Here is a 144,179-nt window from a genome sequence, read left to right on the forward strand (position 1 = left end):
TGTGGCAAGTCTATATTAAGCTTCTTTAGGAACTGCCAAACAGTCCTCTGCAGTGGCTCTACCATTCTGCATTCCCACCAGCAGGGAATAAGTGTTCCTATTCTTTACATTCTCTCCAACACTTCTTGTTCTCTATTTTTTTAATAGTGGTCATTCTGATAGGTGTGAAATTATATCTCATTGTAGTTTTGATTTACATTTCCCTAATCATTAGTGATGTTGAGCATTTTTTCATGTCTTTTTGCCATCTGTGTCTCTTTAGACAAATGTCTACTCAAGTCTTTCGTCCATTTTTTAATTGGGTCATTTGTCTTTTAATTGTTGAGTTGTAACATCTCTTTATATATCCTGGAAATTAAACCCTTATCTGACATGTGATTTCCAAATATTTTCTCCCATTAAGTCAGCTGCCTTCACCCTTTTGACAAAGTACTGGGAGGTACAAAACATGCTTAATTTTGAGGAGGTCTCATTTATCTATTTTTTATTTTGTTGCATATGCTTTGGGTGTAAGGTCCAAGAAACCACCACCTCCCACAATGTCTTTAAGAGGTTTTCCTACATTTTCTTCTAGTAGATTTATGGTTCTGGCTTTTATATTTGGGTCTTTGATCCACTTTGAGTTGATTCTTGAATAGGATGTGAGATAGCGGTCATCTTTCATTCTTTTGGTTATGGATATCCAGTTCTCCCAGCACCATTTGTTGAAGAGACTGTTCTATCCCGTTAACATGGACTTGGTAAGTTTGTCAAAAACCAATTGGCCATATAAAGTGAGGGTTTATTTCTGGATTCTCAACTCTATTCCAGACTATTTTTATACCAATACCATGCTGGTTTTTGGTTTTTTTTTTTTTTCAAGATCGTATTTATTGAGTCCCCTCGCCCCTTGTTTTTTGTGCTCCTGCTCTGTGTCCATGCCTCCCATGTGGCTCTTATTTTTTAGAATGCTTTTGACTATTTGGGTACACTTTCCCTTCCCAATGAATTTGGTTGTTACCTTTTCTAATTCTGTAAAGTAGGCTGTTGAAATTTTGATTGTTATTGCATTGAATCTATAAATCAGTTTAGGGAAAGCAGATGTGGCTCAAGCAATTGAGCTCCTGCCTATCACATGGAAGGTCCCAGGTTCAGTTCATGGTCCCTCCTGGAGAAGAAGAGCAAGACAGCGAGCTGGCATGATGGACTGGTGTAAGGAGCTGACGCAAAAAGGAGACACAGAAATATAATGAGAGACAACAAAGCAGGGAGTGGAGGTGGCTCAAGCAATTGAGTGCCTCTCTCCCATGTGGGAGGCCCCAGGTTCAGTTCCCTGTGCTGCCTAAAGAGAAGACAAGCAGACATGGAAGAATGCACAGTGAATGGACACAGAGCAGACAACGAGGCAGAAGGGAGTAAATAAATAAATCTTTTAAAAAATGAGAGAAGATGAGCAGGCACAGCACACAGAGAATGGACACAGAGAGCAAAAAGCAAGCACAAACAATAGGAGTGGGTAAATAAGTCTTGAAAAATCAGTTTGGATAAGATTGACATCTTCACTTTATTCTTCCAATCCATGAACATGGAATGTCTTTCCATTTGTTTATGTCTTTTAAAATTTCTTTTAACATTGTTTTGTAGTTTTCTGAATATAGGTCCTGTACTTCTTTGGTTAAATTAATTCCTAGGTATTTGAGTCTTTTTGTTGCTATCGAAAATGGAATTCTCCCCCGAGTTCCTTCTCAGATTGTTCGGTTCTAGTGTACAAAAACATTACTGATGCTTGCATTTTGTTCTTGCATCATGCCACTTTGCTGAACTCATTTATTAGCTCAATTAGCTTTGTCGTGGATGCTTCAAATTTTTCTAAATACAGGATCATGTCCATCTACAAACAGTTTTACCTCCTCTTTTCCTATTTGGATGACTTTAAATTTTTTTTCATGTCTAATTCCCCTAGTTAGAACTTCTAGTACAATATTGAATTACAATGGTGACAGTAGGCATCCTTGTCTTATTCTGGATCTTAGAGGGAAAGTTTTCAACCTCTGAGTACGATGTTGACTGTGGATTTTTCATATATGCCTTTTATCAGATTGAGAAATTTTCCTTCTACTATCTTTTGAAGTGTTTTTATAAAAAAGGATGCCTTTTCTTGAATGCTGTGTTAGTAACCCAAAGGGGTGCTGAGGCAAAATACCAGAAATTGGTTCATTTTTATAAAGAGTATTTATTTGGGGTAGAAGCTTACAGATACCAGGCCACAAAGCATAAGTTACTTGCCTTACCAAAGTCTGTTTGGAACAAGATGGCTGCCAACGTCTGTAAGGGTTCAGGTTTCTTGAGTTTCTACGTTCCCAGGGCTTTTCTCTGGGTTCAAGGTTCCTTTCTTCCTGGGGCTGGCTTCTCTTTCCTCTGTGACCTTACTTCCCAGGGCTCCAACTTAAGTCTTCAGCAACAAACTCCAACATCAAAACTCCAACATCAGAAACCCTCAACTCTGTTCTTTGCCATGCCTTTTATCTACCATGCCTTGGTGGGTGGGGACTCAATGCCCTAATAATAACTCAATCATGCCCAGGTACAGATCAGATTACAGATATAATCCAGTATTTCTTTTTGGAATTCATCAATAATATCAAACTGTTAAAAATGCCTTTTCTGCTTCAATTGGGATGATAATGTGGTTTTTCCTTTCAATTTGTTAGTGTGGTGTATTACATTGATTGAATTTCTTACGTGGAACCAGGCTTGCATACCAGGAATAAATCCCAATTGGTTATGATGTCTAAATCTTTTGATATGCTGTTGGATTCAATTTGCAAGTACTTTGTTTAGAATTTTTGCGTCTATGCTCATTAGAGATGGTCTGTAATTTTCTTTTCTTGTATCTTTATCTTGCTTTGGTATTAGGGTGACGATGGCTTCACAAAATGTGTTGGGTAATTTTCCCTCCTCTTCAATTTTTTAGAAGAGTTTAAACAGGATTGGTGTTAATTCTTTTTAAAATGCTTGGTAGAATTCTCTTGTGAAACCATTTGGTCCTTGGTAGAACTCACCTGTGAAACCATCTGATTGATGATAAATTCAGTCTCTTTAAATGTGATTGGTTTGTTAAGTTTTTGTATTTTTTGTAGCGTCAGTGTAGGTTATATGTGTATTTCTAGGAATTTGTCAATTTCATCTAGGTTGCCTAGTTTGTAGGCATACAATTTCTCATAATATCCTCTTATGATTCTATTTCGGTGGGGCCAGTCATAATTTCCCCCTTTCATTTCTGATTGTATTTATTTGCATCTTCTCTTTTTTTCTTTGTTAGCCTACCTAGGGGTTTGTAGCAGTTTGATATGGATATGAACTCCAAAAATAGATATTGGATCATGTATGTAATCTGATCTGTACCTGGGCATGATTGAGTTATGATTAGAGTTTTAATTAGGCCTTGTCATTAGGGCATTGAGTCCCCGCCCCTTGGTGGGTAAGGATTTACAGATAAAAGGAATGACAAAGGACAGAGTTGCAGGTTTCTGATATTGAGATTTCTGATGTTGGAGTTTGATGCTGAATACTTTAAGCTGGAGCCCTGGGAGGTCAGAACACAGAGAAAAGAGAAGCCAGCCCCAGGAAGAAAGGAACCTTGAGCCCAGAGAAAATCAAGCCCCAGGAACATAGGAACCAAGGAAGCCTGAACCCTCGCAGACATAGGTAGACATCGGCAGATATCTTGCTCCAAGCAGACTTTGGTGAGGGAAGTAACTTATGCTATACGTCCTGGGATCTGTAAGCTCCTACCCCAAATAAACACCCTTTATAAAAACCTACCAATTTCTGGTGTTTTGCATCAGCGCCCCTTTGGGTGACTAATACACAATTTGGTACCAGGAGTGGGGTAAGTGCTGTTCCAATTACTGAAATGCTGGAATAGTTTCATAAATGGAAAAGGGACATTTTTTGGAGGAATTGTGAGTTGTTTGATGGAAAAGGCCTAGAATGCTTTGAAGAGACTGTTGATAGCAATATGGATGCTCAAGAGACTTTTTATGATGCCTTAAAAGTAATGATGAAACTATTATTGGAAACTGAAGGAAAGGTGATCTGTGTTTTAAAGTTTCAGAGAACTTAGCAAGATTAACTCCTGGTGTTGTACAGAAGGCAGAATTTGAAAATGGTTAGCCTGGGAATTTAGCTGAAGAAATTTCTGAAGTAAACCTGAAGAAGGCAGCTTGGTTTCTGCTTGTATCTTATAGCAAACTGCTAGACGAGAGAGATATGCTGAGGGTGGAACTATCAGGCACAAAGAAAACAAAAACTGATTCTATTCTGGAAATTCCAAGCCTCTGGAGATCAAGATCCCAGATGAAAGTGCCCCATTGGAGGACTTAACTAAACTTGGAAGTTGTAAATCAGGATTTAAGATGCAGTTATGTCAGAAAGACTTGTGGAAGTCTTACTGTCTGATGGCTGGGACCCCTGCTTCCTGCATGCTATACCAGCAGACTTTTTGAGAGAGCTGTATGAACAAAACCACTGTCAGCCTGGAATAAAAGGGACATGGAAAGGAGAGACTGAAAAAGACCTTTAAGAGGGAAACCATGGAAGCTGAAATCTGGAATTAGGACATCACCTTGGGCCAAGAGAGGAACCCCACCCATGTGTACAGAGAGGGTGAGTTTGCCCCAGCAGTTGAAGAGGATGGATGTTCCTGTCTGATGTTCTAGGAGAGTTTTGCTGCCCCAGGGTACAGAAAGGGTGGAGCACATTCCCCAAGGACTAGGGCAGTTAAGGTCAGCACCCCACAGGTCTGAGGGGTGTACCTATCTCCTAAACGTTAGGGAAGGCCAGGTGGTCCACTCATTGCTCTGAGAGGGTTGAGCCTGTATGCCAAAAGTTAGGGGGAATCTTATCTTCACATCATTGTAGTAGGGTGGTTAAGACTCTAACCCAAAGATTGGGTAAGGTGTGGCAATCACCCCAACACTCTTGGAGGGAGAGGTCTGGAGCTTGGTCAACACCCAGATGCTTGATGAGGGTGGAACCAAGAAAATGGTCATTGGGCAAGCATGTGGTATGGGTGGGTCCCCATATGGCCCCAAGGAGAAGAAACCATCTTCTTAAGAATGACTTTCATAGCCCACACTCTCCCATGTTCCATCCAGTGGTCCATGGGAGGACCTACAATGTCTGGTAATTGTCCTTGCAGCACCACCCAGGATGTGGACCATTGACCATGAGGTGCAGCGATGATCAGAGATATATTCACCAAGTGCAATGAATGTGTCATGATGATGGAGGAGAATGTTGCTATGGGGGGAGTAGTGGGGTAAGGGGGGTGGAGGGTATATGGGACCTCATATTTTTTTAATGTAATATTTAAAAAATGAATAAAGACCAAAAAAAAAGATAAATATAAAAAAAAATAAGGATAGAGAATGGGGAGCAGAGGCTTAATTTGTGCAGAATTGATAATATGGTTTATCGTAAATGCTTGGAATTGGACAGAGGTGAAGATAGCACATTAGAGAGAATGTAACTAGTAGCACCAATATAGGGGTACAATGGTGGTTGGAAGGGAAAGTTAGGATTGTGTATGTCACTAGAAGGAAAGTTACAGAGTGAAACATGGGACCATATAGCATAGTACAGTCTGTTGGAGATGATGAGTGTCTTTAAGAGTACACATATAAGAATGTTCTTCAATGAATCAGAACAAGTGTATTCTAGTATTATAAGATGTTAATAATAGGGTGAAAGCTGAGCTAAATGTACCTAAATTAAACTATGGACTGTAGTGAATAGCAATACATTACCTTTTTCATCAATTGTAAAAAAAAGTTATAAGTGACAGAAAGCAGACACAAGACACAAAGTACTGCATATCGTTTGACTCTCTATATAAAATATAAATATAAAAATATAAAAAATATATATATATAGAATTAGATTATTGGATATGTATGGGAAGGGATGATAGAGGGATAGAAAGGTAACTGCTTAAGGGGTGGGGGGTTCTTTTTGGCATAATGAAAATTTTCTAATATTGCTTGTAGTGATGAATGCACAACTCTGTGATTATATCATAACCTGTTGAATGTACTCTTTGAATGGATTGCATGGTATATGAATATAGATTAGGAAAATTGCTAAAATTTAAAAAAAAATGACTTTCAGACTTTGAAATCAAACAGAGGATTCTCTGCAGGTCTACTGAACTGTAGAGAAACTGTGACTCATGTTTCCCTTCCAATTTCTCCTTCTTGTAATGAGAATGTTTATCCTTTGTCCATTTGTGTACTGGAAGCAGATGAGTTGTTTTGTAGGTTTCAGAGGTCTTTATCAGACAGGACTTTGCCCCAAGACAACCTGTATTTCTTTAAATTGATTGTGATATGATTTAGTACTTGCATTGTTACTAAGTTTTTTTAATATTGTAATCTCTTTTTGGAATTCAGAGGATGGAGTGTAGCAGTTTGATATGGTTATGAATTCCAAAGATACTGGGTTATGTTTGTAATCTGATCTGTACCTGGGCCTGACTAAGTTATGATTAGGGCTTTAATTGGGCCAAGTCACTAGGGCGTTGAGTCCCCGCCCCTTGGTGGGTGGGGATTCACAGATAAAAGGAATGGCAAAGGACAGAGTTGCAGGCTTCTGATGTTGGGGTTTCTGATGTTGGAGTTTGATGCTTAAGATTTTAAGCTGGAGCCCTGGGAGGTCAGCACGCAGAGGAAAGAGAAGCCAGTTCCAGAAAGAAAGGAACCTTGAACCCAAAGAAAAGCAAGCCCTGGGAACGTAGGCACCCAGGGAACCTGAACCCTCGCAGACATCGGCAGTCATCTTGCTCCAAGCGGACTTTGGTGAGGCAAGTAACTTAGGCTTTGTGGCCTGGTATCTGTAAGCTCCTACCCCAAATAAATACCCTTTATAAAAATGTACCAATTTCTGGTATTTTGCATCAGCACCCCTTTGGCTGACTAATAAAGGGTTTGTCAATTTTATTGATCTTCTCAAAGAACCAACTTTTGGTTTTGTTGATTTTCTGTTTTTTGTTGTTGTTCTCAATTTCATTTATTTCTCATCTAATCTTTACTATTTCTTTCCTTCTGTTTGCTTTGGGATTGGTTTACCCTTCTTTTTCTATTCTGTCTTTGTTCAGTAAGACCTTTGAGTTTAACTCTTCTTTTTTAATAAGATATTTAGGGCTATAAATTTCCCTCTCAAGACTGCCTTTGATATATCCCATAAATTTTGATAAATTGTGTTCTCGTTTTCACTTGTCTCAATATATTTACTGATTTCACTTGTAATTTCTTCTTTGACCCACTGATTATTTAGAAGTGTTCTTCAGCCTCCACATATTTGCAAATTTGCTTTTTTCCTGTCTATTATTGATTTCCAGTTTCATTCCATTATGATCTAAGAAGGTGCTTTGTATAGTTTCTATCTTTTTATATTTATTGAGGGTAGCAATGTACCCTAACATATGGTCTGTCCTGGAGAAAGATCCATGAGCACTTAAAAATGTACAATCTGCTGAGTTTGGATGCAGCATTCTGTATGTCTTTTAGGTCTAACTCGTTTATTATTCAAGTTCTCTGTTTCCTTGTTGATTTTCTGTCTAGTTGTTCTATCTAATGATGTGAGTGTAGTGTTGAAGTCTCCAATTATTATTGTAGAGGTGTCTATTTCTCCCTTCAGTTTTGGCAGAGTTTGTCTCCTGTATTTTGGGGCAACCTAGTTAGGTGCATATATATTTATGACTGTTATATCTTCTGGGTGGACTGTTCCTTTTATTAATATATAATGGCCTTTTATATCTCTTATAACTTTTTTACATTTAAAGTCTGTTTTGTCCAATATTAGTAAAGCTACCCCTGCTCTTTTTTGGTTACTGTGTGCATGGAGTTTTTCAAACCTTTCACTTTTAGCTGGCTTATGTCCCTGGATCTAAGGTGAGTTTCTTGTAAGCAATATATGGATGGCTTTTTATCCATTCCATCACCCTGTAATCTTTTGATTGGGGAGTTTAATCATTCACTTTCAATGATATGACTATAGATGCACTATTTACTTCCACCATTTTCTTCTTTTGTTATGTCATATCACACTTTTGTCTACTTTTTTACTCTTTTGGTTATCCTTTCTCTATTCTATACTCTCCTCTAGTCTCTCTCTCCTGTCTTTTTATTTCAGGCTCTAAAGCCTCCTTTAATATTTCCTGCAAAGGTGGATTCTTTTTTGAAAATTCTCTTAGTTTCTGTTTCTTTGTGAAGATTTTATACTCCCCTTCATATCTGAAGGACAATTTTGCTAGATAAAGTATTCTTCGCTGGCACTTGTTGTCTTTCTGTATCCTAATTGTATCATACCACTGTCTTCTCACCTCCATGGTTTCTGAAGATAAATCTCTGCATCTTCCTGGGTATCCCTTGTGATGGTTTGCTTTTCCCTTGCTGCTCTGAGAATTTTTTTTTTTTTAAATTTAATCCCCCCCCTCCCCGGTTGTCTGTTCTCTGTGTCTATTTGCTGCGTCTTGTTTCTTTGTCCGCTTCTGTTGTCAGCGGCACGGGAAGTGTGGGCGGCGCCATTCCTGGGCAGGCTGCACTTTCTTTCATGCTGAGTGGCTCTCCTTACAGGTGCACTCCTTGTGCGTGGGGCTCCCCTATGTGGGGGACACCCCTGCGTGGTGCGGAACTCCTTGTGTGCATCAGCACTGCACATGGGCCAGCTCCACACGGGTCAAGGAGGCCCAAGGTTTGAACCGCGGACCTCCCATGTGGTAGACGGATGCCCTAACCACTGGGCCAAGTCCGTTTCCCTGAGAATTTTTTTTGTCTTTGACATTTCACATTCTGAGTAGTATGTGTCTTGAAGTAGCTCTATTCAGATTTATTCGGATTTGGGTACAGTGCGCTTCTTGGACAAGTAAGTTCATTTTTTTCATGAGAGTTGGGAAATTTTCTATTACTTCCACATGTACTCTTCCTGCCCCTTTTCCTTTTTTTTCTCCTTCAGGACTCCCATGACACATATGTTGTTGCATTTCTGAGCCCATCCTCATTTTTTCCCATTCTTTTTTGTGTTCTTTTCTCTTTTCAATTTTAGCTGTTCTGTCTTCAGTAGCGTATATTCTTCTATCATTTTTAGCCTGCTGCTGTATGCCTTTAATGTGTTTTTTATCTCACCTATTGTGTCTTTCATTCCCATGAGCTCCGATACTTTTCTGTTCAGGATTTCAAAGTCTTTTGTGCTCACGCAATGTCTTCTTGATGTCATTTATTTCTTTAGTCATAATTGTCTTCCAACTCATTAATTTTATTGGAAATTTGTCCATGTCTGAATAATCAGTTCTCTCAAATACTGTGTCTCTTCTGGGGCTTTGATGTATTCCTTTTCTCAGGCTGTGTCTTCCATTTTCTTACTATGACTCATAATTTTTTGCTGATGTCTAGGTATCTGATTAGGATGTAGTTACTCGGTTACTCAATTTTTCTCTCTTTTGTAGGCAGGAGTCTCTGGGTTGCCACTGCTTTTTGATTCTTGTCTCAACCTGGATTGTTAGGATTGTCCCTCCTAGTTGCTCAAAACTGGGCTCTGGACCCAGTAATTGGTTGCAGACTGGCTTCCTAGGCCTTGGGGAGGGAAGTTACAAAGGCCGGAAAAAGCCTGTCTTTCTTTTAAGTTTCTCATGTGCGCTTCCTTGATCTGCCAGCAGATGGTGCTCTTTGGAGCGCTCAGTTCAGTAACCTGGTCAGTGTATTTGTTGCAATACAGAGCAAATCAATGTGACAGAGCTTCCTTCCTAGAGGCTCAGAGCCTTGTAATGCAAACTTTCTCAGTAACAGTTCTCCATCCTTCTCTGGCAGCCCCCTCCCTTTTGCCAAATCAGAAGTATTTCTACCCCTGCTCTGAGTCTCAACAATCAATCCCTGTTAGTAGAGGAGGAGATTGGGAGGGTCATATATCTTTGGCTCCTTGCTGATTCCCAAGGCAAACAACTGCATGGCCCTGTCCAGCCTGGAAGGGCTTGTGGGACACACACCAAATTTGTGAGTCAAAAGCAGAGTCAGGGAAGCAGATGCGGCTCAAGTGATAAAGATTCTGCCTACCATATAGGAGGACCTGGATTCAATCCCTGGGGCCTCCTGGTGGAAAAGAAGAAAAAATGTGCCCACACGAGTACCCGCATTGTGAGCCAGTGCTCCACACAAGTGAGTCACACAGCAAGATAACGATGCATCAAAAGAGAGATAAGGGGAGAGTCAAGGTAAAGTGCAGCAGAAACCAGGAACCTCTCCCCCTATCAGAGGTCTCCAGGATCAAATCCCGGTGAATCCAAAAGGAGAGAAAATGAGAAAATAAGACAACACAGACATCAAAAACAGCAGGGCAGGAGGAGGGGAAAGGGGAGAAAATAAATAAAAAGCTAAGTCGGTCTTAGGCTGTGTCGCTCTCTACCCTTTCCTGGGGCCTAAGAATTCTAAAGTGACTTTAATATGGGTTAGGGTGCTGGCAGCAGCAGCCACTGGTTTCAACTCCCATTTCTCTTTTCACAATTCCCCTACTTCCTCCTTTTCTCCTCTGGACAGTGTCCAGCCTTTCCCTGGCATCCTAAATCCTAGATCTTTTTCCAGACTGTTTAAGCCTATCCTCTAGCTATTTTTCTGGAGAAGAGAGTCCCATATCTTTCTAGTCCACCATCTTCTTAGAAGTTGATTTTTAATTTATAAAATCTAAGTATCAGGTTTGTATTCCAGCTCGTTTTTGTCAGGACTCTAAAAAAATGAGATACTGGGAAGCAGCTATGGCTCAGTCACTTGGGCTCCCGTCTACAATATGGGAAGCCCTTGGTTCATGTCCCAGGGCCTCCTTGTAAAGGCAAGCTGGCCTGTGCACCACAGAGAACTGACAGCCCATGCGTCGCAGACAGCTGGCACAGCAAGATGACGCAACAAAGGGAGACAAGCAGATACAGAAAAAAAAAAGTGCAGCAAATGGACACAGAGAAGAGACAGCAAAGAAAGGAACAAGCCGCAAGGGAGGGAGAAAATATATAAATCTTTAAAAAATAAAAAATTTAAAAAATTTAAAATGAGATATCATCTTTTTCTCTTTGAAATAAAGGCAGCTTCATTGCCAGGTCTAGTCTGTGATGCTTAATAGGCTATAAAGAATATAAATATCCTTTCCTACTGCAGAAAGCTAGTTTGCAAGTAGGTGGCATTTTCCCCTAATATTTGTCCTTTAATCTTGATCTCATTTATTTGTAGATGTGCTCTAGAGCCAGAGACCCTTGTTGGCAGGGTTCTCATTGTGAAAAAGGTGTCCAAATCTGCCTGCTCTTTCTTAGGGAAGAACATTTCTGGAGATGCTCTTTGTGGGGTAGGAAATGATTATTCTTCATCTACCCCACATGGCATTACCTAATTTATAAATATAATAAAAATTATCAGACTTGAGAAGATGGCAGACTATAAAGACATGGGACTCTCTTCTCTCCTAGAAAAAATAACTAGAGGACAGGAAGAAACAACCTGGAAACCAACTCTCCTAGGGTTTAGAAAACCAGGGGAAGGCTGGACACTGCCCAGAAGAGAGAGGGACAAAGGAAAAGAATTGTGATGGTAAAAGTGGCTTAAGTGCAGCAGCTGCTACTACTAGCAATCTCCTCCACACTATGGACACTTTAAGGCCTCAGGGCCAGTGGCTTCAGACAAAGGTGGTCCAGGGATCCACCTCCCCAGAAAAGGGAAGAGAGAGGGACAGCTTTTGACTCACAAGTTTAGTCTGCTATGTCCCACAAGCCCTTCCAAGCTGGATGGGAGCCAGCTCAGAACTATCGATATCCAGGACTAAAGAGATCCAACCCTCTCAATCCCCCCCTCTACAGTCCAGCACTGCTTGTTGAGGATGCAGAGCAGAGTGGAATAACTTCCTATCTGGGAAAAGGGAGGGGGCTGCCAGCAAAGGCTGGAGAACTGCCTCTGAGAAAGTTTGAGTTACAAGGCTCTTAGCCTCCGGGCAGGGACCTCTGTCACAACGATCTAGTCCATGTTGCAGCAAACAGACTCTGACCAGGCTTTGAACTGAGGGCTGCCAATGAGCACCATCTGCTGGCAGACCAAAGAAATGCATGAAAGGAAATTAAAAGTAAGTAAGTGGGAGCAGATGTGGCCCATGTGGTTGAGTGCCTGCTTCCCACATGGAGGTCCCAGGTCTGATCTCCAGTGCCTCCTAAGAAACAAGCAAGCAAATAAATGAGAAAAACCAATTCAGGGGCCAACATGGCTAGGTGGTTGAGCACCAGCTTCACACATACAAGGTCACAGGCTCAATCCCCAGCCACAGTACCTCAAAAAGCAAAAAAGTAAATGAAAGAGACTTTTTTGGGCCTTTGCAGTCTCCTTCCCTAAGGTCCTAGGAAGCAGGTCAGCAACCCTCTATTGGGTCCAGAGCCCAGATTTGAGCAACTGGCATGGACAATCCTAAAGACCCAGAACAGGTTGAACCAAGAATCAAAGAACAGCAGTATTACACAGCCTCCTGCTACTAAATCCCTATGAAAAAGAAATTGAGCATCTGAGTAAACTCATCATTCTAACCATATGCTTAGACAACAGCAAAAAATTATAAGCCATACTAAGAAAATGGAAAACATGGCCCAAGAAAAAGAATATATCAAAACCCCAGAAGAGACATAGGATTTGAGACAACTAATCAATGGGATTTCCAAATTTCCAAAGTCAAATTAATGAGTTTAAAGACAATATGGCTAAAGTGATGAGACATCAAGAAGACATTGAGCAAGTACAAACAATTTGAAAATCTGAATAAAAAATTAACAGAGCTCATAGGAATTAAAGACAGGTGAGACCAAAAATACACTAAAGGGAAATGAATGTGACTCCAACAGTTGAATGCCTGTTTTCCACATGGGAGATCCCAGATTCAGTCCCCAGTGCCTTCTAAAAACAAAAAAAAGCCAACTCAGGGGAGCCTATGTGCTGCTTAGTGGTTTAGCACCGGCTTCCCACATACAAGGTCCTGGGTTCAATCCCTGACTCAGATACCTAAAAAAAAAAAAAAAAAGAAAGAAAAGAAAGCTGTCAGAGGCGTACAACAGCACACTTAAAACGAGAGAAGAATAAGTGATGACAGAAATGCTGAAATTTGAGAGAAAAGAACAGAGCGAAAAGAATGGAAATATTGAGCAGGGGCTCAGGGAGTTCAATGATAACACAAAATGCAACAGGGGAGGCAGATATGGCTCAGGTGTTTGAGCTCCCATCTATCATATGGGAGGCCCTGGGTTTGATTCCCGGGACTGCCTGGTGAAGGCAAGCTGGCCATGCTGCCACGGAGAGCTGACAGCAGACAGTGAGTACAAAACAAGGGGGGAGAGAACAAGTGAAATTTTTTTTAAAAAATCCAACAACAGAGATGTACTAGTCATGGTTCTCTAGGGACACAGAATCAACAGAAGATACCTGTAAATAGTATGAAATTTTATAAAGTTCTCTCACATGACCGTGGGAATGCAAAAGTCCAGATTCCACAAACAAGCTGCAAACCAGGGAAACTGATCAAAATCCGATGAAGGTTCTCAATGAGTTCCCAAGAGACACTGGCTGTCAAAAGACAAGCTAAGAAATTCTCTCTGAATGCTGAAATCACTTCCCCTTTTAAGGCATTCAACTGATTGGATAAAACATCAGTCATTGCTGAAGGCAATCTCCTTGGTTAATTGTAGATGTAGTCAGCTATCCATGCAGTAAACTCACTGATGACTAAAGTCCATAAATGTCCTTGTATTACAATTATCAAAGTGCTCTGGGAGAGCGTATAAACTACAGTTTGAACTATGGTCCATGCTCGGTGGCAATGCCCCAAAATGCATTAGTGTGGCAATGAATGTGCCACACTAATGAAGGATATTGTTTATGTGAGACGGTGTGAGGAGTGGGACATATGGGAAATCCCTATATTTTCTGTTTTTTTTAAAAAAGATTTATATTTTATTAATTTTTCTCCCCTTCTTACCCCGCCCCATTGTCTGCTCTCTGTGTCCATTCACTGTGTGTTCTCCTGTGTCTGCTTGCATTCTTTTCTGCAGCACTGGGAATCTGTCTCTTTTTGTTGTGACATCTTGCTGCATCAGCTCTCTGTGTGTGTGGCACTACTCCTGGGCAGGCTGCACTTTTTTCGCATGGAGTGGCTCTCCTTGCAGGGTGCACTCCTTGGGCATGGGGCTCCCCTACACGGGGGACACCCCTGCGTAGTACAGCACTCCTTGTGTGCATCAGCACTGCGTGTGGGCCAGCTCACCACATGGTCAGGGGGCCCTGGTTTTGAACCCTGGGCCTCCCATATGGTAGACGAATGCTCTTACCAGTTGAGACAAATCTGCTTCCCTGTGTAACATTTATATAATCTAAGTATCTTTTAAAAAATAAAAAATATATATTATTAAAAAAAAAAAAACAATTAGCTAAGTGCTTGCTTGACCAAACAACTGGGCACAATTACCTGGCTGAGTTGACACATTAGCCTAACCATCACAACAGATGTCATGGGAGTTACAGGAGAAGAAAACGGAAAAGGGGCAGAAAAAATATTTGAGGAAATAATAGCTGAAAATTTCCCAACTCTCACTAAAGAAATGAACTTACATGTCCAAGAAGCATAGTGTACCCCAATTAGAATAAATGTGAATAGACCTACTCTAAGACATATACTACTCAGAATATCAAACACCAAAGATAAAGATAAAATCCTGGTAGCAGCAAGGGAGAAGCAAACCATCACATTCAAGGAATGCCCACTGAGACTTCGTGCAAATTTCTCATCAGAAACCATGGAGGCTAGAAGAGAATGGTATGATACAATTAGGATACTGAAAAAGAGAAATGCCAGCCAAGAATTTTTTTTTTCCTATTTTTTTATTAAAGTTAATAGATCACAAGGGACATTACATTAAAAAACATTAAAAAAACAGAGGTTCCCATATAACCCACTCCCCATCCCCCACCTCATTTTTGTAAATTGTATTTTTTTGAAGATATATATATCACAAAAAAAAGTTACATTAAAAAATGTAAGAGGTTCCTGTATACCCCCGCCCCACCCCCACCCCACTCCTCCCACACCAACAACCACCCCATCATTGTGGCACACCCATCGCACTCAGTGAACACGTTTTGGGGCAAAGAATTCTTTATCCATCAAAATTATCCTTCAAATATGAAGGTAAGGGAGCAGATGTGGCTCAAGCAGTTGAGTGCCTGCTTCCCACATGGGAGGTCCTTGTTCAGTCCCTCTTCCAAAAAAAAAAAAACAAAAACAAAATGAGCAAATAAGCAGAAGGGCCAACTCCGGGGAACCACTGTGGCTCAGTGGTTGAGCACTGGCTTCAATCCCCAGGCCCAGTACCTCAAAAAAAGATGAGTTTTAAACATTGACAAACAACACTGACAAATAAAAAAGAGCTTCGTTTACGTTCATTAAAAGAATCCACATTTGCAGGAAATAGTAAAGAAAGCCTTAGAGCCTGATAGACAGGAGACACTTGGAAGAGAGTATAGAAGAATAGCAAAAACGATAACTAAAAGAGTAAAAAGACAGATGAAAATAAGATATGACATGTAAAAAGCAAAGACTAAAACGGTGGAAGTAAGGCTTTTTACAGCAAGGGTTCTTAACTAGGGGTTCATTAGGAGTCTATGGAAAGATTTCAGGGGGGTCCGTGAGCTTGAATTGAAAAAAATCAATTCATTACCTTTATTTCTCTGACCTCTGATGCTGAGTGTCATAAAACTATCTGCCACTACATTGAGAAGAGGCCTGTGGTTTTCACCTTACTGGCAAAGGGGTCTGTGGAACAAAAAAGGTTAAGAACTCTTGATTTACAGTAATATCATTGAATGTGAATAGATTACTCCCCAATCAAAGGATATATGCTGTCAGAATGGATAAAAAACATGAGCCATCCATATACTGCCTCCAAGAGTCTCACCTTAGACATAGGAATACAAACCAGCTGAAACTGACAGGCTGGAAGAAGATATGCCACTCAAACAATAACCAAAAGGAGCAGGGTAAAGCTATACTAACATTAGACAAAATACTTTAAATGCAAAAAAGTTATAAGACATACAGAAGGCCATTATATATTAATAAAAGGGACAATCCACCTTGAAGATGTAACAGTCATACATATCTATCCACCTAACCAGGGTGCCCCAAAACATGAGGCAAAGTCTGGCAAAACTGAAGGGAGAAACAGACATCTCTATTTCCATCATCTAGGAGACTTCAACACACCACGTACATCAATATACAGAACTAGAAGGATCAGCAAGGAAACCGAGAACTTGAACAATATGATAAAAAAAGTTAGACCTAATAGACATATACAGAATGATGTTCCCAAATTAAGTGGGTTACACATTCTTCTCAAGTGCTCATGGATCTTTCTCCAGGATAGACCACATTTAGTTCACAATGCAAATCTCAATAAATATTAAAATATTGAAATTATACAAGCACCTTCTCAGATCTTAATGTAATGAAACTGGAAATGAATAATAGGAAAGAGGTAAATTCACATATTTGTGGAGTCTGAACAATATACTCCACAATAAATGGGTTAAAGAAGAAACTAAGTGAAATAATTAAATATATTAAAACAAATGAAAATGATAACAAAACTTATGGGATACAGGGAAGATGCAGTCCTAGAGGGAAATTTATAATTTAAACACCTATATTAAATAAGAAGAGAGAGCTAAACTCAAAGATCTAACAGAACTGGAGAAACTAGAAAAATAACAAACCACTCCCAAAGCAAGCAGAAGGAAAGAAATAATAAAGATTAGAGCAGAAATAAATTAAATTGAGAACAACAATAACAAAAAAAGAGAAAACCAACAAAACCAAAAGCTGGTTCTTTGAGATCAGTAAAACTGACAAAACTTAACCAAACTAAAGAGGAAAAAAGAAGATGCAAATAAATACAATTAGAAATGAAATGGGTGAAGTTAAAACTGACCCCACAGAAATAAAAAGGATCATAAGAGATTATTAGGAGAAACTGTATGCTAACAAACTAGACAACCTAGATGAAATGGCCAAATTCGTAGAAATAAACAAACAACCTACACTGACACTACAAGAGATACAAGAACTTACCAAACCAATCACATTTAAAGAGATTGAATCCATCATCAAAAATCTCCCAACAGTAACAGGTCCAGGACCAGAAGGCTTCACAGGTGAATTCTACCAAGCATTTTGAAGCATTCTGAATAGAATTAACAACAATCTTGTTTAAACTCTTCCAAAAAATTGAAGAGAAGGGCAAATTATCCAACACATTTTGTGAAGTCAACATCACCCTATTATCAAAGTCAGATAAAAACACAAGAAAACTTTAGTCCAAACCCTCTAATGAATTAAATGCAAAAATTCTCAACAAAATACTTGTGAATTGAATCCAACAGCATATGAAAAGACTTACACATCACAACCAAGTGGGATTTATTCCTGGTATGCAAGGCCAGTTCAACATTAGAAAATCAATTAATATAATAAACCCCATTAGGAAATTGAAGGAAAATAAACAACATAAAATAAGCATCTTGATCAATACAGAAAAGGCATTCAACAAAATGCAGCATTTCTTGATAAAAACACTTTGAAAGATAAAAATAGCAGGAAAATTCCTCAATATGATAAAAGGCATATATGAAAAACCCAGAGCCAACATCATAGTCAATAGGGAAAGGTTGAAAGCTTCCTTCAAAAATCTGAAACAAGATTATTCGATGTCCATTTTCACCATTGTTATGCAACATTGTGCTCTAAGTTCTACCTAGAGTGATTAGACAAGAAAAAATAATAAAATGCATCCAAATAGGAAAAGTAAAGTTCTCAGTTTGCAAATAACATGATCCTATATTTAGAAAATTCTGAAATGCTACTACGAAACTATTTGAGTTAATAAATTCAGCAAAGTGGCAGGATAAAAGATCAACAAGCAAATGTTTCTGTATGCTCGTATGGAACAATCTGAGGAAATCAGGAAAAATTCCATTTACAAAAGCAACAAAGACTCAACTACCTAGTAATAAAATTTTTTTAAAGATTTATTTATTTCTCCCCACCCCCTCATCATTTGCACTTGCCATGTGTGTTCGTCTTCTTTCTTTCAGAGGCACCAACAATTGAACCTGGGAACTCTGATGTGGGAGGGAGGTGCCTAATTGCTTGAGCCACCTCCATTCCCTGCTTTCTTGTCCTCTCATGTCTTTCTTCTTGTGTCTCTTGTTGCATTACCTTGTGTCTGCTTGCCACGCCTGGCCATCAGGCCAGCTCCCTGTCTTCTTCAGGGATACAAGGAACCAAACCATGGACCTCCCGTGTGGTAGCGGGAGCTGGATCGCTTGAGCCACATCCACTTCCCCCTACGAATCATTTTAACCAAAGTACAGGACCTATATTCAGAAAACTATAAAACAATGCTAAAAGTAATTTTAAAAAGACATAAAACAAATGGAAAGACATTCTATTTTCATGGATTGGAAAACTAAATATTGTTAAAATGTCAAACCTATCCAAACTGATTTATAGATTCAATGCAATACCAATCAAAATTCCACAGCACCCTTTATAGAAATAGAAAAGGCAATTACCAAATTCATTTGGAAAGGGAAATGCATCCATATAGCCAAACATTCTAAAAAAATGAGTGACATGGGAGGAATTTCACTGACCAGTCTTGAAATATATCACAAAGCTAGAGGTCAAAACAGCATGGTATTGGTATGATAGACACATTGGTCAGTAGGACAGAATTGAAAATCCAGAAATAAACACTCCCCTCTATGACCAACTGGTTGTTGACAAAGATATTAAGTCCATGTTAACTGGACACAACAGTCTCTTCAACAATGGTGCTGGGAGAACTGGATATTCATAACCAAAAGACTGAAAAAGGACCAATATCTCACTCCTATGCAAGAATCAACTCAAAATGGATCAAAGGTCTAAATGTAAAATCCAGGACCATAGAACACCTAGTAGAAAATGTAGGAAAACAATCTTTAAGACCTTTTGGTAGGTGATGGCTTCTTGGACTCAACACCCAAAGTATGTGCAACAAAAGAAAAAATAGATAAAGGGACCTCTGCACAATTAAACTTTTACACCTCAAAGGACCTTGTCTTTTGTTATTTTCAAGACTTTGTAAAAGGGGTAAAAAGGCAGTCAACTCAATGGGAGAAGTATTTGGCAACCACGTATCTGATAAAGATTTAATATCCATGATATATAAGGAGATGCTACAACTTCACAATAAAAAGTTGTCCAAAGAAATACAAATGGCAAAAAAACACATGAACAACTGTTCAACATCACTAGCAATTAGGGTAATGCAAATCCAAGGTACAATGAGATTATCACTTCACACCTATTAGAATAGCCTCTATAAAAAAAGACAAACTACAAGTGCTGGAGAGCATGTGAAGATAGGAATTTATTCACTGCTGGTGGGAATACAGAAAGGAACAGACTTTGTGGAAGACTGATGTTCATAGCAGTGTTATTCACAACTGCCAAAAGTGGGAAACAATTCAGTTGTCCATCAATTGATGGATAAACTGGCAAATACAATGAAGTTGTGAAGCGTATGACATGAACCTGGAGGACATTGAAAGAAGCAAGCCAGACAAAAGGACAGATACCTTGATTGTGCTATGAACTAAGTATATTGTGTAACCTCATCGAGTTAATAACTTTAATAGCTCACTAGAAAATAGAATGAGGTTAAAGAATGGTAAGCTAAGAGTTAACTTGTGCAGAATTGGTTAAAAAAAATGTTAACCTATGTAAATGAACAGAAAAGTGAAAGCTTAACTGTTTCTATCAGTATCATGTGGGTATGAAAGCAGTCTAAAGGGCAAGGTTAAGGTCATGTATATTAACATTAAAAGATTAAAAATGTAACACGGAATTGTACAGCATAGTAAAACTGCATGTGAAACAGGAATATGGGTAAAATTATTTTTGAAATTGAACAAATGTGTTAATACTACATGCTAATATCAGCCAAAAATAATTATGCTAAATGTAAGCCAAAGAGCTACATATTGATGCCATTTATATAAAATGTAAATGTCAATTTATAAAGATGAAGTTAGATTTGATGAATCTACAAATGTGATTGATTATACACAACTGTAAAGTATATTCATATGGTATATCTCAATAAAATTGCTCAATAATTGTGCAAATAGCCAGATATAGCAGCTATATACAGCCAGGGAAATAAAGAGATCAAGAGATGAAGAATTTTTTAATTATTTTATTGAAATAATGAAAATGCTGTAACACTGAGGTGATGCTTACCGATACCATTGTAAGCTTCAGATTAATTGTATGCATTAGTAATGTTTATCAATAAAATTGTTATAAAAATACTATCACTGCTCTTTAAAGCCCAATTTTTACCAAAATGCTACCTTTCTCTTCTGGAACCAAGAGTAAACATACTGAGAACCCAGGGGATATTTTCTAGATTACAAATACCAAAGACCCTAGATTCCCCAAGGTGCCCAACAATCTTAATCTTCCCTTGGTTTCTTAGATACTTCTTGGGCATTATTTAGCTTTTCTTCAGACCCATCAAGAAAAAAACCCACCTAATTTTGAAATCCAGGGAAATTATACTATTTTAGACTATCACTGGAGTTTTTTTCTTTAAAGAACTATGTACTGGCATTTGCAGGTTTATGCAAAATCACGCAGACAGTGGCGTTCCCATGACACATCCTTTCCCTAAGTTTTTCTCCATTATACAACATTGTGTATTGGTGCAGTACCTTTGTTGCAACTCAGTTAACTTATTAACCAGTCCATAGCTTACATTAGGGCTGCTAGAGGTTCCCTGAGTCTTCTAGTTTTAAAAATCTGGTTAAATATTTTTCCGAATACTAAGGTACTAAGAGTTGAAAACTGGAAGCTTTTCAATTCCAATCTCCCTACTCTTATTCTATGTTGCAAATTCTAAAAAAACTGTCAGCTACAAGAGCAAGTTATCGGCTTCAAGAGCTTTGTCTTGGGAAGGGGATGTGGCTCAGCAACCTAGACCTGTACAAGGATGGCACAAGAGATGCAGGGTGGAGAACTGAGGCGGTACAATCAAGGGGCAGGGAACCTCTCCTACACTGGTGGTCCCTGGTATTTTTATGCTCCTGGGCTTTGGCTGAAGAGTACAACTGTTTTCCCAGTATTCCCATCTGCAGAATCAGATCTATGACACTGATGACATCTCTTGCTACTGGACTTTGTTAAATTAGTGTAATTCAATTCTAAGGATTCTATTTTCTTACTTCAAGGAAGCTTAACCTGTAACGAGGCACACAATTAGATGGGACCTGTAGTTAGTAATGGAACAAGTCATGCAGTAAATGCATGTCACTTTGGTTAAATGACATTATGGATTTACAACCTTAGCAGCCACACCTACCTTGCCTTTAACACCTGGCTGTACTACTCCAGTTATGCAACCCTGACTGTTAAAAACTTTTCTAGGCTTCCGTTTCTTCACCTGGAAAAAACCTACCTTAAAAGTATATCCATTTTCTCACTTCCAAACCTGGTAATTTGACAATACTGTGCCAGCACCACAGAATGCCTTCTTGTTCACATTCTTGTCCATCAACCTATCCTTTCTAAATGTGGACCTGATTGTCAGTCCTCAGTCCAAATCCCCTCAGTAGTTTCAAGAAAGTCAGAGCCCTTCCTTGGATTAGACCCCAATTTACTACTTCCAGATTTAATACCTAAATGACTTATGACTGCCCTGATTTGAAAAGCTGTGTTCTTTCAACACATTTTCCTACACAAGACATCCAAGGCTCTAGCACTTTTTCAGCCTCTATCTTGCACTGTATACAAAGGTATTGTAGAAATCAAGAATGTAGGTTATAAACACTGACATGGGGATTTTTATTAGCCAATAGGTAGTAATTTGTTCCCACAGAGAAATTTAAAGCAAATCTATGACTGATCACTTATTTCTACTAATGAAATACAGCATTAAGAACAAAATGCTGTTAAGTAGCTTATTCCCTGATAAATTCTATTTTCAAGCAGAAGACATCCTATGAAACACCTATGAAAATTGTCCTAGTGCATTTTCTAGTCACCAAATACCTGGTGGTCTCCCATGATGGATAAAGCACTGAAGTACCAAGACTGAGAAGAAAGATTTCTACACTTAATACAGCATTGAATTTCTCTCCTGATCCCATTACATAACTGAAGCAGACTCCAGATAGGTTTACAGAAATTTATTAGACTCCAGATGACCTTACAGAAATTAAAATTCAGACTGTTATACTCTTGTATTGTGAGTATCCAATCCAGCTGTCTGCAAAAACCAAATACAAATACTTTAATCACATATTAAGATTTCTATTTAAATGCTATGTAGGGATAAGAAAAAAAATGCTATGTGGGCTACACAGAATATCAGATCTTTTATCGTCATCACATAATCAGTGAGAGAGTTCAAGTTGGGGTGTGATCATCATGTATTCTGGAACAAGGACAGTGATGATATTTTAAATTCTCACCTTCCAAATATTAAGAGCTGCATGGTGGGCTGTCATGAAAATCCTAAAAGCAGAGAATGTGCATTAAATCACAGTAAAAATTATCAGTTATGCTCTCATTAAAGTAAAGTAACCTCAGAAACAATATGGAACGGTTTTGAGTGATATCATTCTACTTCATTTGGCAGAATCATTACATCACTGGTTACATTCCAAATTATTATATTTACTTAAGTTTAGCTCACCTTGAAGCCTTCAGGTAAATGAAATCTACCTGTTTGAAGAGGGAAATAATTTATTATTTAGTTTTCCCAGTTTCATAAGTCACTTTAAAAACATCAGATGAGGGAAATGGACTTTGGCCCAGTGGTTAGGGCGTCCCTCTACCACATGGGAGGTCTGCGGTTCAAGCCCCGGGCCTCCTTGACCCGTGTGGAGCTGGCCCATGCGCAGTGCTGATGCGCGCAAGGAGTGCCGTGCCACACGGGTGTCCCCCGCGTAGGGGAGCCCCACGCGCAAGGAGTGCACCCATAAGGAGAGCCACCCAGCTCGAAGGAGGGAGCAGCCTGCCGAGGAATGGAGCCGCCCACACTTCCCATGCCGCTGACGACAACAGAAGCGGACGAAGAAATAAGACGCAGCAAAAAGACACAGAAAACAGACAACCGGGGGAGGGGAGGGGAATTAAATAAATAAAAATAAATCTTAAAAAAAAAAAAAAAAATCAGATGAAAACATATAGGTCATAAAATGGTTTGAACTAACCTGTGCTCTCCACAAAGGTGAATTCCTAATACTGGAGTAAAGAATAAGACATTAGTATAAAAACCACTATAATAAACCAAAGTCCTTAACGTTTTGTGGGAGTGGCTAAATTGACTTTTCTATGGACATAAACTTTCAGCCAGATACATCAGATAGGAGCGAAAGACTTAGCACTATTCATCACTTTTAGTCTGCTGAACTATGTTATCATCATTGTATCGGCTCTAACACACAAAAACCAAAAACTTGCTACTATACCTTGTGCTTTCCAAACTGTCCTGTCCATTGCTGCCAAGTTTGCCTCTAGACCTGCAGAAATTTAGTCAAATTTAGTAACAGGTATCAACAGGTATATTTCTAAGATTTTGATATACTGTTTCAGTTAAATATTCATCTTCACTCTCTTTCAGAGAGATTCCCATTTTTTAATTTAAAAAACCATCATCAACAGCATTATCGCTTAGTACTTTATAAAACTATTTTGATGTCCTTACCCAAGCAAGCTGTTAAGTGGATAAACATGGATATAAAATGTGTACCATGGACCTAGAAAGCAAATAAAACTTACATTAAAAAGCTAGGCATTATCAAATTCTTCTGAAGACTTGTTTACTACAGGGTTCTTCAGTATTAAATTTTTCTACATGTTCATTTCAGGCCAGACATTTGATCACCATCATTTTAAACCCTGCCAAGAGTGTCAAAGTCACAACTAGCAGTTCACTAGTAAGCATTCCACGGTCACTGAAAATGGTGAGGAAAATCTCAACACTCACCAAATATAAAACTTGCCAAGACAGGTCAGACTCAGGTCCACCTAAGAAAGGGAGGTTTTATAATAGCCAAGTATCAGTTTTCTCTCCTAAAGCCTAACTGAAATGCCTGAAATCAGTTAGAGCTAATAAGACCTTCATGTTAAGTCAAGCATTTGCTTATCATCATACAGGCTTTTTTATAGACCACAAATAGGACAATAATTTGGCACTCATCTAATGCACTCAGGACAAACTGAATTAGCTTTCCAATCTCAAATATTACATGATAGGATTGCTTCCTGTGTATCACCACACTGAAACCACAAGAATCAATTTGTGCCAATTATCTCAAATTTGCCATATTAAAGCTTTAACTTTGCAGAATTTTAACTTACCCTTCTAACTTCAGGCTAAATTAGTACCTACAAAATGAGAAAAGTCAAATTAGTACTATTTCATTTATGCTAACATCAAACCAGTTTTACTAACTCAGACACATCAGACAAATAACATATCTTCACAACTCAATCTGCTGAACTATGCAACCATCACTATGTCTGTTTCCTTTAAGTTTCCAGTCATTAAATGTAAACTATCACAAAATGAGTAGAAACACACGTTGGAAAAGAATAAGTGGAAAAACCTCTAATGAATTTAAAGCACAGTGCTCCGGCTATTGGCATTCCCTTAAAATAACAGAAATCGGGGGTGAATATGGAATATAAATGTTTCTCACCTATTTGCTCATGCCTAGGCTTGAAGAAGGCTTGTTTAGGACCTAGGAATAAACAGCATCAAGTGAACTTTGGTACAATTTCTGTATCCTCAAAACACTATTCTGCGTGCCTCAGCTGGGGTAATGGTGGTAATAACTCTCGTCATTCTGACAGTCAAGAGTAGCAAATAAAACGTCATCATTGCGGCACAGTCAGTTACTTTCAACGTTCAAGGAACCTAACCTTCCATTGTGCAAGCATTTCAGCAACCCACCTCAGCAGTTGCTCATCCATCTTTGGCACGTAACTGCAATGTAGACAAAAGAAAAATTTATAACATTAAGAATCATCTGGTGCAGTCAAGTAAATTTCAATACCCCAATTAAAAGCCTCAGCATATAATTTCTCAGAAATCCTTTCTGTCCACTACTCTTACACCATCATAGGCTTAAAATTTACTTCCCACTGTCTTTTCTCCTGATTCTTACCTGTTCAAAATAATTCAGGAAATGCCACATTCCATTCATGCCTAGAGGCATCCCTAAGAAGAAGATTATATATTATATTTTGCTCATTTTGGTATAAAAACTGCCTTTATATATTGTCGCATTTTCATATTACTTAAACACTCAAGTCACCTGGCCCATAATCTTCATTTATTTTAAAAGCGGTTCTTTAAAAGTAATTAAAAACTACTAACGTCAATAATGGAGTACAGCGCTAAGCAGTCATTAAGAGAACCACGTGCACTATCCAACTACGCTAAGGCCACGGTTACATGGGCCCATGCGCCACCATCAGAGCTGTTGGCATTCATCAACATCGTCAGATGTCCCTACCAACATTGGTTTCATCAGAGGCAGGGCACGCGAGCCAAGAGCTCTCCGCAGGTTCGGTCCCAAATATCCGCATCGCGGAGATTAAGTTGCACCATGGCACCCAAAGCACAATCCGGCACCATCCGCATTTTGGGAGCCCTGCAAAGACCGTGGCTGGCCTAAAAATACCAGGTGACTCAATAAGACCTTAAATTTTTAAGATCGGACGCCCTGCACCAAAAGCTCAATAAAGAGCAACCGAACAACCGCTCACCTTTTCGAACGACACTCCCAGCCTTGAAAGACCGATATGGCGTCCGGACGTCTGTATATAAAGGCCCTTTTCCATGACGTTACGACGCACTCTACGCCGGCGTTCGCATCGGCTTCTTCCAGTCCACGTTCTCCATCTCCGCCTCCTCTTTCAACCCCTCCTACTTCCCCGCCCCCTAGGAACGCCCCCTTGGGCCCGCCCCCGCTTGGCCGTAATGGGAGGGGACCAAGATTGCCCGCGAGACGCTGGGTTCCCGCCCTCTTCGCTACTCCGCTTCTCTTCCGAAAAGAGAGGGGAGGGGGCGCGAGGGACGGAAAGCGCTGAGAGAGGGGGAAGGGGGGCGGTGTAAGGGTGAGTGATTTCCTTCCGGCACGTCGCCCGCTCCAGGGGTGGGGGTGGGGGGTTTCACTTCCGGGACGGTGTTCCGGCCCATTCCGGCCCATTTCCACCCCCGGAGGTAGGTGCTGCTCCTCGATTGGACTCGGGCCCCGCACCCTGGTCCCATTGCCCTGCACGAGGGCCAGCTCGTCGCGTCTCCACCGTAGCCCGTCGCTGGGGCGCGCAGCCACTTCCCTCGACCCACCCAAGACATCGGGTGACCTTCCACCCCCTTGGCCCCGGGCCGGGCTGAGTTGCCGGACCCGCCCCCTCGCGGGGCCCCTCCCTCAGGACCCCGGGATGGGCAGCCCCCTCCCCCACTGCAGCCGGGACACACCCAGATACACATCCACCTCCCGGCGGCTCCTGCCTGCCTACGCCTACTGCTTGGACACAGTCACGCGGTGCCGCCCCCTTCCCGGTCCTTTGCCCTCACCTGGGCGCTCGTTCTGTAACCCGACGCTCACCTCTCCACCCCATTCTTCGGTAACATTTCGCCCCTCCGCCAGTGCCCCTCTCCCTACGCTTCTTAACGCAGACGAAAGCCCTTCAAGTACTGGAGTGGCCGACACCATGCCGTTCCCGATTCTCCCTTTTACAGCTCTCACCCTTCCAGTGCCGACGGTAGAGAAAGACTTTACTCCAGGGGCTTCCTTCTCTTGGGGATTTACCGGAAAAAGCAAACAAAAAAGGCGTTGGTGTAGGCTCCAAAATAAATACATCTGAATTCATGATGGCATCGACAGAGGCTGTTATTGGATTAAAAGTTTCAAAACAAACAAAAACGCTTTGGAAAAAGGTCAGATTGGCTAAAATTGATTTTTGAAAGCAGTGCATATGCTTCCCTGTTTTTTGAAAAGTGTGTTGTAAATACGGGGCAATACTGTGAGCTTGTCCGGTTAAGTTCCTGAAGTTTGAGATCTTGTGTAATTAATGCCTTATAAATTTGTAGGTAGATGGAGTGCACACTAGGCTCAAATAAAGGTCTGACAATTGGAATTTATAACTGTACTCTCAACTATTGAAGACTACTGGATGCAGTGACAGGCTTAGTTTTTTATCTTTTTAAAATAGTGTTTTAATATAGGGCTCGGGGTCATAATACAGGATGTTAATCTCTTTATAAAATAATAAGCAGTTCTTACAGTGTGTGCTGAAATATTAAGTATATAATTGCATTTTTTTAAACTTCTTTCCTCCTTCAAAGAAGTTAGAGATTTTATGATTAACACTTAAAAAAATATATAAATGCTCCCTTCCCCTATTCTGCTGAGTTGCTCTTTTATTGGGTGTATGACTGATTAGTAAGGAAAGTATGATCATAGCTTGAATTTTTAGGAGTATAACTATTGTTTTTTGTTTTAACTGTCTGTTGCCCTGAAACCTAAACTGAAAAAACCTGTTGGGTGCCTCTATTTCCACGTTAAGCTATATAAGGAAGCTATCATCTCTCTTTCCTTGAAGATTTTGAAATTTTACCAAATAATATTTTTAAATGTGTTTCAACTAGAAAGCACCAGGGGAATAAAATTATAATTACTAATGAGAATGTGGTTTCCTCTTTCAGCAGGGTTGACTGCCTGCCTGCATCCTCAGGCACGACCATGGAGAAAGGTGGGAACATACAACTGGAGATCCCTGACTTTAGCAACTCTGTCCTGAGCCATCTAAACCAGTTGCGCATGCAGGGACGTCTCTGTGATATTGTGGTCAATGTGCAAGGACAAGCTTTTCGGGCTCACAAAGTGGTACTGGCTGCCAGCTCCCCCTATTTCCGTGATCACATGTCCTTGAATGAGATGAGCACTGTCTCCATTTCAGTCATCAAGAACCCTACTGTTTTTGAACAGCTCCTTTCTTTCTGTTATACGGGGCGGATATGCCTGCAACTGGCAGATATCATCAGCTACCTGACAGCTGCCAGTTTTCTGCAAATGCAGCATATCATAGACAAATGTACACAGATCCTGGAAGGCATTCATTTCAAAATTAATGTGGCTGAGGTTGAAGCAGAATTAAGTCAAACAAGGACAAAGCATCAAGAGAGACCTCCAGAGTCTCACAGGGTTACGCCAAATCTAAACCGGTCCCTTAGCCCACGACATAATACTCCAAAGGGAAACCGGCGTGGTCAAGTTAGTGCTGTGCTGGATATCAGGGAGCTAAGCCCACCTGAGGAGTCCACTAGCCCGCAGATAATTGAACAGAGTTCTGACATAGAGGGCCGGGAGCCCATTCTTCGGATCAATCGAGCAGGACAGTGGTATGTGGAGACAGGAATAGCAGACCGTGGGGCCCGGAGTGATGATGAAGTTAGGGTTCTTGGAGCAGTACATATCAAAACGGAAAATCTGGAGGAATGGCTTGGACCTGAAAATCAACCTTCTGGAGAAGATGGGAGTAGTGCAGAGGAAGTCACAGCCATGGTGATTGACACTACAGGCCACGGTTCTGTAGGACAGGAGAATTACACTTTAGGGTCTTCAGGAGCCAAAGTGGCTCGGCCAACTAGCAGTGAAATTGACAGGTAAGATTTTGGAGGGGGTTGCGGAGGGGGAACTATCTAATGGCTATTGTGCAGACATGACTGAAGTGGGCCCTCTGCTTGGTGCAGACTGTCTTCCTTATCTGATGTTCTTAGCCAAAATAAGTTGATGTTCGGGAAACTGGAGGTATGCCAAAAGACTTGCATTCTTATTTTTTTAAAGCAGGAAGCTCCTAGTCCTGAAGTATTCACAATGTTGTGAGAACTATGGTAAAGTTAGACACTTCCATGAATCAGAATAGCATCTGCAGCCACACTAGGATCAGTATTTGCCAGGGCTTCCTCGGGATTCCAGGCAGGGAGCTGATCATCAGCTGGGAACCTGGCAGCATTGCCCTTCCTTGGTATGTTATCATACAGGTAGGTGGCCTCCGGGAGTTTCACTTTCTTTTGTAGCACTTTTCTTTGCCCCTGCCTACCAAATTAGAGAAAGTCTGATGCCAGCAGTGATTGTTCTTTTTAAATTAGTGTAAACAAAGTAATTCCAAAGAAAATCTTTTTGGATGTCTCTCCTTCCTTTTTTCATTTGTCATTTGATGATATCTTCCCTGTATTCTATCACTGATGACTGCTGCCACCACAGACCTGAGAGTCTCCCTTTTTTTCCCACCAGTGCTACCATGCCCTATACTTCACTTTTCTATTTCTAATACATTGCAGTGGTTAGAACATTTGTTTTAGTAGAAGTAACACTAGTTTTCATCTAAGTCAATAGAAAGTCTCATCTGAAAGAAAGAAATATTACCACTTTAGATTGGTAATAATATTTATTTTCCCTTCTTAAAAATAAGATAGACTGCATAACAACACAAATTAAAGAAACTATTACTTTGGTTTAACCTCGTCCTGAGAGACATGTGTCACAGAAATTCAGATAGTATATACAGTGTCCACATCAGGTGGTATTGATTTGAGTATTTTTTTTCTTGTACCCTTTTAATAGTTAAAATATTCTTGAGTGTAGTACTTATTGTTTCCTCTCTAAGAACTATTGCGCTCCTACATTAGAATTATATCAGATGTAATATCAGTTTAAATGCAAAGATTTTTAAACTCCATGATCCTTATCAACAATCTGAAAGATATAACAGGTTATGTGCTTCTACTGCTTATGTAAGGATTGAAACTTATATTTAGCCTTAGGTTCACTAGCTCACATGGTCTATCTGATATGTCATTTTATATTTACTAAATTTACTAGGGTAAACCTTTCTTATAATAACTTGTTTCAAATATGATCCTATATTGACTCCAGGAAAATATTTCCCAGTTACTCTTTTGTTCACCTTGTTCCTGCTTCATCAGCCATTGGAAAAGGGAGGGGGGAAGACATCACTATTTTTAAGTTCTTTGACACTGTTTTTCTATTAGTCCCCTTTATGCTCCTCTTCCGGCAGATTTAGCCCCTCTGGCAGTGTTGTTCCCTTGACTGAGAGACACCGAGCCAGAAGTGAGTCTCCTGGGAGAATGGATGAGCCTAAGCAGCCTAGCTCCCAGGTATGTAGCCATGGATTTAGGATTGCTGCTGGGTTAAAGGAATTACCATTGTGTATTAATAAGTAAGGAAAGATAGAGGGGAGATAACAGTGGCCTTCTTAAATAAATACCATATTTGATGACTTTTTTTTTTTAATTCTTCTAAGCATATAGGAAATTCACTGAAATGGCAGCAGACTTTGGGGAGTAGAAAAAAATGACAAAATTGTGGAACTCTTTCCTGAATCCAGTCAGTAGTCTATAAAGTAAAAAAACACCCTGAAAACTACATGCGGGTAATTTAGGACCTTAGGTGGAGAGAGTCTGATCTTGTACCTGTGTATGAGTATTCCATTATATATGTGTATATGTACTTAATAATTTACATAGTAGTATATATTGGTGAACATATTGCTAATGCATTTTTGTGTGTATTTTCTATTTTGTATGCTTGTATGTTTTCATTTAGTTTCTTCCCGAATCTTTTATTAGACTAAAATGCTCTAGAACTATGTCTTCTATCCCTTCGCAACTCTCCTTTGCAACTAATATTAAGTACTTGGTTGATTTGTCTGTTTGTTTGTTTTTTTCCATAGGTCTATATCATTGAAGATGATTTTTAAAAAGATGGTGAACTCACAGTAGCACACAATAAATTATAAACACTTTTGCCTTTAAAATGGAAACACTGGTGGATTTCTTGTTTTTAATATATAAATTATTAAAGTTGCATAACAGGTTTTTAGCTTCTGCATTATACTGATAGTATCTTACTCAAATATGGATTTACGTCTAAACCATTGGATTTTTTTAAACTTTATTTTGTACTTCTAATAATTAAAAATATAAACAATTAAAAAAGAAAAAGGAAACGGTTGAACAAAAACATACATTTCTCAATTAAATGTACTGGATACATATAAAAAAAATTTTAATCATACAATATGTTACACAGTATATTTGGTTCAAAGTAACACAGTCATATAGTATTTTTCCTTTTGTGTCTGGCTTCACTCAACAAAATGTCCTCCAGGTTCAACCTTGTTATCATATGCTTTATGACATTGTTTTTCCTTACAGCTGCATAATATTCCGTCATGTGAATACATCACAGTTTATCCATTCTGCATGTTTATTGTGTACATAGTATAGTAATAGTAAGACAATGTTATAAACTGTATTTACTTGCATATTATCATGTTTTTTGGGGGGAGACCAAAAGGAATTGTGACTATTATATGAGAATTTTTTTTATAAGTAGTTGGAGAAGATATTAGGAGCTTGGAGAAAATAAATTTACTCATACAATTCAGGACCTTTTTCTCATCACTCAAATAGTGTGTGATAATAAGGTAAAGGTAACCATTGTACAAATAAATACATAATGAGACAGACCTTACAACTTAATGGGCACATAAGACATACCAGCAAATATACAAAAAATATATATATATAAAAATGTGTATAAACTTCAGTAACAATGTTGGGAGGATGGGATATTTAAAAGGTAGTTACTTAAGGAAGATGTTATTAAGGACAGTTTGCAATTTTTAAAAAGATAGGAATAGATAAAACATTTCATATGTAGATGGGATATGGTGGCCTGCCTCATAATGAAAAATAAAAATTGGATTTCTGCAAGAGTTTTACCTGCCTGAAGAAGACAGTACAGTCTATAAAGAAACAGGAGATAAATAATAATATCTAAAGATGTTAAGGGATGAGTTAATATATGCCTTCACATGTATTCAAGTTTATTATGGTGATTCTGCTCTATTATTTTTCTCTGCCACAGAGAACCAAACAGGATATGGGTTTGCATTTCAGTGAGAAAGAATTTTGATAGATTTAAAAAGAGCTGCTTGATTATAACAGTTACTAATAATCATCAACTACTAAGGTCACTCCTTTAACTGAAAAACATTCTGTGGCCTTTTCTTCTGCTGTAAGAAGGTAGAGGTTAAAATCCTTTGTCCACTCTTTCAAGTATTTTATAATCTTTTTATTTATTTACTTTACTGTCTATTCTTTTTTTTTTAAAAAGATTTATTAATTTTTGTTTATTTCTCTCCCATTCCCCCCCTGCCCCCCCACCCCAGTAGTCTTTTCTCTGTGTCCATTCGCTGTGTGTTCTTCTGTGTCTGCTTCTAGTCAGCAGCACTGGGAATCTGTCTTTTTTTGTTGCAGCATCTTGCTGCGTCAGCTCTGTGTGTGTGTGTGTGTGGTGCCACTCCTGGGCAGGCTGAACTTTCTTTTGCACTGGGTGGCTCTCCTTACAGGCGCACTCCTTGTGTGTGGGGTTCCCCTACACGGGGGACACCCCTATGTGGCACAGCACTCCTTGCGCACATCAGCGCTGCACATGGGCCAGCTCCACACGAGTCAAGAAGGCCCTGGGTTTGAACCATGGACCTTCCATGTGGTAGGTGGACGCTCTATCTGTTGAGCTAAGTCTGCTTCCCTTATAATCTTTCTAGCCCAACTTCCCATACCATTCATCAGCATTCATCATGTGTCCCAAAAGGTAGACCGTCTCTGTGTTCCAGAAACAAATTTATTCCTGACTCTGCACCTTGATTCTGGGATGCCCTGTTTTAATTCCCAATTCCAGCTGCCCTACCTAGTCCAGTTTTCTTTGACCTTTCCTTCCTAGACCACTATCGCATTTACAGATAGTGCCATATAATTTTTCCTGATTATCTACTGACTCCTAATTTGTCCTCCTGTAAGATTGAAATCTTGAGAGCAGAAACCATATTTTTAATCTTTCCATCTCTGACATTGTGTTGTCAGTTACTCAATAAGTAGTAATGACTTGTTTTACCCCTAAGTACTCTGAGTAACTAAGGATACTTTGTAGGTGCCCATTGATTAGGCATCTTCTAAGTAGGGGTTTACTTAGTTGCTTGTGAAATCTCCAATTTTGGAGCTCTTTAAAATTAGCACAGCAAATCAGATGACTTTTGATAGTCCCTTTAATTATTTGAGTCCCTGATTAGTAATTGAAGATTAAGTTAGTGAAAGGCTTTGAAATTTATATCAAGAATCTAGACTGGTATTTTTTTTAAGTAGAAATTATGTATTTATACAATAGTTCATTGAGAAATAGTTATGAAAAGAAAAAGTATATTTTAAAAAATAGTTTTTGAATACCTACCATATACCAGACAGTAATCAAGGTCATGGATTTTCGACGATGTAAATTGTCTCTGTGATTGCAAAGTTAGCAGTCTAAGGAACTGCTCACTAGGAGGAGTGACATGATCTACCTCTTAGTGGCAGAGGTAACTGGGGATGCAGCCATTTTTGCCCTTGTTTTCAAAGTTAAAAGGTGCAGGGATGATATATTGTTAACTTTGACGAGAAGGCAGTCTACATTTTCTGCTCACTTGCTATTTTATTACAGCTTTACTACTACAATTTCTTAGGTGAGAGTCACCATAATGTGTGATTTTTGTGACTGTAGTTCATCACAGATAATTTAAAATACATTTGCTTTCTGCTTGCAGACAATACTGGCATTACATTACTTTCCCTAAAGTTGGGCAGTTTGTTTAGGGAATTGGTACAAGATTGTAAATAATACTGTAAGTCTGTAGTGTTTAATAACAGCTAACATTTACTGAGCACTTACCAGGTGCTGTATTAAATACTTTAGAACATTAACATCATTCAGTGGTCATAGCAATCTATAAGGGTGGGGGAAAAGTTGCTATTATATTCATTTTACAGATGAGGAAATTGAGAAGTAGAATTGTAACTTGCCTGAGATTACACCATACGTTGAAATCACATTTGAATCCAGGTTCCAGCACTCTTTAATTTCTACACTGTACTGTGCATTCAGAATATTTCAAGTTGTTATTATCATATTGAACTCTCATGAGAATCCTATAAAGCTGGCAAAGCATAAAAACATCTTCATTTTAGGGATGGGAAAACTGAGCTTCAGGGAAGTTAATTTTGTGGTTTGCATTTGGTCACCCAAGACCTTTTAGTGAGATAATCCCTCATTCCTTATGTCAGTTCAGTTTTTGATTGTCCAGGGATATAGAGCAGAAAGAAATGTCAGAAAAATCTTAAGAGGAACAGATATATGTAGTTCAAGTGGTTGAGCGCCTGCTTCCTGTGTACAGATGTCCGAGTTTGATCCCCAGAACCTCCTAAAAACAAATGAAAAAACAGGAAGCAGACTTGGCCCAATGAATAGGGCATCCTCCTACCACATGAAAGGTCCGCAGTTCAAACCCCAGACCTCCTTGACCCGTGTGGAGCTGGCCCATGCACAGTGCTGATGCACGCAAGGAGTGCACCCCGTAAGGAGAGCTGCCCAACACGAAAGAAAGTGCAGCCTGCCCAAAAATGGCGCCGCATACATGGAGAGCTGACACAACAAGATGACGCAACAAAAAGAGACACAGATTCCCGGTGCCACTGATAATGATAGAAGCGGTCACACAAGAACACACAGCAAATGGACACAGAGAGCAGACAACTGGGGGGGGGGGTGGAATTAAAAAAAAAATGTCATTGGAAAGCAGATGTAGCCCAGTGGTTGAGTGTCTGCTTCCCATGTACAAGTCTGGGTTCAACCCCTGGTACCTCCTAAAAAAAACAAAAACATGTCTATATAAACTTAAATTCCATTGTCCTTTTCAACCCTTGACTTCATATTATTGCTTCAAAAGTTTGCTAGGGACTACTGTTGAAAATACTGAAGAGCATTGTCAGTTAACAAATGTGAAAGGTTATGTAACGCTTTTAGAACGCTAAGAAAAGGACACAAGATTAATTACAGGGAAGCCAATGTAACTCAAGCAGTTAAGTACCTCCTTTCCAAATATGAGGTCTGAGGTTCAATCCCCAATATCTCCTAAAAACAAAACAACAAAAAACTCCGGGAAGCCAATGTAGTTCAGTGGTTGAACACTAGCTTCCCACATACAAGGTCCCAGGTTCAATGGCCCCAGTACCTCAAAAAAAAAAGATTAATTGCAGACTATCTTCATCTTTCTCTACTTAATCCAGAGTCAACTTTCTCATTTTTGTGTTGGTACTTCAGTCTCTATTAAACATTTCCTTCTACATGTTTACCTTACGTAATGACTTCAGAAGTTAGCAGGTTGAAAAAAAATCAATTTCTGAGTGTTGATATGTTTTAAGATAGAAAGAAATACCTTTATAAATCCAAGATTTTAAAATTTTTCATTCAAAATTTACTTCATATACTATAACTTTGACTCTTTAGATTGCTACTGTTTAGGTTAAACGATAAAAATCTTATTTCATATTAAATTGTTTTAAGTATAATAATATTTTCATTATGGCAAGAAAAAGATTCCTTTTAAAGATACATTCTGGAATATTTATGGGTGAAATTATATGTCTGGAATTTTCCTCATAAATCATATGGGAGAGGAGAGAAATAGGTGTGGGTAAAGAAAAAGCAAAGTCTATGGGTTAATTGTTGGGTAATGGGGATTCAGTAAACTAGCCTGTCTAAAAGTTTTTAGCAATAAAGTTTTAAAATACATATGATTCAATCTTCATTGAAAAAATTAAAATTGTTTAATGTCTTTGAAGTATCTGATTTTACTATTTAACAAAAATTTGTGATAGTGTTGATTATACATGTAACAAAAGGAAAGCTTTAATTTGCAATAATTCAGTTAATTAATAACAAGAGTTCTTATGCTACTTTCATCATTATTGCTTTTTATGTAAATAATATCACAGCTAAGAAATCCTACTTGAGGAAGAGTGGAAGGAAGATAATACACTACAGGAATTTGGAAAAATAATACATAAATCACGTTATTCTATTTTTTTTTTTTAAGATTTATTTTATTTATTTCTCTCCCCTTCCCTGCCCTAGTTGTCTGTTCTCTGTGTCCATTTGCTGTGTGCTTCTTTTTGTCCGCTTCTGTTGTTGTCAGTGACACGGGAATCTATGTTTCTTTCTGTTGCGTCATCTTGTGTCAGCTCTCTGTGTGGGCAGTGCCATTCTTGGGCAGGCTGCACGTTCTTTTGCACTGGGTGGCTCTCCTTACGGGGCGCACTCCTTGCGCGTGGGGCTCCCCTACGCAGGGGACACCTCCATGACGGGGCACTCCTTGCACGCATCAGCACTGCACGTGGGCCAGCTCCACACGGGTCAGGGAGGCCAGGGGTTTGAACCGCGGACCTCCCATGTGGTAGACGGATGCCCTATCCACTGGGCCAAGTCCGATTCCCCAATTTCATTTTAATAAGCTTTTTAAATAAATTCAAAACTGCCACATATATGTATATAAAATAAAATGATAACATGTCCATGCACTGTATTTCAAGGATACTTGCCTTGAGTATAAACAGTTTGAAAACGAATTAGCAACATCATTGGAAATATGCATCTCCCTCTGTTTTTTGTTTGTTTGATTCTGCTTGGTCTTGACTAATTTTTTTTTTCTTTTTTAAGACGGTACTGGGGATTGAATCCAGGACCTTGTACATGGGAAGCAGGAACTCAACCACTGAGCTACATCTACCCACTAATTGTTTTTTGTTCATAAATTTTACCTTTTTATTTAGAGGGCAAGATCAGAAACCAAGTCTTATATTTCTTCTCTTTAGTGCCTGTCACTGTATTTGGTAGATATTGGTTATTTGGTAAATACTTATTATCAGTTTGTGAAATGGACAAAGAAAGGGATAATCAAGTTAGTAGCTTCTTCTCTTTGTCTGGTTTCCTTTCTGAGCTCTGCTTCCAGTTTGCGCTGAAGTCAGTTAAAGTTTGATTAGTCTATAAAATGAAGATGATAGGTTGGTATGATCCTGAAATATGTTTGGATAAAAAGGAATGCTATATCCTACAAATGGTATAGAATTTTATAAAGGTAGTTACTCCTGGATTAAAATTTGGTATTAATATATAGTATAAATGTAATTTATAACTTGCTTGCCATTATGTATTCTCTTAAGACTTCGCCGACCAATATGGTGAACATATGGTTGGCTATTTAATTTTAAATTTTAGGTAAGTATAATTAAAATTAAGAATTCATTTCCTCTGTTGTATTAGCCATATGGCAAATGCTTACTAGCCACATGTGGCTAGTACCTACTGTATTGGATGGTACAGATTATGGAACATTTCCATTGTTGCAAAAAGTTTTATTCAACCAGCACTGCTTAAGTACTTGATTATCTAAAATCTGAATTGCAAGATTCAGGTGCAGGGAAATAGTATACTTGGACTCTGATTCTTCACTGTAAAATAGCACCTTCAGCAAAGGTTTTATAAGCCTCCAGTTAGTTTACAAGCCAGAAAGTCACTTTAGTTTTTGTTCTCTTATGGTAATGGAATAGATGGCCTTAGTTCAATGGTTTTTTGGTTTTTAGTTATTATCTTTATATCTTTATTTCTTGATGGTAATTAATTTCCTGTTTGGCTCTCCACTAAAAATAATTACCAAAAAAATGGAAAGAAAAATAAATACATAACTTTTTAACAGGTAAAAATATATTAGACTTCCTTTACTACATAGGCTTAATAATATGTTCTTTCTTGTTTGTTTTCTAACCTGGCACAGGTAGAAGAGTCAGCAATGATGGGAGTAAGTGGCTATGTAGAGTACCTCCGAGAGCAGGAAGTATCTGAGCGATGGTTCCGGTACAACCCCCGACTCACCTGCATCTACTGTGCCAAATCTTTCAACCAGAAAGGAAGCCTGGACCGCCACATGCGCTTGCACATGGGGATCACACCATTTGTCTGCCGCATGTGTGGCAAGAAGTATACCCGGAAAGATCAGCTGGAGTATCATATCCGCAAGCACACGGGGAACAAGCCTTTTCATTGTCACGTTTGTGGCAAAAGTTTTCCCTTTCAGGCCATCTTAAATCAGCACTTTCGCAAAAACCACCCTGGTTGTATACCCCTGGAGGGGCCTCACAGCATCTCCCCTGAAACAACTGTCACTTCTCGAGGACAAGCTGAGGAAGAGTCACCTTCACAAGAAGACACTGTTGTCCCTGGAGAAGCAGCCCAGGGCTCTGTGTCCACCACTGGGCCAGATTGAAACATCGAGGGGGAGGAGGCAAACCCTCTTCCCCTTTGGGCCGTAAGCAGCCAGCATCAGGGCCATGGGCTGGTACTTAGATTCACAAAATGCCACATCACTAGACCAGAAGAAGTTCCCAAGATGTTGCCAAACTAGAGAATTAGCAACATATACAAAAGCACTAAAGGCTCTTCCCCTCCTTCACACATCACACTTTGGAAAATAAGCAAATCAACTTTCTAATTCAGGGATCAACAGCCTTGGTTTGTTAACTTTATAAGAAAAAAATTTTTTAACAAAACAATGATAAATGGTTATTTATCTGCCAGTCATGTTTGAACACTGTACTTTGGTCCATATCGTCAATGGTGGCTGTAATTGCCCAGATCTTAAAAAAACGCAGCAGGAGCCTTGGTCATCTGAACCAGCCAGCCACAAGAGACAAGGAGATAGTCACGATGGTAATGAGGAGGGGGATTTTCTCCTCTCCCTTCCCTGCCAGATCATGCAGTTTCATATTTCAAGAAAAGAGTCCTGGTGGTCTTTATTGTTTTGAAATGTTCAACTTTATCTTTGCCCTGACTGGGCATCTAATATTTTGCCAGATTATTTCATGTAAGCAGCCGTCTTGGAACAATATTCTAGTGGGCAGCAGCATCTGAAGCGCTTTAGGCAACAAAGTGAAATGAGCAGCACAGTATTTGCAATAGGTACTGCTTCATTTGGGTCTTGAGTGTTGTGTTGAGGAAGAGTGGAGCAGGGAAGGAAATGTTTTTATGTTTTGCAAATGTCAAATAGCACAGAGCCATACTGCAGCTTCCTGACTGGTATTTGTAAACTGTAGTACTTGCACATCTTCAAGTGTTAGGAAGTGGCTCTAGTCCAGATGAATTAATGTGTCAGGCTGACTACCAAAGTTTTATCCAGTCTCTTGGCTCCTAGTTTCACATAACAGCAATATTGTACATCAAAAATGTCACTTTCCAGTGCATTGAGCCTGGATGGTATTTTTAAAATCCACAGGTCTCCATATTTGATAACTTTTATATGAAGTTTTAAACATGTTTTTCCTGCAATATTGTGGTTGAAGAAATTCAACACTGGTTCTTACTATGACCACAATTCCATTACCTTCTATATATGTTATAGTTTATTTTTTCAGTCCAGTAGAAGAACCTCAGTAAATCTAAGTCTTAAGTTGGCAAACCTAGTAATTCATAAGCCAATCATCAGCAAATTGCTGATGACTCCAAGAGCTTTGCTTGTATTATACACTACAGGGCATTTACCAGAAAACATGCACAATCATATTGCAATAAATGACCAAGGGATCAATTTTGATCAGGTTTTATTACTTATTCATTCCTAAGATTTTTAAAACTTTAAAGGACATTTTTGGTAATTCTGGGTATTTCTGAGATTCTTAGTTGCCCTGTCTTGCAGAAGGAGAAGGATGAATATTAAGTGATGCAGGCAAGTAAATGCTTCCAAGTCACAGTACAAATAGAAAAGAAAAATTTCTAGCTTCTCTTGATTGTTAATTTTTTAAAGTAAGTATGTAATGGTTTAAGAAATTGTTTTGGGGAAGAGGCACAGATGATTGTAAAAGAGATTTGGGAGAACGGCTGGTCGTGCCTGCACTAGTACTGAGCCAATTGGGAGAATGCTTTGTGGTGTGTGGAGAGGTTGGTAGAAAAGAATAACAATTCTTTGGTGATAAAAAGAATGCAAAGGGTAGCTCTTAAAGGATATGAGTATTATACATAAACATATAGCTGCACCCTGTCACAAGAGAAAGGTTATTTTCTCTTGTAGGAAAGCATAGAAATGTGTTTTTTTGTGGGAGTTGATGTTACCATAATAAGGGAGCTCACTACCTTTTCTTTGGGAACCATAGACTGGGGCATCCTCCTCTTTGGTTGGACATCAGCTTGATAGGGTAAAAACTGACTCCAGGGGCCATGTTAGGGACCAGCTCTGCTCTGTGGTATAGAACAGATGGAGTTAAAATTAGACTAAAATCCTTAGGGAAACATTTCAGCTGATACTCAAGACTTTCAGTATGCAGATTTTGCCATTAGTGAACAGACAGGGAGTTGAGAACAGAATATGCTGCTTTAGATAGAGCTTTTATAAGCCTACCAAAAAAAATTTTAAGTCCATCTACTTTTGAGAAATAGTATGCTGGGAAGTTCTTTTAGTTTCTTAGTAGATTATATGTGAGAAAATAGAGCTTTTGAAACTATTACCAAATTATAAAGGTGAAATGTACTAAGAGAAACTTTGCAGCATTTGTCAGCACTCCATCCAGGTTTAGCAACACGTGTCTTTAATGAAGTAGGGCCTGTCAAATTCACGTGGAAATGCTATGAGTGTTCAGTGGATTCCCCTTCCTTTTTCGTTCTCTTCTAATAGGTTTTTACTGCATTAATACTGTGAATAGAGTGCTTCCCAGTCATCTAGGACCACATCAGGGCAGTCATGTTTGCTTGTTCTTTCCTCTTACTTGGCCTAGCGAGAGCCATGAAATTGATGAAAATTCAAGCCAGGCTAGCCTTTATATAAATTAAACCTTCTGAAAGCAATTTCCCATTTTAGTTAGAAAGAAATACTACTATTCTAAATAACTACCCAAGTTTCTTATCCAGGTTCACTGTGACATTGTTTTAGTTCATAGATAACAAAATTGTAGGATCATAGGAGTTAGTAGTGTTCTGTCTAAGTTATGACTATATTTGTGTGTGCACGGAGGATACCTCTCTTAAGGATGTACTAAATGGACTTTAGCTGATGCTGAAAACTCATTACCAAATCATAACTTGCACGTGTCACCTTGTGAAGGGAACTACATTAGCAATGAGAGCTAAATCATCATGAAATACTTTAATGCTGTGAAATTGCAAGCACTGGGACTGTTCTCATTCATTGAGTAGCACTAAATAGCAAAGGAGCTCCCCAGTATTCTCAGCAAAAGAACAGAGATGCCAATATATTAATCTACTTCCATTCTAAGATGCAGCTTTTATTCTCTCAACACAGATCTAATTACCAGTATAAAATATAATATTGGCCCGAACACTGTACTTAGACAGAAAAGCTCTTTCTAATGAAGTGTTTCTCCTTCACTCAACCATATTTACCTCTGAACTTTAGCTGAGTTTTATTTTGTGTAAGTTGCAAACTATCCCAAGTCTTTTTATTATACCAGAGGATTAAATATAATCTTGAATACATAAAAGCAAACTAGTTTGTAAAAGAGAGAGAGATTGGAAAAGAAGGGAGATAGCTGTTAAGGGAAGTTTTCTTCTTATTCTGTTTTTTAATGTTTCCTGTTCCCTCTACATTAGTGAAACAGGGTTTCCCAAAGAGGGTATTTTCCCCCAACTTAATAGTTGAACTCTGGCTTTGGTTAAAGTGGTCTGGTAGAAGAGTGAAATAGTGAACTTCATTCTTTATAGCAGAATAATCTTTGGTCAAGAAGTAACTTTTTAAAAGTTTTAGTTACCTAGCACTAATTGAGTTTCCTTTACTGGTGAAAGCTATATATTGTTGAACAAGAAAGATCTAAATTAAAGAAATGTAAGCCATGGATAATGGAAGGGAAATTAAATTGTACAAAGGCAAAGTCTTCTTAGTCATAGTGGAAAGGCTTTTAATCAGGAAGGAGTTGAAATCTTGAAGTTTTTCTGTTTTCAGACACAAAAGATGTGATTTTTTTCTCTTCCTCAATGTCCTTCCCCTAATCTGTGTACTTACTTGTTCAAGGAATAACAGGTAAGTCTTTTTTGAACTCAGTGTTTTCAGATGGGGCTCTATACTTATGCCAGATGAGTAAGAACACAAAATACTGAAGTCTTTTGATTGCTGGGATTTAGAAAAGGGACAACAATCAATTAAGTCAGCTAAATCCCTAAATCTAAGAGGATGCCCTTTAGCAAAGTATCAGGATTAGGCAAACTATAGCCCCAAGGCCAAATCCAGCTATTTGTATAAATAAAGTTATATTGGGATATGACCACACTCATTTGTTTAGGTATTGTTTTTGGCTCCTTCACATGTAATGGCAGAGTTAACTACTTGTGACGGAGACCAAATAGCCTGCAAAGCCTGAAGTATTTCCTATCTGACACTTTACAGAAAAAGTTGGCCAACCCCTAAATTAGATTTAAAAGAATTACCCTCCAAATTTGTCACTCTAGTCATTTTGCCTTTATAATATTTTGGTTGGGAGTATTCATATTGCCATATATGTCATCAGTTTCTTGAAAAAGTTTGCCATCTTTTTCTAGATCCTTTTATCACCCTACTCGTTTGTGCTTTTTCATGATTCTCACTGCTTTAAAAGCATTTCGAATAGATCTTATGATTTATCTGTTTCTTAAAGGTACAGATTAAAGTTTAGTAGGGGTGTTAATAGACATGACAAGAAAATCTTAAAAGTAATTTCTATGCGTAATAATGTTAAATGGGTACCATATTTATATAAAGTACCAAAAAATGTTTTTATAAGTAAGTTTTGCCATTCCTCTGAGATAACTTGAACTGGTTTGCATAATTGATGGCAAGAATGGATTTATTTCCATTAGAATTAAATAATTGATTTCTTTTAAGAATAGGTATTTTCTTATCATGAGTACTGTTTTTCTAGATTAGAAACCTCTATCCTTTCCCTAGCATAAATCTTCATTTTAATTTCCTCATGTAAACCACTCACTCTGTTCCATGTGGGGTAGTAAAAAGCCAATCTTCCTCCTGACCCCCACCTTTTTATCTAGATGTTTTAAGATAAAATGAAACATCTGAGGATTTCAAATTCTTCTCAGACCTATCTTCCAATTTCTGTTACTGCATGTAATTCTTATAAATATATATTGGGCCATTATATATTTGCTTTGTGAATGTTCATTCTTAGTGTTCAAATAGCTAATTTATGCTAGAGCTGAAAAAAGTGGAAAATGTTAAGATGGTAATAATCAGAAATCCTTGCATGAGGAGAATATAATTGCTCTCCATTTGGGAGGAAAAAAAAAATACATGGATTTCTGAGTTAAATTTATCTGGGCAGTACTAGACCATGCAAACATAAATACAATGATTATGATTTTTACTTTGTTGTAAATTCTGTAAGTTTAGATAGATTTTGGGTGAGTGACCTAGCCTCTGGTTGAGCACTTCTTCACTAGGCATTTACTTCTTAAAGATGGCTTCTTCCAGGTTGGATATTAGTAAATTTTACCTGGTGTATCTTCTGAATAATTGATAGTTCTTATCTATAAGGCTCCAGATTACATGCCTAGGTTAGATCTGGTGCTCTTAAAGCACTTACACCCATCATCATAATGGGTTATTGAAATTTTAAGAGTGTTGTTTTTGTTTGAAATGTTGTTCCTGGGCTTCTGATTAACCTAGGATGTAGGACTTGTAAAATACATTCGGTTTAGATAGCCCAATGGACTGTGTGCATCCAATTCTGAGGTCTTGGTAATGGCTATCATTTAAATGTGAATCACTTATAAGCAAAGTATTGCTAAGCTATGATTTCTTTGATAATTTTTCCCTTCTTTGCTTTCTAGTCTGTTTCCCTTCAATCTTCATATTCCTAAATGGTGCTTTTCCCAGGCCAGTCTTTTTACTTTGCAGTGAATGGGTTTTTTTTTTTTGCTTAGGACAGACCAGAGGATGCATGAGTACCTTGAAATAATCTGAATTAGTTGAATTCCAAAGAATATAATTATTGATAGGGACAGTGACATCAAAACCTAGAAGATGAAACAGATAATCCAGTTCTGTTGTATAGGCAGACTTTCATTTCTTTCAAGTATGAGATATAACAGTGACTTGGGAAGGCATATATTACTTGCAGTTCACATTATCTTTACAGAGGGCCCATGCATAAATAAATTTCTCATTTCATATCTTACCCATAATCTGTATAACAGAAGGACCTCCTATTTTAGTGCAATTAAGAGAGCTAAAAGAGTGGAAGCGAGCGGTTAATTAAAGAAACTTTTCTAATTTTTGCTCCTTTCATGTCTACTCAGCAAGTCCACTTGAGAAGGCCAGAATTTACCGGCCAGTTAAGAGAGAGATTTGTGCAGCATCTCATATGGCCAACAATGTAATTTAATATACTATGGATCTTGGAATCTGAATCTTTCATGCCAGAAATCATAGTATCTCATGGGAAATATTTCAGATTCTATGAAATCACTTAAGTTATAGGTAATATGCAGGAGAATCTGTTTCATTAAGTGAATATTTAGTACCTTTGAGTACAAGACAACATGCTTGGAATTCGTATGACAAGACTGGCTTTAGACATAGTTTAGATGTGGCTTTTTATACTTGAGATTCCTGATCCCACTTGGTTGTGGCCTGGATTATATGCTTTTAAAAAGCCCGCACTTTTCACCACTGGGGTAAAAGATAAAAAGGGGGACAGAAGTACCTGTACTAAGTGCTTTATTGGCATAATCACATTAGTCCTCAAAACAATCCTATGATGTAATAACAGTAAAACTAAAATTAGCTTATTTCTTTTTGAACACTTATTTGCCAGGCACAGTTCTGCTTTTAACATTGTGACAATCCCACGAGGCAGACACCATTGTTATCCTCATTTTAGAGGGAAGAAACAGATACAGAGAGCTTGACCCAGGCTGATTAATAGAGTCGACACTTTTAATAGATTATGTTGCTTCTGATAGGTGTAATTATATTATATCACATAGATGAGGAATCTGATGAGCCAAGATTACACAGTAGGTAAATTGCAGAGCTAATGTTTACCAATCTGACTCTAAAGCCCAGACTTTCTACTGCATCACATTGACTCTTTAGTTATAAAGAGTTGGTTTGGACTGGAATATACAATAGCCACTAAGCAGTACTATTTTTGGTGAATGTTTTCTGTTTTGTTTTGTTTTGAGTTACCAGGGCTAGGGATTGAACCCGGGACCTCATGTGGGAAGCCATTACTCAACCACTGAGCTATATTGGCTCCCCTTTGGTGAACTTTTAATTCAGGAATAAGTGACTGGTAGATACTTTCAAGAGATGCTGTTGATTTCTGAGTAGAAGTTGAATGGTGCCTATTTTCTAGGGATATTACCCACTGATTCAGAGGAGTCACCCATTTAATATTTCTAATTAGGTACTACCCAGGCAACAAAATGAAATATTGTGTTCCAGTTACTTATTGCTGCATCACAGCAGCATATCTCGAAACTTAGAGACTTAAAACAACAACAATTTTGTTGTATTTCATGATTTTGTGAATCAGAAATTGAGGAAGGGTTCATATGGGCAATTTTTCTGCTCCTTTTGGCAACAGCTCAGGTCACTTGGGTATTCAGCTGCAGTTGGAGTAGTCTGGAGAGTCCAATATCTCATGCACATGGCCAACACCTCGGCGGGGAGGACTAGAAGGCTGGTTTCAGCTGGGCTGCCATCCCTCTCCACATAGTCTCAGGGCCTTTTCTTGTGGTTGTCCATTTGGGTAGTCAGACTTCCTCCAAGGCAGCTCTGGGCTCCAAGAAGCTGAGGAAAAGGTGGCGTTCCTTTTAAATGCCAGGCCCAGAACTGACAGAGTCACTGTCATACACAACTAGCCAGGATAGTCACTGGTCAGCCCAGATTCAGTGGAAGAGGAAATACCCTATCACTTGGGGGAAATGTCAAGAATTTGTGGCTATTTTTATTCTATTACAAGGAGCATTAGGTCTTCTGATTTGTTACGTCTTTTCCATGTTATTTAGGTCAGTTGTTTGTGCCATAGAAACGATTTATTATATCTACATGGGTCAGTAAAAGAGCTAGAAAGAAACAAATACTCTGGGATAGATTTCACTAACTAGCCCCTCGGTTTCATTTATCTTACAGCAAAATTTCAGCCTTTTTTTTCTTTTTGTGCTATGTTTCAAGTCCTGAGCACTTGCCTATTCTTTTCTGTGAAGCCATAGTAACTGTACATACTGAGGCAGAAATACTCCAGAGGGAGTAAAAAACTTGCCGTTATAGAACTTGATTAGAGGTATCAGTTGTATTTTACATTTACAAATAGCTAAAAACTTCTGTGGTATGGAAAGTTATATGGCTACTAAATCTCTCGGAACAGGCATTTCTCTTGGATGGCTAGATGGATCATATTTTTTGTTCGTACATGCCATTCTGTCTCATTAAAGTTTTATGATTTTTGGTTAGATTTGTCAGATTTAGAATGCCTTATTTAAAATCCTGCTGAGTTGAGAAGAAATATGGGCAGAAAATAAATTCTACTCTACAAATGATCATCCCAAAATCACTACAGTTTCTAGGAGAAGAAAAGTTTGGAATTATTCCGTTCCATGTGCAATGGATTCCTGAAGAATTTGCCACAGGGGCTTCTTTTTTTTTTTTTTTTAAGATTTATATTTTATTTATTTCCCTCCCCCTCCCCCCCCCCCCCCCGGTTGTCTGCTCTCTGTGTCCATTTCCTGTGTCCGCTTCTATTGTCAGCAGCACCCAGCTCTCCGTGTATGTGGCACCACTCTGGGCAGCTGCGCTTTTTTTGTGCTGGGTGGCTCTCCTTATGGGGCACATTCCTCACATTCCTTGCACATGGGGCTCCCCTGTGCGGGGGACACCCCTGCATGGCACAGCACTCCTTGTGTGCATCAGCACTACGCATGGGCCAGCTTATCACACGGGTCAGGAGGCCCTGGGTTTGAACCTTGGACCTTCCATGTAGTGGTAGGCAGACGCCCTAACCGTTGGGCCAAATCCACTTCCCTGCCACAAGGGCTTCTTGTAGGTCATCCCAGTGTCATACAGTAAAGAGAGCTCTCTCCCTAGGCTAGACTTCAGGAATAAAAATACAGGAAATATAGAGTACTCAGGGCCAAAGGCTTCATTTAGGTTTGTTCTATAAAGTACCAGGAAGGGGAAGAAAAAGACTTGGGTATTTGCATTTGCTAGGGATGGAATGTTTGAGACATTTAGACATGAAGATTAATTTGATTTTATCATGTAAAGATTGTTTTTGATCCACATATCCATTCTGATGTGGTCTACTTACCTCAAAGTCTGCCCTTCTTAACAGAGAAAACCTTGGAAAACATATCCCCAGGGAATGAAAAAATCTCTGTGATTCTCTATTGTGAGAGCTCTTTGTGACTTCCTCTAACATTTCTGTAAATATTAAGTTTGCAGTCGTCTGGTAGTTGTGCTAAAGCTAAGTTTTATGGTACTAAATTGCAAAAGAGGGTGTGGGTGTAGCTCAGTGGTTGAGCACCTATCTCCCATGTGTGAGGTCCTGGGTGCAATCCCTGGTATGTCCTAAAAAAAAAATTTGCAAAACAGAACAAAATCAGAAAAAAAGGAACATTCTAAACTCTAAATATTTATTCATTCTTTTCAACATCACAATTTTAAACCATTTCAAGCCAAATACATTAGCCTGAATGAACAGGTGGAAACTCATTGAGTTTTAGATTTTTGCTTTGAACCACATCTTGAGCAGATGTTTTGACATATTTTTTTCTTTCTTTCTTTCTTTTTTGAGGTACCTGGAGCTGGACATTGAAAATGGGACCTCATATGTGGGAAGCTGGCGCTCAGCCACTTAGTCACATCAGCTTCCCTGATTTGTTTTTTTTTTTTTGGTCTTGCTTGTTCATTTTTGTTTTTTCAGGAGGCTCCAGAAATTGAACCCAGGACCTCCCATGAGGGAGGCAGGAGCTCAGCCACTTGAGTCACATCCAATCCCTTGACATATCTGAAGTGATCTACTGAGTTTCCTATAAAGTGATAGAACCTTAAGTATAGTGGCTCTTTAAGGACCACTGAAAAAACAGGATTACAAGGCAGGGAACAAAGCTTAAAATATGTTTCTCTGGAAGTCAAGAAGCTAAAAACAGGTGACTGAGATCCATCTCCAGAATGGCTATCAGTAAAACAGCAGAAATATTTAGAATTTATATGGTATTTCTAATATTTTTACAAAATACTTTCAAATCATGTAACTTAAATTTTTTTAAAATGAGTCTCTTTTTTTGAAAATTGGTCCAATGAAAATAACACTAATATAATTCAATTGTATATGTACATGCTTTGAACACAGAGTGGTATACTAAAGATAGTTGATGTAAATAACTTGTGGGAAGCTTGGCTATTTTCTTAATAACTTTTTTCATAGATGTATGTTTATAAATACATTTACTCATCCACTGTGCCCTTGGTAGCATAGAAGTATTTTGTTAGCTGTATTATTGATTTTAAAAATCAAATTCTTGACTAAGTAGACTGTGAGAGCTTTTTGTTGCTTTGTTTGTATTTAGGCTAGAAAAATTACTTCTTTGCACTTTCTATTTATGAAGATGTTATAACACAATGCACCCACTTAGTGCAGCTGTTCATTAGAGACAAAAGATGTAGGTGTTGAATGCTAAATGCTAAAAATGTTTAAAAACCTAGTGAAAGGAGGGACCTCAAAACAATAAATTGGCCTGCAGCTACCTGAGAAGGGCTGAGGAGTAATACAAAAATTTATTTAAAAGTAGCTGTGAGGATAGACATGCTATTGCTCTGAGTTGCAATATTGCTCTGAGTTGCCAGCTATGTGTGAGTTTATGTATGTTCGTGAGGAAAAAGGTGTGTGAAGGCAGATGAGTCAGTGTAGGATATTCTACCTCCCCGTAAAAACTGAGCATATTACAAGATTGCCCTGCAGTCCCTTGGGTTGGGAGAATGGATGTGTCAGCCACTGTCCACCCCATTCTTTTCTATACTCACTTCAGCTCCTCTACCTCTGAGCACTTGGCTGAAGAAAGAGTGTAGCTCTCTGTAGCGTGCAAAGGGAAGCCAGACCCAAAATGTAGAGACTGAGATATCTGAAATTCTCCTTGTCGTGTTCAGATGTTAATGTTTGATTTTGTTGTCCAATTCAAACCAGTGTCAGAATACTTGGGTTTAGTGCTTTTATTTACTGCCTTCTTTGGCAAGAGTAGCCAGTAGAGGTAGAGACTTTCTGTTTCTAATGATGCACCCAACTCCTTTTTTTTTTTCTTTTAACCCAAACTCCTTTTAATGAGGTGGAAAACTTGTTTGAATTCACAGTAAATTTTCTTTGCCATTTGCAATCCATTTTGGGGGGACTGGAATATTAAGCATATTTTCCTGATAATAAGCCTTCTGCCAGTATCTTAGATGAAGATATGTAGCACATATATTTTCAGATGACCTGTTTTGCTTTTAGTCACTCCAATGAAAGATAGTCTTGTTTTTAATGCCCATACAGTTGTACTAGTCAAGATGGCCTCTCTTGAATGTTCATGTGTTTCAGAAAAGTCAGTTTCAGTAGTGAAATGCCACTAGCAGATCACCTAATCCTTAAATCCAGTTGCTCTAGCACTCAACTGATTTATTTGGGATAGCTAGTACACTGAGCCAAGGTAGGTTACCTATCTTTTAAACATGTGTAAAGCTAAGAAAAGACCATTGGCTCTTTAACAATTAGCCTGGAATGCTTTCCACGTTTTCATTCTAATGCACTGGCTGGTTCTGTCCAAATAGGGATTATCTGGTTAAGAGTAGAAGTGAGAGAATTATCCATTTTCCAGTTTTTAGAGGTTGGTATCTGTGTTTTAGATTCTAACAGATAAGTATTTACTTTCCTGGTGACTTTGGATGGGCAAGTGACATTACTAAGAATGTGAAATTCCACATAATGAGAAAACATCATGAATAGGTGACAATTAATATAGTAATCTCTTCCTGAAATACAGTATGAATCTACTAGGGAGATGAGACAGTAAAATCGTCTAGTCACCACAACTATTTTTTCCTGTCTGTAGAATAGTTCTCAGCCTATGTTAAGCCATGCTAATATCCTAGACTCCGGAATTAACTCCTGCTTGGGAAACTTCTTCCTCCTGGCTAGTCTGTTGTTTGTGCCCAGGGATATTGTCTTGTCCTAGGACTGTCTCCAAATACTTTACACATGCTAAGGTGCAGTTGTACCTAAGTCAATAATTTAGTGTTAGTGTTGCACATATTACAACCAAAGTGATTTATTTAGAAATAAAACAAGTGAGAAATGCCTAGGTAAATTTATTGAAGCATGTGAAATCTATGAATCTGGAAGGAAGCCATGGAGTCTTACCTTTTCATTACTCAGATGAACCCTGGTTTTAACACTGTTGCAGAGGCCAGTGGTTCTCCATCTTGGCTATTCATTAGAAATACCTGGCACCCTTTAAAAAGTACTGTTACCTGGCGCCCCCATATGTTCACATTAATTGGCCTGTGGTGCAACCTGGGCTTTCAAAGCTCCCCAGAGAATTTTAGTAGGCAGTCAAGGTTGAGAATCATTGCCTAGGAAATCCTGAGTGGTCTTTGGCAAGATGTCCTCAGTCTGTTTCTCTTTTTTATTATAATGTACCTTTATTGATACCCCACCTCAATAAAGTGGATCATCCATCTGTTCTCAGAGTAATTCTGGTGGAAGATGTTGACATCCATCCAGTATCCTTTCTATACCAAGTACAAAGAAAGTATGTATAAGTAAGCAAAAGTTAATATCCAAAGTCGTGTCTCTAGAACTCTCTTTCCTCTGTATATGTGAGTAGAGTGGAGATTTCTCAACTCTGCTGGCAGAAATGGAGCACCTGAACTGGTGAAAAAGAGCCAAGCCCAAGCCACCTAGGTTGATTTCCATTTGAAAAATAAATAGGTAACCTTCAAAAGTTAATGAACAGAAAGAATTCTGTCTAGTGTGATTGAAATATATTTGATTGTCCCATAGCTTGTCTTCTAAGTGGGGTTTCAATGTAAAATGTCTTTTACTCTTTGTTGATTCTTTCTTTGTGAATGAAATGCACTAGCTAAGGCCTAAATATTTTGGAATTTTATATGAAATGCAAAATGAGTCATTTTAGCATCTTTGTTCCAGGATGTCAAAAACCTAACCCAGTAATTCCCAAATAAGTTTCCATATCATCCATTCTTCCCACCCCAGATAGGAAAGATATTTTAACAGCTGCCACAGTTGGAATCTCCCAGGCCTCTCTTTCTTGCCTGTAGCAATGTCACACAGTAACCGGGAGGGGAGAATTGTTCCACTATCCCTAAAAAGTGAAAACCACAGTTCAGGCTAACTAGAGGCCAGTGGTTCTACCAAGTGATTTCTAATTCATGAAAGAAATTTTCAAATGTACCAGTTTCTCTTCTGTGGGAATGCATTCAGAGATTGCCTACAGGTAACTGATAATTTGAACTTTAGATAGGTGGGTATGTGTGAGAAGACAAATTGTTGAAGGAAAAGTTTGGTTAGTACAGATCACTGAATTAGCATTAGGCTCTGACATTTCATTAATATAAAGGCCTGGCTATTTGCTTATTAGCATGTAAATGCAATGTCAGAGAAAAATGCTTTCCATGCATTAGAAAATTCACTGAAGGCTTTCTGTTATTTGGTGGAATAGAAAGACCTTTGGGACTTAATATTAATCCAGAGGAAGTAGCCCTTTAGGGTTTTGATACTGAAGAACTTTGTGGAGTACTGTGAAAACTTACTAACTTTAAATCATACCAGCACTGGATTTTAAGATTTTGGTGGGGAGGGTGGATGAGGTAGATGAGGAGGATGAGGAAGTAATGGTGAAAGGTAAACATGTGGACTTGTACTTTATTTTAAGTAAGGAATGAAGCAAATTCCCTTTGAGGAATTCCCTGTCAGGACTGTGAAGTTCTTCTGCCCTACTTGTTCGCTTGCTGATTCCTCTTAAACTTCTAGAAAATCCTTTCTGAAAGAGCTAAACAAATCTGAATCTGACTAGTTTCACTACCCTGCCCTATCCCCCTACCACAATAAAAGAAAAAAGTTCCCATACTATATAGGCAAATGAAATGTGTTCTATCTCAGTCCATTAACTTTTTATCTGCTCTGATGTGAGTTCACAGTTTAAGCCTTTTAACTTATTTTGTGATTTGATGGCAAAACTTAGATGGAACTGCCAGTTCAGTCAGGCACCAATGGCTTCTTCAAGAAATCTTAAAATTGGAACTCTGAATATCCTGCATGTCAGATTTTGTGTCTCCTCATAATTTAAGAATGGGACTGGCTCATGTTCTGCCTCAGAGTGGAGGAAGAAGGCTGAGGGCTCAAAGAGAGAAAAGATAATGTAGCAAAAGTTTGGTTTCTTTCAGATGGACACAGTCTGAAAGAAATCTATCCAACTGTTCTCTATGGTGCTTATAACACGGTGGGTGACAGCTGTCCCCATCAATCTGTCCCTGGCAGTGTGCCTTCCCACTAGTCACTGTGAAAAGCAGATCACACTGGACTCAGAGGCCAGAATCCAGGACATGTTCCTCCTTCTCATCTTGAGCGCATCACTTCTTTGTACAGCTGATAATGTAGCATATACTTATTGGGAACTCGGGGTTTTCCCCCCTCAAGAAATTGTGAAGCATTTAATGGGAAATAGTCAGAAAATAAGATTCTGGTGGTAGCTATCAAATAAAGGGATAATAGGAAAATTTCACTTCCCCTGAGTTAATACTGATTGATAGCAAGGATCCACTCTGCCCACCTCTTCCTATTTAAAAGCTGCCATAGTATTTGTAAGCAAGGAACTTATCTAACAACATTATCACAACTTGCTAGTCAAGAAAGATTTGTATCAAAACAGACAATCAATTTCTAAAATTTTATTATCCCTGAAAGGGAATGGGATAGTGTATTTTTAACTGTTAGAACTTACCAGTATGTTTTTTCCCTTTGAAAAAACTAACATTTGAGGTTTATGTCTTTCATCTGAAGCAATTACTCCATTAATAAAGATGCATCAGAAAAATCATGAGCCAGCATAATGCACTTGCATCACTAAAGGTGCTGGCCTGGATTTGTACATCTTATTTCCTTAGAGAATATCTGTTTTTTATTATGACCTTAACTATCAATACCTATATATATTAAATAGAATTCTCTCTCACCCCACACTCCTTTAATCATTATCACTTAAGTGTAAACCACCCTCCACCCTGCACCCTTTTACTGAAAAATGCACTTTAATTCCTAAGGAGAGTTCATGGCCCTGAAGCCAGATTACTTCAAGAGGAGAGCTGAGGAAGAACTCTTGTCAGACCATGTGAAATTAACCAAATTCCTTAATGAAAACCCACAAATAATAACTTCCATTTTTAAAAACTGCCCTCCCACCCCCTGCCAAAGGGGAAAAGAAACAACCACCAAAATGAAAGAGTTTTTAAAATGCCTACCCTGATTTTGGAAGTTTCACTAGGGAAAATACCTAATAGAGTTATTTTCTCAGCTACCAAATTGTGGGAGATTGTTGAGGTCCTGTTGATTAATCAAGAGAAAACACAAAAGCTATAGGTTATGAACCTGGTTTGTGTAGTCGGAAGTATCAAATTTATTCTCCCATAATTTGGCAGGTGTACTCAGTCTCTCCTCCTGTAGATTCTGTCCTTCCCCTGATGACAAGCTAATAGTTCTTGGAGGGGTTGCATGTCTACTAAAGCCCCAGGAGCCCTGTTGTGTGGTGGGAGGGGGGAGGGCAGGAGGGTGGGCAGAGAACAGGGGTTGGGGGAGGGAGAGTCAAAGAAAGTAAAGATGGATTTATATAAACATATTTAAAGCAGTTTAGCAAAAGCTTTTTCGTTGAGCAGCTTTAAGAACAATGTGAATGAAATTTTAGCAACTTGGTTAGTAATCTGAAAAAAAAGTCTATTACTGTATACTTGAAATTCTGTTTGTATACAAAATGCATTTTCCTCTTTATTTTAACACTGTGTTAAAGAACATTATGCATGTGAGTGGTTTGAGAATTAAATGGTTTAATACTCATATTTGAATTGCTTTTCTATACATAGATATTAATTTGTTTAAAATTTTTGGATTCTTTTAGTATGAGGGATTCAAGCTCCTCCTGCCCTTTCAGATGCCTAAGCTCTTTCACAATGAAGCAGTAACATATCCCTCTCCATTTTGACTTGACCCAGGTGTTTTCACTGGGTAGACATCAATTGAAAGCATCATCCTACCAAATCACTATCCTTTTCTCAAACTTTCCTTGTCTTTGTTTCAAGTGATAATGCCCATTCATAATTGTGAGGTTATGATTGTATTTATTCTTCTATTCACAAACCAAAATAGGAAGAGATACAAAGAATAAGAACACTTTAGTTAACACAAGGGTTAGCTACTCTACCCATGAATATAATAGTGTTCAGAGCAACTTCCCTTATCAGAACAAGGAAGGGCCTGTTGGCCTTGAAGGTCACTCTGTTGGGGTTCAGCGAACGGCCAGCAATCCCGATGACAGTACTTGCTGCAGCTTCACTGCCTTCCTCATTGACCTGCCAGTCACGTAAGAAACAAAACCACTACATTAATCTCCAGTTTATTTTAGATGGGTAAACCATTCACAGGCAGAGCAATTCCCCAAAATGCTATTTTCCATTAGAGAGTACACTCAGGTCAGGTTGGGATCTCTCCAGAACCCTACTTTCATTCATTCTTTCATGCAGTAAAATTTTTTTTTAAGATTTTTAAAAATTTCTCTCCCCTTCCCCCTCCCACACCGCCCCCCCCCCCCCCCAGTTGTCTGCTCTCTGTGTCCATGTGCTCTGTGTTCTGTGACCACTTCTATCCTTATCAGCCACACCGGGAATCTGTGTTTCTTTTTGTTGAGTCAGCTCACCGTGTGTGTGCCGCCATTCTTGGGCAGGCTGCACTTTCTTTCAAGCTGGGCAGCTCTCCTTATGGGGCGCATTCCTTGCATGTGGTCTCCCCTACATGGGGGACACCCCTGTGTGGCATGGCACTCCTTGCGTACATCAGCTCCACACGGGTCAAGGAGGCCCAGGTTTGAACCTCGGACCTCCCATATGGTAGGCCCTATCCATTGGGCCAAGTCCGCTTCCCTCATGCAGTAAATATTGATGAAAGCACTTGTAGAAGGTGAAATGACATGGTAGATAATAATTACAAGGGTTCCATTCAGATAATCCCTGAATCAAAAATCTGGTTGTATACAAGGTTGACACATTTCTAGCTGCCACCATTGTACTTGGTGTTATGAGAGGATTATTTGGTATCACCTGCTAAAAGATTTTTGACTCAAGATCAGAGTTCTATAGTCAAGATGGTTTCACTCTTGGAGTAAAGCATCAAGTCACCATATGCAGATGCTCCAAGGAGACACACAGGACCTAGCTTAGGAAAAGTGGAGCATCCTCTGGCTGGATGAGATGAATAATTCTTGGAGAAATAGGAATCACAATATTTAAATTTGGCTAATAAGCAGAATCACTGCAGAGAAAGAGATCTTCAGAAAATTTTGCCTGGGGTTCCAGAATTTCATTAAACAAACTCTGCACTTCTAAATGAAAGTGCCTCAGATCCGGGAGCTTTGTGAATTAGGTTGATCATGTTTCTCTGTTTCTTTTTCTTTTCCTCCCTCCTTCCTTCCCACTCCACAGTGTCTATTACATGATCACTTTAGGACTAAATTTATGAGTCAACTGGAGTGTTCACAAGACCAGGATTCTTTTATTCAAATTAGGTTCTGATTTTTAATGGTTTCCCAAGAAATAAAATTAGTTGGAATTCCATGTATTGAGTTGCCAAGATTTTCAAGGAAAACAACTGTTCAAAGGGTCGCAGAGGAAGTTTGGGTCATTGTTTAGTGGGCTTAGGTGGCCAAAATAGATCCAGACCTCTGCTTCTTTCTAATAGTAACTCAATGCCATTGAGGAGATCTGAGTTGACCATCTTTATTTGGGGTCTTTAGAAGAGGATTTTCAATAAGAGCTAAAACAAGGACATCCTTCCTTGTAGTCTTCTTGACTGAGTGTTCTTTCTTTCATAACCCATATGGAAAGGAGTATTCACAGTGTCATTTTTACTTCTAAAACCACTTATCTAGATGACCTCATTAGGAGAGTTGAGGAAGGGGAATACTTGCCAGACCATGAATCCCACAATCATGTACCCTTATTCTTACCTCAGACCTTTGAGATAGATCTCTATAATGCTGTTGTTCTACAGGTCACCAAGATCTATTCTATAGATTATATTCCCACATTGAGGATTTGGCACCTAGATCACAGCCTTTCTTTCTACTCCAACTCCTGCCATCATTTGTCCTAGACAATTACAATATTTTAGTAAGAGACCCTTTCAACACGCTAACCTCCATTTCTTTCATCTCATCAAACCCAATGAGCATTACCTTTACTCCACTTAAGCAAACCAGACCCATGGCTACACCTTGGACTTGCCATTTCTCAAAGCTCCTCTGCCTTTGCAATTATAATTATAGTATCCTTGTCTCAGACTATAATTTGTTTTTTAAGCTATCACATTTCTTCATTCCCATTAAAATTAATTTTACCTCCTATCCCTTGATCCCTCCACTCTTCTCCTAACCACATGTCTGTCACTGAACTTGGACCCTGGAACTATAATTAATAGCACCATACTCTGGATCCTGTTTGGCTACAACCTCCTTTCTTTCCAATTTCCTCCATCCTGTGACCTTTTCTAACATTGGCCCATCTTCTTTTACTTCATAGCCTGGTTCCCCAAAGAATAGTCTACATCAGTGGTTCCCAACCCAGTTTTGCATCCAAATCACCTGAAGAGATTTGTAAATATGAAGATTCTCAGCCCTATCCCAGAATCTCTAATGGTCAAGTTCCCCAGATGACTAATATTGTTCACCAGTATTTGAGAACCAGAAGTCCCATGAACTGTGCATAGTTATTACTCCAAAAAGGATTCCATGGGCACATCAACTGGGAAAATACTAGGTTAAGTAATATTCAACAGTTTTCTTCAATGGAGGACTTCTCAAATTTCAAGTCACCAGTGTGCATAATGTCCAAATAAGAGCATAAACATTCTTTGTTGTTGTATTTTTTCTTTTTTTAGTCTACTTAGGAGCATATACATTTATTTGACCACCTAACTTTTTGTTTTCTGCAATGTAGTCTAGTGCTCTAGTGCTCTAGTTTGCTGGATTACACTTTCAGACACTCACCCAGCTCCCCTTCCTTATCTTCCATTTGCTTTTCAGCCATTCCAATTAGGCATGTGCCTTCGCTGTTTTGTTTAAATTCCTCAGGGAAAGGTAACCTATAGTCACTTTTCAATCTTCCTACTGGATTTTCATTTTCTTAACGTTCCTGTCTGGGTTTCCACGAGCCTATACTCTCCTGGCCCTCATCCTTCCCTCTAGATTCTTTCTCGGTGGCCTTTGCCGTCTCCTTTTCCTCTGTTGTCACCCCCTTCAATATTGGTGTTTCCCAGGAATCCAGGCCCAAACAATTCTATATTCCTGACCTGCTGCAGGAAAGGCAGGGGAAGGGAAGGCAGAACAATCAGACCATGGGAGCTTCAGGGGAGGGCTGCATGGAAGCAAGCTACAGGGAAGAGGGAGCTACAGATTTGGAAATGGAAGGACACTGCAAACACGACTTTCACCACAGTTGTGTCCTGCTGTTCATGCATCTCCTATCTTTATAGCATAAAAGCCAATGGAGTAAGAACACCAAAGTTATAAATACCACAAGATATCCATGTATTGGCAGAGGTATCATATATTAACAGAAAAGCAGCATAGGAAGAGAGGCAAAGGAAGGTGGACTCACCTCAAGAAATGCCTTATGGAATGCATCTGAGACATAGAGGTCGTTCCGGCCTTCCGCAACAATACCTGGAAAAAAGAAAGACCAGAGAAGGCAAATCTCTGTGATATGGAAGAAGGTTGACTTCAACCCTCAGAAAGGAATTCAATTCGAATTGAGGTTCTTTTGGGCTTTTGTGAGAAATAGGAAGAAATTCTAGACCCTCACCTAATGACCCCCCAAAATTAATACATGCTAAGAATAATAAAGTGCTTTGGGCTTATTCAGCCTGGCACCTGTGAAATCATTCTCATTTTTCAGCTCTGGAGAGGACACTGTTCCCAAAGAAAGACTCATTCCATCTAGTAGGAATATCTTTCTTTCTAGTCCAGCAACATTTGTAGGAGAGAGATTGGTTTTCAGATGTAGTTTAAATACAGGAAAGTAAAGTTCAGCTTTATTACTGAACATGAAACTTCTTCATTTGAAAAGTTTTTTTTTTTAGGTACAGGGACCAGGGATTGAATGTGGGACCTTGTGTATGGGAGGCCAGCACTCAACCACTGAACCACATCAGCTTCCCTGAGTTGGTTTTTCTCATTTGTTTTGCTTGTTTGTCTGTTTGTTTTACTTTTAGGAGACACTGGGAACCAAACCCAGGACTTTCCATATGGGAAGCAGGTGCTTAATCACTTGAGCCACATCCACTTCCTAAAGAGATTTTAATGTATACTTTTAAAAGATGGTCAGTTGGAGGAAACAAACCAACTAAACACCAATACTAAAGTATCACAACTCACAAAAGTTTAGATGCTTCTGTCCAAGTGACCTTAAGGACAACATATGAGCCCTTAGGAATATCAAGCAAAGGGCTACTAAATGTCAGCTATGCCTATTTTGTGTGACCCAGATGTCCCCAGCTCTTAATCATATCGGCCTTCTTGCTCTGAATTCCACCCAGTCCCATCTCCTCTTCCAGTTATAGACTCATAGGGTGCCAGTGCCAGCTAGGCCCATGGAAATCCTACAGAAACATCCTTTTATAGACAAGGAAACTGAGGCCTTGAGGGAAGAAGGGATTTCTGCAAGCTGGCAGTAGAACTGGGATTAGAATCCAAGTGTCCTGATTCTTTGCTCTTTTCTACCCTGTCTGCTCCAACCCTTTTTGCCTTTGATCAGACCACCTTGGGGGCAGAGAGAGGAGGGACGTCCTTCTTCCACTCACCTGGGAGCTTGGCCTTTTCAGGGCTGAACAAGTCCACAAGGCCCATGTCTTGCAGTTGCTCCTTCACGCTGAAGCTGTCCTCGATGCGGAAGCGGGGCACGTGGACCACCAGCAGCATCTCCGTCAGCTCATCCAGCCACTCCTGCATCAACTCCGGGGTGAGTTCCTTCTCCACTTTGGCCAGGCTCTTTTCAGGTTTGGGCAGGATGAGCACCATGGCGATGTCATCACCCTTGAAAGGCAACTCCAGGATCTGGGTGCCTTCTGCCACACGCCGATAGCGGAACTTGCCTTCTTGGTACATCATAGAAGTTGAACACGATTCCCCATCAGCCTTGTAAAACAATTCCTTTCTTGTGTTCTCAGGGCTGAACTTTGACTTCCACAGGCCCTGGAAGAAGAAACCAGAATTACAAAGCAAGAAGAATAAAGCATCCATAGAGGAATATTTATTTATTTATTTTTTCCTCTTAGGTTCCTCATAGGCTCTTTTTTTATTTTTCCTTCTTTATTTTCTTTTAAATATTACATTAAAAAAATATGAGGTCCTCATATACCCCCCACCCCACCCACGCCACCCCTCCCCACATCAACAAACTCTTTCATCATTGTGGCACATCCACTGCACCCGGCGAATACATTCTGGAGAACTACTGCAGCACATGAACAGTGGTCCACATTGTAGTTTGCACTCTCCCCCAGTCCACCCAGTGGGCCACGACAGGACACACAATGTCCAGCATCTGTCCCTGCAATACCACCTAGGACAACTCCAGATCCTGAAAATGCCCCCAGACCGTATCTCTTCTTCCCTCTCCTGACCATCAGCAGTCACTGTGGCCACCCTCTCCATATCACTACTACAATTTCTTCCCTTACTAATCACAACAGTTCCCCAGCAGAACACCAGTAAGTCCACTCTAATCCATACTCTATTCCTCCATCTTGTGGATAGGAGAATATTTATTGACACAGGAAACATTCACATTGTATTATTATAAAGACTGGAAGGAAGTACATGAAAAGGTTTATTGCAAAGTGATGGAATTATTAAGTGCTTTTTTTCCCCTGAGTACTTTTTTGTATTTTCCAGATTTGCAGCAGTAACTTTTTGCATTTTTTTGGTTTGCTTTCTTTGCTTTTATAATCAGAAAAATAAAAGCTAAAACCAAGAACAGCTTACAAGCCTCTTTGCAAGTCTCTTCTCTACTTTAAATCTAATTGCCTTTTGCTTTCTGGCCTCCCACCAGCCTCTTCCCTGAAGGTCAACCTCCAAAGTGCTGGTCTCTGACCGAGAAGAGGAAAAGCCAGGAAAATGACAATCCCAGGGAGTTGTCATCAAGCCCTGTCAGGCAAAGGGTGAGTCCTGGTCGACATCCTGTTCAAAGTTGGGAGGGCCTCTGAAGTATAAGACACCCCTTTGAAGTTTCTGAAGATAATTACCATTCCTTATCACTTTTTGGCTCTTCGGTTTTGGGACACGCCATTTAACTCTTCTGAGTGTTCCTGATCTGTTAAAATTAGAAGCTAGTGATAGCTAATATTTATAGAGTGCTTACTATGTGTCTGGCACTGTCATAAACATTTTACATGCATTAACTTATTCAATCCTCTCAGCAACCCCACAAAGTAGATTTACCATTATCATCATTTTATAGATGCAGAAATTGGGGCATAGAAAGGTCTGTGGTAGCTTCCAAGTTCACACAGTCAGAAATTGAAGTCAGGATTTAAACTAGGTGATTCTTCTGAGGGACCCATGGTCTTATATGTGATATTGTATGGATCTAAAGGGCTAATATATGACAAAGTGTTCTGTAAATGGTAAAGGGTGATAGAAATTGTGGAAATGCAACCTATTTGCATCCAAGAGACAGAGTAGTTGGTGACAGCAGTGGCTGGCAAAATTCCTGGGGCCTGTGGGAGGGAAGAAGTTCTATGGAACATATCTCAGGACGGGCGAATGTGCCCCAGTCCCACCTGCCTTAAACAAGTGGCCCTCCTGAGCCTCAATGGTTTGTTTATTCCCACTTCCCTCTCCTCATCTTCCTTCCCCAATGCAATCAAGCTGGACCAGTCATTAGAACTCTCGACTCTAGGAGGAAGACTAGGCCATCCTGGTCAAATAACAGGGTCTCTTCTAAGACTGAAGTGAGCCTGTTATCTGGAGGTTCAGATGCTGTAGGCCAGGGGACCTAAGAGAGGCTGCTTCATGTAATGGAGAAAATCTCATCACTCAGGATTGTTGATAGATGCTGTCATTTTATTTCAAATTTCAAAATGGAGGTAACCAGACAAAAGAAATTGTCTCATATATATATATATATATATGTCTCATATATATATATATATATATATATGTCTCATATATATATATATATATATATATATATATATATATATATATATATATATATATGAGAGTTTATCACTGTTCGTTTCCCAGCTGCTAACTGCTAAAACAAATACCATGATACCAGACAATGGGTCTGCTTAACAACAGGAGTTTATTGGCTCGTAATTTCAGTGGCTAGAAGGCTTACCCTCTCTCTGGGTCAGTATCTTCTGGCTAGCTAGCAATCTTAGGGGTTCCTGACCTTTTCATCACATGGCAGTGCACATGGTGGCATCTTCTCCTTTCTCTACCAGCTTCCATTGACTTCCAGCTTCTGGCTGCTCCCTGTATTTTCTCTTTCCATGTCCAATTTTCTTTGCTTGTAAGGACTTCAGCTACATTGGATTAAGGCCCACCCTCACTCACTTTGGGCACTCTTAACTAAAACATCTTGGAAGGTCTTATTTACAAATGGGCCCACATTCACTGGACAAGGAGTTGGGACCTGAACATGCCTTTTGTGGAGCACACAATTCAACACCCATCAATCACCATGCACACACTGCAGCTGTGCACTGTCACCCCTGGGCCAGGCATACTACCAGGCCCTCCTGGGCCTCAGCCCAGCAGACATGGTTCTCAGCAGATTTGCCTGTCCACTCAACCATGCATCAACCATTTCTCAGAGAAAATCTACCTTCACATGCCCAAAATTCTGGTTAGTGTGGGAGACGGTGGGCCAGAGGACAAGAGGAAATCCCCAGGGTGTTTCCCATGCCATTTTGAGTACCTTGTAGTAAATGGTGTTAACCAGCACTAGGACGGTGAGCTCGTTGATGGCATCTGGGGGAATGACGTCCCTGATACGCCCTTCAGTCTTATTGGCCACCCAGTTGTTGATGGTCACTCGGGACAGTTCTGCATTTTCCTAAGGGGAATAAGAAACAAAACTACACACTGTGCTATTCTAACTTTTCCATTTACACAGGCAGCATTTTATTTTGTTCATCATCCCTCTGCCCTTTCCAACCTTTGAGTTAAGAAGCCATCTTTACAACCCAAATGGGGAAACCCCACATATCTGGTATGGTGGTGTGAATCTTCTGTATATATATTACATATTAAACAGAAGAAAGTGAAAGAAAAGAAAGGGAAATAGGAAGAAATAAAGAATTAAAAGTGAAGAAAGGAGAAAGTATAGGAAAAAAGAAGACAAAAATATCTTCTCTGACTTTGGAAAACTTATACTCACTCAAGTAGAGTTTACAAAATGTGTTCCATGGGAAGCTAATGAGTGGGGGAAAGGCCCACGAAGTCAGTGAGCTTGAGAAATGATGACTGAATAAAGTCAGCAGTTTTCTTTATTGCAGGACTTCTCAGACCACTTAATAAGATCATGTGTTTATAAATCTCCAAGAGGGAAATATAATATGCAGCATGCACCAATTTTATTTGACCATGGTAACTTAAAAAAAAAAATTGGCAAAGTATCTTATAGAATGGGTACTCCAGAATGCTCTTTAGTATTTATTTGAAATTGGTGGATGAAATGAAAAGTTTATTATTTATTTGACTTTGTCAAAGCCATAGATGCCATTGAATGCATTGAATGCAATGACTGATTTCTTGGGTTTCAAGCAAGAATAAGTAGTCCAGGGGGTCTGACTTGTAGTTTTCCCTCCACCACTCAGAAAGCACAGCAGTGTTCATTTGGACCCTATTTCTCTATTTCCTTAGTCTCAGAATGGGTAGGAAAAAAACTGAGATCAGGGACATCTGCAACTCACCTTGAAGTCCAGCGGCTGGAGCTTGGCTCCATATACTACCTCACTGATGTCCTGGTAAGTGGTATTGAAGGTAAGGGATTTGTCTCCAAAAAGGCGGTTTGCTGATACCAAATCAGAGGATTTGTTGGCTTTTCGATAGAGTCGGCAGTTCAGTTTGGCAAAGAAGAAGTGTATCTGATCAGATGTTTTCTCAGAGATGGTATCAAACTTAAACACCTGTAGAAGCCAAATGAAAATGGTAATAATATAATGGGGCAGCCTGGCTTACACTGGTGATAAGTATAGTGCTATCAGCTCCTGACTAACAGGCACCTCAGTGGTGAGTTCCTTCTGGCATACTGCCTAGTACAGCATAAATGCTCATCACATATTTTAAAAATAAATAAATGGATAAAAGAAGTAAGAAGCAAGGGAAAAAAGAAAGACTGGGATACCACCCAAAGTCTCTAAAGTGCTCTAGACCAACACTCAGATGTTTTCTTGCTGGAATGGGAAAAGTCCTCCTGGTGGTCTGGACAGAGAGAGGAAGTGAGGACAATGACCCCTCTTGTAAAAAACACTTCCGGGAAATCCATTGGGGCAGCTGTTCTGGGGGCTCTGGAGTGCTGGTGGTAAGAAAAAAAAAAAAAAGATTCTACTAGCAAGGGTTAAACAGGCCCAGAATTGGAGTCTCAGAGTTAAAAAAAGACTTAAAGGTCTTGTACAACATTCATCGCCACATCCAGCTGTAATAGCTCAATCCCCCACCATCACCATCACCACCACCACCACCAAGGCAACTCCTTCCTTCTGCATTCTTTTCTCAGGCTACGAGAGGCTTTCTGGCTTTATCTGTTCTCTGCCTTTGATTTTTCTGATATTGCTTCAGTATGCACTTCCTTTGGGTTGATGTCTTTGGCCAAAAAGCTTGGTGCTGTTTCTCTCTTCTACAGAGAGATACAGTCCCATCCTACTCTCACCCTACCTTTCCAACACATGATGTCATGTTCATCTTCTTCACAGAAGATGGGGAACCAAAGTACATGCTAGGTTTGTAACCTTGTTCTGCTTCTGCTCTTCTTCTAGGAAAGGTCTCATTTCAGATCTCACTTAGGGACAGACATGGGGGATGTGGGAGTGCTTTGAGACCAATGTTGTTGTAGTTTACTGAGGGCCAGAGAAGGCCCTTAAGAGTTTCTAAAGCTATAGTTTATTTTGTGCAGTAAAGGCTTGGGTTAACCCATCCCAGAAAGCTGAGCAGAAGTGGATAAGTTTCAGTGGAAATCTGGTCACTAGAGTAAAAGTAAACCTTCCTAAGATCTACAGACTTTAGTATCTAGGATTCAAGTAAATACTCTGTACCACACTGAAGGACCTTATACCTCCCTGTTGATTATCTTTGTTTCCAAGTATGATCTAGCATAAAGGCACATAAGCCATGGACAGATTAATGATCCAGAGCTTCTAATTCATGGCTTATTATAATTCTAGTTGCTTAATCAATGACATTTTTTCTCTCTTATCCCAAGTCCCTCCCAGTAAAAGGGGAGAACCTAAGTCACTGACTAGAAATTACCAACACTGCTCAGAGCCAGAAAAGGTTCTCACAGCTTAAGGTTTCTCTTGGTTTCCCTGAACCCCAGATCTCAATACACTGTACTATAATCTTCACCCTAAGAACCCATATGCCTGAGCTCACTAGATGGTAGGCTTCCCTAGGGCAGGAACTGGGAACCCCCATCTAGCCCAATGCCTGGCACAGAAGAGGCAGTGAATGAATAAACACATAAATCATCAAATGAATTAATAAATACATAAATGAAAGAATGGCTAAGAAGAGAAGCATGCTATCTCTCATTTTAAGGTAACCCCAAAAGAGCAAACTCAGATTTAGAAAGCAGACATCCAGGTAGTAATTTTTTTAAAAAATTAATTTTCAAAGGAATCACAACCCATGAGGAGCTCTTCCAGTGAACTTTAGTGCTGGTTTAGGAGCCATTGGACTTATGGAGTGCTGAAAGGTGGTCCCAGCAAGTAGGCTAGGCAGAGGACTTTGGATTGTACCTCCATCAGCTGCTTGAGGGTGTTGTCACAGGCACCCAGCTTGGTCATGGCAAAAGCCGTGGAGATACTCAGAGGTGACAGGAAAATGTTGTCATTGTCATTTTTGGAGTCTGCTAGGTGCTGATAGAAGGTGGTGGCAAAGCGGGAGTTGGCCTTGGACAATTCCCAGACCCGCCGGTTGGTGGCCTCAGGGATCTTCTCTGAGCCTTCATCCCCAGCTGCCTTCTTCTCTGGGAAGCGGTAAATGCACATGGGATTCACAGGAATGTCCCGGGGCTTAGCTGTGCAGATGTCTTCCACAGGGCTCCCATGACAGGCCACACAGCTCCAGAGGCTGACAAGCAAGAAGGAAAGAAGACACACCTTCCTACAGGGAGACAGAAAGCCGAGTTAAGCTGAACTTAACCACTAGAAGACATGACAAAAGGATTCGAGGAACAGGTATCTGACTTCTTAGATGACTGAGAGTCTTAGGGCCGCTATAATTCTTGCTTGCAGTTTTACTTAGAAGGAAACTGGAAATTGGTGTTTTAACATGAGGAAGTAAGTAGAATCTCAGAGACATAACTGAGCCTTGTTGGGTGACATTCATGACTAGGACAGTGGAAGAGGACACTGTGTTGTGAAACAAACACCAGAAACTGCAGAAGGGCAGCTTATGTTAAGTAGATATATATGTTCAATGAAATCTGTGGACCCGAAGGAGGAAGCATGGTGAAGAGCTGGAAGGTAAAGAGAGGAGGGGAAACAGAAGGTGTGAGGCTCTAAGTATCTCCAAAGAGCCCACAACAGGAGGTTGATGCAGATCATTGAAATTGAGACATCAATGCTGGCAGCATGGGCAAGACAGAGAATGCTGGAGGGCTTGGGTGATCAAGATTCCTATTGACAGTGTGGGTCTATTTAGAACATTTGAAGTATTCCTGATTTGTTAAATCACTAATCTCATTACCTTTAAAAAGAAGCAGAATCTACTACATTGGTCTTAACTTTAACTAAGAAATGAAGTGACAAAGTCTTGAAAAAAAGCAGCTCACCATGCCATCCAATATTACAAGAGGCAAAGGGAAGGAAAATTGGCAGGAGTCAGGAATGGATTCCAGACTTAAAAGAAAAGCTAGCTAGACACTGTAAGAGGAGTGTGGAATGGAAAAAAGGAAACTAAAAAAGTAAATTATGACAATATTGTCATTCCCAGAGAGAAGTGAAAGGGGAGGTATATAAAGACATAGATGGGATCATATAAGATACATTTGGCTGGGCCCATCTTAAAAGGTCACATACCAAGCTGTGACCCAGATTCAAGAGGTGTGAGGCACAAGGACTGGGATGAGCAGATGCTGATAGAAATTACAGGAGACCATGAGGAGGGCACAAAGCGGTAAGAAAATGAACAAGGCAAAGACATACCTCTCGTGGGAGAAAAGGTGCAAAGTTTACTAAACTCCATTTACTCTAGCAACCCGTAAGGGTGGAACAAATTTTGTAAGTTAAGGAAGTAAAATCCAAGAATTAGATTCAACTAATATTTTCTAAGTGCTGATATGTGTCTGGCACATGGTTGGCAGTGCCGCCTAGTTATTTCTCATACCAAACATGGGAGGAAGATACATGCATTTGCCTTCAATGACAAATGAGGAAACTGCCCCAGAGATATTGACGGTGTTGCTCAAGATCATTCCTCCAAGAAAGCTAAATCCAGTGACTTTACAGCTCCACCTTGCAGATCCCAGAGATGGCCAGAGAGACCTGGCCATTGTTAACTGGGTTAAAGATGCCTTCACAAATTGTGGCCACCTGTGCCAAAATAGCTTACAGAAAAGACAAAAACATTAATGATTTTAGAGAAATTATGGACAATGTGACAGCTGACGGAAGACTAGAAACAAGTAAACTTCAGAAAGTGGGGAAGTTTTGACCCCAGTAACTACATAGAACCCAACTTAGTGCCAGTTTCAGCAAAACCAAAATATTATTTAAAAGATGATTTATGAGCCTTTTGAAAATAAAATACATAGATATATAAGGATCACTAGTCATTAACATGCGTTCACTGAAGGTAAATTTAGCTAATCTCCTTTTCCAGTTTTTTGTTTTGTTTTGTTTTTTAGATGAGATAACCAGATTGGCAAATGAGGAGAATTGGGACACTGCAGTGAAGCAAACCAAGAGATAAAATCTCCTGTAATATCTTTGTAGACAATTCAGAGAAATGTGAGCTGTATGTTAATACAATTAGGTAGATACATATCCTCCTACGTTCCAAATGACTTCATCTTGAGAGATAGTCTCTAGCAATGTGCCTCCTGGCTCTGTTCTTATCCTTGTCCCCATTACATTTCTTTTTATCAGCAATGTGGTTGAAGAAATGGAAGGCATGCCTATCAAATCCTTGGCTGATATAAAGCTGTGAGGATGAGTTAACAAGACAAATCACAGGGAAGCGAACTTGGCTCAGTGGTTAGGGCGTCCGTCTACCACATGGGAGGTCCGCGGTTCAAACCCCGGGCCTCCTTGACCCGTGTGGAGCTGGCCCATGCGCAGCGCTGATGCGCGCAAGGAGTGCCGTGCCACACAGGGGTGTCCCCTGCGTAGGGGAGCCCCATTCGCAAGGAGTGTGCCCCATAAGGAGAGCCACCCAGCATGAAAGAAAGTGCAGCCTGCCTAAGAATGGCACAGCCCACACGGAGAGCTGACGCAACAAGATGATGCAACAAAAAGAGACACAGATTCCCGTGCCGCTGACAACAGAAGTGGACAAATAAGACACAGCGAATAGACACAGAGAACAGACAACCAGGGCGGGTGGGGGGAAGGGGAGAGAAATAAATAAATAAATAAATCTTAAAAAAAAAGACTAATTACAATGTTGAAATTCAAAATGATTGGAGCAAAGCTGAAGAAGGAACTAAAAACCAAGAACTAAAATAAAATATGACTGAGATAAATGTTTGTTTGTTTTTTAAAAATCAATTGTATTAGTAAAGAGTATAGGATATTTGGCTCAGCGTATAAAAAAGAGTTTGGGTCTGTCACCAGTTCAGTATGAGGCAACAGTATGCTGTGGCTTCCAGAAACACTATAGAGATTGTCCTTTTCCCTGAGAGATGCTCAGCGTCCACAGCCCCTCAAAAATCAAAAAAAAAAAAAAAAAAACAATGCTCTCACTTGAATTCTGCTCTTTTCAGGCCACACATATCTGAACAATGAATATTAGGAGGAGCAGTGGCAGTCTAGCTTGTGTCTGGGGTGAGCAGTCAGAAGACCCAAGAGGAAGCAGGGGAGGCACCTTTCACGTGAGGCAAGAGCTGTGGGTGGCAGTGATGGAAAGGCGATCTTGACTCAACAGAAGGAAGAATTTTCTGGTAACTGTAATTAAAAGAAAATAAAATAGGCCTCTTATGAGGTTGTGATGCTCCTGTTCCTTGTTATGCCTAAGTGGAGACTAGTCAGACACTCATTGGTGGTGGATCATAGGGGTTTCCTAACCTGGGTGGGAATCAAACTCTAAGAATACAAGAAGTCCATTTATATGAAGTGGTTCTGACAGCCTTATATAGGTAAGCAGGGAGGCAAGACAGACAGGGTCCTGTCCAGGCCTGCCTCTGGGGACCTCTGCAGCATCCAGGGCAAACTGTTCCTCGACACAAAGGTTCCCAGGACCTCCTGGATTAAATTTGAGGTGGGGAGGGGATGATGGGACTGCTTCAGTTGGGAAAGGACCTAGCTGGTCTTGGAACCCAAAGCAAGGCAAGCCCTTCTAGATCTGTCTGGAGTCAGGATCTGCCAGCTTGAGGGACGAAGAGGTATAAGAAATGAGCTTAGCCTCAAGGGCTCACTGTCTAGTGGGAGGAGGCATGGATTACATTACCTGGCTATGGGACAACCAGGGAAGGCTTCACAGGAAGGTAAGAGCCAAGTTTTGAAGGATAAGGAAAAGCTCTTGGGGTGGGCTAGTTGGGAGGAGAACATTTCATGCAGAGGGTACTATGCATTCAAAAGAATGTGGTTAGAAAGTGATTAGGTGAGAGTGATCCTGGATGGGGTAAATTGAGACCAGCTGGTGGGAGCGATCTCAATGCTCTGATAGGGCCTTTCTGGCCTGGGGGACAACAACCCTGGCCCTAACCTTCCCAACAACTGAGATTTCTTGGACCACAGATCATTTGAACTCTGACTCATGGTGCAGGGTAGACCAGGGGTTCCAGCTGCCTTGGTGTCTTTGAGTCTAGAGAAAAGTCTTCTCAGTCTTCCTCCCTTGGCAGAAAAAGACAGCACACAATGCAGAAAGGACTCGCTGGTGTGGTCTGCTGGGCAAGCATGGGTCTGGCAGGAAAGTGGGGCAGAAAGGAGGCACTTATCTTCTTGCATAGTCTGAGGCCAACTCTGCAGCACTTTTGAGAACAGAGACTCAGAGTGGGAAAGAAGTGGAGGCTCTAAGTGTGATATGGAAGGTAGGGTGAAGAAACAGAGAGAGAGGAACCTACCATTCATCTCATCTGGCTTCTGTTTCCAATTTTGCCTGTCAGCCTTATTTGGAAATACAAGCAGAGTTTGAGGGAACAAAGAAATGCTAAGATGGGAGAGCCACAGCCTCACTTCTAACCTCCTATGACAGCCCATATCAAAAAGGGAATGCATGTGTTATCAAGGAGGAGGGTCTCAGGAAAGGGTACTGGCTAAAGTTTTTTAGTCAAAGTTGACTGAGATCTTGGAGGGAGCATGAGCCGAATGAAAGAGCGAACAAAAAAGGTTGATAGGAGGTTTCCATAGATTAAATTTGACTTCTTTTTCAGATGTATGGCAGGCCCTGGGGAATTACCTTGGCAAATCTCCTGGACTGCTGTGATTGTTGGCGTGTGGCACAGCATCTTAATACAAGGGAAGATGTCCCACCTGTTTCTTAGACTAAGAATCTAAGGTGTGGCTTAGGTGGAAAGGTTGGTGCTTGGAATGACCTCTTCCAAAAAAGTCTTTGTCTGTTACCATCAGAGAAAGGGACTGACCATCTCAAAGGTGCCTGAGGTTATGTTCATGAGACCTTCAGGGATCAGAAAACCCAGTAAAGACAGTCAAAGGGAAAGCTCACACCTCTTACCTTTTTCCAGTAGCTGTGATTTCTTCTCCATTGGAAAACATGGTCGTTAATCTTCCACAGAGCTGGGTGAGTGAAATCGTGTGGGCTGAGGCAATCTCTCTGAAAACTGGTTCTTTCCCCTAAATCTGACTGAAGTTCCAGAGGCCAGGGTTGGGGAAAGGACCTGTCAGGAGACAAAGACTGGGGTCAAAGGTTGATGACCAACTCCCAGGGTTAAGTAAAGGGAAGAGCCCGGTGTTGTTTAATTAGTAAAAAAGTTTTAAAGTTCAGTCAGGCCCAGGGAAATTATGGCCCCCTTTTCTGCCCATACTCCCTCACTCTGCTCTCCACATGAATAAAGGAAAAGGAAATTTCAAACTTGGTCAGAGAATAACTGACTGAGAAAAACTTTATCTTCAGTAGTTTTTGTTTGTTTGTTTTCCTAGTTAACCAAACCAGGAAATAGGAATAGGTGAATATTATTGAGCAAGTTGAATGTTCAGAAACTTCTAGCATACTTTCTACACAGCACAATACCTTCTCTCTCCCACACAATTTTCTTTAGGGAAATAAAGAGAGTCCATAATGACTAATCAGAATGGGAGGGAAGATGAACTTTCTGAAACAAGGTGCTACCTTCAGGCTTTTGAGAGCCTAGGTGACCCTGACTCAGACCAGGATACATAATGGTTTACCATCATCCACAGATTGACCATTCCCCACTCAGCCCAGATGAGATGTAGGAGCCTCAGGGTGCATGCCAAGGGTTTATCTAAGGGAGATGAGCTGCTTGGGAGATACTTAGCAAAACTCTATTGGGAGATCAGGAGACAGAGTATGGGCGGGTTAAAAATGCACACTTAAATGCTAAATACTTCTTAAAAGGCAAACAACCCAATTTTCATTTCATCGTGTATACAGTTACTTTTACTAGTTATTGGAGAGATTAAGTTAATTCAAATGAATGGGATTAAAAGGCAGGTTTATCTACATTTCCTTTTTCCTAAATAGCCAAAAACAGTATCACAGGGAATGCTACAACAGTGTTCACTGGATAAGTACACCAACTTTTGTGTGGTTGAAGACTCCTTGAAGCTGTTATTTCAGTAGTAAGAATTTAGATAGTTCTTTATTCTTTAGGTAGGTTAGCCCTATCTGGACTGCAGGTGTGTCTAAGTTTTTGGATGATTCAGACTCTGGACACCTAAGGAGTCCAATGTGCATCAAGGACACTTGCAAGAAATTGTCCCAAAGGATGCCAGAATGCTCAGGGCCAATTGTCACCCTAGATTAAAGACAATTGAGAAGTCTCCTGTTCAACCACTATGCTCAACAAATACAGGAGTGCCACCCTGTGTCTGTAGGCACTGTTCTAGGGGCTGGATTTTCTAGTCAGGTAAGACATGCAGTAATCACATTAAAAAAAAAAAAAAAAAAATATATATATATATATATAAAATGTCAGTCAGGTGTTAATAAGGGCCATGTAGAAAAATAAAGCAGGGCAAAGGGATAGACAGTGATGAGGGGAGTTGGGGTACCATTTTAGAAAGGAAAGTAGGAAAGGTATCCTTCATGAGTTGACATAAGAAGAAACTAGAGGGAATGGAGATGGCTCAAGCGATTATCCCTCTACATGGGAGGCCCCAGGTTCAGTTCCTGATGCCTCCTAAAAAGAAGATGAGCAGACAGTGAGTGCAAACAACAAGGGGGAGAGAAATAAATAAAAATGAATAAATATTTTTTTAATATTTATTTATTATTATTATTATTTTTTAATTACATTAAAAAAATATATATGAGGTCCCATTCAACCCCACCACCCCCGCCCCCCACTCCCCCCACAGCAACACTCTCTCCCATCATCGTGATACATCCATTGCACCTGGTAAGTTCATCTCTGAGCATCACTGCACCCCATAGTCAATGGTCCACATCATAGCCCAGACTCTCTCACGTTCCATCCAGTGGGCCCTGGGGGGATCTACAGTGTCCCGTAATTGTCCGTGAAGCACTATCCAGGACAACTCCATGTCCCGAAAACGCCTCCACATCTCATCTCTTCCTCCCGTTCCCCACACCCAGCAGCCCCCATGGCTACCGTTCCCACACCCATTCCACATTTTCTCTGTGGACATTGGATTGGTTGTGTCCATTGCACACTTATGTCAAGTGAGGGCTTAGATTCCACATGGGTACTGGATGCACTCTTCCCGCTTCTAGTTGTAGACACTCTAGGCTCCATGTTGTGGTGGTTGACCTTCTTCAACTCCATGTTAGCTGAGTGGAGTAAGTCCAATAAGTCAAAGTGTAGGAGCTGAAGTCTGTTGAGGCTCTGGGCCTGGGTGTCATATTATCAGTCCAGAGATTCAAATCCCCTACATATATCTTAAACCCAGCACCAACTACAATTCCAATAAAGTAGCATGCAAGTCTTGTGAAAAGAGATCCCCTCTGAGTCCATTTCCATCACGCAGAAACACCAGCTCCAAAGAAGGGCCATCTGTCATGGCAGTGAACCCCTTCTGCCATGACCATAGAACCCGTGGGTCTCTTTATCCCTCAAAAGAACCAATACCTGGGGTTGTATCTACCTTATCTGTCTCTTAGACTCTGTTCAGTTGTACATAGGGGTATTCCTTCTGACAACCTCCAGACTCTTTTTTAGAGACTCACAGCCTTATAATCTCATTTCTCCTTTCCATTTCCCCCTTACATTAGGTCAAACCGCTTCCCGAAGTCATGTTATTATATGTAGATAGGTATATTCTGCTGTTCCGCATTGAATCTTTAATTCAAGATCATTTTCTAGTTGCTTCTTCAGCTGGTATGTGGTAGTGATCCCTCGGTGCCAGGGAGGCTCATCCCCGGGTGTCGTGTCCCACGCTGGGGGGAATGCATCACATCTACACGCTGAGTTTGGCTGTGAGAGTGGCCACATTTGAGTAACATGAAGGCTGTCAGGAGGAAACCCCCAGGCACAATGCTACTCTAGGCCTTGTTCTTATTGCAGGTGCATAGGCTCAAAAGTGTAGCCATTAGTATCAAGAGCCCACTGTTGGGCCCTCCTTCCTTCCTGGTTCTTGCCGTTGCACCTGGAGGATTGCCGCTGCTCTCCCAGGGCCCACAACAGTGACCCCCCGGCCAGGAGCCCAGTACCCCCCCAGCTGAATAAATATTTTTTAAAAAGAGAGACTAGAATGAAATAAGGGAGGGAGCCACATAAAAATCTATAGGAAGAATTGTCCATATAGAAGAAACAGGAAATGCAAAGGTCCTGAGCTGGGAGTGTGCTGTTCAGACATATTGTTCCAGCTTGTAGGAGTTGTGAGGCTTGGACCTTGTAAAGGTTCTTGGTGGGTGGCAGGTGAGGGGGTCCTGCAAAAGGGGTAGTGGTGATCTGGTGAATATCTACAGGAAAAAAGTCCACTCTAATCCATATTTTATTCCTCCATCCTGTGGACACTGGGATGGTGACATCCACTCCACCTCTATATCAAGAGGGGGCTTAGATTCCACATGGTTGAGGATGTGATTCTCCTGCTTGGAGTTGTAGGCATTCTCAGTTCCCTGTTGTGGTGGTTGACCATCTTCACTTCCCTGTTAGCTGACCTGGGTAAGTCCAATGAACCGGAGAGTAGGAGTTGCAACTCTGCTGAGGCTCAGGGCCCAGCTGGCACATGGACAGTCCAAAGATTCAAGTCTCCTGGGTACACACCAACCCCAGCACCAACCACAGGCTCAGTAAAAGTGACAGAAGAGGCTTGTGTAGAAAGGTCACATCTGAGTCCAACTCTTTCACACTCAGGGAACATAAATTCCAACATATGGCCCACTGACAAGGCACTGAACTCCAGAGCCAACTGCCATGACTGTAGAACCTGTGTGCCTCTGTAGCCCTCAGGAGCACGAGTACCTGGGGTTGTATCTACTTTGGCGTCTCTGGGATCCTGCTGAGGCATGTGTAAGCGCGATACCTCTGATGACCTCCCAACTCTTTTTTGAAGACTCTTAGCCATATAAACTCATTTGTCTTTACCATTTCCCCCTTTTATTCAAAATCTGCTTCTAGTTGCATCACCAATGAGTGATTGGTAATAATCCCTCGCACCAGGGAGGCTCATCTGTGGGAGTCATGTCCCACCCTGGGGGAAAGGTAATGCATTTACGTGCTGAGTTTGGCTTAGAGAGTGACCACATTTGAGCAACATGGAGGCTCTCAGAAGGTAACTCTTAGGCACCCTGCAGCTCTAGGTCTAGTTGAAATTTCAGGCACACAGGCTTATAAGCATAGTCATCAGTATCAAGGGCCCATGATTGGACCATCCCTCTTCACTGGTCTTTGCCCTTGTACTTAGGGGATTGTTGCTATTCCATTGGGGAATGACAGAGCTCCCCTGGCTAGGAACTCAGCACTCCCTCAGTTGTCATTAGTAACTGTAACTACTATGAAAATATCCAACAAATATCTATACATTTTTAATACCCTATATACATGCCCTGGAGAACTCCCTCCCAACCATAACATTCAAAAAGGGCTTGATTTTGTGACAACACAGGCGACAGTGTTATAGTCTGCAGAGCCCAGCTCTGTGGGGAGAGCTCTTGGGAAAGGAAGAACACTAAGGCATGATGAAGGCAGAGAAAATAGAAGCAGGCTGAGTCCCTGACTGGTGACAAGGGAGAAGGGGAGTATAGTGGAAGCCCATTTCAGTGTCTGCAGGTGACACAGAGGTGTTTAGGGGTGCCCTGTCTGGCAAAATAATTTCTAATGTCTGCATAATCCATTGTCTGTAATTTAACCATTACTTTACTGTCAGAAATTAGCTTAGGTCAAGTTCTTTGAATATTTGAATATGAAAATAATAATTGGGGAAGCTGACATGGCTCAACTGGTAGAGCGTCCATCTACTATATGGAGGGTCTAGGGTTCGATCCCCAGGGCCTCCTGACCCGAGTGGTGAGCTGGCCCACGTGCAATGCTGCCGTGCACAATGAGTGCCTTGCCACACAGGGGTGCCCCTGCATAGGGGTGCCCCCCGTGCAAGGAGAGTGCCCTGCAAGGAGAGCCACCCTGCTTGATAAAAAACACAGCCTGCCCAGGAGTGGCACTGCACACACAGAGAGCTGACGCAGCAAGATGACACAAAAAAAAAAGAGACGCAGTTTCCCAGTGCCACCTGATAATGCAAGCAGATGCAGAACACACAGCAAATGGACACAGAGAGCAGACATTGGGGAGCAGGGGGGGAGGGGAAGGAGAGAGAAATAAAATAAATCTTTAAAAAAAAAAAGAGGGAAATGGACTTGGTCCAATGGATAGGGCATCTGCCTACCACACAGGAGGTCCATGGTTCAAACCCTGGGTCTCCTTGACCTGGTGGAGCTGGCCCACCTTCAGTGATGATGCGCTCAAGAGGTGCCCTGCCATGCAGGGGTGTCCCCCGCATAGGGGAGCCCCATGCGCAAGGAGCACGTAAGGAAAGCCGCCCAGCACAAAAGAAAAGAAAGTGCAGCCTGCCCAAGAATGGCACCGCACATGCGGAGAGCTGACATAACAAGATGACACAACAAAAAGAAACACAGATTCCTGGTGCCACTGATAAGGATGGAAGCGGTCACAGAAGAGCACACAGTGAATGGACACAGAGAGCAGACAACTTGGGGGGGGGGGTGGAAGGGAAGAGAATAAATAAAAATCATTTTAAAAAAAGAGAATAATAATTGGTGTCATTTAAAAATTACTTAATAAGATCTTTACAGGCATTAATTTAGACAATTCTCTCATCAACTCTATCAGGTTGAGAGTATTATTCCCAGTTTACAGATTAGAAAACTGCTATTTACAAGGGTTAAGTTCTTGCCCCCAAATCACAAAGCAAGCAGAGCTGAAATTCAACCGTCTGTCTGCCTGTTTCAAAGGTCTTGTGCCCTGACATGATAGTTGTGAATAAAACAGGGTCCAATTGTTAATCTTAGGCAGGGTTTATGACCTATCACCATCTGGTTGCTCTCCTCTGGATAACCTCTGTTATATTTGTCCATGATTCTCTCAAACTTGAGGGCCCAGAAATGAACCCAGGGGCTGCTATTTCTTTGGTTATTCACATTTTATTAGAAGGCATTTTGATCTGATGCACATTCCGCGTGAGCACAGCCACAGCATGGCCTCGGCATTCCAGCACACTAGCAGTTTCTTTTCAGGTAGCTCACAAAGCACATTGTGAAAACAAGGTTAGTTTTAGCCCTGGGAGTTATCTGCCCAGGCATTTCCTGCCTCTCACCTCTTGGCTCCAGCACGTTTAGGAAACTAGGATTCCATGCCCTGGAAGGAGGGAAAATAACCTGACCGTGTTTCCTGACAAAGGAACACTGTGCCTGACTCTGTGCTCTCCATCATTGCCATCAGCAGTTTGGAGGAAGACAGTCAGGAAATAGTCCAGGAAGAGCGGGAGCAGCAGTGCCCTGTGCGCCAGGCTTCACTTCCATCACTTTCTTGCCCCAGCAGGTCTCCTTCGATTTCCAGCTGGTCTTTGGGAGTCTTTAACACCAGCTTCGTTTCTGGTACATACTGTGCTAGGCTGCCCCTTGGTTTTCTGCATCTAGATTTGGATGACCTCAAATCCTTTCTCTTGGTTCATCTTAGACTGTTTTGACAAGGAAATAGAAAAAGAGCCTATATATGTGTGTGTGATATGTGTGTGTACATATATATTCATTGGTGTTCTGTAAAGTGCATTAATAACTGTGTGTATTTAAATATAGTAAAAGTATACTTAAATAAAGTTCCTCATGGAAACTTTTAACCATTTCTAGAACAGGAAGTAGACTTAAGAAATTTTATCATCTTTAAAAATTAGTTTTTTTGAGTACTCTCCTCTTTTTTGTGGCTCTATTTTCTGCTGTTCTGAGTGGAAGCAAGGTTGGAAGGAGCACATAGGGCTTCCTTGTGTTCTGCTGTGTTAGGAGTGGCTTCAAAGAGTCATGCAAGGAAAGAATGTAGCATTCCGTCACCCTTTCTTTTTTAGTACTTCTTTCAAAGCCAGTAGTAAAATTCTTCCTTCCCTAGTTCTGACCCCTGGCCTCAGTAGTAACTTCTATGAGCAGGTAATTCAGCTGATGCTTGCCCATTGCCTCACATCCTGGACTGTTTTATTCTTTTCTTTGGATCCAAGAGAAAGACCTTGGCAGAGAACAAACAGTAGGGCCGAGGTCCTGCTGTGGTTACTGAGTAACTCAAAGCTTAACTCTTCCGTTGAGATTTGGCACAAAAACAAAGACATCCCCAGCTCTACTGGGTTTCCAATTTATTAGGTGATTATGACATTTTAATTAAGGTGAAATAAAGTTTATCAAAACAAATTCTGCATTTTCATTTGGCAGCTTTCAGCAGAGATTCTCAAGTGTCTCATTGGAGTTTACCAAAAATCCTCATATCTGTTAGAAAGCTCAGTTTTGGTTTCAGAGAAACTGAATCAAAACAGCAAATATTTATTGAACACACCCAGTGCACAAGGCACTGGGCTTTGAACGTACCAGATACTCAATAAATATTTGAGTTTGAAGAAATCCAGTTCAAGAGCAATTTTGCTGACTTACTAACAGGAAAATGCTTTAATTTCCTTACACATGGAAATTTAAGAGTATCAACTAAGGTAAAAATGCTTTCTTATCCGGAGTAATTGATATCTTGCTTGAATAGAAACACTAGGCAAGGGTATTTTTGGATGACTGAGCAAAAGACAGTTGCATGGGCTCATCTTTTCTACATTAGTACAGGATATTGTAGGTGGTAAAAGAGAAAATGGGCGGAGCAGGGGAGAAGATAGAGCTCAGAGGCAGGGGTAGTAGTGGGAGAAGGTTCCTTGGTGAGATAGGGAAGAGCCTGGATGGATTCAAAAACAACAGCAAGAAACTCAAGGTAAAGCTAGAGCCCATGGTGCTTGTTTTTTGTTTTTAATATATTTTTAATTTATTTTTAAATGATACATAAATCACACAAAATGTTACATTAAAAAATATAGGGGGAAGCGGCTCTGGCTCAATCAGTTGGGCTCCTGTCTACCATATGGGAGGCCCTGGGTTCGTGTCCCAGGGCCTCCTCTAGAAGGCAAAGCTGGCCCGTGCACTGCGGAGAGCTGACGGCCCGTGCACCACGGAGCTGGCACAGCAAGATGATGCAACAAAGGGAGACAAGCAGATACAGAAAAAAATGCTCAGCGAATGGACACAGAGAAGAGACAGCAAAGAAAGGAACAAGCCACAAGGGAGGGGGGTTAAATAAGTAAATAAATCTTAAAAAAAAAAAAAAAAATATATATATGTATATATATAGGAGGTTTCCATATGCCCCACTCACCACACCCCCCACTTTTCCCACATCAACAACTTCTTTCATCAGTGTGGTACATTCATTGCAATTGATGAATACATTTTGGAGCATGGACACTCAGCATGGATTATAGTTTACCTTCTCTCCCCGTTCATATCCGACCTCTTTTTCCCTCTCCCTGCCTTCAGCAACTCCCGTGGCCACTGTCTCCACATCAATGATGTAATTTCTTCCATTGCTAGAGTCACAATAATTCTATAGTAGAATTTCAGTAAGTCCACTCTAATCCATATTTTATTCCTCCATCCTGAGGACCCTGGGATGGTGATGCCCACTCCACCTCTCAACTGAGAGGGGTAATGGTGCTTGTTTTAGTAGGCAAAGCACAGGCTATCTAAGTGGTTGGTGCCTATCACCCATCTCTACCAAGGGCTTCTCTGACAGAATTTGACCAAGTCTATTTGAGGGAGGAGGTGGAAATGAGGGTCTAGGAATGAATGCAGCCTGGCAGCTTTTATCCCAAAAGGACATAGTTGCTGAGGCCCTTCCCAAATGGGGACTGCTGGCCAGTGTTGGAAACTAACAGATGGTGCTTGGACGCACATTATTCTAACTTCAAATGCAAACAAGTTTCAGGATCATATCTTGAGGTGGCTATGTCAGGGCACCCCAGATCAGCTAACCAGGAAATGGTTTTGGAGGTAAAACCCTCAAGCTGCTTACAATTAGAGGGAGAAAACGACCAGCCCACTCTCAGGAGGCAGCTTGAGTCACGTCCTCAGGAAAATTAGAGAGCACCTTTTAGATCATAATAACCTGAAAACCTGAACATTTTCGGATTTGAGAGAATAACAGTGTAATGATGTAACAGAATAATGTAACAGAATAATATAACAGTGTAACAGAATAATGATGATAAACTGAGATAATTGTAGGTTTCCTCGAAACTGAATATTTTGAAGGACTTTGACATTGCAAAGGTAAATTTTTGCCCCTTAAGTTGGTGGTGTGGGAACACATCTAGTGCTTGATTAAGAAAACTATGGGAAGCAGCTCACTTTGGCACCTGTCCAGATGTTTAGTAATGACCAACATGCTTCTGTCATCTGTTTTCAAACTAGTAGCTCCATTAACCACTGTCTCAGAAATTCTTCCAGTCCTCTTCATCCCCATTGTCCTCTTTCAGATCCTCATTATTACTTGTAAGTTTATTGCAACAAATTCATAACTGGCTCAGGCCCTATTCCACTTCAAACCAGAATAAGCACATCACTCCCTGTCTTAAATTCTCTACTGATTTTTTAATCATTAGAGGACAAAATCCAAATGACTTAGCATGATATGCAAAGCTTTTCAAGACTACCTCCCTCTTAACTTTTCCAGTTACACACAACTTGAAGTTCCATTACAAGGCCACATGCTTTCAGGATTGTACTTGTGCCTCCCATGTTTGGAATCTCCACACTCCACCTTGTTCATTATGCAAACTCAGGCTCAACTCTTCAGAGATAAAATGTCCCTGAATTATCTTGCTCCTCCAACCCTACACCTTTCTTTAAGCTTGCTCCAGGTAATGTTAATGATACTTTATGTCTCATTCATCTCTTTAAGATTAAGTCTCTGGGAAGCAGATGTGACTCAAGTGATAAGGTCTCCGCCTGCCATATGGAGGACCTGGGTTCAATCCCTGGGGCTTCCTGGTAGGGGAGGGGAGGAGAGGGCATGCCTGGGTGGTGAGCTAGTGCCCACGTAGTGAGCCAGTGCCTGGGCACTGAACCCAGTGCCGGTGCAGGTGAGTAGTGCAGCAGAATGATGATGATGCAGCAGACGAGAGATGAGGGGGAGAGTCGAAGTGGGGCACAGCAGAGACCAGGAACTGATGTGGCACAATTGACAGGGAGCCTCTATCCACATCAGAGGTCCCCAGGATCGAATCCTGGTGAATCCTAGAGGAGAAAGAGAAGACAAAAAGAGAAATAGATACAGAAGATCACACAGAAAATGGACACAGACAGCAAAAAGCAACAGGGTGGGGGTGGGGAGGGGGAAAAATAAATAAGTCAATCTTTAAAAAAAGATGAAATCTCTGATAGTCAAGCACTATATATTTTTTTCCTTCTAATATTGACTATCACATAGAGCCTTAGTACTCAAAGTGTGGTCTGCAAACAGTATTGGCATCACCTGGTAGCACTTTATATATATGTGTGTTTGTTATTTATTATAAATAATAATTTAGGAGAGGTACCGGAGATTGAAACTGGGATCTCGTACATGGGAAGCAGGCACTCACCACTGAAATACATCTGCTAAGGAAGAAGCACTGTTGAGAATCTCAGACTCCACACCAGACATGGTATAATAGAAACTGCACTTTAATGAGAGCTCAAAGTGTACTGTAAGTACATTAAAATTCAAGAAGCACTGACATAGAAGGCATCAAATAAATGTGAATAAATGAGTACAAATCTTCATTCCCCTGCTTAAAACTCTTGCTTAGAGTCCCTTCAACTTCAGAATTAAATTGAAATACCTTAACATGACTCTGCCTCATCTGAAGCCACTGTCTCATACCCCCTGCTCTAGCCACAATGGCCTTTTTCAGTTTCCATAATCCAGGCTATTTCCTCAGAATTCACATATCCTATTTTCTCTGACTAGATGTCACTTGGCTTCACCATACACTATTTTCTGATTGCCTCTGAAACCTCCCACCCACTAAAATTCTTCAAGTCGACTTCCTCAGGAAAGATAGCATTGAATTTGTAAATGGCCTTTTTTTTTTTTACTGGATACATTAAAAAAAATTTTTTTTTGAATCATATAAAATGTTACACAAAGTATTTGGTTCATAGTAATGCATTCACACAGTGTCTGTCCTTTTGTGTCTGGCTAGCTTCACTCAACATAATGTCCTCCAGGCTCATCCATGTTGTCATAAGCTTTATGACTTCATTTCTTCTTTAAGCTGCATAATATTCCATCATGCGAATATACCAGTCTGTTTATCCATTCATCTGTTGATGGACACCTGGGTTGTTTCCAACTTTTTATAATCAATCATGAATAATATGGCTATGAACTTTGGTGTGCAGATTTTAATGACAGATTCAATCTCTAAATGTGATGGGTTTCTTGAGTTTTTATATCTGTTGGGGAGTCAATATAGGTTGGTTATGCCTTTCTAGGAATTGGTCCATTTCATCTAGGTTGTCTAGTTTGTTGGCATACAGTTTCTCATAATATCCTTTTATGATCCTTTTTATTTCTGTGGTGTCAGTCATAACTTCCCCCCTTTCATTTCTGATTGTATTTATTTGCATCTTCTCTCTTTTTTGTTAATCTAGCTAGGGGCTTGTAAATGTTATTCATTGTCTCAAAGAACCAGCTTTTGGTTTTGTTGATTTTCTCTGTTTTTTGTTTTGTTTTGTTTTGTTTTTTGTTCTCAGTTTCATTTATTTTTGCTCTGATCTTTATTATTTCTTTCCTTCTGCTTGCTTTGGGAGTGGTTTGCTGTTCTTTTTCTCGTTTCTCCAGTCGTTCAGTTAGATCTTTGATTTTAGGTCTTTCCTCTTCTTTTTTCTTTCTTTCTTTTTTTTTTTTTTAGTTAGGCCAGCAAAAAGAATTTATTTGGGAGATGGGGGAAAGAACAGAGCCTTCTGAGAAATGGGAGAGAAAGATGGAAATACACACCAAGATTTGGTGCAGGCTCCTCTAGGCAGAGAGAGCCTCTTCTTTTTTAATATAGGAGTTTAGGGCTATATATTTCCCTCAGTGCTGCCATCACTGTATCCCATAGAATTTCATAAGCTGTATGCTCATTTTCATTCATCTCAATATATTTACTAATTTCGCTTACAATTTCTTCTTCGACACACTGTTTCAACCTGCACATATTTGTTATTTTTCACCATTTATTGATTTTGCCTTTTATTGATTTCCAATTTCATTCCATTATGATCTGAGAATGTGCTCTGTGTAATTTCAATCTTTTTATATTTCTTGAGGCCTGCCTTCTGACCTAACATATGGTCTATCTTGGAGAAAGATCCATGAGAACTTGAGAAGAGTATATAACCCACTGATTTGGGATGCCACATTCTGTATATGTCTGTTTAGTCTACCCTGTTTTTCATATTGTTCAGGTTCTCTGTTTCTTTGTTGATCTTTTCATCTAGTTGTTCTATCTAATGACGTGAGTGATATGTTGAAGTCTCCAACTATTATTGTAGAGATGTCTATCTCTCCTGTCAGTTTGCCAGAGTGTGCCTCATGTATTTTTGGGCATGCTGGGTAGATGCATACATATTTATGACTGTTATTTCTTCCTAGTGGATTGTACCTTTTATTGATATATAATGGCCTGTTTCTCTTATAACTTTTCTCATTTAAAGTCTGTTTGTCTGATATTAGTATAGCTACCCCTGTTCTTTTTTAGTGACTGTTTACATGGAGTATTTTTTCCCAAACTTTCACTTCCAGCCTTTTTGTATCCTTGGGTCTAAAGTTAGCCACTTGTAGGCAGCACATGGATGGCTCATGTTTTTTTAATCCCCTCTCTCAGTGAAGTCCTTTTTTTTTAAACAAACCAATTTTAATAAAGCATACAGTTCATCCAAGGTGTACAATCAATGGGATTTGCTATAATCACATAGTTGTGCATTCATAACTTCAATCATTATTAGAGCATTTTATTATCTCAATAATAAAAATAAACAAAATTAGACAAACAAAATAGAAAATTGTTCCTCTATCTCTTTACGTTTATAATCAATGGCTTTTAGTATAATCACAATGTTGTGCATTCATCAGCATAAAATATTTTAGAATAATTTCATTACTCCAAAAAAAGAATTCCATACCCTTTAGCATGTATTCCCTAGCCCTACATAATCACTAATCAAATTTCATCTTCATAAAAATGATTTTTACATTTTATATAAATGAATCATACAGTGTTACACAATATATTTCATTCATACTAACACGAGCATACAGTATTTGTGCTTTTGTGTCTGGCTTTACTAAACATAATGTCCTCCAGGGTCATCCATGTTGTCATATGCTTTATGACTTCATTTCTTCTTACAGCTGCATAATGTTCCATCGTGTGAATACACCACAGTTTGTTTATCCATTCATCTGTTGACAGATACCTGGGTTGTTTCCAACTTTTGTCAGTCATGGATAATGTCACTATAAACATCAGTGTACAGATGTCTATTCGTGTCACTGTTCTCAGTTCTTCTTGGTGTATACCTAGTAGTGGTATTGAAGGATCATGTCATCTGCAGACAGTGAGAGTTTTACTTTCTCTTTTCCTATTTGGATGTCTTTAATTTTTTTTTTCTTGTCTAATTGCCCTAGCTAGAACTTCTACAATAGTGACAGTAGGCATCCTTGTATTAGTCAGCCAAAGGGATTCTGATGCAAAATACCAGGAATTGGTTGGTTTTTATAAAGGATATTTATTTGGGGTAGAAGCCCACAGATACCAGGCCATAAAGCATAAGATACTTCCCTCACCAAAGTTTATTTTCACGTGTTGGAGCAAGATGGCTGCTGATGTCTGCGAGGGTTCAGGCTTCTTGGTTTCCTCTGGGCTCAGTGCCTCTGTTTTCTCCACAAGGTCAGCTGTAGAGTATCAGGCAAACAGCTCTGTCTCTCTCCCTGAGGCTCCAGCTTTAGCATCATACTCCAACATCAAAACTCCAACATTAAAAACCCCCAACTCTGTCCTTTGCCACGCCTTTTATCTGTGAGTCCCCACCCACCAAATGTGGAGACTTAATACCCTCCTGGCACAAGAGGTTTACATGATTACTTAATCAAGTAATCCAACATAATCTAATATGCCCAGAGGAAAAGATCAGTTTACAAACATAATCCAATATTTCTTTTTGGAATTCATCAACAATATCAAACTGCTACACTTGTCTTGTTCCAGATCTTAGAAGGAATGATTTCAACCTTTCCCTATTGTGTACGATGTTGGCTATGAGTTTTTCATAGATGCCTTTTATCATATTGAGGACTTTTCCTTCTATTTCTATCTTTTGAAGTGTTTTTATAAAGGAAGGATGCTGGATCTTGTCAAGTGCCTTTTCTGCATCGATCAAGATGATCATGTGGTTTTTTTCCCTTCAATTTGTTAATGTGGTGTATCATGTTGATTGATTTTCTAATGTTGAACCGGCCTTGCATGCCAGGAATAAATCCCACTTGGTTGTGATGTTTAAGTCTTTTGATATACTGTTGGATTCTATTTGCAAGTATTTTGCTGAGAATTTTTGCATCTATGTTCATTAGAAAGATTCGACTGCAATTTTCTTTTCTTGTAATGTCTTTATCTGGCTTTGATATTAGGGTGATGTTGGCTTCATAAAATATGTTGGGTAATTTTCCCTCCTCTTCAAGTTTTTGGAAGAGTTTATACAGGGTTTATGTTAATTCTTTTTGAAATGCTTAGTAGAATTCACCTGTGAAGCCATCTGGTCCTGGGCTTTTCTTTTTTGGGGAGAGTTTTAATGACAGATTCAGTCTCTCTAAATGTAACTGGTTTAAATTCTTGTAGCTCTTGTGGAGTCAATGTAGGTTGTGCATTTCTAGGAATTTGTTCATTTTATCTAGGTTGTCTAGTTTGTTGATATGTAGTTTTTCATAATATCCTTTTATGATCTTTTTCATTTCTATGGTGTCAGTCTTAACTTGACCCCTTGCATTTCTGATGGTATTTACTTGCATCTTCTCTCTTTTTGCCTTTGTTAGTCTCACTAGGGATTTGTCAATGTTACTGATCTTCTCAAAGAACCAGCTTTTGGTTTTGTTTATTTTCTCTCTTTTTTTTTTTTGGTTCTCAATTTCATTTATTTTTGCTCTATCTTTATTATTTCTTTCCTTCTGCTTGTTTTGGGATTGGTTTGTTGTTCTTTTTCTAGTTTCTCTAGTTGTTCAGTTAAATCTTTGATTTTGATTCTTTCTCTTTTTTTCACATTTATTTGTTTATTTTGAAGTACTGGGGCATGGAATTGAACTCAGGACCTTGTATGTGGGAAGCTGGCACTTAACCACTGAGCCACATCAGCTCCCATGAGTTACTTATTTTGTTTATTTGCTTGTTGTTTGTTTTTGTTTTTAGGGGCACCTGGGACCTCCTATGTGTGAAGCATACACTCAACCACTTGAGCCACATCCACTCCCCTCTTCTTGCCAACCCTGAAATAACTCCCTCATCTATTTGCTTGTTGTTTTTGCTTGTTGTTTGCACTTATTGTCTGCTCATTGTTTTTGCTCATTATCTGTTCATTGTCTGTCTTCTTTTTTCAGAAGGCACTGGGAGCCAAACCCAGGACTTCCCTTCTGAAAGATGGGTGTCTAATAGCTTGAGGCACACCCACTCCCTGCTCATTTTCTTTTTTGCTTGTTGTCTGCCATTTTTTTCTTATTGTCTATTCATTGTTTTTGCTTAATTTCTGCTTGTTGTTTGTCTTCTTTAGGAGGTACCAGGTACTGAACCCAGGACCCCCCATGTGGGAGATGGGTGCTCAACTGCTTGAGACACATTCCCCTCTCCCATCTTCTTTTTTAATATAGGTATTTAGGAGTATAAATTTCCCTCTCAAGACTGCCTTCACTGTATCCCATAAGTTTTGATAAGTTGTGTTCTCATTTTCTTTTGTCTCAATATATTTCTGATTTCACTTTCAATTTCTTCTTTGACCCACTGATTATTTAGGAGTGTGCTGTTTAGCTTACACACATGGGAATTTACCTGTTTCCTGTACATCATCGATTTCCAGTTTCATTTCATTATGATGTGAGGAGGTGCTTTATATGATTTCAATCTTTTTATATTTATTGAGAGCTGCATTGTGCCCTAACAAGTGGTCTATCCTGGAGAAAGGCCCATGGGCACTTGAGAAGAAAGTGTAACTTGCTGGATTTGAATGCAACGTTCTGTGTATGTCTGTTAGGTCTAACTAGTTTATCATATTGTTCAAGTTCTCTGTTTTCTTCTTGATCTTCTGTCTAGTTATTCTATCTAATGATGTGAGTGGGGTGTTGATATTTCCCATGATTTTTGTAAAGATATCTATTTCTCCCTTCGGTTTTGCCTGAGTTTGTCTCATGTATTTTGGGGCACACTGGTTAGGTGCATAGATATTTATGACTGTTATATCTTCCTGGTGGATTGTCCCTTTTATTGATATACAATGGCCTTCTGTATCTTTATAACATTTTTGCATTTAAAGTCTGTTTTGTCTGATATTAGTGTACCTACCCCTGTTCCTTTTTGGTTAATATTTTCAAGGAGTATATTTTTCCAACCTTTCCCTTTCAGCCAGTTTGTATCCCTCAGGCCAAGGTGAATCTCTTGTAAGTAGCATATAAATGGCTCATATTTTTAATCCATCTAACAGCCTATATTATTTGATTGGAGAGTTTAAACCATTCACATTCCATGATATACTGTAAATGTATTATTTACTTTCACCATTTTAGTCTTTGGTTTTCATATGTCATATCTTATTTTCATCTGTCTTTTTACTTTTTTGGGTATCCTTTCTGATAGTCTTCCTTTCTACAGTCTCCTCCAGGCCTCTCTCTCCTGTCTTTTTCTTTCAGACTTTAAGACTCCCTGTAATACTTTCTAAGTCAGATTTTTTTTTCTTTAACAAACCCTCTTAAGGGTTTGTGTTTACTTGTGAATATTTTAAACTCACCTTCATATTTGAAGGATAATTTTGCCAGATAAAGAATTCTTGGCTGGCAGTTTTTCTCCTTCACCATTTTAATTGTATCATACTATGGTCTTCTCACTTCCATGGTTTCTGATGAGAAATCTGCTAAGTTTTACTGGGCGTCCCTTGTATGTGATGGTTTGCTTCTGCCTTGCTGCTCTGAGAATTTTCTCTTTATCTTTGATATTTGACATTCTGTGTATTATGTGTCTTGGAGTAGGTCTATTTGGATTTATTCTTATTGGGGTATGCTGAGCTTCTTGGACATGTAATTTCATTTCTTTCATGAGTGTTGGGAAATTTTCATATCCTCAAATACTCTTTCTGCCCCTTCTCCCTTCCCTTCCCTTCCCTTCCCTTCCCTTCCCTTCCCTTCCCTTCCCTTCCCTTCCCTTCCCTTCCCTTCCCTTCCCTTCCCTTCCCTTCCCTTCCCTTCCCTTCCCTTCCCTTCCCTTCCCTTCCCTTCCCTTCCCTTCCCTTCCCTTCCCTTCCCTTCCCTTCCCTTCCCTTCCCTTCCCTTCCCTTCCCTTCCCTTCCCTTCCCTTCCCTTCCCTTCCCTTCCCTTCCCTTCCCTTCCCTTCCCTTCCCTTCCCTTCCCTTCCCTTCCCTTCCCTTCCCTTCCCTTCCCTTCCCTTCCCTTCCTCCCATGACATGTATGTTGTTGTGCTTTGAATTTTCATTCAACTCCCTGAGCCCCTGCTCATTTTTTCCCATTCTTTTCTCCCTTCAATTTTGACTTTTCTGTCTTTGGTATCACTCATTCTTTCTTCATCATTTCGAGTCTGTTGTTGTATGACTCTAATGTTTTTGTTTTTTATTTTTTGAGGTACCAGGGGTTGGAGGACCTTATATGTGGGAAGCCGGCACTCAACCACTGAGCCACATTGACTTTCCTCAGTTTATTTTTTTATTTGTTTTACTTGTTGTTTGTTTCTATTTTTCAGGAGGTGCTGGGAACCGATACCAGTGAGTGGTAGGCACTCTTCCAATTGAGTCACATCTGCTCCCCACCTCAAATATGTTTTTTTTTTAATCCTCCCCTTCTTGTGGCTTGCTTGCTGTCTGCTCTCTGTGTCCACTCACTGTGCGTTCTTCTGTGTGTCTGCATTTATTTATTTCCCTCCCCTTGTGGCTTGCTTGTTGTTTTTGCTCTCTGTATCCATTCGCTGCGTGCTCTTCTGTGTTTGTTTGTTTGTTTTTTTACTTGTCTCCCTTTTTTTGCTGCTTTACCTTGCTGAGTCAGCTCTCCATGGTGCTTGCAGGCCGGGTGGCACTCCGTGGTGCTTGCTGGCTGGTGGCTCTCTGTGGTGTGTGGGTGAGCCTGCCTTCACAAGGAGGCTCTGGGACACAAACCCAGGGCCTCCAATATGGTAGACAGGAGCCCAACTGATTGAGCCACAGTCACTTCCCTCGAATATGTTTTTGATCTCACCTATCATGTGTTTCATTCCCATGAGCTCTGTTACTTTTCTATTTAGGGTTTCAAATTCTTATTTGTGCTCTCTCAGTGTCTTTATTTTTTTAACTCCCCCATGAGATGGCTACCTCATCTGTCTGCTCACTGTGTGTGCTTATTGTCTCTGCTCTGTGTGTCTGCTTGTTGACTGCTCATCTTCTCTAGGAGACACCAGGAACCAGACCCAGGACCTCCCATGTGGGAGGCAGGTGCCCAACTGCCTGAGCCACATCCACTCCCTGCTCATGTGTCTGCTCGTTGTCAGCTCATCTTCTTTAGGAGGCACCAGGAAGTGAACCAGGGACCTCCCATGTGGGAGGTGGGTGCCCAACTGCTTGAGCTACATCTGCTTCCCCCTCCACTGTCTTCCTTATGGTTGTTATATCTTTAGCCATACTGTGTTTCAACTGATTAATTTGATTTTGGAAATTTTTATGACTCTCATTCATTATTGTCTCAAATCCTGTGACTCATCTGGTGCTTTAATATATTCCTTTGCTTGGGTCATTTTTTCCATTTTCTTGGTTTGTAATTTTTTTGCTGATGTCTAGGCATCTGATTATGATGGTGAATTTATTCTGATGCTTAATTTCCTTCTCTTTTGTAGGGATTTAGTGGCCAGAGGCTTTGTGTTATTGCTACTCTTTAATTCTTGGTTCAACCTGTTCTAGATCTTTAGGATTGTCCCTGTTAGTTGCTCAAATCTGGGCCCTGAACCCAGTAATGGGTTGCAGACCCACCTCCAAGGACCTTGGGGAGGGACACTGTAAAGTCCTGAAAAAGCCTCTCTTCCTTATTTATTTCCTCACATCCACTTCCGTGGTTGGCAGGCAGTTGCTGCTCGTCAGCAGGTCCCACAGTTCAAAGCCTGGTCAGTGTGTTTGCTTCGACATGGACTCCATCTGTGTGGCAGAGGTTCCTGCCTTGAAGCGAAGAGTCTTGCAGTTCAAACTTGCTCAGATGCTGTTGTGCAACTCTTGCAGGAAGTCCCCTCCCTTTTCTCAGGTAGGAAATAATTTCACTCCCCTCTGCATTCTCAGCAAATAGTCTTGGTGGGTAGGGAGGGTGACTGAGGGGGTTGGATCTCTTTAGTCCTGTGCAGGCTTCCAGGGCAAACAACGGCGTGGCCCCTCCTGGTTTGGCAGTGCTCATGGGATATATCAGACCAAATTTGTGGGTCAAAAGCTGTGACCCTCTCTTCCCCCTTTCCTGGCAGGGAAGGTGAATTTCTGCAGCCCCCTTTTTCTGCAACAGCCAGTCCAAGGCCGGAGAATTCAAAATTGCTTGTTTGTAGGGTAAATTAAGGGTGCTGGTTGCTGCAATTGTAGCTTCCACTCACAGTCTTTCCATTGAGATTCTTTTCCAGTGCCCCTCTCTCTTCTGGGTGGTGTCCAGCTTTACCCTGGTGTCCTAAATCCTAGAACATTTTTTTCCAGGCCGTTTTTGTCTCTCCTCTGGCTATATTTTTGGGAGAAGAAAGAGTCTCTACCCAGTACAGTGTTGACTCACAGTGGTGACAGTGGGAATCCTTGTTTTGTTCCTCATGTAGAGGGAAAGCTTTCAGTCTTTTACCATTCTGCATGTTAAAGGTGGGTTTTCAAAATATATGGACTTTATCTGTTGAGGAAGTTTCCTTCTATTCTTTATTTTCTAAATGGTTTTATCAAGGAGTGCTGGATTTTGTCAGATGTCTTTTCTGTGTAAATTGAGATGATCATGTTTTCCCCCTTTGTTCTATAAATGTGGTGTGTGACATTAATTGATTTTCTTACACTGAACTACCCTTGAATACCTGGAATAAATCCCAATTGATCATAGTATATAATTCTTTCAATGTGCTGTTAGGTTTAGTTTGCTGGTATTAAAATTTTTTTAAAAATTTATCTCCCCCTTCCCAGGATGGTTTTCTCGTCTGCTCACTGATTGCTCAGCTTCTCCAGGAGGCACCAGGAACTGAACCTGGGACCTCCCACATGGGAGGCATGTGCACAAAGGCCTGAGCCACATCCACACCCTGCAGGTTACAGCATCTGCTGGCTTGTGGCATCTGTGCATTTAGGTGTCTGGCTCGTTGTGGCTGTGTGGTGTCTAGCTCATTCGGTGGGTGTGGAATCTGGCTCATGGTTGTCGGTGTGGCGTCTGACTCATCTTCTTTAGAAGGCACTGGGACCCAAACCTGGGACCTCCCATATAATAGGCAGGTGCCCAACTGGTTTAGTCTCATCTACTTCCCCGCTAGTATTTTTTTAATGGAAAGTTTTGTTTTATAGAATAAAATGAGTTAAGCTAAATTCCAGTAAATCTTTTTTTTTTTAGGTTTACAGAAATTTATTAGACTCCAGATGAGTTTATAGAAATTAAAATTCAGACTGTTTACTTTTGTATTGAGTATCCATCCAGCTGTCTTCCAAATGTTAAGAGCTGCATAGTAGGCTATCATGAAAATCCTTGAAGCCTTCAGATAAATGAAGTCCACCTGTGTTCTCCACAAAGGTGAACTCCTAATCCTTGTGCTTTCTAAACTGTCCTGTGCATTACTGCCAAGTTTGCCTCTAGACCCAAGCAAGCTGTAAGTGGATAAACATGGGTATAAAATGTGTATCATGGACCAAATACAAAACTTGCCGAGACAGGTCAGATTCAGGTCCACCTGTTTGCTCATGCCTAGGCTTGAACGAAAATTGTTTAGGACCTCAACAGTTGCTCATCCATCTTTGGCACATAACTGTCCAAAATATTCCAGGAAAAGCTATATTCTATTCATGCCTAGAGGCATCCTTTCTTGGAAGAGACTCCCAGCCTGGAAAGCTGGTAAATCTTTATTCTAAAGATATTGAATAGTTTTCCATCAGGAGTAGCAAATAGCTTTATTGCCTGCTATAAGTAATTTTTAAAAAAACTTCTTTTAAAATGAAGTTTATCATTCATATGTGAACATCCATAAATAATTAGTGTATATTATAAGTTGTGACCTTATAAGACAAACATGCGTATCATCACACAGGGCTCTGATACATTACCTCACCACCACCACCTTGCATTCCTGTGAAACAGTTGTTAAAAACTATGAAAGAGAATTGTCAAAACGTTACTACTAACTATAGCCAACGGTTGGTGTATTTCCCTCTCAACCCACCCAGTTAATGACACCTTGTATTAGTACTTTTTTTTTAAGATTTATTTTTTATTTATTTCTCTCCCCTTCCCCTCCGCCCCCCCCCAGTTGTCTGCTCTCTGTGTCCATTCGCTGTGTGTTCTTCTGTGACCACTTCTATCCTTATCAGTGGCACCAGGAATCTGTGTCTCTTTTTGTCTCTTTTTGTCTCTTTTTGTCTTTGTGTCGTCTTGTGTCAGCTCTCCGTGTATGTGGCACCATTCTTGGGCAGGCTGCACTTTCTTTCGTGCTGGGCAGCTCTTGTTACGGGGCACACTCCTTGCACGTGGGGCTCCCCTACGCGGGGGACACCCTTGCGTGGCACGGCACTCCTTGTGCACATCAGCACCGCGTGTGGGCCTGCTCCACACAGGTCAAGGAGGCCCAGGGTTTGAACCGCAGACCTGCCATGTGGTAGGTGGATGCCCTATCCTTTGGGTCAAGTCTGCTTCCCTGTATTAGTTTTAAAGCTTGTTATAGTTCATGAGAGAATGTTCTCATATTTGTTCTGTTAACCACAGTCTATCTTTTACCCCAGAATTCATTGTGTTATACAGTCCCATGATTTGTACAATTCATGCAAAGTGTACCCTTAGCAATTTTCATATTCATCACAGAGTTATGCTGTCATAACCTCAGTCAATTTTACATTATCATTACTCCAAAAGGAAAGATCACATACTCCCAAATAACCCCTTGTGTTGCTGTTCCTTAGAAGTGGTATATCTTCTTTGCCCTTGCTGCAAAAATATTACAATACTACTGTTAACTATAATTCATAAGTTACATTAGTTACAATTTTCCCATGTATCACCATACACTTAACACTTTGTAAAGGAAGAACATTCTTATACTATTAACAACAATCTTCACCCACCACCTAAATCACTGTTCTACATTCCCTACATTATTCTCTAGCTTCCTTTCTTTTTTTTTTTATTTTTGTTTTTGTTTTTTTGTTTTTTATTTATTTTTTAAAATATTTATTTATTTATTTATTCCCCCCTGTTGTTCTCTGTGTCTATTTGCTGCATCTTCTTTGTCCGCTTCTGTTGTTGTCAGTGGCATGGGAATCTGTGTTTCTTTTTGCTGCGTCATCTTGTTTCTCTGTGTGGGTGGTGCCATTCTTGGGCAGGCTGCACTTTCTTTCGCACTGGGTGGCTCTCCTTACGGGGCGCACTCCTGGTGTGTGGGGCTCCCCTACGCAGGGGACACCCCTGCATGGCAGGGCACTCCTTGCGCGCATCAGCACTGTGCATGCGCCAGCTCCACATGGGTCTAGGAGGCCCGGAGTTTGAACCGCGGACTTCCCATGTGGTAGGCGGACGCCCTAACCACTGGGCCAAGTCCGCTTCCCTCTTTTTTTTTTTTTAAAGATTTATTTTTTATTTCTCTTTCCTCCCCGCCCCCGCCCCCAGTTGTCTGCTTTCTGTGTCCATTCACTGTGTGATCTTCTGTGTCCACTTGTATTCTTGTCAGTGGCACCTGGAATCTGTGTCTCCTTTTCTTGCGTCATCTTGCTGCGTCAGCTCTCCATGTGTGTGGCACCACTCTTGGGCAGGCTGCACTTTTTTCGCTCTGGGCTGCTCTCCTTACGGGGTGCACTCCTTGCGGGTATCAGCACTGCGCATGGGTCAGCTCATCCCACGGGTCAGTAGGCCTGGGTTTGAACCTTGGACATCCCATGTGGTAGGCAGATGCCCTAACTACTGGGCCAAATCCACTTCCCATCTAGCTTCCTTTCAATTGAAATATTACATCCACAGACTACCCCTTCCAGCCACAATCACATTTATAAATCAGCAGTGTTAAGTTATACACACTATAATGCATTACCATCAACTTTATTCATTTCCACACATTCCCAATAAACCTTATTAAAAATTCTACATACATTAAGCATCAGCTCCCAGTTTCAACCTACATTTAATTTCTTAGTTACCTCTACTCTAGGGTTCACCACCATGAATTTACTCATCATTTTAGTTCATGTTAGTGAGACCATACAATATTTATCCTTTTTTGTCTGATTTATTTCACTTACCGTAATGTCCTCAAGGTTCATCCATGTTGTCATATGCATCCCAATTTCATTTCTTCTTAAAGCTAAATAGTATTCCATTTATGTATATACCACATTTTGTTTATCCACTCATTGGTTGATGGACATTTGGGCTATTTCCATATTTTAGCAATTATGAAAAGGCTGCTATGAACATCAGTGTGCAAATGTCAGTTTGTGTCCTTGCTTTCAGTTCTCTGAATATATTCCTAGGAATGGGATTGCTCGATTCTATGGCGGTTCTATATTTGGTTTCTTGAGGTATTGCCAGTCTTCCAAAAAGGCTGCACCATTCTACATTCCCACCAACACTTAGGGAGTGTTCCTATTTCTCCACATCCTCTCCAGCACGTACATGTTTCTGTTTTTGTAATAATAGCCATTCCATAAGGCAGGAAATGATATTGCAATGCAGTTTTGATCTGCACTTCCCTAATAGCTTATGATGTTGAACATTTTCTTCTTGTGCCTTCTGGCCTTTTGTATTTTCTCTTTGGAAAAAATGTCTATTAAGTCTTTGGCCCATTTTTTAATTGGGTTACATTTCTTTTTATTGTTGGGTCTTATGATCTCTTTATACAACTTGGATATGAAACCTTATCAGATATGTGGTTTCCAAATATTTTCTCCCAGTAAGTAGGCTGCCTTTTCACTTTCTTGACAAAGTCCTTTGAAGCACAAAAGTGTTTACATATGAGGAAGTCCCATTTACCTATTTTTTTTCTCATTATTCATGCTTTAGGAGTAAGGTTTAAGAAACTACCATATCACCAGGTCCTACATTTTCTTCTAGGAGTTTTATGGTTGTAGCTTTTACGTTTAGGTCCTTGTTCCATTGTGAGTTAATCTTTGTATAAGGTATCAAATAGGCATCCTTCTTTCTTTTGGTAATGGGTATCCAGCACTCCCAGCACCATTTGTTGATTAGAGTGTTCTGGCCCAGCTGGGTGGGCTTGACAGCCTTGTCAAAATTTACTTTGCCACAAATTTGAGGATCTATTTCTGAACACTCAATTCTATTCCATTGGTCAACATATCTATCTGTATGCCAGTACCATCCTGTTTTTTTTTTTTTTTACCACTGTAGCTAAGTAATATGCTTTAAGGTCAGGAAATGAGAGTCCTGCAACTTAGTTCTTCTTTTTAAAGACATTTTTGCCTATTTGGGATCCATTACCTAAATTTAATAATTGACCTTTCCAATTTTGTAAAAAAGGCTCCTGGAAGTTACATTGGGATTGCATTGATCTGTAGATAAATTTGGGTAGAATTGATAATGATATTTAGTTTTCCAATCCATGAACGTGTCCTTCCATTTATTTAGGTCTTTGGTTTCTTTTGCACTGTTTTGTAATTTTCTGAATACAAGTCCCTTATGCCCTTGATTAAGTTTATCCCTACGTGTTTGATTCTTTTAGTCTTTATTATAAATGGGATTTTTTCCAGACTTCCTACTTAGATTGCTCATTAATAGTATGTAGTGAAGCAGATGTGGCTCAACTGAGAGAGCATTCACCTACCATATAGGAGGTCCAGGGTTCGATACCCAGGACCATCTGACCCATATGGTAAGCTGGCCCATGCACAGTGCTGCCACGTGCAAGGAGTGCCATGCCACACAGGGGTGTCCCCTGCATAGGAGAGCCCCATGCACAAGGAGTGCATTCTGCAAGGAGAGCCACCCCACATGATAGAAGTGCAGCCTGCCCAGGAGCAGTGCTGCACACATGGAGTGCTGACGCAGCAAGATGACATAACAGAAAAAGTCACTCAGTTTCCTGGTGCCGCCTGACAAGAATGAAAGTGGACAAAGAAGAGCACACAGCGAATGGACACAGAGAGCAAACAACAGGGGGGAAGGGTAGAGAAATAAATAAAATAAATCTTTAAAAACATAAGAAATTCATGAATAGTATGTAGAAATGCTAATGATTTTTGCATATTAATTTTGTATCATGCCACTTTGCTGAACTTATTAGTTCTAGTAATTTTTCTGTGGATTTTTCTAGATATAGGACCATGTCATCAGCAAATAGTGAAAGGTTTACTTCTTCCTTGCCAATTTGGATGCCTTTTATTTCTCTTTCTTGCCTAATTGTTCAAGCTAGAACCCTCACACAATATTGGATAATGATGGTGACAATGAGCATCCTTGCCTTGTTTCTGATCTTAGCAAGAAAGCTTTCAGTCTTCCTCCATCAGGTACAATGTTGGCTGTGGATTTTTCATATATGCATTATTATCATGTTAAGAAAATTTCCTTCTATTCCTATCTTTCTGAGAGTTTTCATCAAGAAAGGATGTAAATTCCTTTTCTGCATCAATCAGGATGATCATGTGATTTTTTCCCTTCAATTTAGTGATGTGAGGTATTACATGGATTGATTTCCTTGTGTTGAACCATCCTTAAATTCCTGGCATAAAACCCACTTGATTATGATGTATAATTCTTTAATGTGCTGTTGGATGTGTGGGAAAATAGCTTGAATTTGAATGTGGGAACCTGGCTTGAATTTGAAACGTTTTCATAATGCAGATAAGAAGTGTGGGCTTAGAAACACCAGACTTGACTAGACAGAACGCTGTCTGGTCAGCACGAAAACTGTTTGCATGTGGAGACATTTGAACTTTGTTATGGCCTGCTCCCTAGCATTGTCGGTGCTACAGCTTTAATAACAAGCGTTGTATTTCTAATAAACACAATGTGGAAACTAGGGTCAAGGCTCTCAGTTCCAGAAGCTGTTTGAGCCTCCTGCTCCCATCTTTAATTTCTCTCTTATGTCTTTCTTTCTGTCCTTCTATTTCTTCAGTTCTGCGTTGCCTTCCCTTCATGCAAACCTATTGTTGAGCTGGTCTCAGCATGGATGCATTTAGAAAGTATTTTGTTGATGATTTTTGCATCTGTATTCATTAGAGAAATTGGTCTATAATTTTCTTTTTTCATGTTATCTTTATCTGGCCTTGGTATTATGGAGTTGTTGGCTTCATAGAATGAGTTTGGAAGTGCTCCTTCCTGTTCAATTTTTGGAAGATTTTGAGCAAGATTGATATTAATTTTTCCTTGAATTATTGGTAGAATTCCCCTGTGAAGCCATTTGGTCCTGTGCTTTTCATCTGTGAGGTTTTTAAAATGACTATTTCAATCTCCTTATTTGTGATTGGTTTGTAGGGGTCTTCTATTTGTTCTAGTGTCAGTGTAGGTTTTATGTGAGCTGCTAGGAATTTGTCCATTTCATTTACATTATGTAGTTTGTTGGCATACAGTTGTTCATAGTATCCTCTTATGATTTCTTCTATTTCTGTGGGTCAGGAGTAATGTTCCCACTTTCATTTCTTTTTTTTTTTTTTTTTTAAGATTTATTTTATTTATTTCTCCCCCCTTGTTTGTGCTCACTGTGTCTTTTCATTGTGTGCTTGTCTTCCTTTTAGGAGGCACCAGGAACCAAGACCAGGACCTCCCATGTGGGAGGGTGGTGCCTAATTGCTTGAGCCACCTCTGCTCCCTGCTTTGTTGTGTCTCTCATTATGTTTTTCTTCCTTGTGTCTCTTGTTGTGTTATCTTGTTGCACCAGCTCGCCATGCCAGCCTGTTGCATCAGTTTGCTGTCTTGCTTATCTTCTTTAGGAGGCACTAGAAACTGAATCCAGGACCTCCCATGTGGTAGGTGGGAACTCAATCACTTGAGTCACATCTACTTCCCTCACTTCCATTTTTTATTCTATTTATTTCCATCTTCTCTCTTTCTATGTCAGTGTAGCTAAGGGTTTGTTGAGCTTCTCAAAGAACCAACTTCTGGTTTTGAGGATTTTCTCTATTGTTGTTTTGTTCTCAGTTTCATTTATTTCTGCTCTAATTTTTGTTATTTCTTTCCTCTGCTTAATTTGGTATTAGTTTACTGTTCTTTTTCTAGTTCCTGCAGGTATTCAGTTAGGCCTTTGGCTTTTTCTCTTCTTCTTTTTTAATGTAAGCATTTAGGGTTATAAATTTCCCTCTCACCACTGGGTTTGGTGCATTCCATTGATTTTGTTATGTTGTGTTCTCATTCTCATTCATCTCAAGATATTTACTGACTTTTCCTGAAATTTTTTTTGACCTACTGATTATTTAAGAGTGTTGTTTAATTACTGTATATTTGTGAATTTTCCCTTTTCCATCATTACTGATTTCTAGCTTCATTCCATTATGATCACAGAAAGTGCTTTGTATGATTTCAACCTTTTAAAATTGATCACCATCTGTTTTGTGACCCAACACATGTTCTATTCTGGAAAAATATCCATGAGCACTTGAAAAGAATGTGTATCCTGTTGTTTTGGGGTACAAAGTTCTATAAATGTCTGTTCGGTCTAGTTCATCTATCATATTATTCAAGTTCTCTGTTTCCTTTTGATCCTTTGTGTAGTTCTGTCCAAAGATGAGAGTGTTGTACTGACATTTCTGTTATATCCATTCCCCTCTTCACTTTTGCAAGTGTGTGCCTCATGTATTTTTAGGCACCCTGGTTAGTTGCATAAATATTTATTATTGCTATAACTTCTTGGTGAATTGCTACCTTTATTAATATATACGTTGTTCTTCATCTCTTATAGCAGTTTTGTATTTAAAGTCTATTCGGTCTGATATTAGTATCACTACTTTACCTTTTTTTTTTTTTAATTACTGTTTGCATGCAATATCTTTTTCCATCCTTTTACTTTTAGTCTATTTGTGTCTTTGTGTGTAAAGGGAGTCTCTTGTATATAGATGGCTGATTAAAAAAAAAAATTCATTCTGCCAGTCTCTGTCTTTTGATTGGGGAGTTCATTGTCAATTGAACATTGTCAATAATGTTCATTGACATTCAAAATTATTACTGAAAAGTAATTACTTAATTCATCCACTATATCTTTTGGCTTTCCATTGACATATCTTACTATTATCTGTCTTTTCACCCTTTTTGTATTTGATCTTTAATTCTACATTCTTTTCCAGGCCTTTCTCCTATCTTTTCCTTTCAACATTGCAGCACTCCTTTGTATCGCTTATAAATCTGGTCTCATAGTAACATACTCTTTTAGTTTTTGTTTATCTGTGAAGACTTTGATTTCACCTTCAATTTTTAGGGTAGTTTTGCCAGAAAAGATTTTTTGACTGACAGTTTTTCTTTTTAAGAACCTTTAATATACCATACAACTGCCTTCTCTCCTCCCTGGTTTCTGATTAGAAATCAGTACTTAGCCTTATTAAGTATCCTTTGTATGTGATGAATTGTTTTTTTCTTGCTGCTTTCAGAATTCTTTATGTATCTCTGGCATTTGACATTCTGAATAGTAAGCATTGGAGGAGATCTATTTGGATATATTCTGTTTGGGGTGCATTGTCCATCCTGGATTTTGCTATTTATATCTTTCATAAGGTTGTAAAATTTTGGGTCATTATTTCATCAAACATTTTTTCTGCCCTTTTTCCATTCTCTTCTCCTTCTGGGACACCCATAACATATGTTTGTGTGTTTTGCATTGTCATTCAATTCCCTGAACCCTATTCCATTTTTTTCCTTTTTTTTTTTTTCTTATTCTGTTATTCTGTCTTTTCAAATTCAGATGCTCTGTCTCCAACTCACTATTCTGTCCTCAACTAGTTTGAATCTGCTATTATATGCCTTCAATGTATTTTTTTCCCCACCAAACAATATGAAACTTTTATTTGTAATGTGACTTCTGTACTTAAGTATGAGAGTACTGCTTTTACAAATGGAACTGATTACCAGAAGAAACAATGACAAAACCAAACTGACATTTGATTCGAATCCATGAGTTTAAGCTCCAATGTATTTTTTTAAAGATTTTTTTAAAAAAAGATTTCTCTCCTCTTCTCCCTACTGTTGTCTGCTCTCTGTGTCCATATACTGTGTGTTCTTCTGTGTCCGCTTTGCATTCTTGTCAGCAGCACCAGGAATCTGTGTCTCTTTTTGTTGCACCATCTTGCTGCATCAGCTCTCCGTGTGTACAGCACCACTCCTAGGCAGGCTGTGTTTTTATTCATGTAGGGTGGCTCTCCTTGCAGGGTGTGCTCCTTACACATGGGGCTTCTCTATGCAGGGGATATCTCTGCATGGCACAGCACTCCTTGCACACATCGGCACTGCACATGGGCCAGCTCACCACATGGGTCAAGAGGCCCTGGGTTTGAACACTGGACCTCCCATATAGTAGGTGGATGCTCTATCAGTTGAGCCAAATCTGCTTCCCTCCAATGTATTTTTAATCTCTTCCATTGTGTCTTTCATTCCCATAAGATCTGTTACTTTTCTTTGTAAATTTTCAAAATCTTTGTGTTCAACATGAGTCTTCTTAACATCCTTACTCTCTTTAGCCACCTCATTAATTTTTTTTAATTTTTCAGTTAAGATAGCAGAAAAGATTATTTATTTTACATTTGTTAATACTCAACCACAACTGAGAACAGAATTAGTCTAGAATGTCACAAGTTCAGGGCAAAGGACCAAAATGGACTGCTTAGGTGTGAGCAAGGTGGGTTTCTCAGAGGTGTTCTTGGAAGCTTGATGACTCTGAAAGTTCTAGATCCATGGTGAAGAGTTCTAGAAAGTAGCATGCAGTCAATAACTTGTACCAGTGTCCTGAGCCTCTGGCATTCCATATTCCTGCTCCCCTTTTCTCCATGGGTGCACATACTAAGTTTACTTGGACCTCTGTCTCATCTTTCTTCTTTTGTGCTTCAGCCTGTGCTTCTTTTGGCTCTCATGGCATAGATGTTTCTAGCAAGATGGTGCTAAGGCCAATAGACTCACTGAATTTATTAAGGAGAGCTGTTTGGTTACCTGTGATTAGTTGTTTCAAATCCTGTGTTTATTGAAGGTTTAATTTGTTCCTTTGGCTGGACCATATCTTCCTGTTTCTTAGTATGGCATGTAATTTTTTGCTGGTGTCTTGGCATCTGTTTTTAAAATGTGTTTATTTTGTGCTCAGTTTCTCTCTTTAGCTTATGGCTTTCTTAATTGGTTGGATTTTTGCTAAAGCTTCCTCTGTTCCTCCTCCGTGAGTATCAATGTGTTCTGTTTGTTTTTTATTTGCCTCTGTATATTTTTAATATGCCTTTTTTCTTCTCTTACTGCTATTTCCTGGAGGCTAATTTTGATAGCCTTGTCCCCCCTGAAGACAACATTCCCAGCTCTAGTTTCAGTCAAAACAGGCTCAGGTTCAGTGTAGGGAATGTAGATCAATTCCAATGTGCTCTGGGGAAGAGACCCTAAAAGCCTCCAATCTTCTCTTTCATGTCTCCCCCAATCTAGGGTTTCCTAAAGTACCCAGCAGGTAGCACTTTTCCAGTTGTTCCAGTTGTTTTCCAGGTTATATTCTGTGCCTTTAATTTCACTTGACTTAGATCCTTGTGAGGCATAGTTGAGGCTGTTTGGCAGCCTACCTGGGATGAAATGTGCACAGCTCTCAGCCCCTGAAATCTGAGTTATTTGATCAACTTCCACCCTCTGTGCTGCCCCCTCCCATGTGAGTGAGGTGACTCTACCCATACTGCCTAGAGAGAGAGTGATGAGACTGTTCTGAGTTCCTCTCCTTCCTGGGGCACCCTGGGGATGAGAGTACAGCAAGTGTCCAAGATGGGTGGGGTGAAGCTGCCCTCAATGCCCGCAGAGAGAATGCATGCTTCTCCTCCTTCTAGGGGGCACTTCCTCTCCTTCCAGGGGGCATTGGAGTGTAGTGGCCCTTTTAAGGTGGATGGGGTGAACCTGCCCACAAGGGAGGGCATGCTTCCTTTCTGTCTAGGGGCACCTTGGTGCCCAGTGTGAAGAAGCCCTTCAAGGTGGGCAAAGAGAACCTGCCTGCTAGAGAGTACATGCTTCTGCTCTGTCCAGGGTGAATTGGGGCCCCTTGTGCAAAATCTACCCACATGAGTCATGCTTAAAAAGTGTTTAAGTTTGAGGAGGCCCCATTAATCCATTTTTTCTTTTATAGCCCATGCTTTGGGTCTAATTATTAAGAAACCACCACATACCACCAGGTCTTGAAGATGTTTCTCGACATTTTCTTCTATAAGTTGTATGGTTCTGCATTTATTTTAGGTCTTTGATCCATTTTGAGTTAATTTTTGTATAAGGTGTGAGATAGAGGTTCTCTTTCTTTCTTTTGGGTATGGATATACAGCTCTCCCAACACCGTCTGTTGAATAAACTGTTTTGCCTCACCTGGGTGGGCTTGACAGCCTTGTCAAAAATCACTTGACCATAGATGTGAGGGTCTGTTCTGAACAATCAATTCAGTTCCATTGGTCTATATGTTTATCTTTATGCCAGTACAATGCTGTTTTTACCACTGTAGCTAGGTAATATGATTTAAAGTTCTGAAGTGAGTCCTCAACTTTGATCTTCCTTTTTAAGATGTTTCCGGCTATTCAGGCCCCCTTACTCTTCCAAGTAAATTTGATAATTGGCTTTTCTATTTGTTTAAAAAAGGTTCTTGGAATTTGTAAATTAATTTGGGTAGAATTGACATCTTAATGATATTTAGTTTTCCAGTCCATTAACACAGAATGTTCTTCCATTCATTTAGCTCTTTCTTGATTTTTAAAAAAAGATGTATTTATCCACCCGCCCCATTGTTTGAGGTTGCTGTCTACTCTCTGTGTCCATTTCCTGTACTCTCTGTATTTGCTCATCTTTTCTTTAGGTGGCACTGGGAACTGAACCTGGGACCTTCCACGTGGGAGGTGCTCAATCACTTGAGCCACCTCAGCTCCCTGGTTTGTTGTGTCTCTCGCCTTTCCTCTTTGTCTCTTTGTCGTGTCAGCTTGCCATGCCTGCTGGTTGTGCCAGCTTGTGTTCTCCAGGAGGCACCAGGAACTGAACCCAGGACTTCCCATGTGGTAGGTGGGGACCCAATCACTTGAGCCACATCCACTTCCCTTCCTTGATTTCCTTTAGCAATGCATTGTAGTTTTCTGAATACAAGTGCTTCACACCTTTGGTTTAGTATTTTCCAAAATATTTAATTCTTTTCGTCACTATTTTAAATGGAATTTTTACTGACTTCAGCCTCAGATTGCTGATTACTAGTGAATAGAAACACTATTAGTTTTTGTATTTTAATCTTGTATACTGCCACTCTGCTGGACTTATTGGCTTCAATAGCTTTGTTGTAGATTTTTAGGACTTTCTAGATATAGGATCATACTATCTGCAAATAATGGAAGTTTTACTTTTTTCTTTCCTATTTGGATGCTTTTTATTTTTTTTTTCTTTCCTGATTGCTCTAGCTAGAACCTCTAGCCCTATATTGAACAACAGTGGTGACACTGGGCATCCTTGTCTTTTTCCTGATCTCAATGGGAAAGCTTTCAGTCTTTCATCATTGACTACAATGTTAGCTGTGGGCTTTTCATATATAGCCTTTATCATGTTGAGAAAATTTACTTTAATTCCTCTCTTTTGAAGTGTTTTTTTTAATCAAGAAAGAGTGCTGTATTTTGTCAAATGTCCTTTATTTTTTCTTCTTAATTTTATTACTGTGATGTATTACACTGATCAATTTTCTTGTGTTGAACCACCCTTGCATTCCTGGGATAAAACCCACTTGATCATGATGAATAATTTTTTAATGTGCAGTTGAATTCAATTAGCAAGGTTTTTGTTGAGGATTTTTGCCTCTATATACATTAGGAAAATGGGTCTGTATTTTCTCTTTTTCATTATATTTTTATCTGGCTTTGGTATTAAGGTGATGTTTGGCTTCAAAAAATAACTTTGGCAGTGTTCCCTCCTACCAAAGAAGAGTTTGAGTAAGATTGGAACTAAATCTTCTTTGAATGATTGGTAGAATTCACCTGTGAAGACATTTGGTCCAGGGCTTTTCATATTGAGGAGGTTTGTGATGACTGTTTCAATCTCTTTAATTGTGATAGGTTTGTTGAGGTCTTCAATGGGTTTGTTGAAGTCTTCTATCATCTAGTGTCAGTGTTTAGGTGCTTCTAGGAAATTTTCCATTTCATCTACATTGTCGTTTATTGGCATACAGTTGTTCATAGTACCATCTAATTGTCCATTTCATTTTTGTAGGGTCAGTAGTAATGCTCCCACTTCCATTTCTGATTTAATTATTAGCATCTTCTCTTTTTTTTCTATGTCAGTCTAGTTAAGGGTTTGTCAATTTTGTTGATTCTTCTCAAAGAACCAACTTTTGATTTTTTTAATTCTATGGTTTTGTTGTTATTGTTTCCAATTTCATTTATTTCTGTGCTGATCTTTGTTATTTTGTTCCTTCTGCTTGCTTATGAAATAGTTTGCTGTTCTTTTTCTAGTTTCTTCAGCCTGTGTAGTTAGGTCATTTATTTTAGCTCTTTCTTCTTTTTTAATGCAAGCATTTAGGGCTATAAATTACTGTCTCAACAATGCCTTTACTGCATCTTATAGGTTTTGATATGTTATGTTCTCATTTTCATTCTTCTTGAGATATTTACTGATTTCTCTTGGAATTTCTTCTTTGACCCACTGATTATTTAAGAGTGTTTTTAAATTGCCATCTATTTGTGAATTTTTCCTTTTCCACTATTGATTTCTAGCTTCATTCTATTATGATCACAGAAAGTGCTTTGTATAATTTCAACCTTCTAAAATTTGATGGGAAGTCGATGTGGCTCAGGCAACTGGGCTCCTGCCTACCACATGGGAGGTTTCTGGTCGGGTCCCATTGCCTCCTAAAGAAGAGAGCGGGCTGGCACAACTGGCAGGTACAGCAAGCTGACACAACAAGAGACACAAGAAAAAACACGATGAGAGAAACACAACAAAGTGGGGAGCATAGGTTCCCAGTGCTTCCTAAAGAAGACAGTGAGCTGATGTGATAGGCAAGTGTGGCAAACTGATGCAACGAGATGCAGGGAGGAAAAAACATAATGGGAGACAAAACAAAGCAGGGAGTGGAGGTGGCTCAAGTGATTAGGCACCTCCCTCCCACATCAGAGGTCCCAGTGCCACCTAAAGAAACAAGGAAGATGAACAGACATTGTGAAAAACAAGGGAGTGGGGAGAAATAAATAAGTGAAAAATAAAATTTATTGATGGTTTTGTGACCCAACATGTTCTATTCTGCAGAAAGATCCATGAGTACTTGAGAAAAATGTATATCCTGATGTTTTGGGGTGCAATGTTCTATATGTCTCTAATGAGTGTAGCTCATTTATCCTATTATTCAAGTTATCTGTTTCTTTATTGATCGTCTGCCCAGATGTTCTATCCAGTGATGAGAGTAGTATATTGAAGTCTCCAACTATTAATTTAGAGACATCTATTATTTTTCCCTTCAGTTTTGTCAGTGTTTGCCTCATGTATTTTGGGGCACCCTGGCTAGATGGATAGACATTTATAATTGTTATTTATTCCTGGTGAATTATCCCTTATATAAATATATAATATCCTTGTCTTTAATAACAGCTCTTCTTTAAGGTCTATTTCATTCTTATTTTCAGCCTTTCACTTTCAATCTATTTGAATCCTTTGTTCTAAGTCTCTTGTGGACAGCATATAGATGGCTTGTTTAAAATATATATATTTATAGTTGTATATAAAAGTTTCTTACAAAAAAATTAAAAACAACTTTAAAAAACCACAAACAACAACAAAAAATCCAACAGGAGTAGGGATGGGAATGAGGCATAGTCATATTTTCTTATCCATTCTGCCAGTCTATGTCATTTGATTGGGGAATTTAATTCATTCACATTCAATGTTATTACTGTAATGCAGTTCTTCATCCATTTTAGCCTTTGGATTTTATCCGACATATCTTATTACCACTCCTTTTACATTTTGTTACTTTTACTGATATAATCTTCATTTCTTTTTTTTTTTTTTAAAGATTTATTTATTTATTTAATTCTCCCCCCTCCCCTGGTTGTCTGTTCTTGGTGTCTATTTGCTGCGTCTTGTTTCTTTGTCTGCTTCTGTTGTTGTCAGTGGCACGGGAAGTGTGGGCGGCGCCATTCCTGGGCAGGCTGCACTTTCTTTTCACGCTGGGCGGCTTTCCTCACGGGCGCACTCCTTGCGCGTGGGGCTCCCCCACGCGGGGGACACCCTTGCGTGGCACGGCACTCCTTGCGCGCATCAGCACTGTGCATGGCCAGCTCCACACGGGTCAAGGAGGCCCGGGGTTTGAACCGCGGACCTCCCATATGGTAGACGAACGCCCTAACCACTGGGCCAAAGTCCGTTTCCCCTAATCTTCATTTCTTGGTATTCTTCCAAGCCTCTCTCTCTCCTGTCTTTCCTTTTCAGCCTGTAGTACTACCTTTATTTTTTCCTGCAGGGCCAGTCTCCTGCTTACAAATTCTCTCAGCTTTGGTTTATCTGTGAATATTCTAAACTCGCTCTCATTTTTGAAAGGCAATCTTGCCTAATAAGTTTAGTGACTGGCAGTTTTTCTCCTTCAGTATCTTAAATATATCATACCACTGTCTTGTCTCCATGGCTTCTGATGAGTCACCAGCACTTAATCTTATTGGGCATCCCTGGTATATGAAGATCACTTTTCGTTTGTTACTTTTGTTATTTGACATTCTAGTAGTATGTGTCGTGGAGTAGGTCTGTTTGGATTTCTTTGGATTGGAGTACATTGTGCTTCTTGGACTTGGATATCTCTTTCAATAGAGTTGGGAAATTTTCTATTATTTAATCAAATATTTCTTCTGCACTTTTCCCTTTTCTTCTCCTGGGATACTCATGACATGTATGCTTGCACGTCTCTTGCTGTCATTTAGTCTCCTGAGACAGTGTTTGCTTGTTTTTTTTCTTCAATCCGTTCTCTTGTGTGTTCACCTTCAGAGGCAGTCTTCTAGCTTCACTGATCCTTTTTTTCTTCCTCTTCAAATATGCTGCTATATGCCTCCAGTGTATTTTCAATTTCATTTATTTTGTCTTTCATTCCCACAGATATGCTATTTTTTATGTATGGTTTTAAATTCTTCTTTGTGTTCACTCAGTGTCTTTTTAATCTCTTTAGTTATCTCATTGAATTTATTAATGAGATTTGTCTGAACACCTGTGATTAGCTATCTCAACTCCTTTATGCCATCTGTAGGTTTTGTTTGTTCTTTGGGCCATACTTCCTGTTTCTTGGTAAGCCTTGTTAATTTTTTGTTGGTATCTTGATTTACTTGATGCATTTATTCTGGGCTGAGTTTCTTTGTTTTTACGTGTTTCCATTTGATTGGACTTGTACCACAACTCTCTTTGATACTTGGTTCAATTTATTTTGGAACTTTGTTGGCTCATATTCAGCCAATCTGAAAATTTTCCACTCTTTTTAATCTGTTTCTTGCACTATCTTCCTTTCTGGATGTGGAGTAGCAGTTGAGGTTGCAGTTGGTACTGTAAGGTGTGGAGGCTGATGCTGCCTGTGTTGCCCCAGGAACTGGTGGCTTCTCCCATCTTTCTCTGTCTTGCCAGATATATATTCCTTTTGCCCCCCTTTTTTCTTCTAGGATGCACACATACATGTATAGGTATACCTGATGCTATACCATAGGACTGTCAAGCTCTGTTTGCTCTTTAAAATTTTTTTCTTTCTGCTCTTCAGACTGAATCATTTTGTCTTGTCTTTTAGCTGACAATTCTTTCTTGTACCAGCTCTCATCTGCTTTTGAAACCCTCTAGGTTTTTGTTTTTTCTTCAAATGTTTTTGTGGTCTACAACTCCAGTATTTGGTTCCTTTTAAAAAATTCTCGAGGTTCTTACAATGTTTATTCATTTTAGTTCTTTTACCATGTTTCCTTACTCCCTTGAGCATACTGAGGATCACTTTTAAAAATCTCTGATAAATTCAAAGTCTGGCTTTTATGATGGTTTCTGGATTTTTATCTTTTCCTTTCAATGTGCTATCATTTCCTGTTTGTGTTGTAAACTTTTGTTGCATACTCTACATTTTAATATTTTAAAGTGCTAACTATGGGATTTAACCACTGTGCTATTCCTCAAGTTTGTATCCAGCTAGTGATATGACAGAGTCCTATTTGAATACCCAGATCTAACAAAAATAAATCAAAGTTGAAAACATTTAAACTGTTTTCTGGAGTTTTGAGGAGGATGACTGCCAGTTTTTTCTAGTTCATCATAAATTTTGTGGGGGAATGGCACCCTGGAGCATCTCACACAGCCAATTTGGTTTCCTGGGAATCCCAGAATGGGTTTTGAAATAACTTGCAATAATGCAAAAGCCTGTACAAAGTTTGAGTCAGACTAGCTCTAGTCCTGTGGGTGAAGGCAGACAAGGAGCAGTCATAAAAGACAAGTAAATTAACTTTTTTTTTTTTAAAGATTTTTAAATTCATTTCTCTCCCCTTCCTCCCCCTTCTCCCCCCACCCCCCAGTTGTCTGCTCTGTGTCCATTTGCTGTGAGTTCTTCTGTGACCGCTTCTATCCTTATCAGCGGCACCAGGAATCTGTGTTTCTTTTTGTTGTGTCATCTTGTTGTGCCAGCTCTTTGTGTATGTGGCACCATTCCTGGGCAGGCTTTACCTTCGCACTGGGCGGCTCTCCTTACGGGGCACACTCCTTGTGCATGGGGCTCTCCTATGCGGGGGACACCCCTGCGTGGCAGGGCACTCCTTGAGTGCATCAGCGCTGCACAGGGGCCAGCTCCACGTGGGTCAGGGAGGCCCGGGGTTTGAACTGCAGACCTTCCATATGGTAGGCAGATGCCCTATCCATTGGGCCAAGTCTGCTTCCCTAAATAAACTTTTGAAACCATACACATCAAGTTCCACAATAGTATCTAATCTCCTTGAGAGCAGAGATAGTAATTTTAACTTTGTCCTTTACAGTGCTGTGCACATGGTAAATATTGTAGTGAGTGTTCAGTTAGTAGTTGATGAGTTCACTTTTGATGTATTAGGTGTTCCAAATAAGAATGGCCCAATGAACTAAAGTGTTTACTAATTTAATTGACATTGCAGATTAACTGGTTACCGGCATTGAAGCTCTAATGCATGATATACTCACATTAGTATATCAGCTTCAGCCAAAGGGGTCAGAAAGTGCCCACTTGCTTGTGAGCAGGTAAGTCTATGTTAGTGATAAAGATGGCAAGGTCTGGTTTTGGCATTCTAATTCAGGGACAGTTGCAGCAGCTAAAATCTGAATCTTCTTTTCTATGGTCCCCTCTCTTCAGGTCAGATGTGGTACTAATGGACACACAATTGCTAATTGTAGGTAGGAATAAATACCCTACACTGGCAATTTGTGTATTTAAAATATATATTTTGTTGCCATATTAAAGCAAATTCCAACCATTGTCATTTATATACCTTTTTAAAAAATGGGCATTTCTTAATCATGTTGCTATAGTTACTGTGAACAAAACTGTCACTCCTTGTATTATCCAATACTCAATCAAATTTCCTTAATTGTATCAAAAAATGTCTTTTTTTACTTGACTTGTTGGAATCAAGATTAAAAGAATTCATATGATGCATTTGATTTTTTAATCTCTTAAAATTCTTTTAATCCCTTCTCTTTTTTCTTCTTTAAGCCATTGAGTTGCTGAGCATATTTTTATAGTGATTGCTAATAAGCATACATTATTCTGAATAAGGTATTATTCAGCAATAAACCTACATTATTCTGAAACTGGCAGGAATGATTAATAGGTAGGGATTTCAAGGGCAAGTAGGAGAGAAATAAATAAGAGTGAAAGATTATATATATATCTATATCTATCTATCTATCTATAGATAGATATATATATATATCTTGGGTCAGGAAGGTATCCAGAGTGAGGTAATTTCACTTAAGTATTAAGGTATTCCTGATTATTCCTGATTTTAAGAGAAACCATAAAGGTATAAGAAAATAAGATTAGAGCAGAGATAAATGAAAGAGAATTTTTTAAAAATGGAATCAACAAAATAAAAAATTGATTCTTTGAAAAGTTCAATAAAATAGAAAAACCTTTAGCTAGACTAACAAAGAAAAATAGACAAATAAAATCAGAAATGAAAGGGGCACATTACTACCAATAGTACTAAAATAAAAAGGATTATAAGGTACTGAAGGGAAGCAGATGTGGCTGAGGCAACTGGGCTCCTGCCCAGGTATTGCTGGTTCGGATCCCAGTGCCTCCTAAAGAAGACAGCAGACTGACGCAACAGGGAGGCACGGTGAGCTAACACAACAAGAGACACAAGCAGAAAAAACATAATGAGAGGTACAACAAAGCAGGGAGGAGAGGATCCAGTGCTTCCTAAAAGAAGATAGTGAGCTGGTGGGACAGGCATGTGCAGTGAGTTCATGCAACAAGATGACACAAGAGATGTGGGGAGGAAAAACTTAAGGAGAGACACAAGAAAGCAGGGAGTAGAGGTGGCTCAAATGATTAGGAACCTCCCTTGCACATCAGAGGTCCCAGGTTCAGTTCCTGATGCCTCCCAAAGAAACAAAGATGATGAACAGACACAGCAAGAGAAAAACAAGGGGGTGGGGAGAAATAGAATAAATCTTTTAAAAATATACTGTGAATAACTGCCAACAAATTAGATAAGCTGTATGAAATGAAAAAATTCCTAGAAATACACACACACTGTGCAAACTTGTTAACCCATTCCTTTGGGTGTGAATCCACTGTTAAGTAGGAGCTCTTGATGAAGTTACTTCAGTTAAGGTGGGGCCCACCTCAATCAGGATGTCCTTTATAAGCAGAATGAAATTCAGACACAGATAGAGAAAGCCACAGAAGTCAGTAGCTGAAAGTCAATGGAACCTGGAAAAGAAAATGAGAGGCCAGGAGAGGTCACCATGTATGTGGACTGCCATGTGACAGAGAAGCTAAGGATCAAGGTTTACAGGCAGCCAGCTCCAGAACACCAGTTTCTGAGGAGAAAGCATCAACCTGATGATGCCCTGACTTGGACTTTTTCCTGGCCTCAAAACCATGAGCCAGAGAAGCCAATGTGGCTTAAGCGAGTGGGCTTCTGCCTATCACATGCGAGGTCCAGAGTTTGTTCGGTTCCTGGTGCCTCTTAGAGAAGGTGAGTTGGCATGGTGGGCAGTCATGGAGAGTTAATGCAACAAAAGAGACACAAGGGAGCTGAGGTGGCTCAGGTGATTGACCACCTCTCTTTCACATGTGGAAGTCCTGGGTTTGGTTCCTGGTGCCTCCTCTAAAGAGAAGACGAGCAGACAGAGCACACAGCAAATGGACACTGAGAATAGGCAATAACCGCAAACAACAAGGGGAGAGGGATAAATAAAATCCCATTGTTTCAGCCACCCTTTTGCATGGTAGTTATTTGAGCAGGCTTGGAAACTAAAACACTGACTCAAGAAAAAATAGAAGATTTTAACAAACCAATAATGAGTGAAAAGATTGAATCAGTAATAAAAAAAATCCCTACAAAGGAAAACCCAGAACCAGATGGCTTCACAGGGGAATTTTACCAAACATTCCCAGAAGAAATAATACCAAGCATGCTCTAAATCATCCAAAATATTGAAGAGGAGGGAACACTTACAAATTCTACAAGGCCAACATCACCCTCACACCAAAGCCAGATAAATACATCACAAGAAAATAAAACGAAAAACCAACAGCCCTTATGAATATAGAGGTACAAATCCTCGACAAAACTAGCAAACCTAATCCAACAGCATATTAAAAGAATTATACACCATGATCAAGATTTATTGCAGGTGCACAAGGGAGGTTCAACATAAAAAAATCAAATAATGTAATACACCACATTAACAGAAAAAAAGGGGGGGGGGAGAAGCACAATTATCTGAATTGAGGCAGAAAAAGCCATTTAACAAAATCCAGCATCTCTTCTTGATGAAGACATGTAGAAAACTAGGAATAGAAGGAAACTTCCTCAACATGATAAAGGACATATGTGAAAAACCTAACATCATACTCAATGGTGAAAGACTGACAGCTTTCCCTCTAATATGAAGAACAAACAGTGATGTCCACTGCCATCACTGTAATTCAACATTGTACTAGAAGTTCTAGTTAGAGTAATCAGGCAAGAAAAATAAATAAAAGGTGTCCAAATTGGAAAGGATGAAGTAAAACTTTCCCTATTTGTAGATGACATAGTCCTATATATACAGAAAAAATCCAAAACAAAGCTCCTATAGCTAATAAATGAATTTAGCATAGTGGTGGAGTATAATATGAACATGCAATAATCAGTACTGCTTCTCTACACTAGTAATGACAATTGGAAGAATAAATCAAGAAAAACTTCCATTTACAATAGAAATTAATATAATCAACTATCTAGGAATAAATCTAACTAAGCATGTAAAGGACTTACATACAGTAAACTATGAAATATTGCTAAAAGAAATAAGACTTAAAGAAATGGGAGGACATTCCATGTTCATGGTCTGTCCCCTGCTCCCACCCTGCCTTTCGCTTCCTTACACTTTGCCCGCCTGTTCCTCGTAACCTCCCTGTATTATGGCCCTTCTCAGCAGCAGTTTGTGCTGCTGCCTCCCTCTGCCCCTCCTCCCAGCCACTGTTATCTTCCCCCTCCCAGCCGATCGCTGTTCTCCCCGCCTCATTTCAACTGCCCTCATCCCGTATCCGCCCCGGCACAACCTCGGAAACAACCCCCCTCTGCCATCAATGGCTTACGTCATAAACCGCAGGTCCGCCCTTGCCTCTGCAGCCAATCCTCAGCTGCCCCGCGGACATGCCCCTCCCACAACCTCCCCGCCTCCATGACACTATAAAACCCCATGTACTTCCCGAATAAAATCAGACCTGCGCATAGACCTCGTCTCCGTGGTTTTTCCTCCATCGAACCGCGCGTCCCCACCAAGCCTTGAGCCGCCCGCTGCCGCCCCGGTCAGGCCGTGGCATAGGCCCGATCCCCGGCAGCGATTCGCCTGCAGTGACCTGCCTGCAGTGCCGCAGCGGAGGCCAACAATGGTCTGAAAGATGAAATATTATTAAGATTTCAATTCTACCCAAAGTGACTTGCAGATTCAATGCAGTTGCAATCACAATCACCAACAACTTTCTTCACAGAAATGAAGAAGCCAAACATCAAATTTATATGGAGGGAAGCGGCTATGGCTCAATCGATTGGGCTCCCATCTACCATATGGGCAGTCCTGGGTTCGTGTCCCGGGGTCTCCTTTTGTGAAAGAAAGCTGGCCTGTGTCCGCAGAGAACTGACAGCCTGTGCCCAAGGACAGCTGATGGCTCATGCCCACAGAGAGCTGGTGCAGCAAGATGATGCAACAAAGGGAGACAAGCAGACACAGAACATGCAGCGAATGGACACAGAGAGCAGACAGCAAGCAAGTCATAAGAGGGGGGTAGGCAGCAGACTTGGCCCAGTGGTTAGGGCATCTGTCTACCACATGGGAGGTCTGCAGTTCAAACCCCAGTCCTCCTTGACCCATGTGGAGCTGGCCCACGTGCAGTGCTGATGCATGTGAGGAGTGCCGTGCCACGCGGGGGTGTCCCCGTGTAGGAGAGCCCCATGCACAAGGAGTGCACCCCATAAGGAGAGCCACCCAGTGTGAAAGAAAGTGCAGCCTGTCCAGGAATGGCACCGCACACACAGAGAGCTGACACAACAAGATGACGCAACAAAAAGAAACACAAATTCCCGTGCTGCTGACAACAACAGAAGCGGACAAAGAAGACGCAGCAAATAGACACAGAGAACAGACAGCCGGGGTGGGGGGGGGGGTAGGGGAGATAAATAAATAAATAAATAAATAAATCTTAAAAAAAAAAAGGGGGGGGGTAAATAAATAAAAATAAATCTCAAAAAAAATTTTTTTTTATAAGGAAGGGTAAAGGCCCCTGAATAAAACGAAACTATCTTGAAAAAGAATGAAGTTGGAGGACGCACACTTCCCAATTTTAAGACTTACTACAAAGCCACAGTATTCAAAACAGCATAAGTACTGGCATAAAGACAGACATACAGATCCAAGGGTGCAAACTGGGAGTTCAGTAATCAACCCTCATATTTATAGCCAACTGATTTTTGACAAGGAGACAAAGACAACTCAAGGGGGAAAGAATAGTCTCTTCATCAAATGGTGCTGGAAAAACTTGATGTCCATATGCATAAGAATGATGGTGGATTCTTATCTCATGGCATATAGAAAAAAATGAACTCAAAATATATTAAAGACAAATATAATGACCACAAATATAAAACTGCTAGGAAAAAAAAAAATAGGGAAGTATGTTCAGGACTTTGTATTAGGCACAGGGTTTAAAATTCAGAATATATAAAGAAATCCTTCAACTCAACAAAAAGGACAAACAACTCAATTTAAAAATGGGCAAAACTATTATCTCCAAGGAAGATATACAAATAGCTAAGAAGCACATGAAAAGATGCTCAAAATCAAAACCACAAGATATCATTTCACACCCACTAAAATAGCTGCTGTTAACAAAATGGAAAATACCAAGTGTTGGAGATGTGGAGAAATAGGAACACTCATTCATTGCTGGTGAGAATGTAAAACGGTGGAGCCTCTATGGGAGACTGGAAGTCCTCAGAAAGTATACATGTACCATATTACCTGGCAATCCCACTTACAGGTATATACCCAAAAGAACTGAAAGGAGGGACTTGAACAGATAATTGCTCTCCAAAATTCATGGGGCATTATTCACAACGGCCAAATAATGGAAGCCACCCACATGTTCATCAACTCATGAATGGATAAACAAAACATATATACACCATGGAATATTATCCAGCTGTAAAAAGGAATGAAGTTCAGATACATGCAATAACATGGATAAACCTTGAAGACATTGTGTTGAGTGAAATAATCCATGCACAAAAGGACAAATATTGAATGATTTCACTGAGATGAAGTAATCAGAGTAAGAGAACCGAGTCAGCATCTAGACTATAGGTTTCCAGAGGATGGGTGGGGATAGGGAATAGGGAGTTAAGGCTTAAACCATACAGACATTTGGAACAATGGAAAAAGTTTTGGTTTTAGATGGTGGTGATGGTAGCACAACATTGTGAATGTAATTAATCACACTAAAAATGTACATCTGAATGTTGTTTAAAAGTGGAAATGTTAGATTGCATATATGTTAATAATAAAATTTTTTTAAAAATCCATGGAGAGGAGGTGAGGCAAGATGGCATCTGAGTGAGTGCACCTCATAATCTCTCCTGCAAGTAGGGTCGGAGTCCTGCTGGACCAGGCTGTTTTGGGTGTTTGCCAGGCAGGAGGTGTCTGGATGTCGATTTGGTGGGACGGTGACAGAGGAGATTCTTGCAAGAGGTAGAATTTTGGGTCTCTTGCACGGAGGTCAGAGGTTGTGGGTGGGACCCTTCCCCCTGGGGCTGGCGGCCTGGCTGCTGCGATTCCTGAAGGCTTTGTTGAGCTGGGGTTTTCCCAAGCCCCCAGCAGGCTGTTTGAGGGGCTTGCAGGGCGGGAGGTGTCTGGACATCGATTTGGTGAGACAGTGACGGAGGAGATCCTTGTGAGAGGTGGAATTTTGGGTTTCTAACACAAAAGTCAGAAGTTGTGGGTGGAGCCCCTCCCCCTAGGGCTGGCGGCCCAGCCGCGGCAATCCCTGGGATCTTTGCTGTGCTGGGGTGTTCCCAAACCCTGAGTGGGCTGTTTCAGGAGCTTGCAGGGCAGGAAGTGTCTGGATGTTGATTTGGTGAGACAGTGACAGAAGAGATTCTTGCAAGAGGTGGAATTTTGGGTTACTGACACGGAGGTCAGAAGTTGTGGGTGGGAACCCTCCTCCTAGGGTGGGCGGCCTGGCCACTGCGATCCCTGAAGGCTTTGTTGTGCTGCAGTGTTCCCAGGCCCTGTGTTAACTGGATGCATGGTTCCCAGGTCTGTGTCCCCTAAATCCTGGTGGCCCACGCTCCAGAGACTCACACACCCTGAGTCTAATATCACGGACTTCCCATCCCTGAATCCACCGTGCCCTGAGGTCCTTGATTACCCTAGCCCTAGGCGTTTTGTGTTTTTTTTTTCTTTCTTCTCTCTCTCTCCTTGAACTTGGAGGAGTGTACCAGCTGACTTGGGGAGAATCTGGGAAGAAAGGAGAGGCGAATCTGCTGAGAAAGTCCAATTTACTTAAACGTCCTGGGATAGGAACCTTGGTCTGGGAGAAGGTAGAGTCACAAAAACAATTAGACCTCTCCTAGCACACCTAAGGGGGAGGGACTGTAGGAGGTGCTATCCAAGCTTTCAATGACATTTGGGGTTTCTGGTGAGGTGTATGTAGGTCCTCTCACGCAGGAAATAAAGTCATAGTCTTCTGTGTTGAGTTGGTTTAACAAGGACCTACTTAAATCTCCTACAGGACTTCTCAGGCAGCTTTCCTGCTGCTCTGGGAAAGACAGAAGTGAGGAAAGGAGAAAGGGGGAAGGCCAGATCTCTAAGTGTATTATTTAACTGCAAAGAAGATTCCTAGCTTGAAATGTTGGTTCTTTTTTTTTTCTGGTGTGGTTGCTAATATTGCATTGTCTCCTGGTCCTTTCTCCTGTTTCATCCCCCAAGGTCCTTTTTCATTTATTTAGTTTTTTCCTCTTTTTCTTTTTCTTTTTTGTCCCCCCCCCTTTCTTTGCCCCCCCCTTTTCTCCTCTTTTCTCTCTTTTTCTTTTTTTAATTTTATTTTCTGTATATAATAGGTGCTGCAGGGAGCGCTTCACATTTGCTGTGTTTCCTTATCCTCCATTTCCTCTTTTCTGTGTGCATTGATTTTGGCCACCTACACTATCCCCTTTCCCCCACATCTTTCTATCCTTCATCATCTGCTGTTTCTCTTACATTCTACCTCCCTTTCTTTGGCCCCCAAATTGTCTTTTTATTTCTAATACCTTTGTTCTGTTTTCTGTCTCTTATCCACTCTTGATATTATTGTTTTTCTTTTCTCTCTCCCTCTCTCATGAAAACACTGGCCTTTTAATTCATACTATATTCCTCCCCATATTCAGTTAACTATCTCATTATAGATACTCTACTTAATACTATTACACTACACAACTTACATGAGTCTAATATTCATTCTCCTAGATCTCACATTGTTGCTCTGTTAACATTTATTACCAATACTACTTTACACATTTTCTTTTCTTACTCATTTTGCTTTCCCTGGCCCTAATATTTTCCTTCAAAGTGAACTTAGCCAGCAACAAGAAAATAGAGTAAGAAGAACAAAATGAAAGAGAGAAGACATAACACTTACGCAAGAACAACAACTAATTAATCCCCAAGACTAGACAAAGAAGTTAAGGAACTGATTAAACCCGTCAAGATAAAATGATGACCAGACAGCAACAAAAAACTACAAACGAAACCAATAATCAGGAAAACATGGCAGAATCCAATGAACAAACTAAAAACCAGGAAGAGGAACAGAACATTGGACAAGTAATTAAAGATCTCAAAACATATATTAGTGACCAACTTAATGAAGTAAAGGAAGAGATTAACAATATGAAGAAAACACTTGGAGAGGAAATTGCAGACATACACAAAAAGAGATATGATGGTGGTGAACACCACAGTTCAAGAAATCAAAAATACACCCTCAGCAAATAGCAGCAGATTAGAAGAGGCAGAGGAGAGAATTAGTGACGTGGAAGACAGTATATCTGAAATCAAACAGATAGTAGAACTGATTGATAAAAAGATAGGAAAAATCCAGCTGGGACTTAGGGACCTGAATGACAATGCAAAACACACAAACATACTTATTATAGGTATCCCAGAAGGAGAAGAGAAGGGAAAGGGGACAGAAGGGGTGTTGGAGGAAATAATGGCTGAAACTTCCCAAATCTACTGAGAGAGATGGATGTACATGTCCAGGAAGGACAACACACCCCCAAAAATCATAAACCCCAACAGGCCCACCCCAAGACATATACTTGTCAAATTATCCAATGCTTAAGACAAAGAGAACATTGTAAAAGCAGCAAGAGAAAAGAGAACCATCACATACAAGGGAGGCTCCATAAGATTAAGTGCTGATTTCTCATCTGAACCATGGAGGCAAGAAGGCAGAGGTATGATATAGTCAAGGTACTAAAGGAAAAAATTTCCAACGAAGAATATTCTACCCAGCTAAACTAGCATTCAAAAATGATGGAGAGTTCAAAATATTCACAGATAAACAGAAATTAAAAGAGTATGCCAATAAGAACCCTGACCTTCAAGAAATACTAAAGGGAGTTCTGCAGGAAGAAAGAAAAAAACAGGAGAGGTAGAGTTGGAGGAGAGCTTAAGAGCAACAAAAAAGACAAAAAGAGAAGGAAAAAAAACCAAACAAACAAAATATGACAAACACAAGTACAAAAAAATTTGGCTAACATAAATAATTCCTTGAAAGTAATAACACTGAATGTCAATGGATTAAACTTACCTGTCAAAAGATTCAGACTGGAATATTGGATAAGGAAATATGACCCATCTATATGCTATCTACAAGAAACACATTTTAGACCCAGGGATTCATGGAGGTTGAAAGTGAATGGCTGGAAAACAATCTTACAAGCAAACAATAACCAAAAAAAGGCAGGAGTAGCTATATTAATATCAGACAAAATAGACTTTAAATGTGAAAGAATTGTGAGAGCAAAGATAGATACTACATATTAGTGAAAGGAATAATCTTTCAAGAAGAACGAACAATCATAAATATTTATGCTCCTAACAAGGGCGCCTCCAAATATGTGAGGCAAACAATGGAAAAACAAAGTGAAAGAATAGGTGCCTCTACAATTATAGCGGGAGACTTTAATAAACCACTATCAACTTTGGACAGAACATCTCAAAAGAGAATCAGTAAAGAAACAAAAACTTTGAACAGTATATTAGAGGAGCTGGATCTAATAGACATATACAGATCATTACACCCGAATACAACAGGATATACATTTTTCTCAAGTGCACATGGATCATTCTCCAAGATAGACCATATGCTAGGCCACAAAGACAGGGTCAATGAATTCAGAAAGATCGAAATCATACAAAATAATATCTCTGACCACAGTGAAGTGAAGCTGGAAATCTGCAAGGGCCAGAGGCCCAGATTTCATATTCAAGATATGGAAATTAAACAGCACACTCTTAGAAAAACAGTGGGTCAAAGAAGAAATCTCAAAAGAAATTAATAACTACTTTGAAACTAATGAAAATGATGACACAACATACCAAAACTTATGGGATGCAGCAAAAGCAGTACTGAGAGGGAAATATATAGCCATAAATTCATACATCAAAAAAGAAGAGAAAAATTGAAGAACGAACTGCACATTTGGAGGAATTAGTAAAAAAACAACAAAATAATCCCACAGGAGGAAGAAAGAAAGAAATAACAAAGATAAGAGCAGAACTAAATGAAATAGAAAATAAGAAAGCAGTTGAAAAGATAAACAAAACCAAGAGCTGGTTCTTTGAGAAGATCAATAAAATTGACAAACCCTTAGCGAGACTAACAAAGAGAAAAAGAGAGAAGATGCAAATAAACAAAATAAGAAATGAGAAAGGAGATATCACCACTGACCCCACAGAAATAAAGACTATCATAAGAGGATACTTTGAAAAACTATATTCCAACAAAAAGGACAATTCAGAGGAAATGGACAAATTCCTAGAAATACATAAGCAGCCTATATTGACGAAAGAAGAAATTGATGATCTCAACAAACCAATCACAAGTAAAGAGATAGAACAGTCATTAAAAACATCCCAACTAAGAAGAGCCCAGGGCCAGATGGCTTCACAGGTGAATTCTACAAAACATTCCAGAAAGAACTAATGCCAATTGTGCGGAAACTTTTCCAAAAAACCAAAACAGAAGGAACATTACCTAACTCATTCTATGATGCCAACATTACCCTAGTGCCAAAGTCAAACAAAGACACCACAAGAAAGGAAAATTATAGACCAATTTCTCTAATGAACCAAGACGCAAAATCCTCAACAAAATACTTGCTAACCATATCCCAACAACACATTAAATGAATTATACACCATGACCAAGTGGGATTCATTCCGGGTATGCAAAGATGGTTCAACATAAGAAAATCAATCAATGTAATACACCATATAAACAGAAGGAAGGGGGAAAAAAATCACGATTCTATCTATAGATGCAGAAAAAGCATTTGACAAAATACAGCACCCTTTCTTGATAAAAACACTGCAAAAGATTATTTGTACAAGGAAGGGATAAAATGGGGGCATAGGGTTACCTTTGGATGGGGCTTTGCAGGCTTGAAGGGGGCTAGGGATGGGAGGATGGGTAATATTGCCCAAGAAATTGGGGGGAGGGTGGGGCAACATACAAACATAGAAGACTGTCAGGTATTTGGTTGAAAGTATAATGCTGAGAAAATTTTTTCAAAAATATAATAAGGAAGGTTACCTGTTTAAGATGCTTAAAGGGGATAATCTGATGCAGGACAGGCTCCTAGGGAGTATGTGAATGCTCATTTTGCCATAGTGGGTTATATCATTGGATAGAGACCCATATAATGAGAGTGAAGGTATACCCACATCCTGGGGAGGACTGATGTTCTCAAATAGAGAGAATTGTATCTCTCTAGAGAAATGGTGGCTCCCAGTGCATTAGGGCAGTTGAGCATGTCAAGCCCTCAACACTGTTGCAAGTATCTCTGAACATGGCCCTTCAAGCAATGAAGATTGACTGTCACTGTGGGCCCTAAGGGGAGGGGGAAAGAGGTATTGAATAGATGGAACCAATGTAACTGTGTGGGCAATAGAACTGTTCCTCAAGAGTACACAAGGATGGATATGACATGTTAAATTACACCAAAAATATATAGGGGCTGATAAGCTAAAAGGTAAAACATAATGTAAAACATAAGATAACTAAAAATTTAGAAAATTGTATAGTCTAAAATATAAACCTTGTTTGAAAGCTATTGTCTCAATAACTGTACATCATTTTCAGTAAATATGAATATGTAAAAAGATTATTGCTGTGGAAGGGAAAAGGGTTTTATGTTGGATATGTATATTGTATATATGAGTTACTGTGATCTAAAACCTTTGTAAAGGTAAGCTTAATAATTAGGAGAAAAAAAAGAAAAAGATAGTACATAGACACTGAGGAAATGATGGAAGTAGTTGCCTTGCCAATTTGCATATAGGGCAACACTTATTGCAGAGATGGAAGGCAAAATATCAAAAAGCTTTTGCATTTTTAAATTTTTTGATACCCCAATTTATTTTTACCTTAATTTTTCTAAATTAATATGTATTCCATATTTAAGCTTTAAACTCATCACTATATTCCATTTTACTATTAATGGCACCTGGCAATATATTGGGCTTCACTTTTGAAGAAGTTTTGGATCACAGAGAGGTTCAACAATGGCAGGGGAGGAATACTGGTGTGGGATGTTGACAGGGGACACATGGTTGGCAGGGAGTTCTCCAGGGCATATATCCAAGGTATATAATAATATTTGGATATTTTCATAGTGGTTACAATTAAAAACAACAACTGAGGGAGTGCTGAGTTTCTAGCCAGGGGAGCTCAATCACAGTCCCTAAAGGAACAGCAACAATCCCCCAAGTGCAACGGCAAAGACCAAAAAAGAAGAAAGGTCCAACAATGAGCCCTTGATACTAATGACTATGCTTGTGATCCTGTGCACCAGAAGTAAGAACAAGGCCTAGAGCTTCAGGGTGCCTAAGAGTTCCCTCCTGAGAGCCTGTGTTGCTCAAATGTGGCCAGTCTCGAAGCCAAACTCAGCATGTAAATGCGTTGCCTTCCCCCCAGCATGGGACATGGGTCCCAGTGATGAGCCTCCCTGATGCCGAGGGATTACTACCAAGTACCAGCTGATGATGTAACTAGAAAATGACCTTGAATAAAAGGGTCAACTCGGACCAGCAGAATATCTTAGTCTACATATAATATCAGGAGTTAAAAATGCTTTTTGACCTGAATAAAAGGGGGAAATGGAAAGGACAAATGAGTTTATATGGGTATGAGTCTCCAAAAAGAGCTGGGAGGTTATCAGAGGGGTTATCAGAGGTGCCCTTATGCACACCTAAGCAGAGTCCCAACGACAGATAAAGTAGATACAACCCCAGGTATTGGTTCTTCTGAGGGCTACAGAGACCCACCGGTTTTATGGTCATGGCAGATGGAGTTCAGTGCCATCTCAGTTGGCCCTACTTTGGAGTTTGTGTTTCTGTGTGATGGAGCTAAACTTAGATGTGATCTTTGTCCACAAGTCTCTCCTGTTACTTTAATTTTTTATTTTATTTTTTTTAAGATTTATTTACTTGTCTCCCCTCCCTCTGCCCCGGTTGTCTGTTCTCCGTCTATTCACTGTGTCTTCTTCTTTGTCTGCTTCTGTTGTCAGCGGCACGGGAATCTGTGTTTTTGTTGTTGTTGTGGCATCATCTTGCTGCATCAGCTCTCCGTGTGTGCGGCGCCATTCCTGGGCAGGCTGCACTTTGTTTCGCGCCGGGCGGCTCTCCTTATGTGGCGCACTCCTTGTGCGTGGGGCTCCCCTACATGGGCACTCCTTGCACACATCAGCTTGGCAGGGCACTCCTTGCACACATCAGCACTGCGCATGGGCCAGCTCCACATGGGTAAAGGAGGCCCGGGGTTTGAACCGCAGACCTCCCCTCACAAGCCTTTCCTGCTACTTTACTGGAATTGTAGTTGGTGCTGGGGTTTAATGTATACCCAGGGGACCTGAATCTCTGGACTGACCATGTGATAGCTAGGCCCTGTGCCTCAACAGACTTGCAACTCCCAAAGTCTGGTTTATTGGACTTACCCCACTCAGCTAACATAGAGGTGAAGAAGGTCAACCACCACACCAGGGAGCCAAGAGTGCCTACAGCTGAAAGCAGGAGAATTACATACAGCATCCATGTGGAATCTAAGCCCCTCTTGATATAGATGTGGAGTGGACACAACCATTCTAAGGTCCACAGGATGGAGGAATAGAGTATGGATTAGAGTGGACTTACTGATAGTCTATTCATGAACTATTGTGATTAGTAATAGAAGAAAATGTGGCAATGGTGTGGAGAAAGTGGCCATGGTGGCTGCTAGGGGTAGGGAGTGGGAGGATATGTGATGTGGGGGCATTTTTGGGACTTGGAGTTGTCCTGGGTGGTGCTGCAGGGACAGTTACTGGACATTGTATGTCCTCCCATGGCCCACTGAGTGGACTGTGGGAGAGTGTGGGCTATGATGCGGACCATTGACCATGAGGTACAGCGGTGCTCAGAGATGTATTCACCAAATGCAATGAATGTCTCATGATGATGGAGGAGGTTGTTGTTATGGGGGGAGTAGTGGGGTGAGGAGGGTGGGGGTTTATGGGGACCTCATATTTTTTGAATGTAACATTAAAAAAATACAAAAAAATAAGCAAAAAAAAATCAATGGAATTACATACTACAAACAAAAACTCTTAACTATGGACTATAGTTAATAGTACAGTTATAAAAATATACTTTTATGAATTTTAACAAATGTTACCACACCAATGCAAGGTATTAATAATAGGGTAGTGTATGGGAATCCTGTATTTTATGCAGTTTTCTGTAAACCCACAACTTCTCTAACAACAACAACGGCACATTTATAAAAAAGACTCGACATCTGTCATTAATTTATCATTTAATATAAATGCTGACAGAAAGCAGATAAAGACTTTATAGACAGTTTCATATATTTACAAACCAAAAGGTGAATCGCCTCCTTCTACTCGTTAAAATAATCCTTTTATCTGCAACTCATAGGAGCCTTAAATGCTAAGTTGGAGCAACATGAGGGTGAGTCAGTTTCCAAGGTAATGACGGGAACAGCATCTTAACAAAATGTGGTATCTTTGATATAAACATGCACACAAATAATACAAAATTGAAAAAGATGGCCCTAATCCTCTCAAATTCTGTAGTAAATGGAACATGTACTTAATGACAGTGTTGCTGCTGCCCTAAACAACTTCCTACTAGTATTTTTTTTCCACTTTGCTAGTTTTGAAGGCTGTTTAAAAACTGGAAATATAAACAGATTAATAAAGAGAGGAAATGGTCCATTTCAAACAGGGTTCTCTTTTCTATTCCCAAAGAACTTTCAGGAGATTAAGTCTTCAAATAAGATTTCACAGTTTGCTAGATGCTACAAAATTATTCACAGCTTGTGAAATTCCAACCCATTATTTTTGTCTTCACTTTTGTTCAAGTTGGAAACTTGGAAAGGTAAAATTTAACAACATCCAGCAATTTAAAGATCAGTTGTCTTTTTAAGGCTCTAAATTTTTATTTCTGAACAGGTGGGTGGAGGCAGGCAAGAAAGAGAGCTGAAGCAAGAAAATAAAAACAGGAATGCAAGAGAACTTTTTAAAAGTGATATTTGTGTAGCACTGATTTTGAGACAGGGCATAATAAATTCTCACTACCCAAAACTGTAAGTGATTTCATGAAATCACCTATAACCTGACTCAAATCTCATGGGCTCCTTTATTAACCTAGATTATTTCTGTTTTGTTAAATATACCTCTGCAGGGCACAATCACATACAATCAATACGATTGGTAAATTACATAAGCTCTATCCCAAGCAAATATGCATCAATGTTAAGTTATTTTAAAAAACCCAACAAAAAATAAAATCCACCCAAAAAGGTGATAATGACTGTAGAATGTCTCGGGGAGACTGTAATGAGCTTTAAGACCAAATTCACCATAGTCAGAGAAAAGGGGTAGCAGGGGTAACAAGGGAAAGAAAGCACATACACGAAGAGGAATCTCACAACTGGAAAATGTTTAAGTGGATGAAAGTTATGTTCACTATTTTAATTTACCTTTTCCATTGCTCTGTTCCAAAAAGTCATAGATTCATTAAGAAAATAATGAGGCCTATAGACCAATGGGGGAAAATGTCCTCCTGAGTTCTTTGCATTCGCAGGGAAGAAGAATGAAATGGAGATGATAATATTTAGGCAAGGCAACAATATACCTGAAAAAGTAGCTTTTAAGGACAGAGTCTTAGTTGAACAAACCAATGTAAAAATGATAAGCAGAGCTTAAAATGCCTTTAATTCAGAGTAATATTTTATGGGGTGATTCAGATATTGTAAGAAGGGTAATCAATCAGTGGGGAGAAATTACACCAATAAGTGGTGATTCAAAAAAAAATTAAGCAACCACTTATCCACCCAACAGTTTGTTTCTACCCTTTCTTGACCTTTTTGATCAGATGGAGTGGGGGTCAGGGATGGGTACACCTGACAGTTTCCAGTTATAAGATGACTCTAAGTGTATAACCTAGAATGGATGCCAAAGACTTGTGAGCTCCGTCTGCTTAGAGTTTAAAAACAAAACAAAATGAAAAACAAACCAGAAAACCAACCAGTTAACAATGAGACATCAATACAAGAAAATAAGTCACCTTATCTTCTATATAAATATACATTAGGATAATAAATTCCACAGGATTTTATTTTTCTAAAAACACATTTTTTAATACAATGTTGTTTTGAGGTTTAAGTACTCCCCCTTGGGTTATTGTGCCTTATTTTCTTGTAAAAATAAAGGTTATTACTTTAAGGATGTTTTGCTCAGGGATAAAGCTTAGGGGATATTCAGTGTTTGGCTGAAAATCCAGAGGCTCTGAGAACAAGGATTCCAGTGGTAAGTAAGTCCCTTTATCAGAAGTGAATTTCAAAGGTTTGTTGTTTATCCACTTTGTTCAGTACAGTATTAAAAATCCACTTATTGGGATTTATTAGAAGGTGTTACTCCTGGTAATGAAGGTTTCCTATTCTTTATTACTATTAAAAGGTAGTATATAAATCAATTAGAGTCTACTACTTGTGAAAACATTTTTAGCAATTACAGAAAATGAAACCTTAACATCCAATTCTTAAATTATTATTTACTACAATAATACCTTTTGGCAAAACAGCTTTTTCAAGTGGCTGAGAAAAGCTGAATTTGAGGATTCTTGTTTTTGTTACTGTAATCTACCTACAACGCCCAATATGCCAATACAGCAGGAAAATTTTATAAAGCTGAGCTGAAACACAAATATAAAAATCATAGCTGCCCAAGGTAGAAAGGTATAAATGTGGACCAGCAAAATAGGGACTCAGGTAAAATGATGTCAGTAGTAAACTGCTTGCTTGTTCAATCCCTAATGTTGAAAGTGAAACTTTAGTTCAGACCTGCATGATTTTATTTAAAAGAATAGGCAGATTTTTCAGGGGAAGAAGGCATCGTGCAATACTGTAACCATGTATTACCAAGGAAAAATAAACACCTTTAGACTTTTTTTAGGGTAAAAATCTAAGTAAACAGTACAATTAATTGCCAGGCAGCTTAATTTCTCTTAAAGAGTAATTGGACTACAGTTTTTATAAAATGTAAATTATTAAAGGTACTTAAGGATAGATTTTATATATGAAACCTTTACTCAGTTATTTAAAATGAGCAGAAAGAAAGTGGAAGAGATGTTAAGACCTCCACCCATCATTATCTGTTTATGTTACAGCAACTAAATACTGTTTAGTGAAAAGAATCTTTTTCTCCAAATTGAATATAATCTGAACACATAATATAACATGTTCAAGATTTCTTTTACCCAGTCCAATGACTTGATCATAGTAATAACAGATTGTCCTTTAGGCACAAGAAAAATACAAAACAAAACATAAAAACACAGAAAATGCTATCATAGTAAGATAATCTCAAAATAAAGGGAAAAGGGTGAGGACTGCTTACACACAATATTTTAAAAGACGCGATTCACTGGTTTAGAGAAACTGATGAATTTTCATTACTTCTACATTTTATAAGGCCAGCTAACTTTAACAGTTAACTTTGGGTAAATGTACTTGCACAGTACAATAAATTCACAAAGACTTAAAATGGTTTCACAATCAAAATGGCTACTACTTCCCCCAAAACTAAAACAGAGTAAAGCACAAGTCTTTGGCTTTCCTTTAAAGAAAACAGCAGGTTTCCATTCTTAACCAGACCTTTGTTTGCCTACCAGTAGGGCAAATACCACATGTGTGCATCACTGAGTAATAACACCATTAGAAAAGGCAACTTCACAGAAGTTATTGGCTAAGCGAATTCATTTGAATGCTCTGTTTTGAGGCAGCAAACTGTCACTGTTCCAGATTGGGGAGGATGGTGGGTGGGTCAAGGGGGACTGGCAGGATGGAAAAGGATCAGGGAAAAAAAATATGTTCATAAAAAATTTAGGAGCTAAACTTTAAGCTCCAATGCTGAAGATCTATAGAAAGTCTAATGAAGTTACATATTCAAAGTAGCAAATGAGAATCATACCAGTTTTCTGTTCTTTATGCAAAAAAATAAAATAAAATAAATGGGATAGAACAGGAAAAGGGAAGGGAAATAAGATGGGAGAAGGGAATCACCCACATTAATGCTGTACCAAATAATTTTTATATATTCTGAGTAACTGAAGCTCATATTATGGATAGTGTCTTAACATTTAAATACTACTACTAGAAACCTATGCTGTAACTATTTTCATTTGTTTTCATTTTAATTAGAAAAGTAACAAGGAATGGATCTTTGGTCACTTCAGCCTTTCTAAATTACCCAAGAAAGGGCAGTTATTGATCTTATCTTATAACAGTATCTAAAAATAAGGCAAAAGAACTGTATACAAGACAGGACACTAAACCAAGATATGTTATTCCCAGTTCTTGTACTCTTTTACAGAGTTCCTTTGAAAAAAAAAGTAAGTAGAAGTATTATTATATTCCTTGCCATAATAAAATACTGGCTTTATTATCTAAACAGCAGTGAACACAATGCTTGTTATTCCTACCTTAACCCTCTCAGAATTTGTTCAGTCTTCCCTTTGAATTCAGTGAAAGCAAATGAAGTCATCTTTAGAAGACATTAATATTTTAGAGTTAAGTATAAAAGCTGTATTTCCTATCTGATTGGTTTAATGTCTTAACTGTCTCTAAAGGAAAAATAAAGTAAGAAAGCCAAAAAATCAATGCCTTTCACAGACTGACATTAAAAAAAAAAAAAAGCAGTTAAAGAGGTAAGCAGCTATGCCCAAACAGGCCATTTACCCTTACAGTCTCATCTTATCACAAAGTATATCACAGAGAAAAGGAAAAAACCTCACAGACTTTGGGTTTTTATCTCATTCATTCCTAAACCTGCTGATGAGCACTAGGGTAAAAGCTGTACGCATTTTCATGAGGTAAGGCAGAATGACGGAATTTCCAAATAAGTTACAGGCAAAATGGGACAGTATATCATTATTCTGCCTCTCTGCCCAACTAGACTGCCTCTCAAGGGTCGGCCTTGGGAAAGGGAGGGGGGAGGGGGGGACTCTACAGCTAGAATTCAGGCTACAATTTAGGAGATTATTTTTTCCCCAAATTAAAATACTTAAAAAGTGAAAGAGACTATTTTAAGTTTAAACGGTGGGTTTCAGAATAGGAATACTGTATAAATTAATTCCTACTCCTGCCTAACTCACAAAATCATAATGGTGAAAGTGAGAAAGTGTTATTTGAAGAAAGTAAGAACAACAGTAGTTGAGCAATTAGGGGTTTCAACAGATACCCAGAACAGCAATTTACTTGTATTCTGAACTTTAACAAAATCGATACCCTGAAATTCTGTTTTTATGAGTTCCAAATTGAACCACTGATTATAAAATTTAGGAATTATCTGACATGTCCAAAGGAGAAATAACATCTGCCTATACAGAAGGTTGGAGGCCAAGAATGTTGCCTTTTGTGGTTATGCAAAGAAATGAAAAAATCTTGGGACTCTGTCAGACATACAAAAGTTTCTCTCCTTCTCCCAATAAAATTTAAACAGTAAATGTGTAAGATGGTTTAAAGAAAAGAAAAAAAGTCATGCATGAAAGAGGAAAATATGGACATAAACTGAAAAAAACACCTCATCTTCATTCAGTGCTTCTACCTCCCAATCAGTCATTTTATCGCAACAGCTGCGCTCATGCGAAAAAATCCTTAAAACATATCCAATATATATACAGATATAGCTATGTATATATGTATATATATAATATATATATAAATTTTTATTTAAATAAAAAAGAAAGCTCGAATCCCAAGCCAATATGTGTATATCAAATCCTTGACCAGCCAGGTCTGTAGGGCGTAATCAAATTCAATGTGAAATAGTATATAAACACGGTGCCTTGACTGGGCAAATTAAATAATTGCTACTCAAAAGAGTGTTCAGTTTGGACTCTCCTACTGGTAGGCAATGGCAGGACTGTATTACCCTCCCCCCTCCCCCCAATTTGTTTCAGTTAACAGTATGATGGACACAGAGCTTAGACTGAGGTTGTTAAGGCCTCAGCAGGAGTTAAGGGTTAAGAAAAAAAGAAACAAGTAAAATATAAACTCTTGCTTTTACCCAACCAAAGCAATGCAGTAACTTATTACATAACCAGTGCTTTCTGATTTAGTAGTATAATCCAGAAAGGTAAATAAAAATCAGGCAAACGGGACAGGGGACACATGACTATATAAAAAAATCCCCACTAAACTTCTTTTATAAGGTCTTAGTTCGGTATAGATGAGTGGTATCAGAATATGTGCAGCAGAACTAAATAATAATAAAAAAAAATTCTTTCTTACTCTTTTTAACATTTTCACTAAAAAACTTTTCAATATTGTAAAGCCAAGTTTATGAAAACTGATTTCTAGGTTTTTACCTTATCTACTTGTGCTAATGATTCTGAGCAGCAACAACTGATCAATTCATAAATTATCCTAAAGATAAACCTAGCCGGCTTGTATTTGCCAAAGCTTTTTGAAAGTCAGGGCTCCAATATGCAGGGATTTTATTTTATACTTTTGGATTTTGTGAGTAAAACAAAAACATTCACTAAAATAATACAGTTCTGTTCATTTTACATTCAAATTAAGTGTTGCAGTTTTAGAACATGGTTGATGTTCCAGTTTTCGATCATTCTGTGATTTCAGCAGAAGCCCAATCTGAAAAGCAAAGCTCCAAATTTACAACCAGGAGCTCAGTACAGGGCAACATACCAGCCATGTCTTTGCAGTGTGAATAAACTCAATTTCCTAAATCTAGTCAAATTCAAACATTAAATTGACTTTTTTATTATATTAAGAGAATGAAAAGATGTCAGTGGTAATGGAAACAGGGACCTCAAAATGAATTGTCTAGTAATCATTTCTCTGCAAAGTTAAAACAAGAAATAAACTCTCCTAAACAAAACATCAAGTTTTTAATGTCATAAGAAAAACATATTATATATAAAATTAGCATATAGTTTCTGAATAACAACTCTGGGAAAAGTTGGTTTGCTGCACATTTTCTAATAACTCATTCTAATGCTGTTTTTATTTTCTGTTTCTCAAGCACCTCAGAATTCTTAGAAAGGCCAGTGCTTTTTATCTGTTTTAGTTTACGGGGTTCTGAAAGTTGGAAAGATTTAGGAATAAAGAATTATACACTGGGTATGTAATAATACCAAAATACAAGAAAAACCTACTTCATTAAGATCATACAATTAATCAAACAGAGTATATATATAATATCTTTTTTTTTTTTAAAGCCCTGGATCCAAGGCGTCCAAAGTTATTAAAATAAAGTTCATTCACAGAACAAAAACAAATTTAATCTGAATTGCTTGCAGATACTGCTAATTTTCTTTTTCTTTTTCTTAAATTAAAAAATGCATTAATGTGAACTATGTGCAGGGTTTGTTTTTAGTACTGGTGTTTGTGCACATTGCCTCTGGTGCTTTTCCTGGAAATCTCTGACCAATCTTACAGAAAGGTTTAGAAGTTATCTGCTTCCCTACCCCTAAACCCCACAAATTGATTAGGAGCACGAGAAGATAAAAGTAGGACTCTTCATATTTTAGGGAGCAGAGCTGGGTATAACTCCTGATCTCTGGGAGTCATTGTTATCCCCTCCTCCCTCAGGGTCCTCTGAAAGGTTCAGAGAGCTGGTCTTGTTTGATAGGAGGCTGATGTTCTCTTGTGTCAAGGCTGATCCATTCGGTACATCACTGTTAACAGTTAAAAAAAAAATTTGTAATTTAAAAAAAGAGAAAAATGATTATTTAGCAGAATAAAATGAACAGGTCCTTTCTTTTAGTACTATATAAAAATACATGGATATAATCCCAGAATCCTCAGGATTGGGGAATAAAATATAGGCTAGAGTGGACTTACTGGTATTCTACTACAGAATTATTGTGACTCTAGCAATGGAAGAAATTATATCACTGATGTGGAGACAGTAACCACGGGAGTTGCTGAAGGCAGAGAGAGGGAAAAAGAGGTGTAATATGGGGGCATTTTCAGGATTTGGAGTTGTCCTGAATGATATTGTAGGGACAGATGCAGGACATTATATATCCTGCCATGATCCACTGAATGGACTGGGAGAGAGTGTAAACCGCAATGTAAACTATAATCCATGCTGTGCAGCAGTGCTCCAAAATGTATTCATCAATTGCAATGAATGTACCACACTAATGAAAGTAGCTGTTGATGTGGGAAATGAGGGGAGGAGGGGAGTGGGGAGTGGGGCATTGGGAATCTCCTATATACTTTTTCAATGTAACATTTTGTGTGAACTATATATTTTTAAAAATTAAAGAATATATTAAAAAAAAAAGAAGGTATCAGAGATCTCAGATCTCAGCAGACTACTAGTAACAAGTAAAGAGATTGATGTAGTAATCAAAAACCTCCCCACAGAATCCCCTATTCTTACAATGTAACTTTTCTGTAATCGAAAACTTCTCTAAAGTTTATTATATGAAAAAAAAAATATGGATGGATTTCAAACTTTAATTTATAGCTCCATTTCTATACTTTATTTAGCACAGCAGCTGGCAAACTACAGCTTGCCAGCTGCCTATTTTTGTAAATAAAATTTTACTGAAACACAGGTGCTATTTCTTTATGTTATTACTTATGGCTGCTTTCATGCTACAGTGTCAGAGTTTAGTTAATTAGAGACTGTAAGGTCCATATCCAAAATTATTTATTATCTGGCCTTTAAGAAAAGTTTTGCCAACCTCTGTTTTACTAGTTTAACTGTCTAAGAACTTATTTTGAACCCAGGACAATGCACGAATTTAAACAGCTAACACCCAAATCTGAAAGCAAGAAGGCATAGAAATTCTTGTTATTAACTATTAGGACTCAGGACTATGCATCAAAAGTCTCAGAATATCCTAAGGAAAGAATTAAAGATGTGCCAAGACTTAACTACCATGTTTACTGGGCTGTTCATGAATTGGTATGTATCATTTCATACCTGTAGAAGAGTATTAGACGATATGGGATAGACCAAATTAAAAAATGGTAGGGGGGAAGAGGTTAGATTTGTAAAAACCAAGCAAGGGGCTTAAACCCCACTTTTAAAAAAGGCTGAAGAGATTGACATCAAAATGTTGGTTATCTCTGGGTGATAACATTATAATTTTTAAATTTTTTCTTTGTCTTTTTCTAATTTTTTTTGAATTTCCCTATTTTTTGTAATATATTGAAAATAAAGGAAAGGAGGTGCCTTCACTTTTGTTTTTCATTTTAGCATTTTTTAAAACACTGAGTTTACATTACTTTTATAATAAAAAAAAATAAGGCTACATTTAAAATAAATAAAGGAAGGTGAAAAAGAGCTGGAAACAGAAAATTTAATTCATTAGATGTTAACAGATAACTCAACTATGGATCTAACTTCCCTAGGTTTATGTAAAAATATTCTTTTCTCAATGTATACAGGATATTTTAAAAATCATATTTATGAGGGTATTTCGGACATGACTAGATAATATGAAATTTTTCCTGTTTTATGTGTACATAATTAGGCTCAGGAATGTCCCTTTCTTTACCTGAATGTCAATGTAAGGTCCTCAGCTGGAACCTTACTTTGTGTTTCTGGTTGTCCATTTTCTGCTTGCTTACTGGTATTCAATTTGCTTTTTGTGTCCAGAGAACACTGGTTCTCCTTTGAAAAGAGAAGGAAATAAATTCAGTTATGCATAGACAGAAATCTAATGGTGTTAACAGAAGAGACCAACTACAGAAACATAAGCAAACTGATGATCCAGAAATCACGTTTAGTTTTGGAAAATGACCAAAGAAACAGGAAGACCAAAAGAGATAGGTACAAACTTAAGAGAGTACAACACACTTTTACTTACTATCCAAGCTGGAAACACGGGGGAGAATACCTCAAACTAACATGAAGAAATCTCACAGAAAAACAGACAACTTAGAAAGAGCAAACCAAATTATAATATTTATATTTATTGAGAAAATTTGAACATCCAATTTATTTGCTTAAAAGAACATGAAAACTATGCAGCAAAAATCAAATACCATGCAATCTGGGGAATTGGCTTAATCATCTAAGATAAAAAATTTACTAAAATTAATGTTAATACATATCCCTAAGCATATCCCTGGATACAATTCTACAGGAATGAATGTGCAGATTGTATCTCACTCATAACAACAACAAAAAATAGTTCATCAATATCTTAAGAGCTATGAAAACTAGAATATTATTTATATAACTAATATATAAAATATATTTTTTATATAAATAATATGTAAAATGTCTTTATATAACATAATCTTATAGCCAGATAGCAAGCAACTTCCCCTCTGCTTCCCAAACTGATTAATCAGTATGTTTTGAAGAAATTTATTTAAGAATTTCCTATTAATTACCTTGTTTTCCTGAAAAGTGTTTCTTAATGCAGAATCTCAAGACAAAGAACCCACCCAAACCAAATGTGAATGAGGAAAGGAATGATAAAATAGGGAGGCAGGGTATTTTTATGAAACCTATCCTAAGTATTAGACATTTACCTGGGTGCCTTGGAGTGAAGATTCTAGGGAAAGAGCCATGAGTTCTGTGATACACAGAAACTTTTATTTCCCCTTCCCTTGCTTTTCTCACCATAAAACTCACCAAACTCAGTTCCCGGGTTCTCTTTCCAATTTCCCTTTCCACCTGGTGCAGTTCCAAGCTCAACTGCTCACTTGAGATCATTCCAGGCCATTTTGGAGGTGCTGGTGGGGTCTGTGACTGGCCTGCCAGGGTGTTCGCCTCCCTCTGCAACACCAGCCTGTTACTAATAGCCTGAGTGCATAAATCCAAGCACATACAACTCAACACACTTCACACCATACACAGAATGACTAGGCTCAATCTCAGACCACAGCTGTAAAGCTCATCACTCAGGTATTTCCAATTAAAATGATGCAACTATAAGATAGTGTCTCTTTCTTTGAGCAACATTTGAATTTAAAAAAAAAAAAAAAAAAAAGGAAAGAAAAAAATAGGGGTTTCAAACTTAGTGAAAGGCATTAATCATTTAAATTTAGGTATAAGTTACTCTTTTTTCTTCTTATTTGTAAGAGAAGTTAGCTACAAATGTGTATCTTTTCCTCTTATTTTTTGGGGGGTTTTCTCCACAGTAAATCCTGTAATTAATTTTAACGAAACCTCAGTGATTACAACAAACTTTTAATCACAGTAAGTTACGTATGTGGCAAGCTTCCAAATTATATTACTATCTTTTGGGACAGGAAATGGGTCTAGAAATTTCAACTAAAACAAAAGACCATGATTTAACAGTATAGAGATATTGCCCTTTGGGGCTGAAGATCAGAATCTTAAAAAAGCTAATGAACTAAAAGATGGATATAATCAATCAAACAAACAAGCAACACCAAAAAAACAAAAAACAATCTCCTACTGTTCTTCCTAATAAAATTTAAGATTTTTCCTAAAGTGAGTCCTTTTATAGAGATATTTTGGTAGAACTAATGCTTTAATACCTTTTTATTCCCTCCAGAAAGGAACAATGTATTTATTGTTAGAGTGTCTTGAGTTTTCCATATTCAAAGAATATGTTCCCACATAAAGAAAGGTATAAAATAAAACCTAGTCTTCCTTACATGGCATTTATGAATTTTAAAAATCCTTTGCTTCCTGATATTTTGTTTTTCTAAATGAGACAAAGCATGGTGGAAAGAACACTAGATTTGGAGTAGGAAGATTTAGGTTCATGTTTCAACTTCTGTGAAACTCATCATTCACCTGTAAAATGGGAATACCATCCCTACCCTACCTGTCAGGGACACTGTGGGAGTCAAATAAAATATGGTAATTTATAAACTGTAAAGGACTACATAATGAAAAGTTGTGCTAGAGAGGAAGTATGCTTTTTTAAGTCAAAGTTCTAAGCTTCTACTTTTCAAAGACTTATAAATGTGGAGGTTAAAAGGAAATGAGGGAAAATTTTAAAAAATCATCTGCTGATAAAAAACTATATTCCTTAAAAAACTTAAATGAGCCATGAGGGAATATAAGCTCCACTGGGAAATTTAGAATAATCTATTTTCTATTCTTGGGTAACAGATATTTTAAGTCTCCCTAATGTCCCAGAACTGAACTCAATACTTGAATTCTTTGAAAAATGGACACCTATATAGTAACTCTTAAGAAAGATACCTTAAAGTTTTGTCTTCATAGTCCCTCTAAGTTTTTCCCTTTAAAATCTTTTTTGAGAACCCTTAAAAATTGGAATGAAAAAGTTATCTACAGTACCTCCAGTCCACGTAGCTGGGTCTGTTGGTTAATCTGATGGTTCAGTTGCTGTAATTCTAGTCGTAGCTGTTCCCTCTCAGCAGACGGAAGGGGTTTTCCATGACTGGTCACTTCTGACATAGCTATTCTCTCCCTTTGATTGGAAAGAAAGCATGGAATAAATTTCTAAGTCTAAAGACGAACAATTTTAAAGTTTGTAAAGTAAAAAGAATGACTCATACCTTTCACTGAAGTGTCCCTGAGAAGGTATGTTTTGATGAGGTGAATATGGAGAACCTCCCCAGCCACCATGGGTTCCATATGGACTATAATCTATAAGAGAATGATTTACCATGGCATGATGTAATTTATAGATTTGTTTCTGCTTTTAAGATAGCCATATTCTAAAAGGCATAGGCACAACTATCTAGAAAGATCAAAAGGGTAATGGGGCATTAATGTTTGTTTTGTTTTTCTCCCACTGAAACTTTGATCTTTGTATTTTTTTCTTCTTTTTGAATGTTTTTATAATGAGAATGTATTATATAATAAAAACATGAGACTACCAAAATAAAAAGAAACATAGGCAATTTTCACATACACTCTTAAAGTTTCCTGATTGTAATTATCTCTGTTATAGATAATTCTATGGACGAGTTGAGAAACACTGCCTTTGAAGATCACTGAAAACGATGATAGTAAATGAGGAACAGGAAGGTACTGGGAATCATGAATATGAATCCTCTAGATTCTTACCCGAAATGTTAATAGATTTTGTGGGAGCTCCCTGAGGTGCCATAGCCGGCATTGGGCCAGCACCCTGATATATCGTTTTGGAAGTTCGAGAGATGGCACCAAACCGAGACACTGTTGGTCGGTCTCCAAATGGGATGAGGTCATCGTCACTGGTTTCTGCTGCTCTTCTCTGAAGATCTAATCGCTGGTCTCTCATTCCTTTACTGTCCACATTCTAATAAAAAAGTAAAATTAGAAAGTCACCTTACACACAGATCTCTAACAAAACTCCTGCTAGCTCTATAATAGACCTCTTCCCTCAGGAAAAATATATATCAAGACCCAGCATATAAACAAACATCTATATAGATATATTTAGTCTTACTATGTGCAATGCACACTTGTATTTCTATTTTGTCATCCAAGTTCATTAAAATATAGTTGACCATGACCCACGAAATCAATTTCATTAACTCAGTAGTTTAAAAAGCACTGTTGGGAAGTGGATTTGACCCAACGGATAGGGTGTCTGCCTACCACGTGGGCGGCCCAAGGTTCAAACCCAGGGCCTCCTGACCTGTGGTGATGATATGGACCATGTGCAGTGCTGATGCGCACAAGGAGTGCCATGCCATGCAGGGGTGTCCCCCACGTAGGGGAGCCCCAAGTGCAAGGAGTGTGCCCCGTAAGGAGAGCCAGCCAACCAGCGCGAAAAACGTTCAGTCTGCCCAGGAATGGTGCCACACACATGGAGAGCTAATGCAGCAAGAAGATGCAACAAAGAAACGAGATACAGATTCCAGGTGCTGCTGACAGGAATACAAGCAGACACAGAAGAACACACAATGAATGGACAGAGAGAGTAGACAACGGAGGGGGGAAGAGAAAAAAATTAAAAAAGAAAAAAGAAAGAACACTTTAAGAGCTTTGCTACTCAAAGTGTTGTCTGACAACTGGCAACATCAGCATAATCTGAGAACTTGTCAGAAATCAGAACCTTAGGCACTGTTCCAGTTTTACTGAATGAGAATCTTTAATTTTTATGAGGTACTGGGGACCAGGGTTAGAAACTGGAACCTCATATGTGGGAAGCTGGTGCTCAACCACTGAGTATTTTTTAATGAGGTACCGGGGACCAGAGTTAGAACCCAGGACTTCATATGTGGGAAGCTGGCACTCAACCACTGAGCCACATTGGTTTCCCTGAGTTGGTATTTTTGTTTGTTTTGCTTCTTACTGTTATTTTTTTAATTTTTTTTATTTCAGGAGGCACTGGGAACCAAACCCAGACCTCCCATATGAGAGGTGGGGGCTCAACCACTTGAGCCACATCTGCTCTCAGAATCTGCATTTTAACAAGATCCTCAAGGAATTCAAATGCACATTCACGTTTGAGAAGCACAGAGCTAGAACAAAGTTTCAAACTTCTTTATTTGACAGACATTCAATTATATCAAGGTTGGGTTGGCAAATACTATAATTTTTTTTAATTAATTTAAGATAATGAGTTTTATTTTGCTAATACTTACCTTAGTTTAATATAATAATCCTTTCGGAGAGCCTAGTATAAAGCAACAGTCCCTTTCTCCTTTCATTCCTAATCTTGAGAGACTGCTTATTACCATGGCCTAAAACAATGTTTCTCTAATTCTACCACAGGAATACAAAAGGAAAGGCTCATTTTTGCTTTTCCCTTCTCTATATTCCTTTATTCTTCTTTTTGGTTGGCATACAAACATATTTATGCTATAGATATCACCTCACTCATTTATAGTTTTACTAGCATTCAAGTCTTTCTATTACCAAGGATTGGTCTTTTCTTGGCCAACTAGAAAAGTATGCATCTTTTTAAAATTTATTTTATTTATTTCTCTCCCTTTCCCCCATATTGTCTGCTCTGTGTCTATTGGCTGTGTGTTGTTCTTCTGTGTCCTCTTGCATTCTTGATGGCACCAGGAATCTATGTCTTTTTCTGTTGCATCATCTTGCTGTGGGAGCTCTCCATATTTGCAGTACCACTCCTGGCCAGGCTGTGCTTTTTTTGTGCGGGGTGGCTTTCCTTGCGGGGCACACTCCTAGTGTGTTGGGACTCCCCTATGCAGTGGACACCCCTGCATGGCATGGCACTCCTTGAGCGCAGCAGCACTGCACATGGGCAAGCTCACCACACAGGCCAGGAGGCCCAGGGTATCAAACCCTGGACCTCCTATATGGTAGGCGGATACTCTACCAGTTGCACCACATCTGCTTCCCTGTATGTATCTTTTGATGAAAATCTATATAATAACCTAAAGAAGGGTTTTTTTGTTTTTTTATTTTTATTTTTTAAATTTTTTATTTTTTATTGATGTATATATTCAAACATGATAAGGGTTTTTAAAGTTTAGTAAGGGTGAGTAGTTTCAGAGTAATAGTCAAGGCATACCTTTCAACTGAGCAATACTACATTTAAAGTATAGCTTTCATGCATGTATACAAGGAGACACACAAGAATGTTCACTTCAGCACTATACAAATAGTGAAAAACTGCAAATAGGCTAAATGTGCATAAATACGAGAATGGATAAACCAACTGTGATATATTTATTCAGTGATACCTGATAATTTAGTTAAAACAAATGAACTTAAGCTATAGGCATAAATAAGGATGCACTTCAAAAACAATGCTGAGTAAAAGGCTGGTTGAGGCACAAAATTTACGTAAGTTCTACAAACATGCAAAACAACATTTTTAACACTAAATTCAGGATAGAGGTTACTTCCATGGAAGGACGGAGGGAGAAAAATGACATTAGGGAGGTTAAGCAGCTTCAAATCTTATTCTATGATTCTACTATTGTTCAGTAGATTCATCTTTGTTGTTTAAACTTCAGAGTTGTAATCTATTTGGTGAAGAAACAGGTCTTCATTAATTATGCAAGATGACTTAATATTGATTCAAAATAGCTGTTGGGAAATTGCTGGCTGCACAGAAATGTAACAAATGCTCTTCTCTGCCTAAATAAAAACAATGAAAGATTTTTATCTACACTTGAAACAAACAAAACCGCACTGTAAATATAATTCAACTGCAGTACGAGAACTTTGTCTGAAATTCTAAGCAAAGTTCACTTATTTGTGCTTAAACTATAATGGGGAGTTATCTGTTTACCTTGATTTACATTAATTATGGATTAAATATTACACATACCATCATTTCCACACTCCCCGCTGCCACAACATCTTTGGGTTTTGCATCTTTGGTTCCGATGTAGGAGCCAATGGTGTCACATGACCAGGGAGAGTATTGGCTATAATCATTTCCTTTGTATTTCCCTGCTACCTTCAAGTCTTCATCCAAAAACTACAGGTAAAACAAAACAAAAAAGGGAATGGGTTTATGAGTAACAAGGCAGAGAAACCAGGGAATTTCTTAGAACATCATGCTGAAGCAACAAACTGATGATTATTTGGTTTCTAAGTGTTAACACAATAGATTTTTATGGTCTACGCAAAACAAAATATGTGAAAAATGATAATTGATCTTTACTCTTGGTTAGCAGAAGGTCAAGAACAAGTATCACAATATCTTTCAAGGAATCAAGCTAGGAGTTTTGAGGTTTGCTCATCTACTTCTTTATTAGATAAAGCAACACTTAAGTTGTACCAGGCCATAGTATTGCTAACATGATCCTCACTATTTCTGTCAATAACATCCCAGGTAAATAAGAACATTAAAAATAATTTACAATGTAATTTAAGAAGTTCTATGTAGTAAAGCAACTTTTTAATGAAATCTCTTTAATAAGAATAATTCCTAATTCCTATCTATTAAATTTGCTTTTCTCTCAGAATGAGTTCTGACATTATCTAATAATGGAATAGCTATTCTAGGGATAATTTATTTTTATTAAAATCTCAGGATTCATGTTTGTACAATGTTTTACAGTTTTCAAAGTGCTTTCATGTACATTCTCTCATGTATTCCTGAAGTTCATGACACATAACAGATAGGTGATTTGACCAGACCTATAGAGTATGGGGTAGTGCTAGCACTAGAATCTTAATGCTCCTTTTACTTTATCACAAGATACACACTGATATACTGATATAACTTGAGGCTACTGGTACATCTAAAGATACGTTATGCCTCCCCATACAACTGTGTTTTCTGAATTGTCACTATTGCCTTCTACATTGACAAATATTCTGCTTTTTACCAGTATCACTTATTTTTAACCACAGCTTATTTCTATTATTCATAATCTCTTTCCTTTTCTATGTCCTACTATTATTTGAAAAAATTTCATCTCTTTTTTATCCCTCCTCCACTTAGATACTTCATATAGAACAGGGAGTCTTTTAAAAACATAACTTACTAAGAATACTCCTTTTTTCCTCTGACCATAATGTATTAGGCAACTGCTCAAAAGAATGTGATGACAAAGAAAGACATCCAGGATAATTGGTTTAAGTAAACAGACGAACACAAAACTTAAACCAAACCAAACAAAGCAAGGTGTATTACTAAATGATCCTATTAAAAATAATGTGTTAATTCATACATAGAAAAAAGCTGAAAGAATATATAAATACTTGATAGAAGTTATATAGGAAATGGGACTTTCAAGAACCTTCTCTTCCTATATTATATATTCCTATAATGTATGAATTTAGTACAGCTATGCATAAGTTTCTTATAATCAGAACTAAGGTTTAAAATTACTGCTTTGTATGTCAGTAATGAATCTAAAGTTCCAAAATAGCCAGGTATTATAATAATTTGTATTGGAAGTAAATATAAAAATAGTTATTATTTACCAAATGATAGCTATGTATCAGATACTTATATTTCATTTAATCTTCACCATACCATTAGAAATAGTATTGTAGTACCTGATTTATAAACAGAGAAAACTAAGCCTCAGGGTTCAGGTAGGCTGAGTAACTAATAAAAGATATCACAATGAATGACACAGCTGAATCTCAAAGTTAAGTACGTTTTATTCCAAAGTCAGCTCACTTTTCATGTCCTATTATTTCCACATTTTCTACAAAACAGTATGACAACAAGGTCAAGGTTATCTTTAAATGCAATTTTTGAAAAAATCATACAAGTTGTTTATCTTGTACAATTACATTATTAGAAAGATGTTATGCAGGGCACATGGGAGTCCATCTGTAACATTTATATAATCTAAATATCTTTAATATATATATATTTTAAAAAAGAATAAACTGGTTCCATCCTGAGCCTCCCTCACCACCGCCTCTAAAAAAAGAAATGTTATGACTTCACTAATTAACCTGTATGATTGTGGAAAATCCATTTAAATTGTTTAGCTAGGAAAGCTAGATACTGTGAACAATTTCTATTTAGTAGATCACTTTCACAGATCCAGCAATTTAATGTTTACTATGTGTGATGCATTTTACTTTACAATTTTCATTATTCATAATTTGTCACTTAGCAATGTTGTTTAGAATCATAGTTCTAATAAAGGATGCAAGACATTTTCCTTATAACATCAACTGCAACCCTCCTGAAAAAACTTGTCTTTAAAAAAAAAAACCATATACACACTTTAAACTAAAATGAGGGGAAGTGGATGTGGCTCAAGCAATTGGGCTCCTGTCTACCATATAGAAGGTGCAGGGTTTGATACCTAGGGTTTCCTGGTGAAGGTAAGCTTGCCTGTGCGGCGAGCTGGCCCACACAGAGAACTGATGTAGCAAGATGACACAACAAAAAGAGACACAGAGGGGAAGTGGACTTGGCCCAATGGATAGGGCATCCCCCTACCGCATGGGATGTCTGCTGTTCAAACCCCGAGCCTCCTTGACCCGTGTGGAGCTGGCCCATGCGCAGTGCTGATGTGTGCAAGGAGTGCGGTGCCAAGCAGGGGTGTCCCCTGCGTAGGGGAGCCCCATGTGCAAGGAGCATGCCCTGTAAAGAGAGCTGCCCAGCATGAAAGAAAGTGCAGCCTGCCGAGGAATGGCGCCACACACACGGAGAGCTGACACAACAAGATGACACAACAGAAAGAAACAGATTTCTGGTGCTGCTGATAAGGATAGAAGCGGTCACAGAAGAACACAGAACAAATGGACACAGAGAGTAGACAACGCGGGGAAGGGGGGAAAGAAAGAAATAAAAAGTAAATCTTAAAAAAAAAGACACAGAGGAGAGACAATAAGAAACTTAGCAGACCAGGGAACTGAGGTAGCACAAGAGAATGATGGCCTCTCTCCCATTCCAGAAGGTCCCAAGATTGGTTCCCGGAGCCACCTAATGAGAATGTAAGCAGACAAAGGAGAACACATAGCAAATGGACACAAAGAGCACACAATGCAGGGGGAGGAGCGAATAAACAAATGAATCTTTAAAAAACAAAACAAAACAAAAATGAGGCAGTATGTGCAATCAATAAAGGAAAAAAAACCCCAGCAAAACAAAAATTTGACTTTTTGAAAAAAAAATGAATAAAACTGATAAATCCCTAGTAACACTGAACAAGAAAAATACATAAAAAGACAACAGCCATTCATGATAACTACTAGTATTGTTCTGTAAAAATATAATTAAAATAAGCCCCCAAATCATGGTTTATTGTCCTGAAGGATACTAACCAGTTTTTTCTAAGCCCTTAGTTCAACATTCTTTTTTTCCTGTTCATGAACTATGTATCCTGGTTTCTCCTATTCTTTGAACCAGCTTTACCATCCTACTGGTTCTCTCATTAACGAGTTAACAAAAATGGGCATCTCTTATTTATAAAATGGTCAATAATTCACAGAGGACAAGATTGTGTGCACAGAAAATTCAAAAGAACCCAGTAATAAACATTAGAATTAATAAGAAAATTTAGCAAGCCTGCTGAAAACAGGGGTCAATGGATAATCGATGGAATTTCTCATATATTAGTAAAGTACGATATGATATTTCAAACAGGATTCCATTTCAAATAGCTTAAAAAATCGTTAAGTTTCCTAGGAATAAGTTTAATGAAAGATGTGCAAGATGCAGAAAACTAAAAGACATTCTTGAAAGAAAGTAAAGATACAAATAAATGGAGGGATATATAACTTCCATGGAGATTTCACATTGTAAAGGTATCAGTTGTACCCAAAATGATCTGAAGAAGCAATAAGAGAATATGAACCACATATGTAATTTAAAAATTTGTACTAGTCACATTAAAAAGGCAACAGGTGAAATTAATTTTAATAACATTTTTATTTAACCCAATATATCCTAAATATTGTCACCCTAACATGATTATTATAATGGGGTATTTTCTTTTTTCTTTCTTTAACTAAAAGAAACCCAATGTAATATTTATACTAACGGCACATCTCAATTTGGACTAGCCTCATTTCAAGCACTCAATAATCACATCTGCCTAGTGACAACCATATTGAATAGTACAGATCTAGAGAGTCAATGTAATACTAATCAAAATGGTGGTAAATATATTTGTAAAATCAATGATTCTAAAATGTATTTGGAAGTGTAGAGGGCCAAGATCAGCCAAGGCAATTCTGAACAATAAAACTGGAAAACATACTACTAGATATTAAGACTTATTATTATAAAAGTACATTAAGACAATATGGTACTGGTGCAAAGATAGAGAAAAAGATCAATGAAACAGA

General features: G+C 39.3%; 4 protein-coding genes, 1 long non-coding RNA gene and 10 other non-coding genes across 19 annotated transcripts in view; 2 read left to right on the top strand and 13 right to left on the bottom strand.

Moving 5' to 3' along the window:
- Positions 1–22,313: 22,313 nt before the first annotated feature.
- Positions 22,314–26,873, bottom strand: LOC101434668 (uncharacterized). The gene is made up of 10 exons (XM_071207298.1): positions 26,735–26,873; positions 25,921–26,584; positions 25,317–25,369; positions 25,103–25,135; positions 24,849–24,890; positions 24,134–24,534; positions 23,852–23,903; positions 23,616–23,666; positions 22,838–23,388; positions 22,314–22,656 (listed from the first exon to the last, which is right to left on the bottom strand). The coding sequence occupies exons 1-3, from the start codon at positions 26,871–26,873 to the stop codon at positions 25,321–25,323; spliced, it is 852 nt and encodes a 283-aa protein (XP_071063399.1). The 3' UTR covers positions 22,314–22,656; positions 22,838–23,388; positions 23,616–23,666; positions 23,852–23,903; positions 24,134–24,534; positions 24,849–24,890; positions 25,103–25,135; positions 25,317–25,320.
- Positions 22,503–22,579, bottom strand: LOC111762240 (small nucleolar RNA SNORD81). Its single transcript, XR_002795405.1, has one exon. It is a non-coding gene; the product is annotated as a small nucleolar RNA SNORD81 (small nucleolar RNA).
- LOC111762243 (small nucleolar RNA SNORD47) lies at positions 22,724–22,799 on the bottom strand. The gene has a single exon (XR_002795407.1). It is a non-coding gene; the product is annotated as a small nucleolar RNA SNORD47 (small nucleolar RNA).
- On the bottom strand, positions 23,498–23,579 carry LOC111762235 (small nucleolar RNA snR60/Z15/Z230/Z193/J17). Its single transcript, XR_002795400.1, has one exon. It is a non-coding gene; the product is annotated as a small nucleolar RNA snR60/Z15/Z230/Z193/J17 (small nucleolar RNA).
- On the bottom strand, positions 23,729–23,810 carry LOC111762241 (small nucleolar RNA SNORD79). Its single transcript, XR_002795406.1, has one exon. It is a non-coding gene; the product is annotated as a small nucleolar RNA SNORD79 (small nucleolar RNA).
- On the bottom strand, positions 23,978–24,042 carry LOC111762237 (small nucleolar RNA SNORD78). The gene has a single exon (XR_002795402.1). It is a non-coding gene; the product is annotated as a small nucleolar RNA SNORD78 (small nucleolar RNA).
- On the bottom strand, positions 24,244–24,304 carry LOC111762234 (small nucleolar RNA SNORD44). The gene has a single exon (XR_002795399.1). It is a non-coding gene; the product is annotated as a small nucleolar RNA SNORD44 (small nucleolar RNA).
- LOC111762236 (small nucleolar RNA SNORD77) lies at positions 24,604–24,669 on the bottom strand. The gene has a single exon (XR_002795401.1). It is a non-coding gene; the product is annotated as a small nucleolar RNA SNORD77 (small nucleolar RNA).
- Positions 24,956–25,037, bottom strand: LOC111762239 (small nucleolar RNA SNORD24). The gene has a single exon (XR_002795404.1). It is a non-coding gene; the product is annotated as a small nucleolar RNA SNORD24 (small nucleolar RNA).
- LOC111762238 (small nucleolar RNA SNORD75) lies at positions 25,216–25,277 on the bottom strand. Its single transcript, XR_002795403.1, has one exon. It is a non-coding gene; the product is annotated as a small nucleolar RNA SNORD75 (small nucleolar RNA).
- Positions 25,617–25,696, bottom strand: LOC111762233 (small nucleolar RNA SNORD74). The gene has a single exon (XR_002795398.1). It is a non-coding gene; the product is annotated as a small nucleolar RNA SNORD74 (small nucleolar RNA).
- On the top strand, positions 26,274–59,463 carry ZBTB37 (zinc finger and BTB domain containing 37). Of its 3 annotated transcripts, none has more exons than XR_009188642.2 (6): positions 26,274–26,377; positions 26,900–27,097; positions 27,866–28,825; positions 30,241–30,340; positions 37,891–38,822; positions 59,173–59,463. XR_009188642.2 is itself a non-coding variant. In XM_071207577.1 (5 exons), exons 3-5 carry the CDS (start codon positions 27,903–27,905, stop codon positions 38,377–38,379), a joined length of 1,512 nt encoding a protein of 503 aa, XP_071063678.1. In that variant the 5' UTR covers positions 26,274–26,377; positions 26,900–27,097; positions 27,866–27,902; the 3' UTR covers positions 38,380–46,562. The 3 variants fall into 3 exon arrangements, 1 of the variants encoding a protein (XP_071063678.1); XR_009188641.2 differs by having other exon boundaries at positions 27,869–28,825; XM_071207577.1 differs by lacking the exon at positions 59,173–59,463 and having other exon boundaries at positions 37,891–46,562.
- Positions 54,470–70,641, bottom strand: SERPINC1 (serpin family C member 1). The gene is made up of 7 exons (XM_004484770.4): positions 70,482–70,641; positions 65,384–65,750; positions 63,341–63,556; positions 62,344–62,481; positions 59,219–59,609; positions 58,018–58,082; positions 54,470–54,720 (listed from the first exon to the last, which is right to left on the bottom strand). The coding sequence occupies exons 1-7, from the start codon at positions 70,520–70,522 to the stop codon at positions 54,544–54,546; spliced, it is 1,395 nt and encodes a 464-aa protein (XP_004484827.2). The 5' UTR covers positions 70,523–70,641; the 3' UTR covers positions 54,470–54,543.
- On the top strand, positions 60,469–63,763 carry LOC111762231 (uncharacterized). The gene is made up of 2 exons (XR_002795397.3): positions 60,469–60,577; positions 63,291–63,763. It is a non-coding gene; the product is annotated as an uncharacterized lncRNA (long non-coding RNA).
- Positions 70,642–130,891: 60,250 nt separating the features above from the next.
- The window catches only part of RC3H1 (ring finger and CCCH-type domains 1), an 88,082-nt gene continuing 74,794 nt past the window's right edge, over positions 130,892–144,179 (bottom strand). The window contains exons 14-20 of one of the 3 annotated variants that reach the window (XM_004484763.4): positions 139,735–139,887; positions 136,566–136,779; positions 136,052–136,142; positions 135,831–135,963; positions 134,187–134,330; positions 133,099–133,214; positions 130,892–131,259 (exon numbers count right to left, since the gene is read on the bottom strand). In XM_004484763.4, the coding sequence (XP_004484820.1) occupies positions 131,109–131,259; positions 133,099–133,214; positions 134,187–134,330; positions 135,831–135,963; positions 136,052–136,142; positions 136,566–136,779; positions 139,735–139,887 (1,002 nt within the window). In that variant the 3' untranslated portion in view covers positions 130,892–131,108. Of the gene's footprint in view, positions 131,260–133,098; positions 133,215–134,186; positions 134,358–135,830; positions 135,964–136,051; positions 136,143–136,565; positions 136,780–139,734; positions 139,888–144,179 lie in introns of all 3 variants that reach the window. The other 2 variants (XM_004484762.4, XM_058310152.2) reach the window with 2 other exon arrangements.

This window comes from Dasypus novemcinctus, chromosome 13 (genome assembly GCF_030445035.2).
Source record: "Dasypus novemcinctus isolate mDasNov1 chromosome 13, mDasNov1.1.hap2, whole genome shotgun sequence".
Classification (NCBI taxonomy): Eukaryota; Metazoa; Chordata; class Mammalia; order Cingulata; family Dasypodidae; genus Dasypus; species Dasypus novemcinctus.

Excerpts from the sequence above, each read along its gene's own strand:
- SERPINC1 (XM_004484770.4), bottom strand. The coding sequence starts at position 70,522 with ATGTTTTCCAATGGAGAAGAAATCACAGCTACTGGAAAAAG. Across the intron at positions 65,751-70,481 it reads ATCACAGCTACTGGAAAAAG|GAAGGTGTGTCTTCTTTCCT; the intron begins GTAAGAGGTGTG and ends GTCTCCCTGTAG. Across the intron at positions 63,557-65,383 it reads CCCTCAAGCAGCTGATGGAG|GTGTTTAAGTTTGATACCAT; the intron begins GTACAATCCAAA and ends TGGCTTCTACAG.
- LOC101434668 (XM_071207298.1), bottom strand. The coding sequence starts at position 26,873 with ATGGTGTCGGCCACTCCAGTACTTGAAGGGCTTTCGTCTGCGTTAAGA. Across the intron at positions 26,585-26,734 it reads GTTACAGAACGAGCGCCCAG|GGAGGGGCCCCGCGAGGGGG; the intron begins GTGAGGGCAAAG and ends CGGGGTCCTGAG. Across the intron at positions 25,370-25,920 it reads TGGGAGTGTCGTTCGAAAAG|GGATGCCTCTAGGCATGAAT; the intron begins GTGAGCGGTTGT and ends TCTTCTTCTTAG.
- ZBTB37 (XM_071207577.1), top strand. The coding sequence starts at position 27,903 with ATGGAGAAAGGTGGGAACATACAACTGGAGATCCCTGACTTTAGCAAC. Across the intron at positions 28,826-30,240 it reads ACTAGCAGTGAAATTGACAG|ATTTAGCCCCTCTGGCAGTG; the intron begins GTAAGATTTTGG and ends CTCTTCCGGCAG. Across the intron at positions 30,341-37,890 it reads CTAAGCAGCCTAGCTCCCAG|GTAGAAGAGTCAGCAATGAT; the intron begins GTATGTAGCCAT and ends AACCTGGCACAG.